The 144,179-nt window shown below is 41.6% G+C and overlaps 2 protein-coding genes across 6 annotated transcripts in view; both read left to right on the top strand.

Annotated features, from left to right (window-relative positions):
* LOC101838486 (melanoma antigen preferentially expressed in tumors-like) overlaps positions 1 to 6,068 on the top strand; it is a 12,694-nt gene extending 6,626 nt beyond the window's left edge. Inside the window, exons 2-4 of the mRNA XM_040743864.1 lie at positions 2,204 to 2,503; positions 2,933 to 3,514; positions 4,541 to 6,068. Of these exons, the coding sequence (XP_040599798.1) occupies positions 2,214 to 2,503; positions 2,933 to 3,514; positions 4,541 to 5,054 (1,386 nt within the window). The 5' untranslated portion in view covers positions 2,204 to 2,213 and the 3' untranslated portion in view covers positions 5,055 to 6,068. The remainder of the gene's footprint in view (positions 1 to 2,203; positions 2,504 to 2,932; positions 3,515 to 4,540) is intronic.
* Positions 6,069 to 72,901: 66,833 nt separating this feature from the next.
* Zmat1 (zinc finger matrin-type 1) lies at positions 72,902 to 128,395 on the top strand. Of its 5 annotated transcripts, XM_040744407.1 has the most exons (8): positions 72,902 to 73,181; positions 77,710 to 77,899; positions 80,883 to 81,557; positions 112,856 to 112,957; positions 113,042 to 113,216; positions 115,721 to 115,786; positions 122,747 to 122,846; positions 125,813 to 128,395. In XM_040744407.1, exons 3-8 carry the CDS (start codon positions 81,477 to 81,479, stop codon positions 127,131 to 127,133), a joined length of 1,845 nt encoding a protein of 614 aa, XP_040600341.1. In that variant the 5' UTR covers positions 72,902 to 73,181; positions 77,710 to 77,899; positions 80,883 to 81,476; the 3' UTR covers positions 127,134 to 128,395. The 5 variants fall into 5 exon arrangements, with proteins under 5 accessions (XP_040600341.1, XP_040600342.1, XP_005072539.3 ...); XM_040744408.1 differs by lacking the exon at positions 80,883 to 81,557; XM_005072482.4 differs by lacking the exons at positions 72,902 to 73,181; positions 77,710 to 77,899; positions 80,883 to 81,557 and adding exons at positions 98,201 to 98,510; positions 111,555 to 111,661.
* Positions 128,396 to 144,179: the final 15,784 nt, after the last annotated feature.

Genomic DNA, 144,179 nt, shown 5'->3' with positions numbered 1-144,179 from the left:
GTTATATATCTGGGTAGCACATTTGTGCAATACCCATAGTTGCCAAAAGAGGGCATCAGATCCCCTGGAACTAGGGTTAAGGATGGTTTTCAAGTCTGGGAATTACTATCTGTGCCCTCTAGAAGATCAGCCAGTGCTCTTAACTGCCAATCCATCTTTTCAGCCCAGTCTTCATTGAGCACTAATGCCCATCAGTGTTGACTACTGTTTCTAGGTTTTCTAACCTACTGTAACAGGCTATTTGTCTATTCTTATAGACATCTTAGTGACAAGACACTGTAATTACAGACATTCTCTAGAAAGTTTTAATTTTCTCGGTATGGTATCAGGAATCCATTCTCAGGTCTCTTCCTAGCTATTCTTACATACTGTATCATATATGAACTTTACTATCAGGCTGTCTAACTCAGTAAAATGCAGATATTTTTGAAATTGTATTAAATCTATACATCAACTTAGGAAGAATTTTAATGTTGAGTTTGTTAGTCAAACTTAAATGGCATTGATCCACTACCCTTATCATGAAATCTGGAGTCCTTATTCAGTCATATCAGGCACATCCACAGCTGAATTTTGAACCAAAATACTGAAATGTTCAGAGATATTCCTAGGAACATGGTGACCTTGTAATGGAGCACAAACAGAAATTTCTTGAATACATTTCACTAACATTTGTAACAATGTGCGGAGTCAGCTGTTTTGCTTGAGACTGCCCAGTCCCTTTTCAGACTGACTTTTTCTTCACACAAAAGAAAGTTCTTCACAAGTAGGAGGTGCTTAAACTCTCTTGCGCCTTGAGCATGAACAAACGTTGTGTCCCTGAGATTGAAATCCTGGAAGCCTCAAGAAATTAACACTTCTTTATTCTTAACTATGATAATTTTATCTTAATCATCAAGTTATATTATCCAAGAACAATGCTGTAATGTGTACCAGTTGCTGTAGCAAGGTACCATATTAGGTAGGTGGTAAGCAACAATAATTTTGTTTCTAATGGTTTTAATGTATTGGCTTGGAACTTTCCTTTATTTTGTTTATTCATGCGATACTATATTGTTTTAGAAACTAACTTAATCATGCTACTTTCTGTTTGTCAGTGTCATACAGGTCTTTTAGAGAGTTTTGTTGTTCCGGCAGTAGTAGAAAAACTTGGAAGCTTTCTGACTCTTTTATGTGTTAGAAAACCTTTAAAGTTCCCTCATTTTCCTGCTTTCCCCATCATTAACAAATTCTCGTGAATGTTTGTCCTATCCCCATCAATTTACTTTTCCCCAGAATCTGTGTGCTTCAAAGATTGCATTTTAAACCCTCCATATTGCTTATCTGATACTTATTTGCTATTGATTATTTGTAACACATATTTATAATACATCTTAATGAGACTCATTGTGATTTATCCATACCAATCTCTATCTTACATGAATTATATCCCAGCTGTGCTTTGCCACCCAAACCCCTGGCACTGATCTCAGACCCTAGAAGTGAGTATTCCATTATCAGATTATTTCTTACTTTCCACAGGTGAGACAACATACAGCTTTAAAATGAACATTTTTGAAGTCTTTTCCATAAACTATGTGGCATTCTTTTGATTTTATGTGTTCTTTTCATCTTTAGGCTTTATTCATGAGTAGTTTTTTAAATATGCTCAATTTGAACTTTAAGTTCTTAGCCATCTTCCTTCACGTGTGTCTTGTGCAGTTTGGTGTCTTCATTTGCCACAGATATGGTGATGGAAATGAGACAAATCAAGGGCTAGAATGTCATTTCTTTTTCACTTTAATCACAATTAATTTGGTGTTTTAATATGTTCTATTGTAGCATTTTGTGTAGATTTATCTTTTTCTTCATCATAGCTTATATACTACTGAGGGAAAATAGTAGAAGTCATGTAGCCAAGTGTCCAAAATTGTTTTCTTCTTACTTACTACCCATTTCTAATGGCATTTTATCACACACATTTTATATACATATATATATATATTATACATAGGAGGGGGATAGTCTCTCTCTCTCTCTCACACACACACACCTTTATCCACTCACAGGTCACTTTTTAATCTGTGTCTGTAGTTAGAAGTATCTAGTGCTGACTAACTGATTCATTTATTATTTAAATATTTTCTGCTTTGCTAGCACTGGTTGCAAAGAAGACACTTGTGTGTTTTCCCAGAACTTCTAAATGTTTCTCCTCCTGGTACAGGTTCACAAAGATGGATGCATATCAGCCAAAGAAACTGATGGATCTTGCTATACAGAGTCTGCTGAGCAGCAAGTCTGCAGCACTCCAAGCTCTGGAGGATATTCCAAGAGATCTTTTTATTCCATTGTTCATTGCTGCCTTCGATGGTGGGCATAAAGATACATTGAGTGAGATTGTGAAAGTCTGGCCCTTTTACTGTCTCCATATTGGGCCATTAATTGTACAGGAGCCTCAACATGAACTACTGAAAGCCATGATTGAGAATTTTCCAGTATGTCCTGCAAAGAACTCTGCTTCTCGGTAAGACTGTATAATAGAGACATGATAAGACATGAGAGGTTTAGGTCACAGCCTACTACTTTCCCAGAAGAAGTAGCTAGTGAGCTGAAGATTTATGTGTGAGGCTGTAGCCCCTACCTTGGTAACATACTAAAGACTGATGTCTTCAGTGTTCGTTATGAAATATGTTATTGAGGGCTCTATTGGGTTTACATAACAGGTGTTAAGTAAGAGAAAGACAGGAACTTTAAGACTGAGGGAATTTAAGATGTTTAAAGTATGAAAAAAATAAAGGAGGTTGAATTTTCATGGGAAAGACTTGTTGCTAGTTAATACAAGGAATGCCAGATGTGGAGAAAAGGATTTGTTCATATGTGTCATCATTAATCCTACTGGGTTTCGTTGTCATTTGCTATTTCTCAGATATTCTATCTCCTCTTACCCCTACAGGAGACCTAAACTGAGGATCTTAGATTTAAGGCAAGACACGGACTGTAGGACCACATGCCCTGAATTCAGCATCAAATCACCTTTCTGTTTTTATTCTTGTGTTTATTCTGACCACTCTATCACAAAAATAGAGGAAAATCTTTGTTTTGAAAATTCAGGATCCACAATTCAGTTACCCAGGCCTGTAGAATTACTAGTGGATCTTTCCCTCGATGGCTCCTTAATGGAAAGGGAATTTTTGATTTTGCTTATGAATAAAATTAAGGAGAGTTCAGGGTCTTTGCACATATGCTGTCGAGATTTGCAAGTTGATAAATTGTGTGGCTGTAAATGCTCCCTGAATTTTCTGGATCTCAAATGTGTTGCTCAGTTGTCAGTTGATAAGGGTTCACTGAGTGATATTTCCAAGGTCCTGTCTCAGATGGACCACTTAGAAAGCCTTAGTCTGTTTAAAGTCACTTTTAGATCTTTGAGTGGAAAAGTCTTTAAAAATTTTCTCGGTCACTTAAGACGTATGGAAAACCTTAAGGAGCTCAACTTGTCTTCATTTTATCTCAAAAACAATCTGGACAGAGTGCTCAGGTAAGAGTTTGGGACAGGTCCCTGTGTTTCCTGGAAAGCCTGTTGAGACAGGAGAGAAAATATTTTTGGGTGTTCCTACACTCCTCAAAACCTTTTATGCTTTCTACTTTGTAACTTCTGAGAATTTGAAACTGAAGAAAGAATTACACAAATTAAGCAGCCAACAATGTACAGATAAGTGGAGAAGTATAAAGGTGAACAAAAAACTAGTCCTCTAGATATGAGGAGTAAGAGGAATTGAGATGGGGGGAAGACTGTTTTTGCTATAGCATTGATGCACATAATCATAGATGCCCATAGTTCACAATGTTGGATCACTTTGCTAGTCTGTAATCTCCAAGGTGTAGGCCATGAAAGTAGAGGTTGGTATTTAGGGACTGGCCAGGGACTTTTCAGTTGCCTACTCATTTTGATACCTCCCTACTAAAAAGATAAGCTGAAATTTACAATGGATAATATTGCAAGTATCAAGTGCATTAATTTTTTCTTTTAATGTTTCCTAAAAATCATATAATATATTGTATGCATTCTTAAGATTAAAAGAACTGTATCTCAGTGTTGAAAACAAAACTCTCAACCAGATATGGTGATACATGATCTTAATCTTAGCACTCAGGAGGCAAAGACAGGCAGACTATGTGAGTTCAAAACCAATGTGGTCTCCATCGTGAGTTCCAGGACAGCGAGGCCAACATAGTAAGATCCTGTCTAAAAAATATTTCTGGCTGGGCATGGTGGCACATGCCTTTAATCCCAGCACTTGGGAGGAAGAGGAAGGTTGATCTCTGTGAGTTCGAGGCCAGCTTGGTCTTCAGAGTGAGTGCCAGGACAGGCTCCAAAGCAATACAGAGAAACCCTGTGAAAAAACAAAAAAAATTTCTGAGTCACAAAAATATTATGTGAACTAAAAGCACACATTAACACCCACTTATAATGCATGTGAAAAATAGTTTATTCTATATAAAAAGGTAAAGTTTTCCTCATTCAATCTTCATTCCTCAATTTTTTGTTGTTTTCTCCCTACAGAGTTCTTCCACCTGTTTTGGATTTCTTGTATCTGCCATACTGTGATCTTTCATATCGAGATTTCAGATTTCTGGCCCAGTGTCCTCAGGCCTCCCGCCTAAAGCTGTTGAATCTTAGTAACAACTCAATGTATTGGGATAATTTTGAGCCCTTCAAAATTCTTCTGGTAAATCTCTCTGGTACTATTCAGCATCTAGAGATAAATCATTGCCTTATAAGCGATTCTGCAATGTCATCTCTTATCCCTGCCCTAATTCGTTGTACTCATCTCCGTATCCTGAGCTTTGCTTCTAACCCCATCACAATGCCTGTGCTTGCGAATATCATGAATAGTTTAACAACCTTGAAGAAGCTAAAAATTGTAATTTATCCTATCCCTGTACATTGCTATGAACGATGGCATTTTCAGGGCAGTTTAGACCGAAGGAAGCTTGCCATTGTGCAACTTCAACTGAAGGCAATGTTACAAACTGCAGAAAGGGATGACATGAACTGGATCACTTACACGGAGTGAGTTTCATAGTCCAACACAGTTTCAACCTGATAAACATTGTTTAAGTAATAAATGTTATTTTCTAGACCAATACACTCGATATATAAGATTCTTACACTGAAGGGACTTTCACTTAGGGAATTGCACTTAGGGAATATAGGTATGTAACTGAGTGTCAAAGCGCACACTAGTAACTCCAGTGCTGAAAGTGAAGGATGGAATAGCCTTAGAGCTACGTGGCCAGACATTCTAGCAAATTAGTGGATTCTAAGTTCAGTGAGAAATCCTGCCTCAGAAAATATGTATAGAAGAAAAAAAGCAGATATTGGCTTTGGGCATGCATGAGTTCACTAGTGTGCGCGCATGCACACACAAGCATAACATGCACCTTCTCCCACACATAAAAATATATTACTCATATTAATTTCTTCAAATAGCACACTGCATCACAAAGACATGGCAAAGATATAAAATTAGCATTTGTTCTTTTCACATGTTTTAATGCCAAAAATGGCTGCATTTCAGTGACTGAGTAACAAAAGAATAGACTATAATAATTTACACATAATGTTTTCCTATTGAAATAAATTAGTAAAACAATGGCTTATATCTTTACATTATTTTCTTTTTGAGTGAGGTCATACTCGGGTTCAGTCTGACCACAAATAAAATCAACTGACATTTTTTTTTAGCAGTGACACTGGTGAATATATCAAACTGTATTTTACAGGTGGAATACAATATGAAAACTGCCAAGGCAATTAAAATTTGTTTTTATTCATTTTCTTTTTGTAGTAACATTGTATTTCCAAATTAATAAGAAAAAAGCATGTTAAAATATGCCATAATTCATGTGTCATATTTCTTTTGTGATATAACACTTTAATTTGTTCTATTTTCCACAATGCTTATATTACGATGTCAAAGACCTACTAGAATGCCAGTGTAATGAGCAATTTACTTACATTGGTTCTAAGTTTAAAATTGTGGGTTTTTTGACACCTTGTATTAAATAAAATATTAAAATTAAGTTTACCTGTTTCTTTGAATTTTCTTTTTTTTAATGTGGCCCTTACTATATATTCTCTGAATAAGCTTGGATCTAGTGCTCTCAGAAACATAGTTCTGAACGGTAGCAGAATACTGGGGAAGATGCAACTGGATTAATATTGGCATATTTTCTCTCTCTCCTACATCCTTCCCTGAGATGAAAACTAGACTCTACAATGAAGAGAGAATTTGGAATTCATTATTGTTGTAATGACAATGTGAATAATATTCTTGGAAATTCCTATTGCAAGAAGGTGGCCTCAATATTCTGTTTTCAATAGATTTGAAAAACAACCTAAGTGAGTGTACTATGTTGCTTTTACGTGGCTGTGACAAAACAGTGTCCAAAAGCAACTGAGGGAGGAAAAGTTATATTTGACTTACATGTCCCAGTCTCATTCCATTATTGGGGAAGTCGGGGCAGGAACTCAAACAGAATCAGAGGCAGCGAAGATGGAAGAAAGCTGCTTAGTGGTTTTCTGTGGCTTGCTGAGCTACCTGTCTTACACAACCCAGGACCAGTTGCCCAGGAGGCACTGCCCACAGTGGTCTGGGCCCTATCCTATCAACCATTAATCAAAAATATGCCCCAAAGACTTGCTTACAGGTAAATCTCTTCCTCCATGATTCTAGTTTTTGACAAGCTGAGAAAAATCTAACCAGTGCAGTTGACTACTGTCAACTTGACACATAAACATAACTGCTAAACTATAACTTTGTTTAGCCCCAATATCTCGTGTTAATATCACAATATAAGAATATGACCTTAAATATACTACAGCCTTCAATTTTTACAGTACATTAACAGTTTAAGGTCTCTTTTTAAAATTAATTTTTATTAAAACCAATTTTATTTTACATACCAATCACAGTTCCCTCTCCCTCTCGTCCTCCCATCCTCCCCACCAACCCCCAATCCCACCCCCATCCACTCCTCAGGGAGGGTGAGGCCTTCCATGGGAAATCATCAAAGTCTGTCACATCATTTGGGGCAGGACCTAGGCCCTCCATGGTGTGTCTGAAACAGTATCCCTCTATAGGGAATGGGCTCCCATAGCCCATTTGTGCACTAGGAATAAATACTGGTTCCACTTCCAGAGGCCCCATAGACTGCCCGGACCCCCCAACTGACACCCACATTCAGGGGGCCTGGTTTGGTCTTATGCTGGTTCCCCAGCTGTCAGACTGGGTCTGTGAGCTCCCACTTGCTAAGGTCTCTAAAAATTCAGTTTCTTAACTGATTTCCTGTACAATTAAAAATAAGTTTATGAAAACTCCATAATGAAACCTACTATTTTGTAGGGTAATTTAAATATATATATATTATGTTTTATTCAAATTATTTTAATATTTTGTCACATTTGTATGCAAAAGATACATACACATGTGGAGTTTGGAAGACAACTTGCAGGAAGTGGTTCTATCTTTCTGCCTGGTGAGTCCGAAGGACTAAGCTCAGGCTGACAGGTGTGGCGTCAGGTGCCTTTATCCACTGAGCCTTCTCCCAATCTCCTAACAGGTGTTTAAGAAGTTAAAAGTACCTTCTTTTGTGAGACAGTATAGATTTATCTGGTTCCAAATTATGTGTGATAGATTAACATAATCAGCTTACATTTTAATTTGTTATAAATCCTGTTTTGTAAACCTACAGCAAAGTTTTTTTTCTTCCCTCAGCCTTAATTTAGAGAATTAATGTTTTAAAGCGCTGAAACTTAAATATTCCAGCAGGAGGCCAAAGTGAACATTTCAATATGTTCTTTTTAGTTAAACCTGGCTGAGATAAAGACTTTGAATAATAAATTTTTCAAGGGCCATAAAAGTAGAAAGGGGGACAGAGATACTGGTCGGTGGTTAAGAACACTGGATGCTATCTCCAAGGACCTGGGTTTGCTTCCCAGCACCCACACTGGGGGCACAACAATCTGTAACTACAGTTCAGAGGATCTGACATTCTCTTCTGGCCTCTTTGGGCACTAGACCCACATAGTACACAAAACTCCATGTGGGCAAAACACTAGCAAACATAAAATAGAAACGGAAAAAATTTAGATACAGACAAGCAACAAGCCCTGGAAGTCCAAACCTCACATTTTGAATTAGATTCGTTAGAAATAATTTAGGATGGTGTGGGCTTTGAAAATGTAATAAAAGGCTTTAGTTGTATTTCTCAGTTTTGTTTAGGAAACCTAGAGACAAATTACAGTCCATCATGGTGATTGATGGGATGTGATGTGATGTGATACAAGCTTCATAGGTATGTATTTCTGGTTCACCAACACTTCCAGGTGATCCTCATAGATGCAGATGTACTTATATTATGGCACTTGTACATCTAGGTAAGATTTGATGGCACAACTACACGTTAAGGTCAGACTCTGCCCCACCTACAGTTCCAGGTGTATCTTCACATTTCACTTGCCCTACATGAATTTCAGTCATGCTACTGCACATTGCTGTCATCTGAACTCTGAAATCACTGTTTTCCAGGGTTGTAACTTGGCACACCTTACCCAGAAAAGAACCTGAGGAATGCCCTGCACCATTCAGGGAAGCCCTCTACTCTAGGATCTCCAAAGCTTAGCTGTTTATTCATCTTACAACTACTTCCAGTCTCCACCATGTCTCTCTATCAATGGAAAATTCCATCCCAAACTGGCCCCAAGGCTCAGGATCAGGGAGCAGTATTTAATTGCAATGGCCCCTGCCCCATTCCAAAGCTGCCCCTTTTCTTCAAATAACTCCTGTGTAAAAATCTCCTCAGATTTTTCTAGTTTTTTTTTTACATTTGACGTTTCCAGCAATATTTGTTAGACTGTGCACAGTGACCTGCAGTTCCTCTTTTAGCACGTGCACAGTTCCTGTGGCTTGGGATTCTTTCGCCTACCACTCTGGTTCAATACCCATTGTTTTCCATGCATTCACACACTGGCATCATCCCTGTCCTTCATTAGTTTCTGGTAACTTATCTGTTTTCCAAATGGTCTCTAAAATGAATTTCCCAGAGGAATGGGAAGATGGATCAGTGGTTAAGTGCATTTGCTATTCACAGAAGATCTGAATTGGTTCCCAGCACCAATGTAGATTGGTTCACAAATGCCTGTAACTCCAGCGCTAGGTAATCTGACACCCCTTTCTTGAAGTTGTGTGCAATTTCCCTTGCATGTTCAAATACGCACAGACATACACATATACATATAATTAAACAAAATTTTAAAAATTGGGTTGCCAAGAAAAGATGATATTTTAATATAACAATATAAAATGTGAATGTTTATTTGTAGAGATTTTATTTTATTACTATTGAGTCTTTTAATACTAGAGTATAGAATATCCTTTCGTTGTTCAACGCTTTATTAGTTGACTTTCAGAAGTTTTGAAATGTTCCCACTGTTTGGCAAAGCTTATATAATGTCACCTTTTTATCATTATCAAGTTGACTTTAATTCAGAGTTATGGGGATGGTTTAACACAAGCAAATAGATGCAAAACACAATAGAGATGGTATCCAAGACAGGAATCACATAATCATTTCAACAGACGCGTGAAAGGCCTTTGTAATGTAACTCTTTTAACTCAGCTCCTGCAGGAGGGAACACAGGAGACAAGAGAAAATAAAAGTGATACAACTTTGCCAAACTGAAGCCCTGTTTTTCAAAAAAGCAGAAGGTTCCAATCACCCAGAGCCAAGGCTACATCGGAGGCCTTCTGTGTGACCTTGGCTCTGGGGGATTGGAGTACATAATCTGCAGGACTTTCTCCAGTTCTCACCACGAATGTAGCTCTCAGCTCAGCTCACAAGAACTTACACACTACTTTATAGGAGGTTTTGACTAATTCTACAATTGCAGACAGTGTCAAATCAGGTCTTGGTCTTAAATGTGCTGTGGTTTTTTCTTTGATACCTCCACGTTTCTGCTTTGCTCCCTTTGTTGTTGTTTTGATATTTTATTTATACATGGATATAATGTGTTTGGAGCCAATATACCTTCCATTCCATCCCCTCCAATTCTCTCATGGCAGTGTGTGCCTGCATCCTTAGCACTGACATACAGAGACAACTGGATCGTGAGACTCACTTGTCATTCAGCCCAGCAAAAATGAAGAACTACAGATTCACAAAGGGATCCTGTCTCAAAAAATAAGGTGAAGAAGTGATCAGAGAAGACATCCAACCTCTAACCTCCACACAGGAGATAGAAACACACACACACACACACACACACACACACACACGTAAAAAGAAAGTAGTTCCTTGACACTTGCGCTGGGTTCCCAGAAAGGAACATGCAGGTACAGACCTTACCTTCCAGAGTTGAATAACTGCTAATTCAGCAGAGGTATTTTAAAAATTGTTTCAGTAGTGTTTGGTGGCTCATGCATTTAATACCAGGACACAGGAGGGAGAAGCAGGGAGATCTATGTTAGTTCAAGGCTCTCATGATTTATGTAGAGAGCTACAGGAGAGCAAGTGAAGTCTCCCCAAAATTCTTATTATCAATGCGCCAGTCAAATACCAAGGTGAGGGGCTTTTCCCATAGCTTGTGTTGACCCACTTTTCCTGTTTCTGTGAGTCATTCTAATTGCTGTTGGTGTTGGTGGTGTTTTTGTCTCAGTTTTTTTTCCTCTTTTTCTTCTGGCCCTCACTATTCTGCCATCTGCATCTCCAGAAAACATTGGTCTGTTCTCAAGCCTGCTCTTGTGTGCTCTCTCTCTCTCTCTCTCTCTCTCTCTCTCTCTCTCTCTCTCTCTCTCTCTCTCTCTCTCTCTCTCTCTCTCTCTCAAGTTTCCGAGCATCTTATCATAAGCAGGCATCACCAATTACAAGAGCAGTTTGTCTAGAGGAAACCTTAAACACTCCTATTCATTGCTTTCTCTTCTTTGAAATGCCTTCATGTTCATGATTAGAAACATGAAACTGTAACTGGGGTATCACTGTGGAGGTTTGACTTTTAGTTCTAATACACACACATACGTGGGGGGTGGTGTACAATATATGGATACATGCATATTAAACTGTATGTCTTACATAATTTATATTTATATGCATATCTGAAGTTATCTTTCCCTCTTTTTTCACCTATACATGTAATTACAGGTTCTCAGTCTTCAGTTATGTTCCTCTTTCCTCCTCCTATGACCTGAAACTCCCTCCTACCTTTTAAAGTCTTTAGTCATGATTAATTTCAATGTTCACTACTTAGATTGCACATAATTATGTCTCACCTCTATAATTCAATTTACAAAAACAAAACAGTGAACACATGTACAAGTCTTATTGTCACCTGTTGAAAGTTAGTACATTTGGAGTGTATAAAGACAAAACTGTAGTTATTCATTCATGTATTCCCACAGCCCCAAGCATAGTGTCTTGCCTGAACTAAGGTCTTACTAAAGGTCTTTTCACTTACCCTTCTCCCCTTACTAAAAAATCTTCCCCAATATCTTTACAGTCCACTACCTCACTGTTTACACATCTTCTCCTCACACGGTCCTGACCTGACATAAATCCTCTGCTTTCACAGTCATTCTTTGCTTCCCCATTGACCTGTTTATAGCCTTTACCACTGCTGGGATTGTTTTGTAATTTATTAACTTATTTCCACCTTCCTTCTGGAGAGTAAGGCCAAAGTAGACAAGAGCTTGCGCTATTTATTGCTGAATCTCCCTTCAGAACCTAGAGCCATATTTGATACACAATGCATATATAATGTGTATGTGGTATGGGGGTGGCTATTTAAATCATTTAATAAAAATTTGATAAGTTAAAGTAAAATATACCAAACTGTATCTTATTTAAGAGTAAAAGCTTAATTTAAGAATGCTTTACATAAAATATACGTTTCTGTTGTTCCAGTGAGACGGGAGACTGGGAAACACGTGATGTGTGCCATGGCTGAGAGCCTGCGTGTCAGAGGGAAGTAATACCTTGGCTGGCACTGTCCTTTAGAAATGAGGTCAGCTCGGAATTCAAATGTGTCATTTTAAATTCCCTGGGAGTTATACTTAAAGAATCAAAGGAAATAAAAACTGCCTTTAACAAGTCAGTTTAATATACCTAAAATGTTACCATTTTAACATGTTCTTTATATAAAAATTATTGATGAACATTGGGTACCCATCCCAAAATGAGGGATGCTCTCTCAGCCTGGCCTCTTGGGGGAGAGTCTAGAACCTGCCCTGGACGAAATGACAGACTCTGGAGATTCCCCCATGGAGGGCCTCACCCTCCCTGGGGATCAGAGTGGGGATTGGGATGGGGGCTGGGAAGCCTGGTGGGGGGTGCAGGGGAGGAGGGGAGGAGAGGTAGCTGGGATTGACATGTGAAGCAAGTTTGTTTCTAATTTAAATTTAAAAAATGAAAAAAAAAGTTTTCGAACATCTCAGGGAATCTCTCTGTCTCTATGAGACAAAACACCAACAAAGATTTATCCATTTTCTACTAAGATTCCAAACTTCCTAAGGACTCTTCACTGCACTAGGACTTCTGTCCCCAAATTACAATGGGTGTTCTCCCACCAAGGTCACAGTCTTTTTATTTTTCTCTAAGTGTGTACAAATTTACCAACATACTGATAATTACTTTAATTACCTTTAATGCACATTCTTTTGTCAATTCATTCTGCCACTCAAAAACAAATTATCAACATTTTCCCGCAGTCCAGAACACAGTACTTGATAAAAATTCAAGGTCTTTCATTTGCTGACTGTGTAGTTAAGAGTACAATCCTTATTGTCTCCATCCCTCACATTTTTATCTGTAAAATGAGAGTGGGTAGGACAGTAGCCTCACAGTGGCGTTATGGGCACAGAGAGAGAGTGTAAAAAGGACTGCCACACATTTCATTACAGTCATTTTGCCTGCTCTTCTGGATCTTGGTTAGGATTCACTAGATTGCACTCCCAATGTGTAGACTGATGCTAATGACTATTCAATCAATTTTACTTCTCAGTTTTATTGATATGGAAATGATAATCGGAAAGGAATAGATTTAAATGAAATAGAGAATTGACTTGATGTCTGTGTATGTAGTGAAATGATTGCCTCAGCAGAGCTAATGACCACATCCATCAAACCAAATAGTTACCTTTTGTGACAGGAATACAGATCTAGTCTCTTGGCAAATTCCAAGTATAATGTGCATTACTCTTAAGTACTGTCCCAATCCAGTACCAAATATCTGAGACACAGAACCCAATCACTTTATTCCTGAATACTTCTAACCTTTAAGACGTAGGACTCCATTCCCTTCACTCTTATCTCTGGTAACCCACACCTGTGCTCTGGTTTGCATAACTCAACTTTTCCAGTTCTGCATGCATGCTGTCGTGGACTTGACTTTATTTATTTGTTTTTGTGGTAGTAGAATTGTGATATGAAGGAAGTGGTTTGAACACTCACTTCTCTAATGATGAGTGACACTGTGTATGTTTTAATGTTTATTGGCCATTTGTGTGTCTCAGAGAAATGTGAAGCAGAGTCCTTCATCTGATTTCAAAACCCAGGTTGCTGGTCTGAGCCAACTGTGATCACAGCAGGGAGAGGGCAGGTTCAGTTGGTGTCACCCACCACCCCATCATCCATCACACTTGTTGTACACAGTTTCCCACTAGGATGTCTGATTGCATGAAACCCTGCAGCCCCTCTCCACATTCAAGCCTATGAACACAATGGCTGGTACCTTCTGGAGATTAACTCTGTTCGATATATGATTTACAGAGGTTTCTCCCATCTTGTGTTTTATCGTTTTCTCTCTTGGGATTCTCATTGGAAGCACTAAGTATACTAACACATTCTGAGTGCAACGTATGATTTGGTACAGTCGAAATTATGGAGTAGAGCTGCCTCTGACTGGATGAAAGCAGAAGGACCAGTCCTGCCCCTTGCTCCTTGCTGCATAGGGTGAGCTAGCCTGGGCAATGCCAGAGTGCTCGCCAAGGTGGAGAGGATAGTGCAGAGATGGCGGGCTGACCAACCCCAGGCCCAGAACCAGGGCAATGAGTTGGCCCACCCCAACATCCACCCCATCTATGATCTGCTGGAGCACGTGAAGGGGTCAGTCCTGCAGACCCAAAGCTGCAGGGCCTCCACGACACAGGGCAACAACAGGATGTCCAGGAGTCCCAGTGAGGGCTCAGCTTCCACAGCGTAGCAGAACCCTGAGGCCTCAAACCAGACCAATGACTCTTTGCAAATAAAGATACATGGACTAACGAGTACTGTGTGTGTCGCACTGCAGGTTCCACCACAAGACTTTCTTCAGCTTTCCCCCATCTTTTGTCCTTTTATCTTAAATTTTATTTTTTCAACCCACAAAGAATAAATAAAATGTCCATTAAATACTGCAGTTTAACTGTATAGAAACACTGAATTGTGTCAACGCCAGGGAGAAACATTTGCAAGGAAATGCTAAAAACTGGATTATTACTATTATCTGTGAGATGCACTTACTAATGTGGAGGGTAGTGATTTCATTGAACAGTTCATACAACATATTTTTAATCTGTCAAAGCACTACACTGGTGGGTTACTGGTGCATCATGGGAATAGCAAATGGAAAAGAGTATCTTCAGTCGAAATTCTTCGCTGCAGTTCTAAGAGTGGAAAACAGTGTGGGCAAGAGGGAAGGTGTTGTCTGTGGACTACAGTACTGTATCAGGAGAGTGCGCACCATTCTGAGCAAGACTCACCCTTGACTCACGAGGAAAGCACTGGTCCACCGAGAAGATGATTTCCCACTACAACATGATTGTCTCTAGTTTTTAAACCTTTGCAGTTAAAACAATAGTAATTTCATAAAATAAAAATTACAGAATATAATTATGAGCCGATTGACACAAATACTTTGGATATACGGATCTTGGTGAATGGCATTCACTGTTTTCAGTTTCATGGAGTAACAGAATGGATGAAAGTGATATTGTGTCAGTCTGAGTGTACATAACCACCTGTGGGGAGGGTGTGATCGTGTCTCCTCTCGCTTTATACAGTCCCCCGGGCAGCTTTTCCCTCACTACAGAGTGCCCGGGCTTACCGGTGTAAGGTAGACATCCTAGACATGGATGAACAGAGAGCGATCAATCTACTGGTTAAAACATTCATAAAGCTCAGACTGATACCACCCCTTCAGTCCCTAGGGATGTCTCACTCTCCAAACCAAAGTCAGCAGCTCAGACCCTCTCAGAGGGAAAATCCTGACTCTGGCCACCAGGAGGCACCAGAGCTGCTTCCTTTTCAGCGGTTCCCAGTTAAATCTCTTAAATGTTCCCTGTAGCAGGGTTCTGTGTGGCAAATCTCCAGGCAGATTAAGGCAGTTATGTTTGGTGTTGACCCCGAGGCTGCATTCAGTTCAGTGGTTCATCTTCTTCCTCTGCACACCATAGAGATTTCTTTCCGGAAGTACAGTGTAGGGTCGCCAACATCCCAACCCTTCACAGGCTTCCCCAAACTTGTCCAGGCACTTGAGTCCCTTCATCTCCTGTGCGCTCTACACACAGCTTCCAGGTCCTGATCCAGCGTCTCCAGCTGCTTCCACTCACCCCCGACTTCCTTGACACAGGCTGGTGATTCCCAGTGAACTCCAGAAGTGCCCGGCATTCTGTAATACGGACACTCAGAGTGTATGTCTCTAGCATATGCTCTGGACCGAAGCGTGGATATTCCCCATTTTCTGTTGAATCTTTGATGTCAAGGCAACACTCTGAGGAAGTGCTCAGACTTTTGATAGACAAGGATTTCTGGGAGGCCCCATGCCTTCAGAGCTGTGCCTCTGACGGGATGGATATAGGGAACCCAGGCCTGACTCTTTAGCCTGTGGTTCCCAACCACGACAGGGCGGGCTTTGCTCTACCATGCACTCAAACCAAATGATGCCTCGCCACAGGTAAGAAGCAACAGAGTCAAAGATTTCAGGCCTGGAGGTTTCAGCACTACTAGAAAACTGTGCTTTTTCCTCTCTAAGCTGGTAGGACTAGATGTTTACTGGATACATGGTGGATACAGTCTTCCCTTACATCTTTCAGGATTTTCAGAAAAATTAAATTCAGTACTCACCTTCTTCGTAAACTGAATTTTTGAGACAGAGACTCACTGTGCCCTCAATGGCCTGGCACTGACTGTAGACAGCAGACTGGCCTGGGATTCACAGATATTTGCCAGCTCATGTATCCTGGGTGTTGCAATCAAAAGTGTGAGCTGTGGATTCTTAAAGAATTAATATACGTTCATTTTTTGCTGTGTGGAGAATCTAAATCCTGCTTTTGTAATTGTTAGCTATGCAACGTCTTTGCTAATGAGTTACACTTCCACCTCAGAGCATGTCTGTTGGGTTTGTTTGCCCTCTCCATGCCAGACAAGAATTCTACCAGGGAAGACATCCCCAGCTCCAAGATTTCTCTTTACACCTTGGTAGACGGTAACTTATTTTATCTTACTGCCACCTTGTGGCACGCCCGTGAAGTACAACAGAAAGACCAGAAATACTGGAAGGAAGGGGTCTAGGTTCAAAACTTGGAGAAAGGGGCAATGGTAGCTACTAGGGAAAAATCAAGATCATTTGCTGTATGGAATAGAAAGTTCTGTGCTATCGGAAGTGAAAGATTTTTAATTATTTTTTTCTGTTCTGAGACCTCTGGGTAGAGATCTGTACAAGCAAAAGTAAATTTGTGTGATATTTGACTTGTTGATGTAAAAATCACAGCACTCTTATGAAAGGGAATAAGAGATAGTCTATTCTGGAAACATTGTGAGCCTCCATGGTTCAGAAACATAGATTTAGGTTACCACAACTTCCATGTTCCAACAAGGAGATACATCGAGATCAGAGAAGCATTTTTATAGGCCTAGAATAGTGTCTGATGACATTTTTACCTCTTGGATTGGTGGAAGCCAGTGCTGTGCTGGCTTGATAGCTCCTAAGTGACGTTTATTTATGATCACAAGATGATAGTTCTAAGTTACCAGCTTCTAAGAGGTTTTTTTTTTCCAAGAGGCATAATTTCAGATGCAGAGTGGGGCAGGAAATGGCTATTCCTGAGGGCTGACACCAGCACAAGATAAAGTAAATGGCCTCTTGAGCTACGGAATCCCAAAGTCCACAGAGTACTGACCTTCCCATCATCCTTCATCTCTGCAGTCTCCTTCCAGAAGCCATGTGCTCATGGCCAGACACAGCTTCTTAGCAGGGACTTTGTCTCTCAGACTCAATGGCAAGCTTCGTTTGCTCTTTCCACGACCAGATTTACATTAACCCTTTGTTTCCTTGCCATCGTTTTAAATTTTATTGAAATTCAAGGTTTGAGTTTTATGTCAACAGTGGTCCGTGACTGGAATATCTTGAAATCTATCTCACCAGCCATGGAGTAAAGGGAATTTTCCATGGCCATACTTTCTGTTGCCTACGGTGCTACATCTTGTAAATACTTGTTACAACGTGACCTTGAAGGTGGACTATCAGTATCATAAAGACTATATTTTATATTGGAGAGCCAATTGGCAAATTGCATTCCTGACAGCACAGCGTGAAAGTGACTGCATTCCCACACGTTGGAAATTATATGAAGTGCTGCTGCTTTGACCATCTACAAATCATCTTCTGTTAGTTTTTTATTAATATAACTTCAAACCTTCCTTAAAATTCTGTCCCATGGATGGGAATCAGTCTTCACAATATCATGTTATTTCGAATATTCTAACAGTCCCGCCTACTTAGAGCATGCGGCTAGCACACTTTCCATGTCCTTAGACTCCTAAAGAGCCGAGTTCACCCTGTTACTGGAACCTGTAGGGAACGTTGTGTTGGATGCCAAGTGGTACCAGGGAAATTGGAATGGCCTATTTTGAGTCCTTAAATGTGTTCATGAATTCATAGAGAAACAGAATTCAAAGGAAGCTCTAGGACAATTTTTATTCTGTTTTGAGAGGAAAAACTCCAGGGTAGGCAAACGGGGGTCTTGGCAGGTGCCCAGAAGAGGAAGCTAGAGAGGAGGGAGAATCATGTGGTTTGTAAGCAGTCACGTGGCAGAGAGGGAGAGGGGACAGCTGCAGAGAACCAGTGAGGAAGCCCAGGGCACAGGGAAAGCGAGGCAGACTTTAGTGGGGACAGAGGCAGATGTCTGCAGTGCTGCACTTTCTGGTCGGTTCCTGCAGTGCTGTAGGGACTTGCAGATTTGCAAGCTTCTGCACTGTCGAGGAAGGCCTTCTGAGAGGGACACGAGCATCCTCACCTTGTGCAGATAACTGCCCCTCCCAGCTCCTTAGCATTGCTCCAGGAAAGTCAGCCTGCTTCAGGGTTGTGGCTTCACCCGATGACTGACAGACCAATTTAACTAACTCTGACAAGAGGACAGTATGTAACACTCATCCTGTAGAGTCGTTTACACTGCCATGTCCCAGCCAGCCACAGCCCTCCGGAGGGTACTCCAATCTTTCCACCAGAAGGAAGTAGCTTTTCCTTAAAGACTCTCAACAGAGTTCTGGTATGCATCCTGAATCGCCTCTAAGACTCCTGTCTCACAGGCCTTGAAGAGTCCCTACAATAAGGTAAGAGATGAGTTAATTGGGGAAGAGATACATGCCAAGGTCACTGTGAAAAAACGGGTCCAATGACAAAGGTATTCCCCAGCAGGGACTAGTGTCTGGACTAGAGTCTCATTTGCCTCCCAGGTCCTTCGGGCAGGAGCTCTAATATAGGAAGAGGTGGAATGCTAGAGTTCCCTTCTGGTATCCAGGCCAGAAAGCCCAGGACATTTCCTACTTCTGGCCATGGGAAGGAGTGGGACTTTTCCTTTTGGGGTTTCCTGTCTTTAAAGGGCCTGATCAATTTCTGCATGGTCTTCAACAGCAGATTTCACATGGCTCTTTAAACTGGTGAATTGTGTGCTCACTGAATCCATCACCACACTCTCTGGGAGAATTTCCTGATCCTGATAAGAGAACGTGACTCGTGTACGAGTGTGTAAAAGCGATTGTGTGATGTACAGCGAAGCATATTTCTGTTGACGTCTTTTGGACAGATGGACACGAGGACAAATGTTTAGCTGGACGGACAGTGGTGGGTGTGGTGCTAGAATCGACCATGTTCGTGTTCCCTGTGTTACAGCCTGTAAAATGTTGGAACTCAGAAGCAGCATGATGACAAAGAAGTAGCATACAATGGGGGATAAAAGTGAATCCTAAATTAAGATCAGTTAGAAGTCCACAATTGAAACCTAGTAAATCCTTAATGTTCCAGGACTGTGTTTGCCTAATCTCTGCATTGTATATTTCCCTGTTGCCTGATCCATTGAAAAAGGAAATTGTAATATGAGTCCTGATGAGTAAAGTCTTCAAAACCTTAGAAACTGAAACCATAGAAAACGGTGTGGTGCCATGTCTTCAGTGTGCTCTTGTGGAGGCCTCTGCTGTGTAGCTGAGGGCCCGTTTCTCTCACATTGCTTGGCTGTTCATAGAACATGCCTATTAGAACTGAGATGCCATGTTGCATCTGCAAAAGTTCCTGACTGCTGTCTTCCACGTGAAGCTTTGCTTTTACCCAGCACTGTGTCCCCGTATCTTATGATTCCAGAGAAAACTTTAGTGTTCTTTCTCAGACAATCTCGGGGCTTGTGTAGCATCCAGCGAGTTCCGTGAAGTATGAGCCACAGTGAAATTAAGACTGTTACCAAGGGAACAGGACGCAGCACAGCACCTGTGAAAATGCTTCTGCAGCTTCAGGGGCAGATCTATCTCAGCAGAGAGAGCGTCTCTGAATCATTGACTTGCACGGCTACTGCAGGCACTGGGTCACCTGGGGCACTTTATAGCAGATGATGGGTGACCCTCTGACAACACTACTTACCTGCACATCTGCTACAAGCAGGGAACAGGTTAAAGTCACTTTCAACTCTTTGCAGACACCAAAGGTCGTTGTTAATTCATGAGCAATGCCTCTGCTTCCAGTGCTTTCCACCATTCATGGCACATTTACTTGTTCCAGGATGCACACACGAACTTATACATCCCAGTAGACACCCCCAGAATGCAAATATATCCTCAGATTGCAGTCTCACTGGAGTAGGATAGCTAGCATCAAAGACTGAACAGACTTGGTGGCAAAGGCGTGGGAATAAGAGCCATTATTCACTTCTAGTTGGGTGTGACCTGGTGCTTCCGTGATCCAGTTGTGTGATACTGGAGTGTATTCCAAAGCACTCAGTGTTCTGCTGCATAGGTACTTGCATGTCCCTGTTCATCCCTGCTCTATTCACAGCAGCAAGGAAATGTCGCCAGTCTACGTATGGTCACCAATGCTTGGATAGATGAGAAAATGTGGAATAAATGCACAATAGAATTTGATTTAGCTGCGGTGATATATTATTTATGATTTATTACAGCTCGCCTGAAGATCAGAAAAGCAAAGCAGCCAGTCACTATCTCTAACGTGTGCCTCAGACTGAAAAGTGATCCTGGCTCCAGCAAACCTCAGATTGCTATGCTCTTCCCAGCTTGGTTGGAGAATCCTGACCCTGACAGACTGAAGACCCTGCTCCTAACTTTCATATCTCTCTAGTACTGGGATTAAAGGCATGAACTTTGTTACTCTTTTACTCTTATGCAATCTTATATAACCCTGGGTGGCCTTGAACTCAGAGACATCCATCTGCCTCTGTCTCCTGTGTCCTGGCTTAAAGGTGTTTACCACCAATGCCTGATCTCCATAGATTGAGGCAGACTTTCCTTTCCTCGGATGAAGAGGAATATTAAGGTACACAAAGTATACAGAGAAGGGATGTCGCATGATACTTTATTAGGGAGAAGTCACTTACATGAGAAGCCGAGAACCTGAGGTCAGTGGTCTGCTGGCCTCTGAGCCTCGACCAGAACCCCAAGAGAGAGAGTGCTATAATACGGGTGTTATGAAAGCTGCAGACAGACTACGAGGGGAGAAAAGGCACAAGTAGGAGTTGTACAAGAGAATGGAGGGCCGTGTGAAACACGACCTAAAATTAAAGCATGTTTCAGAGTAACACCTACTATTCCATGTGTTCATTTTTAAACAAAATTTTTATTGATTCTCTGGGAAGTTCACATCATGTACCCAAGTCCAACTCACTTCCCAGTCCCTCCATATCTGACCTTCACCCCTGCAACAGCCCTCCAAAAGAACCTCCCCCAAGTGTATTAAAAAGAAAACAAGCAAAAAACTAACTCTCCCCTCCATCTTTCCCTCATCTCCAAAGCTGCTTCCTCCATCCTATGGCATTGGGAGCTGCTGTGTGTCACACGGTACAACAGAAATTTATTTCAATGAGCCATTGGTCTGGTTCAAGGCCAATCTCACATCATCATCACTGAACCCGCACTGAAAATCCTCTCTGAAATCCTGCCATTGACCTGGGTCATGGGCACTCTGTGTCTCTGGTTCCACGGGACCTGTCCCCTCACTCTCTCTAGCAGGTCACAGATGGGGTAGATGTGAGGGGGGGTCAACCCTAGGCCTAGGATATGGGCCTGGATGATATCTGAGTTAGGCACTCCATGCTGCTGTGCCTGCCACACTTGGGTGAGGTGAAGAGCCAGCTCTCCCCCATCTGTGGTAAGGGGTCGGGCCAGTTCTCCCATGATGAGTGAGACCAGCCAGGCACAGAGCCAGCAATTCCAGAGCCAGTGAAGGGTGGTGCCCACTCAGTGTGGCCCTCTCATTTCAATAGACATTGTTCCTAGGACCTCTATTGTAGGGTCAAGCATTTTCCTTGCCTGCCGCTTTGGTTTATCACCCGCCAGTCACCTGGGCTCTGCCGAGTTGCAGTCCCCAAATAACACACAAGACGCTGTAATAATTGTGAAGCTGTTGGCCTTGCTTGTTTCTTACTGGCTAGCTCTGACTTATATATTTACTCCATAATTGTTAATCTAAGTATTTCCCTTACCGGAGAAAGGGGTCCGGACTTCTTACACCTATGGCAGCTACATGATGACTCTCTGTGTTTCTCCTTCCCAGAATCCTGCTCAACTCCTAGTCCCACCTATCTTGCTTCCCTATTAGCCAACAGTGATTTATTCAACAACCAATAAGAGACAGATTTCAGAATGACATCTCCCATCACTCTATGGTAACACTGGCTGTGGACAACAATACAGACCCCAGCTTTAGCAGGACCATGAACCCAGACATGGCCCTCAGCAGCACTCATGTTGGGACTTCACTATGGTCCCTGTAGCGACATGGGCCACCCATATCAGTATGGCCCTGGTGGCAACACGACCCTCAGATACCACCATGGTCTCAGATGGCTGACCAGACTGCAGGCATCCACACAGCCCTCAGTGGTAGCAGGAAACACAGACATCAACACAGACCCTTGCTGCAAACATGGCTCTTGGCGGCACCATAGGCCTGGACTTCACCCTGGACCTGGGTGACAAGCAGGACACCCATATCAGCCTCTTCCTGGTGTCCTTTGCTTCTTCAGTCCTGGCCCATCCCACAGCACATGGACCGGTTTGAGTCCCTCTCTCCCATTTCTCCACCGTATATTTGCTCTTTATAATGCCAGGCAAGCACGAAGCACTGCAAAGGCAAGCATGTGGGTGTCTTCAGCCAGCCCAGAGTGTGGGGACCCAGGCTGGCCTGTGATTTTCTTCACCTGCCTGGGCCGCGTGGCCACTGGCCAGGAGAGGAGAGTTGAAAATGTGATGGAGAGGGGAAGGAAAAGGAGCAGGAGCCATGATGTCACGAGTGACGCAGGAGACAAAGAGACAAGTGTGGCCAAAATGGCTGGGTTCTATAGGAATTAGAGAAGCTGGGGCAGGGAAGCCCAGCCCAGGTACTGAGGTGGACAGGTTAGGGTAGGGGGAGGGAGATGCCAGCAAGGATGGCTCTGTAGCAGGAACAGACTGAGGGAAACTGACATCCAGAGTCCACGTTGGTGTATCAAATACACACTTAAATTAGCCGTTTGTCCTGAGTTGCATACCTAACACATGTATAAATATATATTGAATGTTCTCTATATATGCATTCAAATATTTTGTTACATAGGTAGTAGATCCAAATATATCCTTTTGTGTGACCAAATCTCTATTGCTGTGGAAAACACTATACTGTAATCCACTTGAAGAGGGTTAATACCGTAATCGACTTGAAGAGGGTTAATTTCCTTTCAAACCAATGAAGTCAAACTCCATCAGTGATGGAGGTCAGGGCAGGCAATGTAGCAGGACAGCAGCCTGATGAAAGTCGGGGCAGGAACTCGAGCAGGGCAGGAACTCGAGCAGGGCCGGGACCTGGAAGCAGACACGGAATCAGACCGTGTAGGAAGCTTGCTTATTAGATTTTCCCTTCCCGCTTTTCACTGGGCTTTCTTATGCCACAGAGAACCACCTGCCGAGGGATGGCATCCTCCAGAGTGAGCAGGGCCCTCCTACATTAATCCCTAACCAAGAAAATGCCTCTGCAGCCTTGCCTACACTCAAATGGAGGGATTTTTCAACTGAATCCTCACTTCACAGCTGAGAGCAGCTCATGCCAAGATGGCACACACAGAATTTCCACTGAATGTCTTGTCCTTTAAATTTATTTTTCTCACAGTTTTTAGTTGTGCCTGCGCCGCATGAACACACACGTGGCAGTCTGAGGGCAACTTTCAGGAGTAGGCCCTCTCTTTATAACATATGGGTCCAGGGATTTGAATTCAGGTTGTCAGGCTGGATGGCTGGTGGTAATTGGTTTTAATAAGTTAAGAGTGCCTTCATTTGTGAGACAGTGCAGAACAATTTGGTTTGTGAATGGATAGCAAAATCTAAATTGTGCCTGGCAAATTAGATAACCAAGTTACATGTTCATTTGTTATAGATCATGTAGTCACCTGCCTTGTAAACCATAAGTTAATTTGGATTTCATCTCAGCCTTAACTTCCAGAATTAGCCTCTGGAATGCTGAGTTCTGAGTGTACCACCAGGGGGCGCAAAGCGATCATGTCAGTGTTCACACTTCAGTTGGACCTGACTCAGAGAAGGACCTTGGGAAAGGTGTTGTGGAGGACAGACTTAGCAACAATCCTAGAATCCCCCCCCCATTTATATTGATTAGATATGTCAGGAAGAATTTGAATCGGCCCATCAGAATAATTTCACAGTGATGTGAACTTTAAAAAAGTGAGCTTTGCATTTTTTATCATTCTTTATTTTTTATGATTTCTTTTTTTTATTTTATTTTCCAGTTTAAATTTAGATAAGAAACAAGGTTGCTTCACAAGTCAGTTCCAGGTCCCTCTCCCATTCCCTCCCTTCCTCCCGTGCCCTCCCCCCCCCGCCCCCGTTATCCCCTCATTTCTCCAAGGAGGGTGAGGCCCTCCATGGGGGTGTGCATAGTGTGTCATTTCATATAGGGCAGGGCCTAGACCCTTCCCCAAGAGTTCAGGGTGAGAGTGCACCTCACATTGTTGGATGGGAGTCCAAAGTCCGTGTGTATACTCGGGATGGGTACTGATCTGCTGCCCAAGGCTCAATAGATTCCCTAGGCCTCTTCACTGATACCCACATTCAGGGGGTCTTGATCAGTCCCATGCTGGCTTCCCAGGCTGATGCCTGGGATTCAAGAGTTAACCTTTGTCTGGTCAGCTGTTTCTGGGGGTTAAACCAGCCCAGTCTTAATCCCTTTGATCATCAGTCCTCCCTCTCTGTTACTGGCTTTCTTGAGTTCAGCTCAGGACTTAACCGAGGGAGTCTGCCTCTTCTTCGATCAGCCACTAAATAAAGTTTCTGTTTCCCAGACTCTCTGGCCATAGGATTGTAGGCTGGCACTCCCCAGATCTATGTCTAAAATCCATATATGAGAGAGTACATGCCATGTTTCTCTTTTTGTGACTGGGTTACCTCACTCAGGATTTATGATTTCTTTTTAAGTTTTCCCTTGCACGGGAGAGACACTGGAAGGATGAAGGGCAGACATGGAGGGAACGGCCAATGAGTGGGATTGAGGTGCATGTTGTGAAATTCCCAAGAATCAATAAAAACCTGCGAATATGCAATAATGTGGGGGCTGGAGACATACCTCGGTGGTCAAGAACACCGCCTGCCCTTCCACAGGGACTGGGGTCTGATGCTCAGCACCCACGTGGGAGCGCATACACATCTGCAACTCCACTTGAAGGGAGCTGACGCCCTCTCCTGGCCTCTGAGGGCACTGTGGGCTTGTGGTGCACAAACACGCTTGTAGGCAATCACCTCTACACATATAAATCAATGAATCGAGAAAATGCCCTAAAAGGAAGAGGCTGCACATACATTAGTCAGTTATTTTTCGGGATTCTAGAGACGAATTGTGTTTCAGATTAGCCCCTTGTCTTGATGGCCTAAGCAAAAGCTAATGCTTCATGCAGTCACTGCGTGACAACTGATGTGGATTCCCTCCCAGAAAGCCACCACTGTGCAAGACCGTCCTTCTTGAGAGCACTAGGAAGTCTTCGAAGCAAGAAGTGTGGTGTACCTCCGTGAATGGGCTGACTAAAGTTTATGTGCATTGCCCAGATGAGCTGCTCGTGATCATATCAAGCCAACGTGTTTGTGTAGCCTTCTCTTGTGATTCTGTGTGATATCCTGAGACCAGACAGCCCTGCCACAGCTGTTAACCTCTACTCTTCAGAGTCACCCAGACTGGGCTGGAAAGAGCAGTTAGCTCTTCTCTTTGGTATCCAGGGAATTGCACATGGATACATCTCTAATAGGACTATTGCTTCAGCCATCAGCTCTGCAGCACACATCAAGCCAATTAACACACACAGATTAATACACAAAAGTCACTTTGAAAAAAGGAAATTCGTTCAGAGTGCACTCTCAAATAGTGCAAGGAGAAATCAGCAAGAGTTCTCCCTAAGGGCCATCAGGATAGCATGAAGTTATTGAGTCTCATATCTTCACAAATTACAACAGAGTTCTCTAAGCCAAATAAACTCAAATTGGAATATATATAAAAACGATCATCTTTATCCCACAATAAAAGCAACACCCGAGTGTTTATTCAAACATCAGACAGCAGAGATAGCATCAGCTGGCATATCAAAGTGATGCAAGATGAGTACAAACAGCTTTCCTACGACAAACACAGCGTTAAACTTTAACCACCTGCAGACAGATGCTGAAGCAGGCTACGCAGAAAAGCAAGCAAAAGGAGCGTGCTGTCAAACAAAATCAGAACCATCCTGTCAAATAAACAGGTCGTGGAAAAGCCGTCAAATGCACGGGATCTGCACATGTCCCATCTTTACACACGGATGTCCAGGCCACAGAGCAAACCAGCTCCATATGGCATGAGAGCAGGGACTGGAGACAACAGCATGGAGAAGAGCAATGGAAGAAGCCAATAGGCAGAGGAAGACTGAAAACGCGGCCTCGTCTGTACAAGAGGAGCTCATGTGGGAAAAGCCAGAGAAATGCAAACAGGAGAAGCTGCTGTACTCACCAAAGACACTGGCCCGGGGTTTATGAACACTCAACTTTCCCCTACTCAGCACACACACGAGTGTTCCTGTTCTTCACAAAATGTCTTTTTCTATTTCTAGTCAAGTGTCCCTAGTCCATCTCTTTGGCCTGGGCCATAGGAACGTGAAAGCCTCAGCAGGAGTCCTCCAAAGTGGCGCACAACTATTCCAGCTAGAGCAGATTCATCCAGGTCAGAAAACCAAGAACTGCACTTCATTTCACCACTCAGCCCAATCAAAATCTCAAGAGCATCATCCTTTAGCTGTTCCTCGTGTTATATCTGATTGCCTTTATTGTGGAAGAGCAGGAGCGATGAAGAGGGAGAGCCTGTGGATAGAGGGGATGTGAAAAGGGGTGAGGAAGACGGGAAAGAAAGGAGAGGAAACGGGAGGAAAGGGAAAAGGCAAGAACGGCGAATCTTGGGCAGCCAGCCAAAGCAACTCCAGAAGGCCGTGCTCCAAACAGCTCACAGAGAGCTTGAGAAATGCGGCCCTCCCGGGCCAGGAACCGACCCTCTACCTGCCAAGGCAACTCTGGAATTGAGGAAGCAGACTGTGCTTGGTTTCCAGGTTTCTGAATGAATCGGGCTGCCCTGGTTACTACGCCATGTTTTGCTTTCTGTCCCAGATGTGTCACTCTCCTTGGAGTCCCATTGATTCCCTTAGCAGATGCATGCATCAGAAGGGGGACACATTCAGTATCCAAACCTTACACAGGGTGGAACACCGTTGGCCAGAGAGGCTGGTCTATTCACCTCTTTATGGACCCAGATGAATGTGATAAATACCTTTGACCAATTCAAACTAAGTGGAAAGTATAGCCAGTAACTAGAAAGAAATCATCGGGATCTAATAAAATCCCTACTGCCTTTTCAAACTGCCTATAGATGGCTACACAAATGTGTACTTAGACGTTAATGCCTAGAAATGCAAAATCATTTATGGAACAGATTCCATACTCCAACTGCTCCTGATGTCAGTAGAATATTGTACAACTTTCATTGCGATCTTGACTACTGTTTACTAAATCACCTGCTTTCTAGAACACAGTTAGGAATGTAACAGTGGGGATGACGTAAGGTTAAAGCTTCTAGAGAGGTCGAGAAAACAAAAGGCGTGCACACCTTTTGGAGCCTGTCTCCTGATGGCTTCTATTCCACACTGCCAATGATGGCTGTGACTCTCAGCATGAGGGCACTGCAATGACAACTATCAATTGGCAAACACCCTCCCAAGATTCTTTGCCTCTCTGTGGCAACACAGAGCAGGCCTTGCTGACTCCACAAGTGAATGACCTGATATCAGAGCCAGACACACTGTCCCTGGGAGAAGGAAGCCTTGGCATCCAACTTGACAATCACCATCAATGGGACAGAGCCTGGCATGAGGCGGGAAGTCACAGGTAGGTGACTTAGTTTGCTTCCAGATAACTGGGCTTCCTACTCTGCGCTTAACTCTCATTCTGGGCAACAGACCTCCAAGTCCTTAGAAGTAAAGGGCTTGATGGACCTCCTCTGACCATACATTTCCCTACACCGCCATAATATCTGCTGAATAACCTGCTCTTTGTTTATACCTTCCCTTTCCTAGGTAGAGACTCCCTGGAAAAATGAGATCCAAATTATCTGCAACCCCTTACGAAATACTTCAGTAATAGCTGTGATCACCTCTCCTGGAAGGGAAATCTATGATTCAGTCCTTAGATACCTGTCCCTTAGCTCCCACACATGGGCTTCTGATACACCAGGTACAGCAATCATAGCCACCCCATCCCTATGCAGATTAAAAGTCTCCTACTTAGCTTTATTATAGACTATGTTCTATGTTTCCTGCAGCCTGACACTCAAGTGTGACTTCAACTCCTAGTCAGTCAGCCAGGTAATTTCGGTTTTTTTTTCAGGGTTTCTCTGTGGCTTTGGAGGCTGTCCTGAATTAGCTCTTGTAGACCAGGGTGGTCTCGAACTCTCAGAGATCCGCCTGCCTCTGCCTCCCAAGTGCTGGGGTTAAAGGCATATGTCACTGTGCTAAAAGAGCAGTCCTTCATGTAAAAGAAGGGTGTGTTTGAACAATTCACAGGCCTGTTGCTGACCTATCATGGCAAGTTCTCTCGCTGTGGCCTGAGTAAAAATTAGTTTCAAACTCTACTAGCATTCCCCGAGGTTTCTGGTGGCAAAGTTACAGTGCACACTGTCTTGCAACAGCCTTTGCTGAAGCGTTGCCTTCTAGTGACAAGGCTGTGTTTTGACAACAGTCAGTTTTATTTGCCATGTAACTTCTCAGAGCATGTGCAGTGTGTGCAGTGAACCCCTTGCTAACATGAAGGCAGCCTTGCTGGCTCTTTGACTGTCAGCCCTGCACTGAAGACAGGCCAGGACATGAGGAGAAAATCCAACAGCTGCTAATTAGGAAGCTAAATTTCCCGGCCTTCCTAAATATTGGCATATTTCAAGAAAAAATGAAACGTTATTAAGGGAATTGTTTACAGTGATGGCCTATCTTCAACACTGGCTGCCACTTAGACATTCTGTTAGCTGCAGTACCAGTGTCCAGGAGTACTTTGGGCTCTGAAATATCTGAGTGTGGATGGGAAACTGGCATCACGGTTATTTAATAAATATATGCATACAGAGGAACTCACCTTTCATAGTTGTGGACTGGTTGTATTACTAAAAATTCATATACAAAGGCATCAGTATCCAATGTGGTAGTTTTGGAGACACGACCTTTAAGTCTGTGACTACTTTTACATGCGGGTATAGAGGTAGCACACAGATCTGGTGGAGTCATCGCTTGTAGTTGATAAGACACTGGGAGCCCTCTTGCCATACCCTCCCCTCCTGCACTGCCCGGTAAGAACACAGTAAGAAGATGGTCAGCCCTTTAAAAGCCATGAAGACAGATCTTATACACATCCCCATAATCTTGCCTTTTCCAAAGTGTAGGGTCAGAGGATTTTCATGTTTGTCCCTATTGGTTCTGTCTTCTTTCATGTACTATTTAGGATTCATTTTGTTACTGCCTGAAGCTGATAGTTTCACTTGTGTCATTCCTCAGTGGTGTTTAAAGGAAGGAGTGACCACAGGCTGCAGATCTTTTCAGACCCTGCAGGATTTTCTCCTAATGACCAGTGTGAGCAGGGCTTCTATACAGATGGTCAATGCTTCAAAGCAACTGTTGGTATTTTTTCAGGGTTCATGTTAATTTACCTCCCTTTAATGGGATTTCTGTGCATCTAGGTTGGGCCTACACAGGAATGAAAGACTGTGACATTCTTCAGAAAAGTGTATGCTGTCATCTTTGTTCTCCTGGTCCCTGAACTATAGATGATCCTGTGCTCAGAGCAAGAGAACTCTGCTGCATCCAAGACTCCTGATGCTGATTGGTGCCCAGCATGGTACTCTGGTGGGTTAATGACGGGGCCCACAACACTGAGTACAGCAGCACCATAGAGCCCTGCATCTGCGGCCTGCCTTGTTCAGAGGTCAACACACCTGCCCTGAATATGAAAGGAGGCCGTGCTGACCCCGCCCATTACACACACGCATGTGGTGGTGGAGAAAGGCTGTGGCCATGAATCTTACTTGGGTTTCTATCTCGGTAACCAAACACCATGGCCACAAGCAGCTTGGGGAGGAGAGGGTTTCTTTTAGCTCACACTTCCTGGTCAAGGTGCATCATTGAGGAAGTCAGGAGAGGCAGTCAAACAGAGCAGGATCTGGAGGCAGGAACTGAAACAGAGGCCACGGAGGAATGTTGCTTACTGGCTTCGTCAGTCTGCTTTCTAGTAAAACCCGGCACATTCTAGCCAGGGTTTTAACCACCCACAGAAGGCTGAGCCCTCCATATCAGTTATTAAACCAGAAAATGTCCCACAGTATTGCCCTCTGTCTGATCTTAAGGAAGCACTGTCTCAACTGAGGTTCCATCATCTCTGATGATTCTAGCTTGGGTCAAGTTGTCAGAAAATTAACCAGAAGACATGTAACAAAATTCTTGAACTTTCTGTGTAGAGTCAGCCCCTTCAGGTGCTTTAATCTAGACCCATCTGTGACTTCTCCTCCCATGAGGGAACCTGTTCTATGAACAGGTTACCAGGGAAACAAGCAGTAAATAAAAAGACTTCACCCCTTTTGGGACTGTGAGGTTATCACAAAAAGTTGGGGCAGTTAGGGTGTCACATCCACTTGAACATGCCCCTCTGATCATTGCAGACACCCAGAACGTTGCTCCTGTAGGCCTTGGCACTTCCAGGTGGGCCACGTGAAATCTATCACAGCCCCTGTCCAAAACAAAGTTCCTAGAAAACGCAGGTCTGCATATACAATGAGTCTCAGTCCTCCCTGTTTGGAGACTGCCTGGCCTTTGTCATGTGCTCCTCCTTCCCATTCGCAGATTCTGAGGCCATGGACCTACACCTTCAGGCATGGAGCCTCGGCTGCTTCCTGGAGGGAAACTAACAGGAAGTGACATAGGCAACAATGGCTGACCAGCCCCTGCCCTTACCCATATCCCTCCTGGGCATGAGTGCTGCCTACAGTGTTCATTTGTCATTGCTCCCAATCATTGGCGCCAGTACTCACAGGTCAAATTAGAGGCTGAGAGCATGGTGGACTTAGAACTGATGTCTCCAGGGACGAGGGAGGCTGCTGGCAGGCTGAAGAATAGATGCACAAGAGAGACCTCAGAAGACAGATGCTGACATCTGGGTGTACCTGCACTACCTTATGAGAGGTTCTAGGGCACCTGAGTTCCCAGGTGACATCCTCCTGCAACAGTGCCTCCCCGGGCAATGCCCTGGCATAGTTGAACCCCAGGGGAGCACAGCTGGTCTGCCTGAATTCTCAGATGCAGAGCCGCTGTGCTGTGCCCGGTCTGCTAAGAGAACCCTGACACATTGCACTCCCACGCTAGACTCACAGTGTTTCTCTTGCTTGAGGAGGATTTTATTCCCGAGTACTTACAGGTGAGTCTCCTGGGTTCTCTGCATTTCCAGATGATGCTTACAAATTCGTGCAGGCCCAGGCTAGAGCCTTTCCTACCCCTTTAAGAGGAGGGGTATTGACATACCTGCCAATGAAATGCCTGCAGTTTGTTTGAAATGCTCATACTCTGATAGGGCAGCTTTGCAGGCTGTTCATGGAATGTTCAACCCCTGGGGAGAGGCTAATGTAGCTCATGCCCAGTCCGGTGCCCTTGAAATCCCTAGTGAAAATGTCTCCCTGGAGCACTTTATATCCAGGGTGAGACTTTTTGGTGCACATACATTTCAAAGTTACTGTCCTCATTTCATTTGCACTCCCAGGTCTCAGTTACACTTTTATTGATAGCTGAGTCCTCCTGGACACCCACTTCCATATGAGATTTCATGGCAGGACGTCTCTTCCTGAAGAGACCCTCTGCTGACTGGGCTTGGCTACATAAGAGTCACGAAACCATTTGACCCTCAACAAATGATTCCTAAGTGTATATGCGCTATGAGACCTGACAGCCCAGCAGAGCCTTGCTCTTTGGAAAGCCTCCCTAGGGTCCCCCTACTCCCTAGTGACCAGGCACCTCTGGATGGGAGGTTATGCTGCTCCTGCCCTCCTGGCAGGGTCTGTGCACTGCTTCTGAGCCTCTGCATGCTGCATGGTGCATGCTGCTGCACAGCACTATTGGCAAGTCTCCTGGTAATACCTGCGCTATCTGGGATGCTCCCCGCAGTGGTGGCACCTGTACAGACATTGAGTCTCCATGGTCCACTTGCACCTGAGCCAAGAAACCCCAGGGCAGCTGCGCTTCCTTTCTGAAAATGGCTCCCAACTCTGTCTGTAATTCTGGGTCAGATTCTGCGGGCACTTCTGTTCCAGGTTAGACTCATTTGTGCATCAGAAATCGCACATGTCAATCGCTTGGAGTCAACAACCCTTTCACAGGAGTCCTGCATAACCGATATTCACAGCTCATAAAAGTAGCGAAATTATAATTATGAAGTCGCAACAAAAATAATTTATGTTTGGGGTGACCATAAATGAGGAGTTGTACTAAAGGATCACCGCATGAGGACGGTTGAGAACCAGTGCTCTGCATCAGTCTCTAATAAAGGTAATTTCTCTCTCACAGACACGCCTACAGGGCAATCTGACCTGAGCAATCCCACAATTAAGACTCCCCAAATGACTCTGCAGATATGTTAAACCGACATATGTGTATCTAACTAGGATACGCTGTAAAGAATTCCCCCAACTTTTATTTGAGAAACACACTCACTCTCCATATATACATATATATGCAACATCTGTATGTACGTATAGATACTTGTATATTACATGTACACATCTTTTAGCCCGTATAGTGTTCAATTAAATTTCATTGTAAAAGACTTTAAGCACAACTGCAAGGTTGTAGACCTTCTAGCTTTCACCCTCCTATCGGAATTCATTCCATGTGCCCCTGTAGTGCTCTCTCTGTGTCTCTGTCTCTGTCTCTGTCTGTCTCTCTCTGTGTCTCTCTCTGTGTCTCTGTCTCTCTCTGTGTCTCTGTCTCTGTCTGTCTCTCTCTGTGTCTCTGTCTCTCTCTGTGTCTCTCTGTGTGTCTGTGTCTCTGTCTCTGTCTCTGTCTGTCTCTCTCTGTGTCTCTGTCTCTCTCTGTGTCTGTGTCTCTGTCTCTCTCTGTGTCTCTGTCTCTCTGTGTGTCTCTGTGTCTCTCTGTGTCTCTCTGTCTCTCTGTGTGTCTCTGTGTGTCTCTGTGTCTCTCTGTCTCTCTGTGTGTCTCTGTCTCTCTGTGTCTCTCTCTGTCTCTCTGTCTCTCTCTGTGTCTGTGTCTCTGTCTCTCTCTGTGTCTCTGTCTCTCACTGTGTCTCTCTATGTGTCTCTCTGTGTGTCTCTGTCTCTCTGTGTCTGTGTCTCTGTCTCTGTCTCTCTCTATGTGTCTCTGTCTCTCTCTGTGTCTCTCTGTCTCTCTGTGTGTCTCTGTCTCTCTGTGTCTCTCTCTGTCTCTCTGTCTCTCTCTGTGTCTCTGTCTCTGTCTCTCTCTATGTGTCTCTGTCTCTCTCTGTGTCTCTGTCTCTGTCTCACACACACAGTGGGTTGATAATGAGACATACTGTACTTTTCTGGTCCCCTCCTCATGCATCTGCAGTATTTGTTTGTCATTGTACCCAATGTCCAGGAAACATGTCACGGCTGTAGCATTCTGTTTACTGGTGGCATGTGTGGCTGCCTGCACAACCTCAGGCTAGTCAGCATTCTAGCCGAAAGGGGACAGGACTCAGGTCTCACCACAAGCTGAGGCACTATTAGCAGTTGGTGGTGGTTGCTGGGGGAGGCAGAGTCTATTGTATTCAGAGATGTGGTCCCTGATAAGTTGTCTGTGTTGCGGTGGACAGCCCTAGACCCTTTGGAATTTGTGTGGCACTAATAGTGGATTGTAAGAAAACAAGCCAGGACATTTGGAGAGGGATGCTGGCAACATGGTTGGAAGGAGTCCAAGAAGTGAAAGTGGACGATATGACCAAAATGCCATGTAAAAGTCTTCAATAATAAGATGTTAAGAACAGTTTCCCTATATTAGTATAGTTATATGAGTTGTCTTGGTGTTACATGACTATAATCCCAGTCCCTGGTCTCTGAAAACTAGAGCAGGACAATATTTTGTTGAGGCCATCTTGGGCTACATAATGAAACCCTGTCTTGGGAAAAAACATCCAACGTATGCATTCTTCCCTCATAGATTTCTCGTCTGCATTTCCAGAACTCCAATAGGAAGCATGTTGCTCTGTGACTTAACTGAGGGAAATGACACTCCACAGAACCTCCCACTTTACTCCTTTGCCCCTGTTTCCGGTGGAGCGCTTTGTAACACTATTCACTTCCTTAGTCTGGTAGCTCCCTTTTTCCTTTGTGCAGATGGATATACACCACTTGCCTTCTGCTTGGTAAGCAAACACTCCACCACTAGCCTCCTACCAGTCTCGGTGATTCTTGGATTTGCGTCTGATTGGCAGCTCATACTATGACATTGAAAGTTCCAGTGAAATTCTCATTTTTTAGGATACTGCATGTACTGTGGCCATCTGTTTTTCTGGGTTCGATACACTGGTTTTTGCATGAAATCTACTGGTAGCTGTTTCTTCTCTGTTTCTTGGTTCCCACGTCTCTAGTGCGTATTGTATGTGTCACAATTTATTGATCTCTACACACAAAATTTTCTGACTAGAGCTGGGGAGTGTTGCTCTGTACTCTGTGGAATTTGGTGAAGTGTGCCCAGGCAGCCGGGTGAGCTTGGTTCTCAACAGGTTCACTTCTAAGCCTGGCTGAGATGTATATGTGGTGTCTGTCACTCAGGAAGCAAGAGGCCTCCTCTTCTTATCCAGCTTTCTGGGTGAGTGCCAGCAACTTCCAGACTGTTTTCCTCTTTGCTGCCTGAGATGCAGGCAATTCTCAGTACTGTGGAACATCAGTGATTGTTATCTGGAGGCCCCTAGCTGCCAATAAACAGAGAGAGCTTGAAGTTCTCAAGGCATTGCGAAATCTGTCTCCACATTCTGTGCAGCCTCTATTATTTGCCCCCCAAAATCCAGCTACTTCAGTCTTCCCAACAAACCCGAGGGAGACCACCGTTGTCCATCTAGTGGTCCTGAAACTCCTGCAGGCAGAAACAGAGGAGAGCTTCTGTCTCTTTGGGATAACCCCAAGCTTCTTGCCGTCTGCTGATGGCAAAGAGCTTCACATCTGTGTCACTAAGAGATAGTTTGGGTAGGGCCTGCCATTGTCTGTGACCTCATGGTACAAGGCTCAAATTAAGTATGTCTTTTCTCTTTCACAAAAGGGTGTGTTCTCCATGTCTGTATGTTCTAAATTTGTTTTTAATTAAAATACAATTGCACCAACCTCCCTCCTCTCTGCAACCCCTGTCATGTCACCTCTGCTCTCTCTAAAGTTTCATAGCCTCTTACCTGCTGAGTCCTTTTAGGGTTACTTGTATGTATATGTCTTGATAGCTTGCTAGTTGGTGGTGGATAAACTTTTAGGAAGCTCATCCCTGGGGAAAACTAAGTATCCCTCTGTCAGCAGTCTTCAATTGCCTATAGCTCTGTATCTAGTGGTGGGGCTCTGTAAGATTTCCCCATCCATGTTAGCATGTCAACCGGTGTTATCGTTCTTCAAGACTCACTTAACAGCCACAATTTGAGAGGTCATGGGTGCAGCTCCCTGACATATATAGAAAGTCCAATGTAGCACCAGATTCTCCTGGCCTCTTCCCGATACCTCCACACCGTCTTCCTCTGCATTCTCTGTGCCCAGTGTATTCAGACTGTGTTGTGGACGTATCAGTTGGGCCTAGACCCACAGTCAGTTTTTCTCTGCAGTTTGACTATTATGACTTCCCGTTATGGTCATAATTATTTAATTAATGTTATTTTGGTTTTTTTCTTTATTTTGTGTGGTGTGGGGGGTGGAGTAGGGGTGTTTTCCCTGCATCAGGTCTGCATATGCTGCCTGCATCAGGTCTACCTACCCTGCCAACATCAGCTCTGCCTACCAATGTACATGCATACAATTCCAACAGACGCCAGAAGAGGGCATCAGATTCCCTGGAACCGTAGGCCCATGTGTGGGAGCCCAGGAATGGAATCCAGTTCTTCTGGAAGAGCAGCCAGTGCTCTGAACTGAGGAGACAGCCCTATAGCCTCCACCACCTGAAAAGGAGCGTTTTTTTGATGAGGGGCCAGATGACCACTTGTCTCTGAGTATAAGTGTTCAGAAAGCAGTAAGGAATTGCACTGGTTTAAGAAAGTGACTGAGAATGTTCTCCTGTGTGCTCCATGGCCTCACTAGACACAGGTCGTTGGCTAGGTCTATAGTGCCAGGCATGATTTACCACCTGTTGGTCAGGCCTCATGTCTAGTTAGAGAGATGTTGCTTCTCCCCAAGATTTTATTGCCACTGCTGCGCATTTAGGAGGATGCTGGCCATTGTTATGATTCAAAGGAAACACAGCTGGTAGGACTATCGATTGCTTCCCTCCCTTGGCTGCTTGCATAGCAACTTCTGACACTGTGTAAGCTAGACCTCAAGGAGGAGGCTTCTAGATCCAGCTTGGTCCTCCCAGCCATATGTCCAAAATGCCTGCTGTCTTCAGCAGTATGGACTTTCCTTCAAAGATGATAGCAATAGATAGCAATAAATTATATTGCTTGTGGTGGTCTCTGGATTCAGAGGAGGAACAACTCAAAGGGAGACTTTCATGCCTGGGATTGTGAATTTATTTTTCAGTAATCTATGGCTCTTGGAGGAGGTATTATCATCCCCTTTTTGGCATAATTTTATCTAATATATACATGTATGTGTATATATATATATATACTTACATGTGTTACATTTATTTTATGTAAATATAAAATAATAGGCTCACTTTGGGTATTCCAGATATCCTTATTGCTATTTATCTCTCCTCCTTCTGTAAGCTCACCCCATTTTTCCATTTCCATCTTCATATCACCTGTATCGTCTTAATCCCCTATGGTTCCTTTGTGGTCTCATGGTTTCTGTGGTTACTCTAAGATATGTGCTTGCATCTGAAGATCTAGTGATGAATGGGAATATATTGTATTTATATTTCTAGGTCTGGGTTACCTCACTCAATATATTTTCTAGTTCAAATAATTTGGCTGCACATTTCATGATTTCACTTTTCTTTACAGCTGACTAGTGTTCCGTTGTGGACAAGTGCCTGATTATCATCACCTATGGATCTGCTGAAGGCCATTTAGGTTGTGACCACATCTTAGCTATTGTGAATCAAGTGCTAATGAACATGGCTCAGCAAATATCTGTGGAGTAGGATGTTGAGTCCTTTGGGCACATGCCTACCTAGGATTGGAACAGCCGGGTCACAGTCACACGGCAGTTTGCTTTTAGGTTTCTGAGAATTCCTAAACAACACACTCTAGTAGGCACAACATAAAGGAACATAGTGAGCTGTCTGGTACTTTCTGATGATTACGCAGTGCCACACTGTGTGGCTGAGTCTTGGTTAAACCAGCCAGTGCCTGATCAAGGACAGAGGAAATATCAACATTGTACTCTTACTAATGACACCAGTAGGTACATTCTTGATCATGAGCTCCTCCCATTTCTGGGAAGTCCTGATCCTCCTGCCTCAGTCTTTAAAGCGTTAGAATTGCATCTCTAGCTCAGTGAATGTTGAGAGGGCGAGGCCATGGCCAAAGGAACACTACATCTGGCCTTTGGTTGTGGCTTGAGCACTCCCTGTAGCAGAGTACTGTCTGTCTTCCATAGGAGCTGTGCCGTTACTGCATGTGCTGTGTGCATAAGTGAGGGGACCATCCTCCACACAGACACTCAGAGTGGACCATCCTTGACATAGAATGACTATATGGACATAGAATGACATAGAATGACTGCCACTTTCCAGAAGCTAGAATATGTATTTGTCTTCTAGGCACTTGCTTGGCCTCTTTGGTGCATTTAGGGGCCATCTGATTCTCCATGCTTCTCTTTCTGACTCTTGGCTGCTTGTGTGTTCCCCCTTTCCTGGCAGTTTCATTAGACAAAAGGTCACACTGTCACCCGAACTAACTAGCAGTTCTTGATCTTCTTCGGTCTTCAAGCGTTACTATTACAGGCACATGTCAACACATCTCCTCTATCAGATTTGTATCTGCTTCACAGCTTAGTTATATGTCTGGAATAGCAGCAGTCTTCTTTGTGATATGAGCTCTAGACCTTCTCTCCTTGCTATAAACTGTCTTGACCTTCCCATCGCCTTTCTTCCACTTTCTCAAATTTCTGAGAATGAAAATAGATACGTATGTCACAGTTCCCACCATTTTCCTCTGTGGGCTCTGGCCTTTGTGTCATATATAGAAACCCTTCTGCCTCTTAGGTTACAAGGGATTGCCCCATTAAAAATTCCTCAAGTTAGCCTGTAGTTTCATGTGCTGTGTACAAAGTGTAGCCTATTGGGATTTGTTTTGAGATATGCCAAGAAATTCAAATCCTTTTTTTTCTTTCTCAGTTATCCATGTAGCTTTCCCAGTATACTGGACCTGACCTGCACCCAGGAATCCTGGGAAAACAGGAGCGGTTATGCTATCCCTACCCTGTGTTGTAGAATCACTCACTGCAAACGTTCCTTTGCGGCTTACAGCAGAATGTTCACCCTCCTCTTCTGACCCGCACGAGACTGAGACCCTCCATACACTTACACTCTGATTCCTGAAGGTGACCTGCAGATCTCCTCCCCACTTAGTCATCAGGGGAAAATGCCTGTGAGCTGAACTCTGAGTCACCTCCCCTTCCAGGCCTTGAGAAGGGGCTCACTGGACCCTGAGGACAGCCCTACAGAAGAGACTGTCCTCAGGGAAGCATTTCCTGCTTCCATGCACTCCAGAAGTCCCTGTTGTCAATCTCCACACCATGCTCCTTTTTACTACCCTAGCTCCAGTCTGTCAGGAGAAAAGTGTCCAAACCTGAGAAGCCCATGGAACTCTGGGACACAGCACTGGCCTAGGTCACCGACACCACACTACACACACTGCTGTACCTTCTCTCTACAATGTAAGTTTTCTGCTGCAGCAATCTCTTCACATCCCGTCAGTTGCCCCTCCCCACTGCAATGATCCCTCCCTGCTTCCTTCAAATAACCCTTTCACATTCCCTCCTGATGTGCTCCAGATGTGTTTATTTGATAGTAGTGGCATTTTAAGTCCTCACTCCCCAGGGACCCAAGACGCCCTCCTTAGGTTGTGTACCATTCTCACCCCCTAGGCTCGGTTCTCATATCTGAATCAATGTAACTTATTTCCAGCATGTATCCAGAGCAGCGCCACCTCTGACCTTCTGCAGCAGGGTTTCTAGTGCATTCTTTGTTTCCAGAAACCAGAAATGCAAGTAACTCATCCTTAAACTCAATTGCAAGTGGAATGACAGTCACACTGACACTGTGTGTTGATTTGTGAACCATTTGCCCTGCATTCCCCGTGGGTGTTCAGAAGGTAGAATGGTGTGTTAATTGTTCAAAGCTCCTTGGCTGTCTCCTTTCAATAGTTTTTCTCTGTTAAAAGAATTTTCTAGTAGGCCACTGTTTTGGGGTGGGGTCCTAGGAGATACCTGGCTGCATCCTGCCTGGCTTTGAAGGTCTGTTGCCATCCCCTTTCTCCCTCAAGGGCAAGCCCCGAACCGGAGGGCCTGTGGAAGCTCCAGCTGTATCTCTGATCAGAACAAAGGTAAGGGAGGTAGCTGCTGCCCACCTGCTTCCTAACTGTTCCCTAGGAAACTGAGATGCCTCCCCAAGGGAAAGGAGCCAGGGTTTGCTCAGTCTCTTGCGCACGGGTTTCCAATAAATGCTGTGAATTCCTTTGTCATGTGAGTTTCTTTGTTGGGCATTGAGCTATTTTGTGGCTATTGTCCAGGCAGCCTGGGGCAAACATAAGATGCCCCATGGGGAACTGCTTGCTGGGAGTGTGCCTGCAGATCCTCCGTGACAGCTGTGGGGCTATCTGTGGAGCTTTGGAGGCTCTGGGTCATGGAGACTAAAAGGCTGCACTCTGATGTTATCTAGAAGTCTGAAGACTGTGTGGACTAGAACCCCTTCCATTGGGTACAGGCAAGCTCTTGGGAGGTGGTTGAGATATGTGTTTGGCCTGGGCCCCTTTGCAGACTAAACCTTCTGTGGCAAGAGTTCCTCTCCAGGAAATTGATGCTCAAATGGGATTCTTTGACAATTTCCTTCAAGTTTATAGTACGTTCTGTTTGCTTTCAACCACCACCCTCTCCTATCCCCACGACCCCTTTTGTTCCCCTTCCTCCTTATAGGTCTCTTTCCCATGGTCGTGCACGTTTGTTTTGTGTGAAACCCTCTGATTGTGATCAGGACAGTCTGTGTGCACAAGGGCTTTGGAACTATGCATTAATACCTGGCAGGCTCACTCTTTGGTACACAGTTAAGTCAATGACTTCCCGTTCCAGAATCTTTCAGTTGGCCGAAGTTCACCAGTGAGGAGTAGAGCCCCCACTGAGCCCTTCCTCAACCTGTGATTTGCTGTTGACTGGCACAGCCTTGTGCAGGACCAGTGCAGACAACCCCAGCTGCTGTGAGACTATGTTCAAAATGACTGTGCGATGGCCTGAAGACAGCATTTCACATCTCTGACATTCTTTCCCTCCGTCCACAGGGTTCCCTGAGCCCTCGGGGATGTGGTAGAAACGATTTGTGAACCACTCCACAGAAGGAAATATGTGTATGATATCGTAAACACAGTCTGAGACCAACGGCAAAACACCCATATGCATGAAATCTTAAAGATGTAAAAATTTTAAAAACAAAACACCATGGAGTGAGATGAATGGTACCCGATGGCAGCTGGTGAGGCTGACGTGCAGGCTTCAGTGGCTGCATCTCAGAAGACTGGCATCTTCCCAGTCCTGAAGATGCTCTTATTTGGTCTCATTTTCCTTTGGACCAGGTGATCTTTTCTCTCAAGAGACTGGCAAACAACTCTGGGAAGCAAATGGGAATTTGCAGATGAATTTCCATCTCAAGGATACAGGGCAGCAGAACCAGAGTATTTCATGTGGGTTTTTATATTAGACACTTCATGTCAGATATCTCTGATCAAGAGAGTTGGACCTCCAAGAAGGAGGTGTCATGGGAAGTGATCGGGAGAACTGAGAGAAGCTGCAGCATATGAATCAGGATGACATGTTTGAATCATGCCAAGAAGAGTCATCGCTAGGGATCTGTGGGGACCGTGTCATTTGCAGAACCTGCCCCACAGGCAACTCTGAGACTCTTCCCCAAACTTGTGCTCTTCTTCACCCACAGTGATCAGGCGACATGCACCTGGGCTATCCTTTGGAAGCAGCGTTCCTTTGTGGGCAGAAGACCGAGGAAGCAGCTGCTGGTGTCAAGCAGTCTGGTCTAGTAGGCACCCAGGACTACAGTCGCTGGCTCACTAGCTACCTTGAAAAATGTTCTGTGCAGGTAGAGAACACAAATCCAGATTCATGTAAGGATCAGGATTCAGAAGTCCCAAATGAGGTCCTATCAGCATTTCCACAACGCCTTTCTGGTTTGAGGCTTAGACCAGCAGATCATGTCTTAGGAATGCAGAAATCTTTCTCTGGGCATTGATAGGATTAAGGGATCTACGTCAAAACTATGCCCAGGATGAAGCCATACTGTGTTCTGCAACCCTGTTTTCAGAGAAAGCATTCTGATCATTCTTAGGTTATGAGGCAGACAGCTCATGGTGTAGCCTGTCTGCAACCCTCCCCCCAACTCCTACCCCATATATCGAATCACTTACTTCTGGGCCTCCCATTCTCCATTCTCCATTGCCCTACCCAGCAGAAGCAAGAAGCTCCTGCTTTCCTAGACACATGAGTCTTGAAGCCCCATTTAAATGAGACGGTCACCATGGGTACGGTGTGTGAACCACACAGATCTTCCAGAATGACACAAGGCAAAGAGACTCCTAAGACAGATGTGCTAAACATCCATTGGGTCCAGTCACTACCACTCCAGGCATTGCCTTATTACCATTACTACTGGCACATTTAGGCAGGGAAAGCATGGTCAGGCATGTCCTTGACATGTCTACACGCTCCATGAGGTGGTGTTCCCTTTGACCTTCTGATACATACGTGTCTGGGACTCTGGTGCTCAGATGAACTTGGCCCCAGTCTACTTGGCTGTCCTTATCTTCTTGTGGGGTCATGGTCAAGATATGTGGTCCTTTCCCATTGGCTGGTTTCCTTGACTCCAGGAGACGCTACAGGCACTGTGACTGGTTCCTGCCTGTCTGGTGGCCTCTGGGGTACAGTGTCCAGCACAGCCTCGGGTTCTAGTTGAGGCAGGCAAACCAGTTGGATTCATGACATCACTGTGTATGAATTTGTGAAGTCATGTCAGCCAGCCACGTTTTCCCTTTGTAGGCAAAAATAGGAAGCATGGGAAAGGGAGAGTCCAGAGTCTGAAGTATGCCTGAGACACCTGAGAGAGGAATGGAGTCAGTGGTCTGGAAAGTAGGGGTCACCCAGCCCAGGAGTGGGGTGCCCATGAACCATGCCCAGAAGAAACGTCTCCTTAGAATCAGGCCAGTCTTGGCTTTCTCCGCCAGCAGCTTGGGCTAAGCTCAAGTAATAGGTCTGGCTACAGCGCATTTATTGAATGAGCAGAGAGTGAGTGAGTTAACGTGTGAATGGGTGGGCATGACTAAGGAATGGGAGAGGAGTGTCTGGATGAGCAGGGGAGTCCAAAGCTTACAAGGTCAGGGCACACTTGGCTCCTCTGCCAGGCCATATCCTGGCCGATCTCTGAGCATTTGGGGGTGTTGTGCTCTCACCCAGTAACCAAACCAAGTCCCTGATATAGGAGAACAACCCTGTTCATGGGGCATACAGTCCTGGAGGGTGCTGGGGTGACAGTCTCCTGCTCTGCCTTTGACCTTCCATGGTGTCCTTGGCAGGATACGTCACCTCCCTCTGCTTCACCTCTCTGTCTGCAAAATGGGCTTGGGAAGAAAGCTTCATTCGAATTTGATAACTGTGTGCTGCTTGAAGTTTGGAGGAACGGCTGCTGGCATCCTTGCAAGTACACACACGGAGGAATTAGTCTGTGACAGGCACCACCAGCAGCTCCTTGAAACACCAGAGTCCTGTCAATCTTTCTGCAAGGCTGCTGCCAGGCAGCCTGTCATGTCCTGAGCACAACTCTGCAGCACCCCCTCATTAGCTACACTGACTCTTCTGAGTCAGTAAGAGCTGCCCCAGGGCCTTTGCACTTGCTGCATGGTGCATAATCTTCTCTGTGGGGTTCCTTTGAGTCTACTATTGAACTGACAGAGTTGTCCCCTGGAAACACTAGCAACCAGTCAGAATGGCCTGTTCCAGCCCTCTGTCCCTCCCATCCCTTGTCTGTACATGGCCTGCTCTTTCTCTCCTTTTGTCTAGGTTTCTGTTACAGGATACTCAGTCTGTTTGCAGAGGTGGCTGTCTGCGACTTTAACACTTCCTGCATGATGGGCGTATATAATAGGCTAGGGGTAAAGGAAGAGAAATAAGAGTGATAATTATTTTACCGAGGGATGAATTTATGGCCTTCTGAAAATGTCTGTCTTTCTTCTTCCTCCTGTCTGCTTCTAGCAGGGTGGGTTATGACAGGTTGCCATTGCAATCCAGGCTACATAAACTGGTCCTTGTTCATCTTTCACACTGTTTTATGATGGACAGATGGATGTTTGCCCCAGTTTATGCCTTTGATAGACTCATTATTATGCATCTCCTTAATCAAGCAAGGCATATGGAGTCAGGCTGTGCGGATCTTTGGAGAGCAGACCCAGCTGGACTACTGAAGATGGCATCAGTTTGTCTGGGAGACTAGTACAATGACCAACTTTCCTCTCCTTCCTCTGTTTCTTGCTACTGCAAGGGAGGCTTGCCTTAGGGAGTGTTTAAGAAAAACACCCTGCTTGTTACTATGCAGCAGGAGGATATGGCCCTGCCCTCACTATCTCTGCTCCAGTGAGGGTCCTTGTCCTTCAGTCCTATGCAGACAGAACCCTTGATCAAGGCAGAAGTGTGATGGGAACATTCAGCCAGGTACCCATTTTGTTGGGTTTTTCGAGACAGGGTTTCTTTGTGGCTTTGGAGGCTGTCCTGGAACTAGCTCTTGTAGACCAGTCTGGTCTGGAACTCACAGAGATCCACCTGCCTCTGCCTCCCAAGCGCTAGGATTAAAGGTGTGTGCCATCACTGCCCAGCTGATCTTTTTTTGGTAGGTACTCCATTTTATGCATACATGATCCAAGCTGGTAATATCTAAATGCACAGCTGGGAATATCCAGATGCATATCTGGGGATATCCAGGTGAACAGCTGGGAATATCCAGATTCAAGATGCACAGCTGGGAATAGTTATATGGATGTCTGGGAATATCTAGATTCGCAGCTGGGGATACTCAGATGCACAGCTGGTAATATCCAGATTCACATCTGGGCATATCCAGAAGCACAGCTGGGGATATCTAGATGCACAGCTGGGAATATCCAGATGGACACCTGGGGATATCCAGATTCATGATGCACTGCTGGTAATATACAGATGCACAGTTGGGGATACCCTGATGCACAGCTGGGGATATCCAGATGCACAGCTGGGAATATCCAGATGCACAGCTGGGGATATCCAGATGCACAGGATATGAAGGAAACTTTCTAGTCAGTTAACAAAGGCAGAGCACAGCTTGGGTGTGGTATAGCCTGGGTGTACCCCAAGGCTGGAAACTATACAATCCTCTCTTTTGTACTGAGGAGATCCTCAGGAAGGATACTGAGGGTCTGGAGGGGCAGGCAGGAGTTCAGAGGCTGGGACAGGGAGAAGGTGCTTGGAGTTGATCTCATCTCTAAGACCCTGTGGGGAGCTCTTCTGACTGGAGAGCCTGACCTTGCAATCTTGTGGGAACACAGAGTCTAGGAAGTTGACGTTAGAGTGTGACCTGGCAGACGGGATTGCTCTGAGGTGCATTGGTCCCCTATTGCCCCTTCCTGCATGTGAGATGCACCAAGGTTCCACTTACCTCTAGGAACTTGAGGTCATCTCACTACAAAGGGTTTGTCCCTGTATTTTTAAAGACACGGGGAAAGGAGTATACAGTGACTGTGGGGTTGAGAGCAGAGACCTATGGGAAAGAGTCCTGAAATCCGAAGATAGGCGACTCCGTTGTGATGAACCCTGGGCAGAGAGGATAGGTCCACTGTCTCCAGTGGCATAGAATGAATAACAACAATGAAAGAAATATGCAGAGTAACAGAAAAGATGCACTGTTTCCAAGTTTTTTTGTAATCAGTTCATTGAATCCATGAATGTGGACTTATCTAATTGACAGCTGTTGACTGTCTGCCAGTCAGCCAGTCAGATTGCCTTCATGTCAGCAATGACAGCTTTGAACATGCCAGACACTTTGATGAAGTTACATGGCAAATACACCTGCTTGTTGTCAAAGCAGCAGAAACAGCAGCAACTGAAGGTGTGGCATTAGCGAAAAAGATTGATACTAAAGAATTGTCAATAGCTTCCAGGGCGAAAAGGACCAGGAAGAGAGGCAGCACAGGCAATCTGAGATGAAAGAAGTAGAGAGAATGCAAGAAAGGAAAAAGAGTTTCGAAGAGAGATACAGAGATAGATTGAAGGCTAGGAAGACCTAGAGGGAAAAATATAGGCTCCAATAATTGGAAGAGTTCCAGAGAGTTGACAAGACTTAATTTCACCTGATAGTTCAAATGCATAGAGGGAAATGAGAGCGAGGCTAAGTCTCACCTGGCAGTTTAGGCATAAAAGGGAACCTCACTCACATGAGAGTTAAATTCACCAGGCAACCCCACTTTGTTGTGCAACTGCACCAGAGAGATTCAACTGGAATTGGAAGTGTACTGAGGTAACCAATGTGATCGAGGGTCATTGTGGAATTTCACTCAAGAGAACAGGTGAATGAAGGATGACTCACTTGCAAATTCAGATGAACAACAGAGGTTGACTTCACAGCACAGGTGCCAAGGTGATTTCTTCATTGCAGTCCAGACACTTCCGGAAATCACACAGGAAATGGACATGCATCAGACGAATTAACAATGGGAAATCTCACCTGAAAGCACAGGCGTCCTCAAGAATATCACCTGAAGTGTAGGTGGACTGCAGAGATTCACATGGAAGTGAGTGTGGAGAAGGGAGAGTGACTAGGAAGGCTCAGCTGGTACTCTAGTGACACCAGGGAGACTTGCCTGGAAGGGTAGGTACACACACCACAGTCTCCTGTGGGAGGTTAAGCACACCTCAGACTCTAACTGTTGAACTTCAAGTGCAAAATACTGGTCCACCAGATTTGCAGGTATGTCAGGGAGACCTTAAGTGCCGGTACAACGGTGGTTCTTACCTGGTAGTGCAGGTTTACCAGATAAATACATCTGGGGTAATTGTTAGTGCTGTCAATTTACCAGGAAAAGATGACTCTGAGCATGCTTTTGGGGAAATGTCTTGATTACATTAATTAAGGTGGGAAGACTTGTTTTAATTGTGGGCAAGGCCATTACCTAGGCAGAGGGTCCTGAACAGTGTAAGAGTGAGAAAGGGGACGTGACAACTTTGTATGCATATGATAATTACTCATCTTCTTCAAGCTCATACTGCTGCCATTTCTTTGTCTTGTTGTACTCAAGCTATGGGCCAAATAAAGCTTTTCTTCATGAAATTGCCTATGTCATAGTATTTTAACACAGTAACCAGAAAAAAATGACACCTGGCAATTCAAGGTCAATAGGAAATCTCCCTTGGAAGTGCAGGTTCTCTGGGTCGTCTCACCTTGAAATATAGTTACCCTAGAAACTACACAGACTAAAAGGACTCATCCAGAATATTGGCTCTACAGGCAGATTCAAGTGGAAGTGAAACTTCACCAAGAAGACCCACCTCAAAGGGCAGTGAGGCCTGATAAAATAGTATGTATGTGCAGAGGCGACAGAGTATAGGACTTGGAAGGTAAAGCTTATCAGGGAGAATTGCCTGGGAATGAAATGCAACAAATACAGTCACCTAAAAGTTCAGGTGACCCATAGAATCTCACTTTGTATTTCCATTACACCAGAAAATTTACCTGATAGTGCAGGCAGACGAGGAAGGCCCACCCAAGAGTAAATATACAACAGAGAGTCTCACATCAGAGGTGCAGATGAGCCAGATTCTCTAACCTCTTTATACAAGTTTGAAGGGACTCTGACCTGGAAATGGAGACATGTGCTGGAGATTCTGACCTAGGAAGATGGGGCACCAGAGAGTACAAACTGGCAATATGATATCACCATCATGTCCCATCTGGAAATGCAGGTGGAACAGAAGGGGGACATTTGTCAATAAAGACGAGCCATTGTGTCCTATCTAGAAGTTCCTGTGGCATGTATGAACTCACTGGAAAGTTCGGTTTAAAAAGATGCCCATGAAAAGGGCTCTGGGACAAGACCACTGACCAGGATGTGCAGATGCACCAGGGTGATTCATCCACAAGGTCAGCTCTATCATGAGGAATCAGTAGAGATGCAGCAGGGATACCAACCTGAAAGTCAATGTACATCCAATGGGAAAATTTAGCCACAGCAGGGTCTCTCCTAGGAGTTTGGGTGAAAGAGGAATTCCCATCTGAGTGTTAAGTTGCACCAGGGAGTGACATTGTGTTATACAGCTGTATCAAGGACACTCACCAGGGATATGAGGAATCTCATCATGAAGTACACATACACTCAACAGTTGTTCTCGGAGTGCAAGTGCTCAGCGAGTCTTTCAAGGAAGCATTGCAATTCCCCCAGGTAAAACTCACCTGGAAGTTCAGCTACACTAGGAAGTTTCACTTGGATGTGCAGTTGAAACAAGGCATCTCATCTGCTACCTCATGAGCACCAGGGAATCTGACATAGTATTTTAAGACCAGAAACATCTACCATCAGAGTGAAAGTTTACCAGGAAGTCTGTATAGGAATTTCAGATATAAGAGCAGCCTGTGATCACTCTGTGCTTGCAACTCATTGATAGGAAGGATGTGCCAAATCAAAGTAGAAGCGAGGATTTATTCTGCATTGTGGACAGGCTGAGTACAAAGACCATTGCTAGGACACAATAGCCATTGGGAGGATGATGCCTCTAGCTTTGTGCAGATTGAAGCCAGACACTGTGAAATTCTACAAGGATACCTCTAGATGGCCCCCAGTTGTATAGTTATAACGGTCAGGAACAAGTCAGACTTAGAGTGATAGAAATTTGCAATTTTGCATTTTCACAGCCATAGGGGAATCTGAGATAGAACATGGACCAGGATAAAAATCCAGACACATGGACTCCAAATTCATACAGAGGAAAAAGGCTATACAAACGTCTCCCAAATGGCTCAGGCTGGTATGAGGGTTGTGCAACAAGAAGACTAAGATAAACAGAATAGGAGGATGAAAGTGAGTGCTTGGGGTGTGTGGGAAGTGTCTCCAAAGTGCTGACCACAGATTGTTATAACTGGATAGCTGTCCCAGCCCTGGCCAGGTGCCAAGAGGTGTCAGTTGAGTGAAAGCAGATAGATTCTTTGGAGAAATGTAGGGATGGAAAAGAACCCTGGACCCCCAGATTGCAGAAACAGTTTGTAGCCTGAAAGCGAAACACAGAAAAAAGAAGCCATACTATCCCAAGTGAGATCAGAGGATCCTGTCAGAGACACCTACAAATCCCTGTGGAGATGCTAGGTAAGAAGCAAAAAAGGTCCCCAAACCCTTCCAGAGCTCCAATACTCGGCCATCTACAGAAACCAGGCCTGCAATAACCACCTCAGAGGAAGTCCACTGTTTGTTTTGTCTCTTCTACCCTATGCCTGGCAGTCAGGCTCCACTGCAGGGAGGAGAATGGGTAGTGGTTGTTCCAATAAGCCCTGACCATGGATGTAGACATAGGATGTCTATCATAGGATCCTCATCCTGCCACACAGATGTCCTCTATTAGTGGCTCATGGAAGACACTGTGGAAGGGTCCATTCAGATTCATAGACAGTGTCCAGCAATCTGATTTCTAACCCAAGGAAAGACAACATAATGATGCAGCAATTGACTGAAAGGGACAAGTGACAGAAAGTTCTTTCTGGTGGATGGGGGAAATGAACATTCTCCGAGACCTAAGATGTCATAGCAATAAAACAAGACACTGGTGTCAGGAAACAGTTCCATTCAAGTAAGACGTTGGAAACAAAGCTGGCCTGAGAGCTGGTATCCCTGGAGTCCACCCCTTGGCACCACATTTCTTATCTTCTTTTCTGGCTTTTAAAAACCCATGAAAAAGATTTGGGAAGCAGTCCCAGGAATTTTCATGTGAGGATGATGAGCCACAGTCTAGAGACACAGTCACTAGCCACTGAGCATTCATTAGGAATCCCAGCAGTCAAATGAAAGGTACAGAAAGTTCCAGAAAAAAATGGAGAAAATGGACACAAGCAGACTTACAAAAGCTTTTTTGTTATTGTGGGCCAAACTTCTCTGTCAGAAACCCAGACTCTCATCTTAGCAATGGGACCTCGTTGTATCATTTTCTCAAACTAGGCAAGAGCAACTAGACAGGAAAATCCCATCAGCATAAAGGAGAGGTACATGCAGGTATCAGACAGAGGTGATAATGATAGGGGGACTGTATGTTTTGTGTGAGAAGATCACATCTGTATTTCATTGTATAGGAAGGAGTCTGCTCACACACTCTTCAAATGGTTTGTCTGTTTTGAGTAAAGCCTCCCCCCTACATACACACAATTGAAGAGGGATGCTAACCCTATGGCCTTGGTGTCTACAAACCCTTCCCTGCTTCACTAAGAGAGACGATACTGGAGAAGGGCATCTCAGAGACAACAGACAAAAGCCACAGATCAGAAGTTTGTACTTTAAATCTGATTCCTAGTAAAATGCTGATGAGAAAAGGCTTGGAAGGCCTATAGATTTTGGTCTGGTTTCCTAGGTTGCGAGCTCTCTGACTAAATCACAGTTTAAAGACCCAATACCTGGTTTCTGCCTAGGTGATAAACAGCAAGGGTACCTACAGTAACAGGATATCACACTAACTCCACAGCATGCCATACACAACATCAAGGGGACACTGTTACTCATTTAGATTTCTACACAAACAACACAAGCTACTTCTCACAGGCTTACTCAGCTTCCTCCCACAAGGCCTGGAGCCTTCATGAAAGTTGTGCTGCCATAGAAGAAATCCCACAGCAGTAGAGATAGCCAGTCCTTGCCCACTAGGTAATGTACTCTAAGCACTGAGGGGTGATGTGAATTTTGGTTGCCTGCAGATGTTTAGTTGGGAATATGAGGAGTTTAGGTCAACACAAATAATAGGGAGTAGTATGTGTCACTCTGACCAGACAAGTCCAGTAGTATACAGGCCCTCATCTAAGTACAGATGTGGAGGCTTCTGAAGCCAGCTGGATTTCATAAAAGAGATTCTCTGCATCATGTGGGTAGACTCCATCCAACCTGTTGAAGGTCTCAGAGCAAAAACAAGTTTCCAGAGGGGAAATTTTGCTTTGAGCCTGAAGTGTCAGCCCTGTCTGAGTTGCCAGGCCTGCTATTCTGCCCCAGAAATTTACCCCTTTGCAGTCTCCTGTGTGAATGAATCCTTTTAAAAGTGTGTCAGTATAAATGAATGCATAATAACCTCTTTATATGAAATTTATGCCTGAAATACACAATCCACTTCTCTTTCATCAGAGAATCTTATATGCGCACATAGAAGACAAGCAAGCAGGGAAAATAGTTTACATTTGTGTAGTTCTCTATTTCAGGCTATTGCAAATACATCTCCTGTAGTAACACACCTACCAGACACAAGAATTACATTCTTGTAAGTACATTTACCATTTTATACATTTTACAGATGGAGAATCAGAGGCATAGAGAAGCTAATTAACCGGCCCTGGGCCACACAGCCATCACTGTCAGATGCAGGATTCAAAAGAAGGTAGGCAGCTTCACAATCTTAGTGCTGACCAATGGGAAAATGGGATTTCTGTATAACTGAACATGATGACACTTGTTTTCCATTGCTGGATATTGATCTCAAGGTTTCACACAATGCAGGCAAGCACTCTAGAATGAACTACAACCCCATCTGCAAGTGATATTTTCTTCTAACATTTCCGTTGGTTTTGTGACAAGTTCTCGATACATAGGCTAGACTTTATGATCTAGGGACTGGGTGAACTGACACAAGGGGAATGCTGGTGCCCTGACCATTTAAGCTAGCTGCAAGTATTCAACAATCCTACTTGGGTAACCGCCTATCACTGCTGCCGGGGGAGGGGGCAAAGGGCCTCAAGGAACCTGGATGAGCTAGAGAGCTGTGACCTTAAAATACTACCCCCACCCAAGAACAGCTCCTCCTATAGTCTGTGGCCTATGTGATGATTTCCTCATGGGGTGAAACCATGAGGATATGTCTCGGGAACAACAGTGAGAATCCATTGGGGGATAAAAATCAATACAACATATTCCAGAGGCTGACAGACATCACCTGTCCTTTATTTATTTATTTATTTATTTATTTATTTTTGGTATTTACGAGACAGGTTTCTCTGTATTGTTTTGGAGGCTGTCGGTCCAGTCTCGAACTCACAGAGATCCGCCTGCCTCTGCCTCATGAGTGCTGGGATTAAAGGCGTGCGCCACCACCGCCCGGCCACCTGTCCTTTTATTCTTGAGATTTCCCAGTCCTCTCTTACCTGTTTCTGACTCTGTCTGCCTCTCTAGCTCCAATGTCTTCCCACTTTCCTTCAACTTCTGTCCTAGAGGTGAACACAACAGAACTTGCAGAGGCATTAGGAAAACCCTAATTTATATTTCATTGAAGTGCTAGTGGGTGCGCAGTGGTGGTGGTGCGTGTCTTTAATACCAGCACTCGGGAGACAGGGGCAGGAGAACTACTGAGTTCGAGGCCAGCCTGGTTCATGATGGCCAGGGCTACATAGAGAAACTCTGTATCGAAAGAAAGAAGGAGGGAGAGAGAGAGAGGGGGGGGGGAACTAAGGAAGGAAGGAAATAATGGAAGGAAGGAAGGCAGGAAGTGCTGGTAGGACGATCCCTTGCCCTGAGGTGTCTGAGGCAATGTTATGTCTAGGTGGTGAGCAGAAACTCATGGGGAAGGTGAAAGATGATTTTTTTATTTCTCTCTGACTTCAGTCAGGACCTATGTTCTTCAATATAACTAAGGACAGTCTTAGCCCCCTTCCTCACCTATTCCTTCTCCTCAGCCATCACCTGCTTTTTGCCTTCCTCTTCCATCATGGTTTTAGGAGCCTGAACCTTAAGCATATTTTCCTTGGCCTAAGATAGATTTTAGATTTCTGGAGACATATTTGCAGATTTGTTTTACAGTTTGTCCTTTGAAATTATCTCAAGTTATGTAACACATAAGTCAGCACTATGCAGGTCTAAGGAGGAACTCACAAGCCCTCTGACTTCCTGTGCCTAGTACCCTCTTTGGCCTCTATGGTAGTTCTGAGCAGGCATCCAGTTAGGTTAGGGCATGCTTCTTTGGGAAACAAGAATGGGCACTTTGTTTCAGTTTCTGCTGTGGCCCAGTTGCATTCTTGTTTTCTAAGTAGAGTTGCTGAAGATCATTTTGAGATGGCTAGGTTGGTGGAGCTCACACACATGCTGTCCTGAAGCACACCACACGTCTTCATCCAAAGTCTAAGAGCCCCAAAACCCACAGCCATTACAAAAGGTCGTACCACTGCATCAAACTCCTGTGTAGCCTGGAACAAAGGATAGGCCTGAACCAAGTCTCATGAGCAGTAATCACAGACTGGTGTTGAGAATGACTTGAGATACACAGTGTGCTTAGCACAGTTTCAGGCATGCCGTGAAGAGCCCAGAAAAGGACTCTGGATTAGAAGAAAGTTGGACCAAGCCCTATTTCATGCATTGACCGACTGACTGGTCTATACTGAAAATGCCATGTTCCTTCACTCAGCCTCAGTTTTCCCAACAGAAAATTTAGTTTCTTAGTACCTTGCGAGAAGAAAGTGTCAACAAACAAAGCAGTTCTGGAATCTCCTAGTAATATGAGCACTTTGGAGGACTGAGAGAGCCATCACAGCACATGGCTTTGGTGACAACAGGATTCCCTTACTCCTTAGCCATTGTATTCCTTAAGGAGTCAACACTGCCTGTGCTGTCATAGACAAAGCACTGTCTCAAAAACAGTACAGAGGCGCCAGACCTAATATACATGGGGTGAATGTGATACTCTCTCTCCCTCCCTCCCTCCCTCCCTCTCTCTTCCTCCCTCCTTCCCTCTCTCCCCCCTCTCTCCTCTCTCTCTCTCTCTCTCTCTCTCTCTCTCTCTCTCTCTCTCTCTGTGTTTGTGTCTGCAGCTCTGCAGCTCTGGAGGATATAGATGATGATAAGATATGGCTTCAGACTAAGGGATAATGTTCATCTAATTTGGAAGACTCATACTGAAGGTACTGGCATTATCTCCTTGAGCCCCTAAATGCCCCTGTTGACAGGTACTCTCAATCTATCTCATCCCTGCCATGTCATCCCATTTGGCCCAGGTGAGTATGGAATGGGACATCTCCTACCAGAGTGGAAATCCTAGCCTGTCAGGTATAACTTTTGACAGCACTGTGTGTGGGAGGGAGAGAGGTGACTCTGTCAATGACAGCTAAATCTGTGGGGATGTTGCTAAATGAGTCTCAGAACCTTCCAGACAGAGACAGTTTGTTAGAATTTAATTACTTAAAGCTAACATTACACTAAGAGAGCATGTTCTAGCATTCATGACATTCCTAAGATAAAAATCACTCCATTTTTAGCTATCAGATAACTAGGAAACTTAGATTCTGGCTGGGGTATGTGTGTGGAGGTACATCTTTCTCCTCTGGTCAATAGCCCAAAAGCTGGATGTGGCCACATCTGTCCAGAAAGTGGAGCTGTAACTGTGATCATATGTTAAAGTCCTGGCCAGAGAGAAGATATTCACATGGAGACACTAGTGCCCTTTACATCTTCTGTCAAACCGTCACCTTTTGTTCCCCACATAGCTTAACACATGAAACAGACATTCAAGAGCACCAAAATGTGCTGGTGTTGTATCAAGTAATAGAAACGTAATAATTTTTGCAAGTCCAAATAGTCTATTACTTGGCACACGTGCATGTGCGTGTGCATATGTTTGGTCTTTCTGTGCGCATGTGCGTGTGTGCGTGCATGAGTGAATACGTGTGTGTGCATGTGCATGCACATGTGCATGTTATGTCTGTTCTTCTGGTCCCTAACAAATGACTTTGTTCTGTATTTATTGAACAGCACAGAAATCATAGCACCTGAAATAAATCTTTAACAGAGTCTGGGAACAGAAATCTTTAACAGGGTTTTACATGACAAGTTGTTTTTAATGCATTGTCTTTTGCTGGCATTGTTATGATTTAATTTTGAATTTCTACTAGCAGCAACCTTTCTCACAATAATGGTTAATGCTCTTATGCTTTCATTTTTACCTGTATCCAGGATTCTAGACTACTTTTTTCTATATGTAAGCCCCCATGTCACTCATTTCTAAGGAAGAAGTGGTCCCTGAAGCATCCTGGTGTATTCTCAGTCTGTTTAAGTTTAATCTGCCTTTTAGAGAACAATGTAACCGATATTACTATGCCTTCCATTTCCCATGCAATCAGTTTTTTAGGCAATGCATAGATTTAATCATAAGTTATGCATGTTTCTGTGCCCCTAACCCAGAATACTATTTGTATGTATGTGTCATGGTTCTATTTGAACAGGTTATCCACCATGAATGTTGGAAACAGCATGCAGATGTATTTTGATAATGTCTATTTGCAGTATGGAGTGCTTCTGGGTCAGTATTTGTTGGTAAGAAGAAACTAATGCACATAAGAAAAGAAGAAAGCATAAAGGAATTATTTTTTTACAAAACAAAGCCAAAATAACTGTTTAGATTCCAATCATTTTTATTTCTATGTGTATGAATAGTTTTTGCCTGCATGTAAGTTTACCATGCGTATTATGTGCCCATTTGCATATGTAAGCGAACTACATGCATTCAGTGCCTGTGGAAGTCTGAAGAAAGTGTCAGATCTCTGGAACTGGAATTATAGTGGTTGTGTGCCACCATGTAGATTTTGGGAACTGATCCCAGTTCCTCCACAAGAACAATAATTCCTCTTAAGCACTAATCCATCTCTCCAACTCTGTATTTTAATTTCTTAACAAAAAATGGATTAAGGCTATTTTTAAAAGTCAGACATGGAATGGTAAAGGTATTATCTGTTATTATGAAATATTATAGAAGGTTATTATGAAATACTGTAGAAAGTTATTATGCAATATTATAGAAAATTAGTGAACAGAAAAAGGCAAAACAGAACCCATACATCAACAAAAAAAATCAGAGGGAAGAAAGAAAGTAGAGAGGAGAAAGGAGATAGGTATTCTCCTAAAGCTCAATTCAAACATATTTGATAGAATTATTCAAATAGAAGAGATTTGAGATTATTCGACAAGAACTGCTTGCAGACGTGTTCAACCTATAGTCCACTTGGGATGCATGTAGCGAAGGAGAACTATAAATGCAGCGCAGTACAAAACAGCAAACTTACCAAAACATTATAAGATTTGTCTTTCTGATTTGCTTACATGGTTCTTAAGCATGAACCTTGTAAATGGCAGTGTTCTGTCAAAATGTCAATGGTTGGGCATGCCTGTAAGTCTAAAGTGTTTCAGCTAATTGGAGACATCATAAGACAAAAATACTAAGCAAACATAAAACAGCATTTCACAACTTACGTTCTTTTTGCATTCCCTTCTCTGATGCTCCCTGAGCCTTGGAGTAGGTCAATATAGATGTCCTATCTACAACTGAGCACTCTCAGTCACTGTCTCCTCTGCACTTTTCACAGCTACAAGTCTACGTAAACCACTAGCCCTTGCAGTAAGAAGCTTCTCTGACCATATTTGAAAGCAGCACAAAACAATGAATATTCAGAAGGTAGCTTGACAGCCTGGCTAGACAAGACATGTGTGTTGCACATGTGAACTCACAACAGTTGTGGTTAACTGCATATGACCTGTGTAAGATCAAGCCAATCGATATTCCAATATGAATGAAGAAGGGCTTCTTATGTTCCATCCCTAGCCAGGACGATACTAGCAGTTGATGAGAGCTGTGAGAGAGTCACTTTTTTTTGGAGTGGCTCCAGGTAGGTTCCCCATTCCCCAGTTGATGGCCCCATAAACATGCATGTATAGGCAACAGTAAACGGACTCATATTTTTGAGGGAATGAAGTTGGGAGACAGATGTGTTGAAGGCTGGGAGAAATTTAAGGTGGATATGATCAAGATACACTGTATACATGCATGAAAATTTCAAAGAATATAAATACTTAAAACTTACTCAGATATGAATAAAGATATGAGACACGTGGTGTGATGGCACATGCCTTTAATCCCAACACCCAGGAAGCAAAGACATGTGGACCTCTGCGAGATCTAGGCCATCCTGGTCTATATGAGGAGTTCTAATAGCCAAGGCTATAGGCTGCACAAACAATTTTTCAGGGTAGGCTGCATACCCAGCAGTAGATGGTCAACAGCAAATAAACTCAATGACATGTTTGAAGGTTTCTTGTCTCATAATGTCCTGTCAGGGCTCTTCAAAACAACTTATTTTTTTATTTTAATTTTTAATTATATATTTTCTTCTAAACTCTTGTTTTACTCTACAGGTCCTTTTGGTGCATATCATGCCTTCCAGTTTAGTGCTTTTATGGGATTCTTGTGTGTGCAAACATGTGAGTCTCTGATTCTTGTGCCTTCTCGTAGGCTCTTTTCCTTCTGTTGGGTCATTTTGTCCAATTCTGATATATTACTTTAGTTCTGTCTTTTCATATTTCATTTTATTGTTTTCCCATAGAAATCCATTTATTTATTTTCTAAAGAGAGACTGAAAGGGAGTAGATTCAGATAGACAGTGAGGTGGGAAGAAACTGGTGAGAGTAGAGGGAGGGAAAATCATAATCAGGATATATTATGTGAGAAAAATCTATTTTCAATAAAAGGGAAAATTTTTTGAAAAAATAATAGAGTAACAAGATGACCAGAAATGGCACTTGTGCCAAGGAAATGTCACAAGTTCTATAGCTATTTACAATATTGAAGTTCAAAGTAAATCTCCATAAATATTTTTAAGATTTTGTATAAGCTGACATATGGTACAGTAAAGCCATAGATAATAAAAACGAGCACTTAGCAATGTAAAAGCTTCAGAAGAAGTACTAAAAACTTACTATTAGTAATAAAATCAACACAAAAACGTTCTATTGCAAAACATAGGCAATGGGACCAAACTGCAATCATTCATCCATGTTGCCAGCAGCTAATGCTATTTTCCAAAGCAATATTTAAAAAAGTTTAGACACTATATCATTCCCCCCAAGAATTAAAGGAATCACGGAAGATGGGGATGGAAAATACACAAGAGACAGATTTTGAGCAGGTGTGCAGCAAAATGATGCATTCTGAACATGATCTAGCCATTGAACTTATGTACTCGTGGCAGCCGTGGTTGTCCACACAAGATTTGGTTTATCAACATTCCATCATGGATGGAGTAGGGGCCCCTAAAAGACTATTAGCAGTTAGTGGCTGTTTGGGAGGGAAGTGCCATTTTTTTTCAGTGATGTAGCCACTGGTAATGTGTTCTTGTTCCAGTAAATAACCCACCACCCACAATCAGAGTAGAAACTCAAAATTCAGTGTGTCACATACAAACAGGAGAGCATGAAAGCAGAAGAGGGACTTGTTGGGAAAAAAGGTTCAAGCTAGAGATGGAAGGGCCTTAGAGATGGAGGGACTAGAAAAGGAGGGTCTAGAGATGGGGACTAGAGATAGAGGGGCTAGAAATGGGGGCTAGAGATCTGGGTCTAGAGATGGTGGCTACAGATGGAGGGGATAGAGGAGGATGGATGAGAGAGGGTAATATGGGGTTGAGAAAAATTTAAATTAGTTACATAAATATAGGAAATTGTCAAACAATGTAAAAGGAATTAAAAAATGGACTGACTTCTGGGAAAGATAAGAAACTGTCTCTAAGCAACAAAGCCAAACATAAAAGTCAGTCTTGACAACAAAGACAGACAAATCAGATGTTCTCACCTGGAAAAGCAGACGAGCCAGTGTTCAGCTGTTTGCAACAGGCCAAAGTTAGTGGTAGTTGCCAGAGATGTGCCCTCTCATCTAGAACATAGGCACTGTGGGAGCAGGGAGCTGGAGGAAGACTGTCTGAATTGTGGAGATGTAAAGCGAGCCTGGGTAAGTGTGTGTGGAGAGACATGCAGAGTAGATCAGGCTGTGGAGGTGGAAGCAGAAGTGTAGCTCGGGAGTCTGAACCTAAGATTCTGTTTGGTACCCTAAAATTGACTGATGGAGAGGCATCGGGTCTGCATGAGCAAGGCACACAGGAATCTGGGAAGTTCGGGTAGTCTCTGACAGGTCTGGATGACAACAGGAAACACAAGTAGGTGGGTATAACATATCCCCTGAGAACCTCAGAGAGAGAGCCTCACTTGTGAAATAATGATTCCTCAAACAGCAGAGATGGCATTGTAATAAGAAGGGAGAGGCCTTGGTACAGCAGAAAGTGGTCTTCCCACATAGTGATGTTCTCCTGTGATTCTTATCGGAAACGCAAAGCACACATGTGTCTTCTGCAACACAACACTGGCCTGATGTCAGACCTCTGTATCAGAAACTATTGTCTGCTTCACCCCTAAATAATAGTGGAGAGAACAATCCAAATGAAGACCACTCACGAGGGGGACTCACATAAGATGAAACAGACACATGAAAGAGTTGGGGAAGAAGGAAAAGGGAAAAATATATATCCAAATATCATCAGAGCTCTCATCAGCAATTGTAAACCAGGGAAGCAGGAAGTGATATGATTTTAAAATCTTCAAAGTAAATAGCTGCCAAAAAAAATCACTATGCCTAGTGAAATTGTCTGGGCTTTTGTCTGCCTTCCCAGCCAGCAACTCTGCCTCCTTTCTGAAATGAAGCTTGCCACACAAACTGACTGTCCAGTACACAAAGAAAAACCTATGTAGCTACTCATTCCCATATACTGGAGCCAGCCAATCTCCACGATGAGTCCAGTCCTAGGAAGGCCCCACAATGGGTGTTAACTCTGTGAAATGCATCCAGAGCTGTCTGATATACGGCTATGCACTCCAGGCTTTGGCTTTCCAAGAACCTCGTAACTTTGAATCACAGCCGAGACCAGGACTTACTCGTTTGCTTCTCACTTGTTCCATGTGGCTGAGCCAGTTCAAGTTCAAGGACAGGCACTTCTTGTTTACGGTAATGAACTGTCACCTGACAGAAGGCCTGCGTGTATGGAAGAGAGAGAACTGATGAGAATTAAACCCCTCACAACAGAAAGAGAAAGTTGGTGTTCAACCTAGGGGAGTAAGGAACTGTTGTCAACAAGCACTACGGATTATAGGAGACAGAGAAGACTGGGGGGTTGTAGTCCCCTGAAAACTAAAAACTGCTATTGTCCAGGAAAGAAATAAGTCAGGCCTGGAACTGGGTGGCAGAGAAGAGCTGAATAACAGAGGGAGGTCCTGGGAACCCCTGTACTGGAGGCCGGCTAGAGGTCACACGGTGGCACCAGTGAGTGTACAGACCCACCTATGGCAACGGAGACATGAGCATGTGGCACAAAAGGAAGGGAAAATGGAAGCCCACTTCCGACACTGGATTGATAAGCTGTGTCTATGGCGGACTGCACTTTATGATGGGCTGTGAGTGTGTTTAGTGGAGAGTATGGACCTATCCACAACAGGACCCTGAAGCATTGCAGGTCTACAAAGAAGCTTCAGTCTTACCCTTTCCTTAGTAAACCTAAATGTTAGTCCCCAGTCTAGTTCCCAGGTAACAGGGATAGGAGTTCACTGTCACCTAGAAACTTACAACTCCCATTCCATGGCTTCTGTGAGTGTCTGCTGTTTCATTATCAGGTCATCAGGGTATGTTCAACTAACTTATCCCAGAGGAAGCAGGGTCCTCCTCCCTCTGTGACCAAGGACAGTAGCACTGTCCTCTGCACCCTGTGTCTATCACATAGGGTTCCCTGTCCTCATTCATCAGGAACAAAGCCTGGGTCCTGCCCTCCATACTTTATAACAACCTTCCAACAGCCACCACATACCCTGCTTTAAAAAAAACATGGTGACAAAGTTATTTCTGGCAAAATGACATCTGGAGTTGTGTGGAGACCTGGAGCTTGCCACATTAAAAGATGGAAATTAGGGTCCTGGTGCTCCTCAGTGCCCTCTTGTCTACACTATCACTTGCATGTCTCCCCAAGTCTCATAGAATCTTCTCCCACAGGATTACAAGGTCCTTGGCTAGGAAACTCAGCATTGTACCCATGGAGTGATAGCACTCTCTAAGGAGCCCTTCCCCTGTCCCAGCTTCAGTTTCTGTCAAATGTACACTGGCTTGCCTCTCCTGCCCCTTAGTCAGCTGCCTGAGTACTTTTTTTGAGAAACCACCCCCAATAAAAGGAAAACTCTCCCATTTTCTCCCTAGTCCTCACAACTGTCAGGGCTTCCATCTTTAGAACATACCCCTACACCAAGTCAAGCTCATCCCCAGGTGTAGGGTGCCCAGGGATAAGAGGACTACTGGGTACCTCCAAGCTGCGCTCTGGCTTTAATGAACCAGAAAGATGGAGACCTCCATGTCTTGCACAGATGAACATTCCAATAAGCATCAGGTTAGAAGAAACATAGGATACCTAGCTAACCACTTCTTACCATTGCTGCCCTATCAAAGGCCCTTTCTGCTTCGACGTTGAAGGCCAGAGCCTTGCACAAAGGCAGAGAGCATGACTGAAGGAGTCAGCTACTGGGATGATTGATGGATGAGTACGTGGAAGTGTGAATTTTCAGAAATGGTCCCCAGGAGAAGCTTCCTTTGCAGGTGCAAACAGAAGATCGGGAGGAAGAAAGGTAGCAAAGGACAGAGAAGAGGGTAATAAATGCCCCTTCTTACATGTTGACACTTCTAGAGACCTCTGTCCAGTAACACAGGCACACCATGCATAGAATGGGCACAAACCATTATAGACACCATAAATACAACATTCAACCATCACACACTAGTCAACACATAACACACCCATACAACTGACAGTGCATATCATTTAGTACATAATACACACGTTTATCATACCACTACTCAACAAACAGAACACACACAACACTCAGTCATACACATATATAACACAAAGAGCAAACAGAACACAAGCACATATACAAGTTTTAGACACACAACACAAATCTCAAACATGCAATACACATAGACAGGTAGAGTGTGGTTGGATATTTTTCTCTGTCTCACCTCATCCCACTGGACCAGTTTCTCTTCCATCTGCAGGGTTACCACATCCACTTAAGAAATAACACTCTGAGGCTTAATATCAATTACAATTGTTTGGCCAATGTCTCAGACATATTACTGCCTTGCTCTCTCTTATAAAACAACCCATTTCTATTAATTTATTTATCCCCATGAGGCTGTAGCTTACCAGTGATGCTCCGGAATGTTACTCCTTTGGCAACTACATGGCATCACCCTGACTCTACTTTCTTTCTATCCACAACTCTGGATTTCCTGCCTAGCTATATTCTGCCTGGCCTTTGGTCAAAACAGCTTTATTCAACAACCAATAAACGTAACGTGTATTTGCAGCATACAAAGGGACATCCCATATCAGTATAGCCTCTTATTCTCTGAGGAACAATAATATTGGGTGCTCACCTTCAGATCAAGCTTCACCTAAGAAATCCCCAACTGTTTCCTCAACACTCAATTTCGAACAACTGAGTGTATACTCAAGCCAGCCCCCAAAGTGTCCCGTCCCTGATGAAAGAATACCTAGAACAAAGATGGATGAGCTTACAAGGTAAGTATAAAGGATGGGTAAAGTTATGTTTAGATGAATGGGTGGATAGATTGGTAGATGGATGGATAGACAGAATGATAGGTGAATATATAAGTGGACAGGCACATGGTTGACTGCATAGGTAGATGGTGGGTGGATGGACAGGTGGACGGATGACTACTATATAACTGAATACGTGTGTTGGTGGATGCACAGATGTGTGCTTTGATAGGTAAAAAGATGACTTCATAGATGGGTAAATGGCTTAATGGGTGGGGTAGATGGAGGAATAAATGCACACATACATAGATGACTAGATGTATGGGGTTCAACCTGCTCCATGCCAGAGAGGCTAAGTTTTCACAGATTGAATGATATGCTCAAAGACCTGCATGAGTAACCAGAAGACTGCAGGCATTTGAGATCAAGAACAAAGTACTTCTCACTTGTATTATTAAAGCAAGCAAAACATGAGGTGATGTTTAGGGTTAGCTTAAGCAAATACAAGGACAGAGAGGGAATATAACTGGTGTTGTGTTTTATCATCCTTTGTCATGTGAAAAGAGCCAAAAATATTTCTCCCAGTCCTTTGTCTTTCCTACAGAAAAAATGTGGATATACCAACATATTCTCTTCATGTCATTGAAATCAAGCACATTCAGTTATCATAACTTATGTAATTCTTTCCAGAAGGCCACCTTGTGGGAAGAACGTTCTATACTGTGCCCTATCCATATATAGTTCACAGTAAGTTCATAGCTTTCTTACATGGGCTCCCACAGATGGGGAAATCTGAGGAGGTTACGGGTAGTGTGTGTGGATGTGTGGATAGATGGATTGGGGATGGGATGATGGGAGGGTGGGAGTTTGTGGGTGGTGCTGAATGGCTAGAGAATAAATGGCAAGTGTTGGTTGAGCAAGGAGACACTTGGCAATGGGTTTGTCAATAGACAAAGTGGGGTTAAATTCTTTTTATCCATCTAAGAATAGTGTGACCATGCTGTGGCACCAGCACTCGGGAGGCAGAGGCAGGTAGATCACTACAAGTTCGAGGCCAGCCTGGTCTACAAAGTTACCCAGAGAAACCCTCTCTTGAGACTCCCCCAAAAAATTAGTCTCACCAAAGAGCAACAGCAAGTTCCCATAGTTTGGGTCTGGCTAATCAGCTACTGGAAGCATCTCCTGTCAGAGAGAGGCAGGGGAAAGAAGAAAAGGAAGACAAGCTGAATCTCACTCCCTTTTTTTCACATGAGAAGAAGGGCATGGAACAGGTGAATGTGAGTCTATGTGTGTCTCCAACTCTGAATCTATTTGTGACTATGTTAGTGTGTTGGTGTATGTGTCTCTGTGTGAGTATTTCCATGTCTGGGGAGCATGTTTGTGCTCAGGTCATGTAGGGTTGTGCATGTGTCTGCTTGTCTGGATGTCTGTGAAGTATTTGATTGTGTGTCTGTGTATGCCATGTGTGTTTTTCATACATTGTGGCTAGGACTACCCCCTTCCTTGTTTCCTAGCTGCTCCCTGCCAGGGTAGAGATGGTTAAAAATTTATCAAATGACTCTGAGGGGAAGTTTTTTAACATTTTGTCATTTTTGTGGGGCAAAACCACCCTGATAGTTTTCCACTTTGCCTGCCTTGACGGCAGTCCAGGTTAAAAACACATGTGCAATACCAACTCTCCTTGTCAAAACTCCTGCTATCTCATTCTACCCCAGTTCCTTGACCTCAGGAGCAATTCAGGTAGCCTGGGGGCTCCAAGTGACTTGCAGTCATGAGTCAGCCTGGAGAATTCACTCTAGGGCTGCCTGCTCTGTTGCTATGCAGGATTCTGTGTGAGTGCACAGAGGCAGAACTTGCTGGAAAGGGGCCAAGTTCTCCCCAAGATCAGCCCTGGAGTTCATCCTGCTTCCTAAGCATAGACGGACCACCATCTCTTCCTCATCCCCTCCAGGAAGCCATCCCTGCTACATAGGCCACTCACTATCAGACGGCCATGGAATTGCCCTCATGTGGGGCATGGAGGATCCTGATATGGTGGGTGATACTGTTTACTCATTCAGTCTAAAAACTGAATGTTTCTTACTCTGTGCCTCACATGCAAGGGTGGATGTTGACAGTACAGATATGGTGATGCCCCCCCTCCGAGCCCGATTTCATGAAGATCACCTGAGAGGCACCATTCCCTACTACCAATGTTTGTCACTTCATGGTACTGTGCCTCGGGCCCTGGGAGAAGACATGATCCCACAGGTGCACGTTAGTAAGCAACAGCCCTGCTCAGGTTGAATCCTGTGTTTACGCAGTCCGCACCAAGTGGGATCAATTTCCTACTGCATCTGACTTTGTAGTGAAAATACTAGCCCTTCAGAGTACCTCAGCTTGGTTAAACGGCCCTGACTGTGGTTTACTTCTCCTCTCCTCTCCTTTCTTCCATATCTGTCATGGGAATGAAGTGCGTGGTTCTTTGATCCTTTAACCAGGGCTGCCCTCAGAGGTCAGGAACAGCCCTCATCCTTAAAAGGGAGATATCAGGGCCTTACTCTTAGGCAACAGGTTTGGAAAATGGTGGCTCAAGTGTCTGCACAGATGAAGGAAGCCTCCCTCCTTCTCCATCCAGCAGGGTAAGGTGACATATATTACGGTCTTACCCACTCACAGCATGCCTCACCATTTGCATGTGCTTAGTTATCATCCCTGCTTCCTTGGTCAGGCCAGCGCCATCCTCCTTGCTGTTCCTATCATGTAACCATGCCTTCCTCAGTGACTATACACTCCATTATGTGTATGCCCCCATCTGTCCTGCCTACCGCTGTCTATGGCTCTCCACTGTCCTCAAGGCCAAGTGCAGAGCCCACAGACTCTATGCTGGTTTTACCCGACCTGCCCATCCCTACTCCCTCTCCAAGTCAGGTTCTAAGGCTCCCAGGGGGTATTTTTCCCCCGTGAATGTCCCCTGATTGCCTATGATCATACTTCAGTCCATCTTTGGGTAGAAGAGCTTATATTTATTCCTCTTTTCCATACACACATTTTACATGGTCAACACCTATCCAGAAGAATTAATGGAACATGGAGTGGGAAGAGTCACAGGCAGCATATCCTGCAAGAGCAACAAACATAAAATAAGAGAAAGGGCAAGCTGGCTGCAGGCAAGGGAATGGAGAGGGGTGGCGAAGTGATGCAGGGCGGAGGTTGGAACCGCACTTGCTAGGGAGAGTTGCTAAGGGCAACTGCAACAGTTCAGCAATGGTGCCAAAGGAAACCTTATTCAGTTGAGGTGTGGGTAGAGATTCAAGGTTGGCTAAAGAGTAAATCACATGGCTACGGGGATTGTGCCCTAGGTAACAAGCGCAAAGGTCCCTTCATCAGAACTTTCCAGAAAGGTCTCAAAAGAACAAGAGAGTTGTGTGTAACCTTTACAAAAATTTCATCCACAAACCAATTTTCAGATAAATAAATAAATGGATGAATATATAGGAGATGTAAGCTGTTTAGAAATACACATCTGGTCAAAGGAAGAGCAGGAAGGCTAATTCCAGGTTTATTGCTCCACCCACCATGAACCATGGCTTCAGATCCCATGAGCAGCGACTTTTCTAGGTGCTGGTGCTGGGATGACAGCACAGCACTGGGCAGTGCCCAGGGACCAGCCAGGACATATCTAAAGAAGAGAGCTCAGTGTGCCCAGTTGCTTATTAACTCACTTATGCTTTAACTGACTCTCCTGTACTGACCACTTCTTATTACCAATTTCAGCACATTTTCCATCATGTCTCTCCCTGAAGTTTCACTCACTTATCCATTCATTAATTCATTTACTCACTCAACCCATTTACTCTTTCTGTATGACTCACTCAATACAGCCTAGCTATATCTATTCCCTGAGCCTAGCAGAAGACACAGGGATGAATCAGTATAGTCCTCAGGCAGGAAAATCAGACAGAAACAATTGGAAGGGTATCTCAGAGGTGACCCAACCTAGAGGAGGACTCTTGGGGGCAGAGCTCACAGGATACACTGCTCCTGAGTGGGATGACCAGATTCTTTCCCTTTAAGGTCACTGGTTCCATTTCTGCTCCAAGTATCCCCAGGATACTACAGAACATGAAATCACCTACCTCTGTAAACCTTAGCTGCAAATGGAGGAGACCACCTGACACGACCACAAAAAGACATGTATAATAGTGGCACAAAGGTCTATCAAGCTTTCCTGTCCCATCTAGCACCTGAGTCTATGCTGACACTCAGCTCCAGAGGCCAGAAGATAGACACAGAGCAGGATCCAGCTAAGCCTGACAGGACTATGGAAACGTATTTCACAGCCAAGGCCACTGGGGAGTAGAAAATGGCCATATGCCCTGGCCTCTCTGAACCAGGAAGATAAAGATGGTCAAGTAGGCTAGAGTCAAATTTACCTCACTGAGAGGTTCCAGACACCAGACGAACCAGAAGCTGATGTGTGAGACAGCCTCACACCACAGACAAGAATCCAGAATCAGGAGGTACATGTCTTCCTAGCAAAACAGGCCTGGGTTATCTGTAAAAGGGAGCCACCCTGAAAGCTGACTAATAGACACAGTTATCAGAATCTTCTGTCCCCTCAGGATCACAACTTGAGAGGTCTCCAGGATTCACACACCATAACTGTGACTCAGAATGTCCCAGGTTCCCCTTAACACAAAGCTCTAAGACTTGCATGACTGGAGAGACAAAAGTTCCTGATACCTGCCCAGTCTAACCTCCTCTGGGATGAGGACAATGTGGCCACCAAGGACAAGGGAAAAATAGAAGGACCGGAGACAAACATTTCACTGTGTGGATATGGGCAGCTTCAGCAAGGTTGGCTTTAAAGCTATCCACCCGTAAGCTGGAGATGTCTAGATCCATGGCTCCTGAATGTCAGCCTGGTAGGGTCATAGGAGCTCTAGATCCACCTGCTCTTCCCTGCCCCACTGACTTGATCATCCAGGTATCATATGATTCCCACCTCTCACTATCCGGAGGGCCCTGGGCTTCTTCCACACATTCCTTAGCCCAGTTTCTGCTTCTGGGCCACAGGAAGTGCCCCCTTTTGCTGCAAGCGTTCCAAGGAACCCCAAAGAAGGAAAGGTTTAAGGGGAACTTTTAGGTAAGGTGTCAGACCTGTGGTAGTACTGAGCAACTGCAATCACATCCTACTTGTGAGGTGCTCTCAGGTGACTATGGTCTGCCATGCTTACCTGCATTATCTACTAAGGGCACTTGGGGAAGAGCCCTTAAAAGGAGAAGAAAGAGAAGGTTGTGGTCCAGTGCTAAGTACGGAGCTGTCTATGCCCTTTGCTTTCACCCATGCATGAAAGCCAGCTTCAGAGTTCCCCTGATGTCATCTGCAGGCTGGATGCTCAGTGCAGCTAGTGAGCTGAGAAAATGCAGTTCCTACTACAGCCCAACTTTGTCAGTCCACATCTTCCATGGACCTGAACCCCTGTACCAAATGTGTGAAGAACTCACCTTACTTTTCTTGGCCTACGGATATCTGGGCTTATGATTCCAGGCCTTTCCTGGAAACACCTGCTAGTCCTGACTCTTGACTTGGACATGGCCAGATGTGATTTCTCAGTGCTGACATGGTTGTGCTTAAGACTTCTTAGAAACAAAGTAGGGGCTTCAATGTCTAAAAATTAAGGAAGGGTATTTGTGAAAAAGAACAATTTTGTCTTAGGCACAACATAGCAACAGGTGAGGGTGGCTAAGTGGGCAAGGCTTTATCAGTAACTGGACTGTGCCTCAAGTCATTGTCCTTGGATTCCTCACTATTATGTACATGGATATGTTGACAAGAAGTGTGACAGATACTCTAGGGCTCCTTTCCAACAGGCCATGCACGGCAGCCTGGGTTTCTCTATGAAGGGGCCATTGACTCCAATGACCAGTGGCTATTAGATTCTGGAATATTTTTCTTGCATTTCTAGGTCCACAGCAGGTGATGACACTGGTCTGGGTGTGCCCTACTGGCTTCTTTACTTGCCACTGGCTTCCTTACTCATTGACAATGATTAGGAATGAACTTTGACCAGATGACACCATTGCTCTCTCAAGACCTTTCTGCTGCTTCTTGAGGCAGAACTTTTGGACCATGTGACATATAAGAATGAGGTAGCTCAGGGAAACAATGCCCCAGCCTCCTCCCTGGAGCTCCTTCAGTATCAGTAGGAGTGCTGCAATTTGTTGGATGCAGGGATGTATATGAGGTCACATGTGGTAAACAGCTTGGTCTCTATTCTCTCACCTCCTGGCTCAAGTAACATAGCAACCAACAAGAAAGCAGGTGTAAAACACTCTAAGAAGAAAGTCTGGGGAGGGAGTTGAACGGATGAATGTGTATTTAAAGAAACATGGGTTTATCCAGCTTAGTGGGGAGTCCATGCTATAAATTAAAATGCTCCTTTATCCTGGAGATGTATATCGGTGGCACAGTACTTGCCTAGCTTGTTCATGACCCTAGGTTCAATCCCCAGCGTAATACACAGAAATTAATTAGTTGATAAGACAGTCAATCATAATGCTGTAGGCCTGAAATCCTAGGTAGTCAGAAGATTACAAGTTCAAGGTTAGCTTGGGCTAGAGAATAAGTTCAAGCCCATCTTTGGCAACCTAGTAAGACCTTATGACCTGGCCAACTAGTGAAAAAAGCCAGGCATTGAAGTTCACTACTTTAGACCCAGCACTTGGGAGGCAGAGGCAGGAGGATCTCTGAGTTTGAGGCCAGCCTGGTCTACAGTTCCAGGACAGCTGGGGATACACAGAGAAACTGTGTCTCAAAAAACCAAAGAAGAGTTTATATCTTTGTGTTAGAGTGCTTGTATGATGTGCAAAAGGCTCTGGGTTCAGTCACCAAGGCTAAAAAAAATTCCCAGCCATATTGGCTGAAGAGTAATGTGCACCCTTGCTCTTCTCTGGGTCCCTATCAGGTCAGGCTTCTTGGGAGACCCCAAACAGGCTAGTCTCCCCATAAAACTTCTTATGAGCCCTGAAAAAAACATGTATGGTAGTATTTGTGACCCCCCTACTGCAGATCCAGCTCTGGACTAAAAGAAAATTGGGATTGTCATATGGAAAGTATGACATCAGGGAGGCCTTGCTGTTGCTGCTGACCCAAGCTAAATGCAGAGTGCCTCTGAGTGTAAGGGAAGCTGCACCTGAAATCTTAGTCTTTGACCAGAATGTCTTCTCACTGATTTGGAAAACCTCTTGGGCCTGGAATGGTCTTTGCCCTCAGTCCTACCAGTTTTCATATTTGAACTATCCTCCTACTTCCCATGACCTTCCCATGGGAAGAGAAGACCCAACATGCCTGGGGTCTTTCTACTAACAGGGGTGTCTAAAAACATGTACCCATAATGCTCACACATGTACACACACACACACACACACACACACACACACACACACACACACACACACACCCCTCTGCGGGCATTGTGCACCCTCTTTAGCTCCTGAATTCCATACCACAGCTTGTGGAAAATGACAGCATCAGTGCTGCCAATTTCATCTCTGAGCAGTGTCCTCGGCAACCTCTCATAAACACATGCTCTCAGGCTGTCACCCTGTCAGCGATTTCTAGTTTTGATAAGTAGATCTTGCGACAGGTTTGAGCAGGACACCTGGCCTCCGGTTCTGTTGTGTAAGCTTTGCTGGCTTCCTGCAGGGAGATGGTGGTCATCCACCTAAATTAATTTTCTGGCACCCAAGAATGGCACATGACTCTCTGGAAGAAAATAAAAGGATTCTGTGAAAAATAAATAAAAAGATAATACACAAAAAGAATATATGAAAGTGGGTGGGGAATGCTTGTTGGTAAGAAAGATTTCAAAGGGAGAGGAAGGGGTAAGAGAAGGATATAGGGTGAAAATAACTAAAATTATTTATATAAATGTATGAAAGTGTTAATAATAAGAATAATAAATCAATCAATAATCAATGAATGGCTGTCTGGGTGTGGTGCCATAGTGTTCTAGAGGCAGACAGATCTCTGTGGGTAGGAGGCCAGCTTGATCTACATAGTGAGTTCCAAGCCAGTTAGCATTACACTCAGTTACTTACGGTTACCAGGGAAGAATGCTGGCAAGAAGTGTGCCAGGAGATATTAAAGGCAAAAAATGAAAATCTGGCAATACCTCCTTCTATAAAGTTAAATGTGTGCTTTCATGGGCTGAGCTGCGGTTTGTCATCAGGCATTATAGACAGAGGGACTGGAGAAAACACTAGTGCTTCAAGGTCACTTTCTTTGTAAAGGCCAAAGTAGAGGGATTTCCTTGTTACCTTGACTCAGGATGACTGGAACTTCCTATTTTTAGGGAAAAAAATGGTGTCATTCTCAACATTCAGTTTGGCGAGAGAAACTCCATTCATTGATCTTGTCTGCTGGAGCCTCCTGCAAGGGTTCAGCCCAAATCAGTGGCTTCCGATCCATATTGCCTAACTAGAGGAAAACACTTGCAAACTTCTGAAAGACAAGAAAGGACACTTGAACAACTGAAAGAGCATATATTCTGGTATGCAGTGATTCCATGTAAATAAGGTACAAGTTCTTCACAAATGATCGCATACATCTAGCACGATTTTAAATAGAGTTCCTTATTTATTTGTTTGTTTGTTTTGGTTGCTCGAGACAGAGTTTCTCTGTGTAACAGCCCTAGCTGTCCTGGAACTAGCCCTATACACCAGGCTGGCCTCGAACTCACAGAGATCTGCCTGCCTCTGCTTCCAGGATTCTTGGATTAAAGCTGTGTGCCACCAGTGCTCATCTAGATCACTTGATTTTAATTTTGAATAAGTAGGAGGAACTCTACTGAATAAAAACAGAGAAGTAGTGCTGGCAGGCATGTCCTGTAGAGGCATGGCACTGAGATAGAGCTCCCGATCCAAGGTACATGCCTCATACATAGGAATTACATGAATTACATAAATGCTAAAAGGATCCACCAAGTGACTCAGGACACTGGGGTATGATGGACTGTTTAATAAATGGTACGGGAACTGTCACTTTAAAAGCATCTGATCCAATCCCAGTTACTTCAGACGCCGAACCAGGTGGATCACAAGTTCAAGACCTGCCTGCCTGTGTTGTGGTATGAGTTAAAAGCCAGTTTGACAGTTTGGGCAACTTAGTGGAACCCTGTTAGAAAACTAAAAGTCAACAGGGTTATAGCTTAGTGGTAGAACACTTTCCTGGGTTTTTAAAATGAGGTCCTACTTTCACTCCCCAGCACCACAAAGTAAAAATTAAACATGAATGTACCTTAGGGTACAGTAATTCACACTTCAATATTTGCCTAAGACAAATAAAAACATATGCCCCAAAATATCCATAGCAAATTTCATCTATAATAGCCCAAACTGGAAATGGGCTAAGTGATAATCAGTAGAAAAAAATCAATAAAGCTACTATGGTCTATTTACACAATGGAATCGAACTCAGAAATGTTTAAAGAGCTAAATGCTGATAGTGCAACAGTATTCCAGCCATGTTGTATATGTCTCAATAGCATTATTCTGAGTTGAAATACACACACACACACACACACACACACACACACACACACACACGGAGAGAGGGGGGGTATGGAGGGCGGGAGGGAGGGAGGGAGAGATGCTGTATGATTCAACTTGTGTGGTATTCTAGACAACTTAAAACAAACTTTATGACAGATCACATGATGTCCTCTAGGGTTGGGAGTAACAAGATGACTGCAAAGAGCAGAAAGAATGCTTTTTCTGGGGATACAAATGGTCTCTTCTTTTGATAAGCAGATAGGCTATAGGGGTGCATGCCTTTGCCAAAACAATGGTATATTTTAAGATTTTAGTATTTCGTGTAAATTATATTTTAAAATAATGTAGTATAACTTGGATGGGCATGTATGAGACCCTAGTCTCTATCTCCAGTACTACAAATAATTGTGTATTCTAATTATCCATGTGTATATGTATACACACATGTATGTTACTATGCCTTAAGATCTAGTAATTTACTCCTACATATTTATATAATACAAATGAAAATGTATCCACAGGAAGCTTTACATAATTTAACAGCCACTTAAAATAACTAATTTGTTTTCTATCCAATAGAGCAATACAGTACTCATAAATATTTTGTGATTATATAATTATAAGGCATAACTAAAATGAACACCTCAGAATCCAGTGTCCAGTTTCATTAAAACCTTTCAATATGTTTCAGTTTCTCCCACATCCCTCAAAGTATCTGTGTTATTCTGAATTTTGTTTCTAGTTTTTTAAAGAGCAGAGGCAAGGACAAAAGATTTTCACCTTCAAAGGCTTTTGGGGTTGCAGAGTTAGCTCAAGGTCAACCTAGGCAACTTAGTGATACCCTGTCTCAAAATAAAATGTAAAGCGTGTGAGTGTGAGTGTGTATGTGTGTGTGTGTGTGTAGCTGGTTCTCTCATTCCATCTTTACGTGAGTTTGAGGGATCAAACTCATGCCATCAGGTTTATATGGAAAGCAGTTTTACCTGGTAAACCATCTCTCTGTTCCCTAGACTTTTACATTTTAATTATGGCATTTCTAGTATAGATTTAGTTGAACATTAATAATAATCCAGGAACTCACTGTAGCCTTTAAGCTAGTTAGAATTTTTTCATTTTATGTTTGAAATACTCAAGTGGGTTGTATAGCAAGGAGAGCTGACAGTGCCTTTGCTAGGGTTCCTGGTAGTATGTACCTGGCATGCAATCCACGGTACCTTGCCGACAAGAAAATTGAGGACCACTGGGTGGCGCAGGGATACCTAAAGGTGCTTGCCTGTAGGAGGGAAAGTGGAACGCTGTGAGAGTCCAGGACTCAGCGCTATGCTTCCCAGACGCCCGGAAGGCCCTAGTGAAGAAACTGCTCGCAAGGATCGAGAGCCTGCGGGAGTTGGGGCTGTTGCCCGAGGCCGCCGAGATGCGGCTAGCGACTGGATGGACGCCACGTGGGGCTACTAGAGGGTGGTTCCGGGAGCACTCGTCCTGGATCATTGCCTTTCTCCATCTGCACACATGCAGGCCAAGCTGGACCACTCGGAGGTGCTGGAGCTGAAGGCGCGCGCGGTGAGTAGCTGTGCCGTGTACCCGCAGGGGAGCAGGCCACTGGAGCCTGCCAGTGGTCTTGAGTGCATTTGCTCAGCCGGCCCAAGCAGCGCTGGCCTCGACTGTCCTGGTGTTGAACACCCTAGGTCCTGCTGGGCGGGCGGTAGCAATAGCTGCTTGCAGTACACGGAGCATTGCTTTCGATCTCCTATTTTCGGGCTAGAGCCGAAAAGGCTACTAAGGGCAAAATCTAAGGAAATCCTTGTCACCTGGTTACATACAGGAGATGTAAGAGTCACATACCAGGCGAACAGACCTCCTTCGCTGCCAAATTCCGGAACCACCTACTCTGGCTATGCCACTGTGTAAGGTCAGCAGATTTTAGGGTCTGCTGGGAAACACCCTGGCTGGACTGGCTGAAGACCCTTGGCCTGATTACAGGAGCTGGTTCGCAGAAGGGGCTCCTGTAATCCCATTTGCCCAACCTCCCAAGGTCCAGGAGTTAAACCACCTCCAACCTGAAAAAAAGCCTAAGAACTAAAGTGAGTCAGGAACCCTGAAGCTGCGTTTGATGCTGGCACTGGGCAGCTCAACTACTGGCCTAACCCAATGTCTAGAGGCCCCGTTGATGACCACCATCAGTGTAAGGCCTTCAGGAGTGTGCATGCCTTCCCAAATTTTAATCATCTATGCTTAAAGTTCAGATGTGGCTAGGTGCAGGATCCTGTCGTACCTCCCTGCTCCCCCGCCCCCCCGCTGCCCCCCCCCCCCCGTCCTCCTTTCCCCACCAGTAAATCGGTTTGGAAGGCAGCCTCTGATGACTGGCCTAGTCTTTATTCATGTTACTGAGGGGTGTGTCTGTGTATTGATGTGTAGTAAACCCCTTTTAGTTGTATATAATTGTATAGAAAGTAATGGATTTTCATTACGGGCTTTTCATACATAGTTTTTGCTGATTCTGTCTCCCCACCCCCTCCAATTCCTTGCCCCCTCCCACTGTCCCTCTCTTCTGCTTTCATATGACATGCATTTTGTTACCCTCTTTTTTCTTTCTTCTACTCACTCCATAAGACCTCTTTTTCTGCTCTTGTGATCTGTTTTCTAGTTTCATCACAGACACACACACACAAACACACACACACACACACACACACACACACACCCTGGAGTAATACATTTATGGACCGTACTGAGGCAGGTGCATAAGAGAATCTTGTAGAGCTATCAAAGCTTCCCACACATGAGCAGACAAGATGGCTCAGCAGGTTAAGAGTGCTTGCTGCCAAAGCCCAGGGCTTGAATGTCATCCCTGAAACCCAGAAGGTGGAAGGAAAAAAAGCCAACTCCTACAAATTGTTCTCTGGCCTCCACTGGACTATGTACTAGTATCCTTGTGGGTAGGGTTAGGTCTCGGCTGTCCTGAACTGAACAGAAGCTTCAATTTGTGACTTAAGCCAGATGGCTAGAGCAGGCCGGTTTATTCTACAGCATTGCTTAGTTACCAGAAAAGAGAAAGGTTTTCCATACAACTTGTTTGCCACACACTTGATTTTGTGTTTTCAGCCAGTTGCCACCAAACATTCCAACTGCATGAAGAATTTCAAATTTACGTTTGAGGAAAAGAAAAGATGGGCATGGTGGCACACACCCATAATCCCAACTTTCAGGATACTGAGCCAGGAAGATGGAGCTTTGGAGACCAGCCTGGGGTACATAAGATGTTTACATCAGCAAGAACCATAGCAATAAAGAGGAAGGGCATGAGGGGAAAGACGACGGGTGTAAAATTTAAGAACATGAACTTAGGCTATTCCAAGCAATGTGTTATGCGGCTTTGGATGGACATGGGTAATTACACAGTCGTCTTCTTTGGTGAACTTTGTTGTTGTTGTTTGTTTTGCTTTGCTTTTCTAACAGGGTCTCTCTGTAGCCCTGGCTGTCCTAGAACTTGCTATGTAGGCCAGGGTGGCCTGGGAACTCACAGAGACCTGGCTGCTCCTGCCTCCCAAATGCTTGATTAAAGGCGTGAACCACCACCACCTGGTTTTCAGGGAGCTTTTGCTTGACTATAGGCTCTTTGCCAAGTGTAATGGCTTTAGGAGTCTCTACCAACTAGTCAATTAGCACTCCAGATACAACTTTTTTCATTGTTTCTAGGTGCCATCCTTCATTCATTCGGAGTTAGCAGGGGGTAGAAGCGAAACAACCAGGGGGAGATAATGCTGCTTCTGATGCCTCCTCTTGTTCCTCACTCTGAGATCCCAACCCAGGATCTCCTGTCTTTGAAAGGGAAGTGAATAAAACTTCTGGGACTACCTTAGTTTGAAAATTCTTGCTTGCTTCTAAGGCAAATTTTGAGATTTGTGATGTTGCTTAGCCTGTTGTAGAAAAAAAAATTAAGTAGACATAAGTGAATGAAAACACTTTAAACCCTCTGAATTTTTGATTTAGTGAAAATGACATTTTGTATCATAACTTTGCAATTTTTTGGAAATGTAACATCTATCACAGATCTCCTTGTACATTATTCGTGGAATAGTATAAGAAATATATGTTAGATTTGCATGCTAATTTCAATATATATTTTACATTTGAAATGTTGAAATATCAAAGTTCGTTTAGTGGGGGAAATATTACACATATAAATGTATTTCAGTGATGTAAGAATGCATAATTCTACATATAATTCTACATTTCTACAGCTGTGAAATGCAACGTAGGCCATTGTCGTAGCTAACTCTAGTATATATAATTGGTAACATTTTTAAGACATTAGCTAGTCTTTATTTTGATTGTGTGTAGATATGTCTACATGTGTGTATGTGAATGTGGATGCAGGTGCTCGTGGGGGTCAGAGGCATGTGATCCTCCTGGAACTGGAGTTATCAGGCAGTTGTGAGCTGGACAACATGAGTGCTGGGTACTGAACGCAGAACCTCTGTAAAAGCAAAGCCATCTCTCCAGTCCTGAACATTTCTAATTTGTTTATTATTAGTGTGTGTATATAACTGTGTGTGAGCTCAAGTGTGTCATAGAGTGTATGTGGAAGTCAGAGGACAACTTGTTTGGTTCTCTCCTTCCACCTTTATGTGGTTTTTGAGGATCAAGCTCAAGTCATCAGGTCTGCAAGGCAAGCATCTTTACCCACCATGATGGTTTGAAGGAGAATGGCTCCCATAAGCTCATATGGCCCCTAGCCGGTGCAGCTGTTTGGAAGGTGTGGCCTTGTTGGAGGAGGTGTGTCACTGGGGGCCAGCTTTAAGGTTACAAAAGCCCTAGCCATGCACAGTTAGCTTTCTCTCTGCCTCCTGCTTTCGGGTAAGGATGTAAGCTCTCAGCTACTGTTTCGGGGCCATGCCTGACTGTCATGATGTTCATGGATTCACACTCTGAAATTATAAGCCCCAATAACCTCCTTTTATAAGTTTCCCTGGTTATGGTGTTTTGTCACAGTGATCGAATAACTAAGACACCTACTAGACCATCTTGTGGGCCCTATTTTCTATTTCTTAAAGGTAAATGAAAGTGGCAAATTAGTAATTGCTATAATGTTGCATTTTGTATGATAGGTATTTATGAAAATGTGTGCCCAGTCACAAACACACAGTTCTGTAGAACAATTTTAAATGAGATGTTGTGCTATCCCCAGTATTTCACCTTTGACTTACTCTGGATGGCTTCGAGTATTCAAAAGTCTTTTATGCTTCCATATATATTTTAGATACTGATGTTCTATTTTTGTGAAAAAATGCCATTAAATTTAGGGAGGGTTATTGTATTGAATCTGTAGAACACTTTCAGTAATATAGCAATTGCCTTTACCAGTCCTTGGCATACTATCATTCACTGTGTGATCATTAGCAAGGCCTCAGTTTTCGAATACCATACAGGACCTGAGAATCAAGAGGTAGTGGCTTGCTGCTGATCTCATTTGACTGGCTGTACTTTTAAACTTCTAAGAGGTGAAGGTAGAAGAATCACAGACTAAGTTCCATCTTGTTTGGCTTAGCTTGATATTAATTCTGAAATGGATTGGATTCGAATAGTCTTCAGTATTTCCTGTATTTATTTTATTTTTTCAGTACTGGGTATTAAATCTAAGTCACCAGACATTCTTCTCAGGTGCTCTGCCACTTAGCGATTTCCCCAGCCCTCTTTTCACTTTTTACTTTGAGATATGTCTCATTAAGGTGGTTGAATGGATTTTCAATACACCCTGAGCTCAGGTATACCTTGACTGTCTGATTGATCTTCATGCCTTAGCTTCTTAAGTAATGGGGCTTACAAACCTATTGCATTAAGCCTTAGCATGTGTCCTTTTAGTGCACAGTTAGGTAGGTACTTGGAGTTAGGACCTACTTATAAGTAACTAAAATCTATTTGTTCTTAGAAGCCATGATGAACCAAAAGTTGTCTCCCAACAAATATTAAACTACCTGAATAATCTAATGTGCTAATATAGCCAGTCTTTGGCATTGCTCTCTGCAATCTGGGAGAGTGATTTAGTTCTGAAAGCTTGAATTTCTCTTTTTTTCTTACCTTTCTACAGAATTGAGCTCTAAGCCCTAGGCAAGATCAAGAGGAAAAGCAGCTAACAGTACCTTATATCAGCTTCTTCAAAGTCGATAAAGACTGGAGGAAAAACAACTGGAAAAGCTGTACTCATGTGGCCACACATGTGAACTATCTGGAAAGATACCAAAGGACAACCTTTACTTGAGGTAAAAGGCAAGTTAAAGGTATGTTTATTTTTTCTACCTGGGTTTTTGTAGCCATCTTTCCAGGATTAAGAAGAGCATTAATTTTGCAGTTAATAGTAATTTATTTCTAAAAAAGTATCTCTTACTTCTAGGGATAATACTGTATAATAATGGACAGAGCACAGGACTACCTCATCTGTAGTCCTCCTGATTTTTCCATGTACTATATATATGAGTTTAATGTTACTTAACTTCATCATATATAAACTGAGAATTAAATATTTAGTAGATATGATCTCAATAATATATTAATTGTGTTCCCACCAGTGAGAAGAAGGATCCCTCTTTCTCCACATTTTTTACATTGTCAGTTTCCTTGATGATAGCCATTCTGACTGGTTTGACGTGGTAAATATCCTACCATAGAGATACTTTAACATCCATATTGATTGCTAGTCTACATACCATAACAGGGAAATGGAACCAGCTTAGGTGACCATTAATAAATGAATGGATAATGAAAACATGGTACATTTACAAAATAGAACATTATTCAGCTATAAAGAAAAAAGAAATTATGAAAATTTCAGGAAAGTGGATAGACTTGGAAAGTATACTAAGTGAGATACCCAAACTGCATGTTTTCCTTCTTATGTGGATGTGCTTGGGCGTGTGTGTGTGTGTGTGTGTGTGTGTGTGTTACGTGTATATAGAGCATGACATTTACAAGGAGACCAAGACAGGGTAATATTCAGTGATGAAGAAGGATGGAATGCAGGCAAAAAACACGTGAGTCATGAATGAGGATATAATGCTATTTTTTCTAGTTTCAACTCTGTCATAGTTTTTTTTTCTTTTTTGTGGAGGACATGTGTCCAAAACTGTAACAGATAGTTGAAATGTAAAACCCTAAGGGAAGTTCCACGGCTTCACAATGGCCAGTTTAACTGGGAAGAAGTTCACTGAGATGTACAGAGTTTGGACTAGGCAAATGCTTATTTGAGTGGTCACCTCAATAAAGCTCTGTGGTGATTTTTATCACAATAAAGTGATGTTAGTTAATAACAAAATAATTTTAAGATTTCAAAATCCTGCCCAGTAGTGGTGGTACACACCTTTAATTCCAAGACTCAGGAGGCAGAGGCAGACAGATCTCTGTGAGTTCAAGGCCAGCGTGGTTTACAGAGTGAGATCCAGGACAGCCACATCACAGTGAAACCCTGTCTCAAAAAACTAAAATAAATCATTGGAGATTAGTAGTCATAAAAGGGCAATTTATGAGACCTAGTAGTTGAATAATAAATAAGTAGTGTATTAAAAATGAAGACAAACAGATGTGTAGAATATACCTGGGGTAACAAACACAATGTTCTTCCTGATCCACTTACAGATACAGGAACCTCTTGTGGCAACTGGTCTCAATACCGATATAGTGAGGAAAGCAGACATACCTTCCAAAATAACTTGACTATAAGTTAGCAGAAGGCTAAATAGAATTGTAATGAGTAAAGTTACATATTTCTTTTTTAAACTCTGTTCTGCCTTGGAGGTAAATATGCTCTTGCCATCTTGGGTAGATCCCAAGGCACTGTGCCTTCCCTGCTATGATGGCCTATATATCCTCACACCTTCTGAGCCCAATTAAATCCTTCCTCCCTTAAGTTGATTCTGTCAACTATTCTCTTATGGTGAGGATAACAGTAAATAATGTAGAAAATTGATACCTTGAGTGGGCTCACAGCTATGTTAAACCTGGCCATGTGATTCAAAGTCTTCAGAAATTGTTTAGGAGAAAAATGTGGAAGAGTTCGGGCCTACAAACTAGAAAGCCCCCAAATATAGTCAGGAGAACTTAAGGGGCCATTCTGGTGAAAGTTGAGAAAACCAAAACGCAGCCTGGGCTGGAACTCATGACTGGAGGATTTGCCTAGCATGTGAGAGTCCCTGGGTTCAAACCCCCATGCACCCAAAGATAGTAAACTTAACAGCAAACAGAAAACCAAAACCCACATACAGCAGTGGACATGAAGGTCTGACACTTTAGGTTTCAGAAGTGAAAAAGGGCTTTATTGGTAATAGTCTCTTGTCACTCATGTTACATTCTGGCAGATAATATGGGTATAATATCTACATGTTCTGAAATTTTGAGTGAGGCTAAATTCAAAGATACTGCACCAATTTATTTAGCTGGGCATTGGTGGCCCACGCCTTTAATGCCAGCACTTGGGAGGCAGAAGCAGGCGGATCTCTGTGAGTTCAAGGCCAGCCTGGTCTACAGAGCAAGTTCCAGGACAGCCTCCAAAACAATACAGAGAAACCCTGCTTCAAAAAGCCAAAAAAATAAAAATAAAAATAAATAAAATTAATAATTAAAAGTAGAATGTTTGAAATGCGAAGACCCTCCAGAGTACTTTGCTCAAACAGGGAAATGGTTTCCTTAGTTTACCCACTCAAGCACTTGGAGGCCACAAGTACACCATGTGGTGCTAGTTTTACAAGCATACAAAATGCAATGGTCATGTGATTATGAAGGTTTGACCCAAAACTTGAGAGGGAAAAGCCTGTGAGGCTAGGCGATGTTTAACAGTTATACACCCTGAAGAACAGCCCTGGTAGGCTGCTGTATGCCGCTGTTAAAGTGAGCCCTAAGGCTGCAATGAAGACACTAGGATAAAGAAGATGCCAGAAATGTTGAACATCTGCTGAGGAAAGTGGAAAACATTGAGTAGAGTCACACCAACAGAGAGAATATGTATGTTGCAGGAAGCAAGGCTGGAAAGCCAAGGTTACCCAAACCTAACAGAACCTACATTATGCCATCATGAGCACTAATACTGGACATGGAGCTGCAGAAATCGATTGTTCTGAGGGGTTCTGATCTTGTTTATGTCTGCTCTTGCTCTTCTTCCACTCCTTACTTTTGAGACAGGAATATTTATTCTGTGCCATATTTTGTGTATATTAGAAGTATGTAACTTGGATCTTTTATTCTCTTTAAATTATTTTTATTCTATGTATATAGGCATTTGCCTTCATGTAAATGTAGCAGGTGCATGCACTCCCCACGGAGGCCAGAAGACGGTGTTATATCCACCGCAACTGGATTTACAGATGGTTGTGAGCTGCCATATAGGTGCCAGGAACTGAACCTAGGTCCTCTGCAAAAGCACCTAGTGCTCATAAACTGAGCCATCTCTCCATCCCTGGATTTTTTTTAACTAGAGCTTACAGCTAAGAGTTTGCCTGAAACTTTGAATTTTACAGACTTGGATCTCCTCATACTCATGTTGAGAATATTAAGACTATGGGTGTTTTTGAAGTTGGACTGAATATATTTGTATTATGAGATAGCCATGAGCCTACGAAGGAACACTACAGTCTGAATATAAGGTTCATGTGTTGGACCAGTTGGCCCCCAGCTTGTGGTGCTGTTTGGAGAGGTTTCCAAACTCTGAGAAGGTGGAGCTGAGCCCATGAAGTCCATCACTGGAGGCAGGTCTGGAGAGTTATAGCCTGGACCTGCTTCCATTTCATCTCTGCTACCTAGCCCAAGTTATGCATCAACAAGCTGCTATGCACTGTTGTTGCTGCCACGGATGGAGGCCCCCCCGCTGCCATGGATGGACCCCCCGCTGCCGTGGATGGAGCCCCCGCTTCAATGCCTTCCCTCCCAGGATCAACTGTATCTCCTCAAACTGTAAGCCAAACTAAAACCTTTCCTCCCTTGAGTGTTTCTATCTCACAGTGAGAAGATAATTAATATGAATGCTAGCCAATTTCTAGTATTTTATCACCAACATCTTTGATTTATAGAAGCACGATATGATTGTCTAGCGTCTATAACTTCTCTTTGTCTCTAAGGCCCTGTGGTTGGTGATAACAGAGCTACTGTAAAAGTTCTGTTTATAAAAGATAAAGCATTTCTTCCTTCCAAGAGCCTTTCTTTGTAAAGCCTAATTAACAAAGATCACTAAAATTAACATTTGTAATGTAAATAACTCTTTATAAGGGTGTGGACTTATAAAACATAAGTTTCCAGGAAAAACCTCCCTAGCACCTTAAGAGACTAACCAAGGTGTCGTCTCAAAGTGTAATCATTTGCTTAAAGAGGAGCAACTCTTCTTTTTGTGAATCTTATGGACTTCAGCTACCTCAATTTGCAGATGAATTTAGGATGAGCTGAAGTGAAAAAAAGAAACATTAAATTTGCGTTGAAAGATATGTTTTGTACTAGTTAAAAACTCCTGTATAACCTGTGCCAAATGTCCTACTTTTATTAGATAAAAATTATAGGAGGCCATTGTTTGGGATTCTATGCTCCTGGAGGAAGCCCCAGCAAAGTATATAAATATCGAAATATTGTTACTCATACTGAAGCAAGTTATCTGACCTTCCAAAACTGAGAGATAAAACACAATTTCTCAAACAGGCCAGTTACAGTAGGAATGAAAATGAACTCCTCCCTGTCTCCCCAAAAGTAGCCTGAAGTAACCTAAAAGTAACCAATCAGTGCCTTTTGTTGTGTTCTCTGTATATATCCTCTGCAAAAGAACCTTAAAACAACTAATTCAAGTTTGTTATTTGTGTATGCTTTCTTCGGCTTCTCTTTGTTTGTAACTCTTCTATTCACTTCATTGGAACATTTTTTTCTGTTTTGTGAAATGAAATGCTGCCTAATTCAAGCACCTCAAAGCCACTTATAGATGTTTAAGATATATTTGTTGTATTCTGCCTTTTGACAGCAATCTCGCTGATTGCCTATGTGCATGACATAAGTATGGTTATTAAATAATCAAACATAATTATTTTCTATGCTCTGTAGAGAGTATCCTGTTTTGGTAGCATTTTTACTTCCTGAATACCACAGATGCCCACAGATATGAAAAAGGATGAAAAATATTAGGAGAAAAAAGTCCAGGCAATGTATGTAATACCTACTTATCTAGACTTGAAAGCAGCTAGAAACCTGAATTCACACACAAATCAAATCCAAGGTAAAACACCAAGCTAGGAACTGTGCCTGCAATCAGAAGACATAGAATTGTAAGGTATGTGGAATGGAGCAAGCACACCTGGCACCAAGCACATATAGCTATGTCAAGGACATTCAAGGGAGAATAAACAGTGAAAGGTAAGGAAAAATAGGGTAGTCAAATATTCAAGTATAGTCAGCATTTCTTCTATGGCCAAAGTGGATGAGGTAAAACAAAAAGCAATACGTTGTTTCCTACATTGACAGAATACTATGTACAAAGTTGTTCTGGCCAGAGGATTCATGTATATTCTGTGCTCAATAATAGGGCTGGCCAAGAGCACTACAAAGAACATAAAGGAAAGTGGTAATTTCTACCAACAATGTGACAGTATTTCTAGTTCATTAAAATTAATTCCAACTCTCCATTTTTTGGTAACTTTAGGATGAGCAATTTCACCAAGCAACACTTGCCACAAATCTGAAGATAACTCTACGTTTCTTAATTTTATTTTTTAAAAAGTGACATAAGCAGGGATATGGTTAAAACTAACTGCATATGGTGAAAAAATGATGCAGTTATTGTAAAAGGATAAATTCAATTTTTTACACAGGAAATATCTATTGTATGTAATTTTAAAAATTTAACTAATACATATATATAAGCCTATACCATATTTGTATATGACCTGTGTGTCTGTTCTGATGACTTTCTGTCTTATACTAATTATTAAATATTTTCAATATCTTCTTTCTATATATGCAGAAAATGTTCACCAAACTCTAGCTGTGATATCTCTCACTCCTGCATGTTCTAGAATTCTGCTTTACTGTCCCTTAAAATAAAACCAACAATAACACTAAAAAGAAAAACAAAGCGTTAATCCATGTTGTCCATTTCCCTCAGGGTGTAAGAAAGTGATTCTCAAGTCTTACAGTGCATTAGAACTGTCCAGGTACTTTAAGAGCTATGGAAATTTTCTTTCAATTGGCCATGGTAGGTATGAACACAAATATATCTTACAAATATTCCAGGTGAGCCTAATATGCACACAGAGTTGAGAAAACCAGACTATTTGAAATTGAATATTGGCTCTGTCATTTATTCCTCATATAGACAAAATACTCAGACGATCTGTGTTTCATTTTTCTCACCTAATAAAAACCTGTTAATGTTAATAGCAAATAGCTCTTACAGTTTTGTGAGATTAACCCTATATGCCCCACATACACATACAATGTCATACAGTTCCTTCTGTTCTCTGATAAGTATTGTCATCCTGGATCTTGTAGCCGACCCTCTTCATTCAGCATCTGTAACAGAGTGCAACCAAACATACCCTATTTAACAATATATCAGTTACAAAAATTATTTGGAAATACCTTTTGTCTCTCAAAAAAGCAACACTTAAACATATAGGGATGCACTCCCTGAAACCAGGAACCTCCAGCTAACCAAACTTTAAAATTATCATTCTAGAGAACAACAACTTGCTTAAGCTTAAACATTTTTTGGTGCCATAGACAATAGCATCTTGGGGCAGGAGAATGTTCTGTATTTTTGGCGAGGCTCATTTGTTCTATTATCTGTCCTCAATCCATGTGCTAACCTAGCAAAACTTGTGAAAGGTTAGATGATGTATGGCAGAATGGGGAGATGTAATTAATGGGAAGCGAGTGTTACATTTGGGTGTTGTATAGCTAGACTCATAAGTGGGAAGTAGCCCTTTCATAGCAAGGAAAAATGATGACAAAAGGTTAAGCACAAAAAATCAAGTCCAAGAGAAATCTACTACATAAAAGAAAAACATGTAATGAAATACTATTTTCTTCAGGAATTTATTTCTTCATCTATAAAATAGAAATTAAAATGTACACAGGTAAAATATTTAAAAATATCCATATATTAAGGAGTACTGTTCCTGGCACTTAAGTTCTCAAATTCTCAACAAGTGCTCTTTGGATATATCATTATTCATTCCCGCCACTCAGAAGAATAAAGATGAGAAGAGTTTGACGAAATTCCATGCATTCTGTTTAATTCAATGTGCTCTCTCTCTCTCTCTCTCTCTCTCTCTCTCTCTCTCTCTCTCTCTCTCTCTCTCTCTCGTGCCATAGTATGAATAGACACTATGTAGATTTTCTGCTTCTGCTTAAACTGAGTAGCCTAGGAATTTGATTGGTCAGCTCTGGTGGTAATTGATTGACATATTGGCTTTTTTGCACTCAGGAGAAAGATACTGAAGCTTTATCTACAGCCCAGAATTGTTCTTAATGCTGTGTTCACAGCAAAGCAGTTTTTTTTCTTTTTGTTCATGTGTTTGGTTGTATTGTTTTTGTTTTGTTTGAGACAGGATCACACTATTTGTTCCAGCTGTCCTGGAACTCACTATGTAGACCAAGCTGGCCTTGAACTCACAGAGATCTGCTTGCCTCTTCCTTTTATGTACTGCACCATGCCTGGCTGCAAAATAGTGTTTTGTTGCTTTGTTTTTTTTCTTTTTTTCTAATATTTTTTATTTAAATTAGAAACATTCATGCTTCACATGTCAATCCCAGCTCCCTCTCCTTCCCCTCCTCCCTTGTCCCTCTACCAGTCCCCCAGACCCCCACCCAATCCCCACACCATTCCCCAGGGGAGGGTAAGGCCCTCAGTGGTGGATCTCCAAAGTCTGTCATTTCATCTAGGACAGGGCCTAGACCCTCCCCCATGTGTCCAGGCTGAGACAGCATCCCTCCATGTGGAATGGGCTCCCAAAGTTCATTCGTATGTCATGGTAAATACTGATCTACTACCCAAGGCCCCAGAGACACCACTTTCAGGGGTTCTGGATCAGTCCCATGCTGGCCTCTCTGCTATCAGTCTGGGGTCCAAAAGCTCCCCCTTGTCAGGTCATCTGTCTCTGTGGGTTTCACCAGCACAGTCTTGGCCCCTTTTGTTGGAATTTCGGGCAGATCAGGATAGGTCTGGTATTCTGGCACTCGGAGTCACAGAATACTGAGTGTTACACAACTCAGGTGGAAAGGTATCCTGGAGCTCGGGAGCCAAGGACCACCACAGGTTGCAGTAAACTTAGCTGCTTACAGCCCAGCCTCAGTGAAAGTCTTCCCCAGTGTATCAGCTCTGCTCCTGCAGGACAGGGTCTTCCAGCTGGGGATGTTCGCCCAGTATAGCGGTTTTGCTCCGCAGGAGATTTCTCGGGTGAAGTTGCTACAGTTCAGCTCTGCTCCTGGAGAGCGGAGAGAGGAGCAGAGAGCGGGGAGCAGAGTGTAACAACTCCGCCAAAGGAAGGTTTCCCCGGCAAAAGTGTTACAGCCCTGCTAGCTCTGCTCTGCTCTGCCCAGGATCGCCTCTGCTGCTCCGTCGCAGCCGCAAAAGAAGATCTTCACCCAAAGCTCATTGAAGGGGTATATTGGAAGGGAAGAATCCAGGAGAGTGGCTGCCCTGTGGCAGAGGACAGCCTGGTAGTGCTAACAGACACAAGCTGAACAGACACGGTGTTTATATAGGGCTTCCAGGGTGGGGATTGGTTAGATTTTAGTGCTGAGCTCAGATTGGCTAGAATTCTGCTCAGGGATTGGTTAGTTTTCTGCACAGGATTAGGGTCATATTTGGCTCTGGTTTCAAAGCCAATGTGTGTTTCTTTCTCTGGTCCTTTTTAGCCTTTTGGCTCCAATTTTAGGGCCAGGGTACATTTCTTTCACTGGCTCTGATTCCAAGGACAAAGTCTGTTCTTTTGGCACAGGTTTCAGGATCAGGGTACATTTCTTTGGTTCTGGTTGCAGGGCCAAAGTGTGTTTCTTTGACTCTGCTCAGGGTGTGTTTCTTTGACTAGTCCCTTTTCCCTACAACCTTTACTACTCCTCCCTCTCTGAAAGACACTTAAGAAAGTGCTCAACATCCTTAGCCATTAGGGGAATGCAAATCAAAACAACTCTGAGATATGATCTTACTCCTGTCAGAATGGCTAAAATAAAAACACCAATGAAAATTTATGCTGGAGAGGATGTGGAGAGAGGGGAACACTCCTCCACTGCTGATGAGAGTGCCAACTCGTACAGCCACTGTGAGCACCACTATCTCTGGAAAGCTGGTCCTGAGCTATACAAGAAAGCTAGCTAAGCCAGAGCCTGACCAAGCACCATTCCTTCATTTTTTCCCTCAGGTTTTAGCCTTGACTTCTCTGAATGATAGACTGTGACTTCAAGGTATAAGCTAAATAAAACATTTGGTATGAGTATTTTATCTCCCAACCAAGTACTAACCAATGGCTAAAATCAAAAACACCAATGGCAGTTTAAGCTGGAGAGGATGTGGAGAAAGGGGAACACTCATCCACTGCTGCTGGGAGTGCTGACTTGTACAGCCACTTTGGAAATCAGTGTGGAGATTCCTTAGGAAAATGGACATCTGTCTACCACAAGACCCAGAAATTCCACTCTTAGGGATACATCCAAAAGATGCACATTCATACAACAAGGAAGTCTGTTTCACTATGTTCATAGCAGCATTATTTGTAATAGCCAGATCCTGAAAGCAACCTAGATGCCCCACAACTGAAGATTGGATAGAGAAAATGTGGTACATTTACACAATGGAGTACTACTCAGCAGAAAAAAACAATGGAGTCTTGAAATTTGCAGGCAAATGGATGGCACTAGAAGAAACCATCCTGAGTGAGGTAACCCTGTCACAAAAAGACAGCATTGTATATACTCACTCATATATGGATTTTAGATATGAAACAGGGGAGTGTCAGCCAAGAATCCCAGTACCAGAGAATCTGGGAAACAGGGAGGACCCTAAGAGAGATATGCATGGTACCCCCAGAGAAGGGGAACAGGACAGGATCTCTTGAGGTGAATGGGAGCATGGGGGGGGGGAGGTAAGAGGAAGCTGGGAGAAAGAGAGGGGTCGAAGAGGAGGGGATAGGAGGACATGAAGGTTGAGTTGGGGCAAGAATAGAGGAGAGCAGGGTGAGAGATATCATAATAGAGGGAGCCACTATAAGTTTGAGGAGAAATATAGCACTAGTATGATTTCCAGAGATCTGCAAGGATGACACCAACTGACAATCTAAGCAATAGTGGAGAGACTACCTTAAATGCCCCTCCCTGATAATGAGATTGAGGACTACCTTATGTGCCATCCTAGAACCTTCATCCAGTGACTGATGGAAGCAGAGACAGACACCCACAGGTAAACAGTGAACTGAAGCCCTGGAACCCAGTGATAGAGAGGGAGGAGTGTTTTTTTTAAACCACATCATACTGCTTCATCTTATACCCATGACCCAGTTTCCAAGACACTTTCACATTTTAAAGTATTCAGTGTATGAATTTGTGTTTTGATCTGTTTGAACTAACTCCATGGCCTGCATCAGTAATAAAGAATGAACTATAATGCCCACAACCCTAGGAATTCTGAGATGGAAGTGCCAGTAGATTTGGTGCCTAATAAAGGCTCATCCATCACAGGTGTGTCTTCCCATGGAAGAAGGGCAAAGGGGACAAAAAACAAAGCTCTGTCAAACCTCTTTTACAAGGACACTAATGTCATTTAGTCATTTGCAAAAGGTCCCACCTTTGCAAATGCACCAATGAGAATTCAGTTTCAGCATATGAATTTTGAGGGACACAAACATTCAGAGCAAAGCCACTGGTGAAGACTTTGTGAACATAATTTTTGACATAATGCTGCCTTTTTTATCTTGGTAATATCTACCCTTTTATCCCACTAACTTCTCATACGAAATCCACAAACAAGTTATATTACCTTAAAATTGTTTCATCGCCATCATTAAGTTTCCATTGGTGTTTATAAGGACTGAATAAAGTATGCTGATTGTGCTATGGGAACTCCAGGGGATGCTGACTGACTCTGTGCCAGGTTCCAGGTTTGATCCTTGCAAAACGTAGTCCAGTTATTCCCTACAACTTTGATGTATGGTATTATCATTTCTATTCACTAGATGGCAGTCTTGGGTAATACAGTAACTGTAGGGAAAGATTTACATTGTAATCCATGTCCTTGTGATATTATAACCTTTAGAATTGCTCATCAATGTCATTTACTGACAACATAAGTCATCTATAGTATGTATTTGAATGTTTAATATAGAGAACTATTAATAAATAAAGAGGGTGGTGCATGCTTAGAAAATTTGCTGAAGGAGGGGGATGCAGAAGGATCATGAGTTTGAGGCCAACCTGAGCTACACATTTGAGCCTTGCATAGTGGCATCACCTTTAATCTCAGCACTCAGGAGGCAGAGGCAGGTGGATCTCTGTGAGTTTGAGGCCAGCCTGGTCTACAGAGTAAGCTCCAGGACAGCCAGGCCTACAAAAAAGGAACGCCGTCTCCAAAACAAACAAACAAATGAATAAATAAATAATAAGCACACAAATAAATATGGAGAGGTATGTAAAGTGGTTTCAGCCTTTTAAGTCATGTGTATTCTGTAAAATGAAACATTGCTTGATTTTGTGTTAAACAGCTGGATAGAAAGGCAGAGTGTATCAGCTGAGCTTTTGGGACTCTAGTCTCTTCTGAAAGTGGCACTCTAGTTGTCTTGTGATCAATGTCTTAACCAATTATAACCTTACTTAGCAGGTCTCTTGGATGTGGAGGTCTATTTGGAAATTCAGTCGCTTTACATTTTAAATTCTAGTACTCTGAGGAAGGACGGAAATACAACTCATTACCTCATTGTTATTTAGTGTAGAAAAGGAGTCCCTGGTTGTGTGTATATGGATACACACATATATGTGTGTATGATAAGAAAGAAGTTAGTGCCCTTAAGCAACAGATGCATGTTGCTTTGATGGAGACGTGGTTCTCTCTCATTGACTTAGCTCTCATATGTTAATCAGGATTCCAATTTGTAGCAAAGTGATAATTAGTAACTTCAGTTTGGGGTGTATTGACTACTTTAACAAGCATCTCATAAAGGTGGAACCAGTACCATAGCTACTGAACGAGGCCCTGAACTCTTGCTAGTAATTAACACCGGGTGTTTCTCGATGCCAATATACTTTAGTATCATGAACCAAACGGTGTTTAGTTAAGACAACTCACCTACACCACACATTACCTTCCTGTGCAATTATGGGTATTTGAGGACCAAAGCAGTTGAAACTTTGCTGCTATATGAGTTAAAGGGGATAGGTGATAGGTCAGATTTATAAAAGATTATTAAAGTCCCTCAGTTAGGCCTATCAGAAAGATTTCCTGAATTCTCTCTGGTGGTCTCTCTGGCAGTTCTTTGCTGTATCCCATCTCACCTTTCAGAGAAATTCTAGGTCTATATGCAGGCATACATAGCAGGGGAGAAAGAGGGGCATGTCACATTTTCAAAATTGAGCAGTTATGGGATTAATTACTTACTAGAGTTGGTGAAGAAGAAAAGAATATATTTTAACATTTTTCCTTATGCTTTCAAACCTCTGGCTTTATTGTCATGGAAGCAGAAAATTTTCTGTTGCGTTCCAAAAGTAAAAGATGATGGCACAATAAACCATAACACAGTCCTACAATTGCCAGGCAGAGAAATGTATTCAGGAAACTCATGCTCTTTTACTGCGCTATGACCTCCATAGTGACTGTTAGTGACAATTGCTTTGTGCATTTGGGTTTTTATTTTTCACCCTTTAGTAGACTGCTAATAACTGGATGGTGCCAACTGATGGCATTATTCTTTCTTTTCGCTGCTTACTATCTCTTTTTTAGTAGATGTTGTCTAGTAAGCAATAGTACACAATACAAAGATTTTCCCTGTTTACTGACCCCCTATTCATCCAGTTCCATGCCTTCCCCCTCCCCCACACCTTATACCTGATACTCCAGTCATTCCCTCTGCAGTTCTCAGATCATTTTGATAAGTCATTTTCTACTACATATAAATTTACAAACATGCTACCTTTGCTTTGAAACAAAATAAATGGTCAGATGCTCTGCCCTTCACCTTGAGCCCTTGTACCATCCCTAAATCAGGTCTGGACATTTTCCTTCTCTAGTCATCAAAACCAGTGCAAGTATTAATAATGTGGAAATCTGGGATAGCCTGCTCCAGCAGCTTCCTTGTACATTCTAGAGCTGCATACTCCAATCTTAGAAAAACCCACTTTCATCATACAATGAGTTATCATTTGGCCCATTCAAACAGATAATATTGTGGATTTAAAAGTATTCTATTTATGGTGGGAAATTTCTTCTCTACACTCATTTTTTGCTAAAGGATCAAATGTTCTGTTTCTACCAAGGCCCAATAATATGCCAGAGACTCCTTTTGAACTCATGTCTAATTTTTCAATGCAGATAGCATATCCCTATTCCAGACCATCAAAGACTGTGCTGTAAATTTCCTGTGATAGTTATTACAAATTGCATGTGGACTCTGTTCCCTCCACATATATTCTTATACCATTATAAGCCATTAAATTGGTGGTTGTCAACCTGCGGGGCACAACCCCATTGTGGTCACATATCAGATATCCTGCATTTCAGATGTTTACATTGTGATTCATAACAATAGAAAAAGTACAGTTATGAAGTAACAATGAAATAATTTTATGGTTGGGAGTCACAACATGAGGAATTGTATTGAAGTGTTCCAGCATTAGGAAGGTTGAGAACCACTGTATTAGGTCATATGGCTCAAATAGCAGAGTTACTTTCATCCCAATTAGGACCTGCTACAGGATCTTTTCCTGATTTTGGTCCTACTCAAAGTTGGCATTTTTGCATATAGTTCAGTCAGTAATTGTTTCAGTGCAACAATTCCAACTTAAGAGTATTTTACCTTCACAAAAAGAGGTCTAGGTGTGGTGTTTTCTACTTAGTGGTGGATAACACAAAAAATGTTATAGTTTGTTGTCCTAGTATATTCCCAAAACTATTGGACCCCTCAAAACTTCACTGACATAAATCTCAAAAAGTTGTACTCCTCACGTATACCAGTACTTCAGTGTAACTATCAATTATTTCTCACTCTGTCCAATTATTGGTGTTATCCAGATAGCAGATCAAATACTGTCCTTCAGAATATCCATATGATCCACATCTTTATAATAAAGTGGGAGTGTCAATGTATCATTGAGGCAAAGCCATCAATTATTCATGTTATCTGAATAAGATTAATGTAATTTACTACTGTTTGTTTTTCATGGAAAATAATTTCATTAGATAGATGGCTGCATACCATGTATCTGAAGTCATGATAATTTCTCCTAGGATACATAGCATATCTAATACAGACAAAGTAGTTGTTTTGAATTTTTGGTAATTCTCTCCATTTTCATAATAGCTTGGGATTTCTTTTAATGGTATAGACTGGCTAACTAAATAGGAATACGACTGGCATCATTTCCTATGCATCATCAACTCTTTAAGGATAGCATGAATTTCTGTTGTTCTCCACAGTATTTTGTATAGGTGTTTGTTATTGCTGTGTAAGTTACTGTTTTGGTTATAGTAGCATCTTCAGAGTTTTCACTTACAGATATTCCCAGAATCAGAACAACTTTTTCTTCAGTTTAAGGATGTATTGGTCAGCATTGACTGTCAACTTGATACAACCTAGAATCACCTAAGAAGTGTATTAATGAGGAATTATCTAGATCAAGTTTGTCTGTGGGCATGTCTCTGGTGGACTGATGTCATTGTTACCTGATATGGGAAGACCCAGTCCATTATGGGCAGCACCATTTCCTAGGCTGAGCACATACCTGTAGGAAATAGGCAAGCAAGGAGCCATGTATTTGTTTTTTCTCTGCTCTTGACAGTGGATGTGATCCTTAATTTTCTGTCTTGACTTCCACACCATAATGAACTATAACCTAGAATTGTAAGCCAAATAAACCCTTTCATCCGAGTATTTGTCAGAGCTACAGAAATTGAAGAAAACTGTGTGGTATAATCCAATTCTCAGTACAGGTAAGCTTAAGTTAAAGGAAAACATTTCCCTATACTTGAAGTTAGCCAGTAGAACTTTATGTAAATTTTGTGGTGTTTATAGACATGAGAAGTATTAAGCATGGTTTTGGAATAGATTTGTATACTAAACATGTTAAGATATTACTTTTATACTCGTCTCTATCTGACAAGGAAAGTTTTGTGTGTGTGTGTGTGTGTGTGTGTGTGTAGCAAAAAAAATGAGATTATTTAAAGTATACTATATATGAAGATATATTTTTATAAAACGTTCCCCATAGCCTTGAGGGTACAGTGAGATACTTTAGTTGGTAAAGTGTTTGCCATGCAATAGCGAGAACCTGAGTTTGAGCCCCAGAACCCACATACAAAACGCCAGGCATGGTGGTATCTACTTGCAATTTCAGCAGTAAGGAGTTAGAGACTGTTGGATCCCTAGGGCTCAATGAGCCAACCCTTCACACTGACCCCCTGGCAAGGGAGACACTGTACCTCTAAAAAAATGGCAACTATGCCTGACGACAGATATCTGCGGTTGTCCTTTGGCCTCTATACCTGTGTGCACACATGTTCACATACACACAAAAAAGCACAATATAGCGGGTTTTTAACGCTTTGCCTGCATGCATGTCTGTGCCCCACATGTGTCTGATGCCTGAGAACGGGAATTACAGATGACTGTGAGCTGCCATGTGGATGCTGGGCCATGGAACCCAGGTCCTGTGGGAGTGGCAAGTGCTCTCAGCTGCTAAGTCATCTCTCCAGCTCCCTCCTATTTATCTTGTACAAAATATGATTGTTATTGTGTGTCAGCGTTCTGCCTACATGTATGCCTGTGTATCGTGTGTGTGTGCAGAGGCCAGAAAAAAGTGTTGGATGCCCTGGGACTGGAAGTGCAGATGCTTGTGAGCCAGTTTGTGTGTTCAGGGACCCCTCTATATTACTAACTTTGAATTAAGTATATACTCAAAACCACCAATGTCAATAAATGTACATTTGATTTAATTTCTATAACATCTGTTCCTAACCAAGTACATTCTATGATAACACAATTTTATATATTAGTATTAAATTATTGTTAAAAATGAAGAAAGATAAGAAATAATATTCAGCATGGCAGTGGTAGTGCATGCCTTTAATCCCAGCACTCAGAAGGCAGAGGCAGGCAGATCTCTGTGAGCTCAAGGCCCGCCTGGTCTACAAAGTTACACAGAGAAATCCTGTCTTGAAAAACCAAAATAAAAATGTTCCTCCATTAGAACCTTAACTTACTACATATTTTTCTTTATTTTAGATATATTTTGTGCATATATTCAAATGCTATATCTGTAGTTCTTTTTCTTTTTTGCCCAGTGCTGAATAACCTTATTGAGAACTGATAGCCTGGACTGGAGAGATGGCTCAGTAGTTAAGAGTACTAGCTACTCTTGCAGAGGACCTAGGTTTAATTCCCAGGTTCACAACCACCTGTAATTCCAGTTCCTGGGGATCCAATATCCTCCTCTGACTTCCATAGGTACTGTGCAAAAGGTGTACATGCATGCATACAGGCAAAACTCCCATACACACAAAGTAAAAATTTTAATTTAAGAAAAAGAAGTGGCACCTTGTTTATTATCCAAATTTAAACTGGAAAATAAAATTTAAAAAAATTTAAATAAAAAAAATAGAACGTAATTAAATATTGAGAACATTGCCACTAGTGTGGCTTGAAGATACATGCATACAACAAGTGCACTTATGAGCTTGTGCACGAGCACACACACACGTGCACTCACACAGTTTATTTTGTATGCTAATCTGAAAACAATTTTTCAAAAGGTCTTGAGGGAGTTCATTCTCTTCTGTTCTTCTACTGCAAGAACACAATATTCATCCTTTAGCTTGCTTAAATCGTTTCGACCTGGCCAGACACCAAATACCATTGTCTTAATCTAGATATCCCAGCTTTTGGAACAATAAGAAAGCATTCTTGCCTTCCTTCTTTGCTTCCTTTTTTTGAGGCAGGGTATCACATTGTATGTATTAGCAATCTCCCTGTCTCAGCATTCCAAGTTCTAGGATTTCAATCATGGTCACCACACTCAGTTTACAAATTTGTTTTGTAAGTTATTTAGCAGCATTAAATACATACACTACTTTATGCATTTTACTTGTGTACCTTAATATGTCTACTTGACTTCCTTTCAGTGTTATTAAACAACTTTACATGTTTCCATTACTAATCACCTTTGAATCATCGGTTGATAAAATTAATCATTTCTGTTCTATCCAGAAAAAAATCACTTTTGTTTTTTCAGTAATGAGCTATAGATTTAATGGCTGAGACTTCTCTCCAGCACTGTTTTTTATATGTATGATTGTTTTGCTTGCATGTATGTCTATGAACCAAATGTATGCCTGGCTCCCACAGAGACCAGAAAAGAGTCTTAGTCTCCTGGCAGTTATAGACTGTTGTGAGCCTCCATGTGGGTCCTGCGAACTGAAGCCTGGTTCTCTGCAAAAGCAGCCAATGTTGTGTATAAGAGGGCAGCATTAACTAAAGAGAAATAGAATAGGTTACCTGGAAGAAATGTACTATTATCTAAGTTTCAAGGAGTATGTAGACCTTACGGGAGGACCCAGGTCATTTCAACAAGTGAAAGAACAGATAAAATACAGGGCACCATGAAATAACATGGTTTTCACAGGGACGTATAAGATTTAGTATTGTTGATTCCTTTAGTTAAATTAAAAGACAGAGAGACAGAAGAGGTAAGGACGATGAAGGGATGAGATCAAGGAAATAGGAACATCAGTAATAAAAAAAAACATGTCTCTAACTTCGTTCAACCAAACAAGGAAAGCTAGTGATGTGTGACAGCATTATGGACATAGGCTGGAGGGATGGACACAGAGGAAAATGATCAGTGGGACAGATGCCATAGCTATGAAAAGACATGACAGAAAATAAGCAATGAAAAACGGGAAAGGAGAGCAAACACAAAATAAACACTGCACAAGTCTGCTGGATTTGTCTATTAACAAGGGAATAGATGAGTTTGCTCCCTATTACCACAGAGTAACTACATCTTTAAGTAGCAACATGGATGTAACTTACAAGCAAACTTTTAAACAAATGAAATCAGTTCTGAATACTATCCAAAGAACGTTCCAAATTTTGGTGAGTTTTGTAAGCAATCAAAACTAAAGAATACTATTTATTCACAATGTGAAGCCGGTTGAATAATTCCTAATTTTTGCCAAGTAATTTTAAAACTGCAGGTAAACTTTAATATTATGAAAAAGACTCAAGTGGTTTTTGATGGTAGAAGGGGAACTTTATTTTTGTTACCAGAATTGTTCCAGGACTAAAATACACCAAAAGCCAAAATGAAACAAACAAACAAAACCAGAGAGAACAGAGGTTAGTGTCAGAGATAAAGTAAATCACTAAGGGCAAAAGTGTGTTAGTGTTAGACACTGAACTCTATGTAGCACCTGGCATTAAAGTAGTTTACTTCCTCTGCTGCTCAAATTTCTTGTTCCATTTCTATATCCCAGGATAATGTGAAAACATGAGATTGAATTTATTTTCCAAGCAAGGGGACTAGGGCTATTACTAGCAAGAAAATAGTATTTGCATATCTCTGGATAACTCTGTAAAAAGTCTGTTTCCTTCATGTTAATAAGACTCAAAAGTTTTAATATACGGTATTTTTTAATTCTACCAGAATTTCATACATAGCCTCAATGTATTTTTAATCATATTCCCCCTTTACTCCTCCCCTAAATCCTTCCACTTACATGCCCTTTTTGTTTGTTTGTTTTAACAACCCAGTGAGTCCAATTTGTGCTGCTCATACATTCATGCTTGTGGGGCCATCTGCTGGAGCACTGTGGACCTATCAGCGGCCACAGTCTAAAGAAAATTGACCCTCTTTACCCCAGAAGTCTCCAACTTTTCAATAGCTCTTCAGTTGGGGCTCTAAATAAGCCCCCTTCCTTCTTGTACAGATCCTTTGCAAGCTGAGAATTCCTGTAGAAAATGGCCCTGTCTCAGTCAGAAGACAGTTTTACTAGTCCTCTCCAACCTCTGGGTCTTCTTTGATTGTTCCTGAGCCTTGCCAAGAGGGGATGTAATACACGTGTCCCATTTGTGGCTGAGCACTCCACAGACACTTATCTCTGCACTTTTTGACTAGCTGTGAGTTTCTACATTAATATCCAACCACTCACTGCACAAAGAAACCTCTGTCATGTCTGAGAACTTTACTACTCTGTGGGTATAGTGATAGGAATTTAGAGGGCAATTTGCTATTTTGTCCACTTAGCAAGACAGTAGTAGGCTCACCCGTGGGGCCTATGAACTCCTCAGCCATGAGTTCTTGGGCAGATTTATAATACCTGGCATGTGTTTCCTTTTAAAAGATATTTTTGATGCATTGACCCTTACAGAGTTGATGAACACTGGTGGGAATACCTAAAGAATATAAGCAGTAATTTACTTCAAATAGTCTATTACCAAGGATGAAAATGTTTCCTTTAAATTTCATTTGTGGTGTCTGGGAAAATGGCCTAGCTGTTAGGAGCACTGACTGCTCTTGCAGAGGACCTGGGTTTGGTTCCTAACACCTGCAAGGCAGCTCACAACAGCCTGTTTCAGTTCCAGGGGCTCTTGTCTGATCTCCTTGAGCTTCAGAATGTACTTCATAATGTACTTGCATACACGAACACACGCAAACATAAAACTGAATATTTTAAAATTAAAAAATAAGTCTCATTGCTGGAAAACAATTGGAACCTTTCAAATTTAATTTGGGTATGATAATAAGCATTTTTGTGTTAAAAATGAAAAATCTTAAATTTAGTTACTTATAAAACTGTTCTATCTTTAAAACAATTTCTCTAGAAAATAATTATAAATGGCACTTACTTCAAAATACAGATAATATTTCAGTCCTTCCACTGAGTACCAGATTTACCGTAATTTAGATGGCTAAGCTGTTGTTTAAGGCCCCATGAAAACTGTAGTAACAGATTCTGCTTATTTCAGTAGTAACAGATTCTGCTTATTTCAATTTTCCGTACTCGGGTTTATAAAACAGGAGAAAACGTCTTTTAGAGATATTTTGTGGAGGTGGGATCAATACATACGCTGACATATTTTTTAAGGGGTGTTAGATTAGCGCTTCAGTCCCCACCGTATAAGGACATTTGTTTTTACATCCCGCGCTTTTTGCCCTTCGCCCTTGGCCATCTTTTCTTCCTCTCCGGAGGGAGGTCCGTGATGCAGAGCCACGGGGGAAGAGGGAGGCGTCCTGCGGGTGCACGGCTCCCCTATTGGTGGACCCCAGGAGCCAGAACGGGGCACGAGTTGGAAAAGAGGAAGCGAGGGACGAGAGGTGGAGCTAGAGAGAAGGCGGTGCTAAAAAAGCCTAACGGAATCCAGACGCCAGGGCAATTGTGCGCGCCAGGCTGCGACGGCGGCGGCGGCGGCGGTGGAGGTGGCGTCGCCGAAAGCTGTAGATCAGCTGGCGATGTCTTCCCCTCGGGAAGCTCCCTAATCTGTCGCCTCCGCCGCCGCCTATGCGGCGGCAGCGGCAGCGGCCTTGCTGGCGCCTCCCTCCTCTGCCACCTCCACCCCTGCCTGCTCACTTGCCGGTGCTGTGGAGAAGGCGGCGGCAGCTTTGGCGGCTCCACTATGGCGGCGGCGGGGAGGGGGGACAGTAGTTTTAAAGTAGACACCTGCCCTTGCCTCAGAGAAGGTGAGTTCCCGTCCCGGGACGCGAAGGCGGCCTGTTCGCCTTCGCCGCCAGTCTCCAGCCGGCCCGAAACCCGGGCTGGGCGCGGTTCGACACCGCCCCACCCCCCACCTGCTGTGGCGCAGTAAAGGCCAAGCTTGCCCCGCCCCGTCCCGCCCCACTCCGCTGGGCTTGGTCCCATCCCACCCCACCCTACCCCACCCCACCCTCCCTTATTAGGCCCTTGAGTGCCAGTGAAACTGTGAAGGGCATCCCTAACCTCTCCTTACCCCCAGGCCCCCAGGCAAAGGAATGGCAGATAGTCTTAAGGCAGGAGTTTGAAGGGAAAAAATAAACATAATTTTTGTCGTAGCCAGACACTTTATGTGAAGTAGGACTCTGAGGTGCGATGTGGGAAGAGAAGGCAGAGCAGAAGTGCTGTGGCTGGCTCTCCAGGGCCAGGGAAAGGAAAGAGGGACTATCATAAATGTCACAGATGGTAGAACTCCCACCTACCGACCCTGGGGAAATGCAGCATATTGCAGTGTAGAAAGTCAGGGTAGAAACTCGGTAGAGAGATGTTTACAGAGAGATGGACTTAGCAATTTGGGTAGGTTAGCATGTGTACTTGAGCTTTCAAGTAGAATTTGTTGGATGATAGGGTCATATGCTCCTGTGGAGCAGTAAGGCCTGTACTGAAGAGAAACAGTGTTTGGCAGAAGCACAGATTTTGGAAAGCATTCGGAGAATTTTCTTTGGTATTTGAGGTTATGACCTAGTAAAACAGGGTTTCAGGGCCCATCTTTAACATTTCTTTGGTTTCAAGTAAGTGTTGTTCTACCTACCAACACTTACTATGCCAAACACGGAAAGATATTTCTTGATGGTTTGAATATAAGCGGATCTTCACACAGACTATTATATATCTGTAAACAGCCTACTCTTGGACTGTGAAATTTGCCATTGCAATGTGTTTTAAAGCAGTTTTGGAAATGTTCTTAAATGGTTAAGACTGATTCTGCTGCAGAAGCTCTCAGATTTGATAATTACTGTAAAATATTTGCTGGATTACCTTATCTTGCCCATGTACATCCAAAGTGAAAGATTGTGAATGTAAAAATAGAGGAAGTAATTTAATTTCGTTTTTCTTGGGTAAGGACACTCATTAAAGTTAACCGTGTAAAATAATTTCTGCACATTCATAAATTACATACCCATGCGTGCAATTCCATAATGTTTCACACCTTTCACTTTGGTGGGATGGCAAAGAAATAAAAAAATACCCCATAATATTTGCAATGGGCACATTATATAAATACCACCTACTAAATACAGAAATTGGAACTCCACTGTGATATGATCATGCTTTATTTATAAACAATCTTACTGAAGACAATCTTTGAAAGACCAATGTCTTCAATCAGTCATGGATTATACCATTGTTTGGAAACTCCAGGGCTTTTAAAATTTCACAGGGATCTTGTGGTTGGTTTTTTTCTCCCCTTTTTGTCTGTTTTGTTTTGAGACATGGTCCCATGTAGTTTCCACTGGCCTCAAACTCACTGTGTAGCAGTGAACCAACTGATCCTCCAGTCTCTACCTCCTGAGTGCTGGGATTACAGGTTTGTGCCACCATGGCTGGCTTTAACTTGGATAACAAATTTTGTCTATAACCAGCAAATAGGTGAGCGCGGTTTTGTAGGCATCAAACAAACAGTTTGGCTCTGGTGACCTAGTCATTGTAAATATATCTCATAGAAAAAAATGGCTTTTAGCCTCACTGTGTAACTGCTTTGGTTGCAGTGTCTTTGAATATATGCAAATAATAAACAGATTATAAGGGAGAGAATTTCAGGGGCCTGCATGATGGCACAGTAGGAAAAGGAGCCTGCTGTCAAGAGTCAGGACCTGAGCTCATTTCCAGGAACTCCCAAGATGAAAGGAGAGAGCCAACTGCTGCAAGTTATCCTCTGACCTCACACACACACACACACACACACACACACACACACGCACGCACGCACGCACGCACGCACGCACACACACTGTGGCACACACATGCTCACACAAATGAAAAATGTGAGAAAAGATAATCTAATAAAGGAGAAACAATATCTGAAGTCTGGCACAGTAAATACTGATTATGATGCTCATAAAACTACTAGACTTGGTGATCCTGAATTAATCCCAAATGTCCTTGATTTGGGCTTCCATTTCTGAAATAAGTTGGACAAGACAAACTCTGAGATTAATTTCTGATCTGAAAATATGAATGATAACTTTGGAGTTCACATTGGTAATTTTTGGTGGAATTTCTGTATATATATGAAAGCAGTAATTCATAAATCACAAGAAACTTTGATCACAGTTACCACTTGACACTCCCTGAGTAGCCAAATCTGTGTTGAAATACTGTTGAGAAAATTTACTATGATAGGGAGAAAAACAAGTGCAATTGTTATCTTAAAAGTATTTGACATTTCATTTAAGTATCCTTCATTAACTCCGAAGTCCAAACTAAAAACCCCTTATGTTTTCATTTAAAATGGTAGATATTTAATACATTGTAATATTTTCAAAACACTATTGGGCCTCAGAATCATGTTTAGATATTTACAAAGCACTTCTTTTCTAGTTATAGTGTACAAAAGACAATTAAAATATTGCTTGGTTGTATGCCAATGTCCTTTTTCCTAAATCCTAGTTGAACTATGGCTCTAAAATATGTCAGAGTATTGTCAGAACCCCAGGTGTTACAACGTAACTCCTGATTAGATCATTGAAAGTGGTTTGAAAAATCATTTGCTGGCCCAGTTATAATTGTAGCCATCATTTGCAAGGACTTTTTTCTACCTTAGTAATGAGCAAATGGCAGTAGAAATAAAAATTGTCATATAGGAAATGTTAAAAGTTTTCAAAAATTCTATTGTGATATTGAACAACAAACTTAAAACAAGCAAAAATGCCAAGAAAATAATATGCAGTAAGACATAATACACAGAATACACGAATAAGGGGACTCAGGAGGCTTTTTAGAACACTTCACATTTCATTAAGTGGAGTTTTTCAAAAATATTTATGACAAAATTGCTACATGTATTTGTAGTTTTTTAACCCTCACATATTTGTTTTTCCCTTTAAAAACAAAACAAAAAAGGTCCTGAGTTTGTATTTTAGATTTGAAAACATTGTGGATTTCAATTTAGTTGCTAAATAGTTTCCATGACAATTACCCTCTCATAGCAATTACGAAGGCTTTCTTTTTGTCTCCCTAGTGTTCAGTAAACCTTTGAGTCATTTGTCACTAAGTCCTCCATTAGAAAACCTGTTAATCTTTCCTTCATTTACTAAGTAATCTACTAAGTAATCATTGAATGCCAATGTGTGTGTAAACCATACTGTCTAGTGCTGAGAATTTACAGATGAATTAGAAACATCTGTAATGTGTAATGGGCCTAGATGGATGACTCAGGGTTTTTTTTTTAATTTAATTTATTTATTATGCATAGTGTTCTGTCTCATGTATCCCTGTAGGCCTGAAGAGGGCACCAGATCTCATTATGGATGGTTGTGAGCCACCATGTAGTTGCTGGGAATTGAACTCAGGACCTCTTGAAGAGCAGTGACCAGTTCTTTTAACCTCTGAGCCGTCTCTTCAGCCCAACTCAGGGGTTTTAAGGACACTCATTATTCTTCCAGAGGACCCAAGTTCTGTTCCCAGTATCCATGTCAGTAGGCTCACAATTGCCTGGAACTCCAATTCCAGGGGCTCTGATGCCTGCTAATGCATGTACATGGCATACATTTATGCGCATACACACAAATACACATTAATAAAATAATAAATCTGTAAAGAAACAGCTATAAAAAAACAACTCAGTAATGGTCTGTGGACATAGCTCATTTGTTAAATGTTTGCCTCAAAAGCATAAGGCTCTGAGTTCTGTCCCTCAGAACCCATCCAAAAATGTGCATGGTGGTACACACGTGCAATCTCCACATTGGAGAGGCAAATGCAGGAGGATCCCCAAGGCTCACTACCCAGTCAATCTAGCCTAATTGACAACCAAGCCAGGGAAAGACCATGTCTCAAAGGACGTGGATGAGACTCTCGAGGAAGATACCACACACACATACACCAGTGTACACTCAGACGCAGAATAAAAGTGAAAAAAAAAGAAACTACGGCTCAGTAGTGTTACATAGTAAAACTCTAACACAAATCAATCAGTATGGAAAGTGTAGTTTTAAATATAACTTATCAAACTCCTGAACTGTCAGTACTGTTCAAGTATTTCTTATAAATCTGATTCTGTGGTATGTTGTGTACTATAGGCACACCAAAGCGTATTATATTGTGAGTCTGATACTGGTGTTTGACAAAAATAATTAGTAAACAAAATTAAATTTCCATTTTCTACACTTGGCAGATTGGAGATGTCTAGAGTGAGATGAATGGCCATTTATTAGTGTCTGTCTCCCTGAATTATATCAGTATGTAAAAATAATCACTAGTCATATTCTTAGCCTAACGTAACTGCTAGGATAGAACTTCAATTACCTTCCATCTGAAACAATCTTGTACATTCATTCCCATGTATTGAACTGTTGGCATGAGTAGCATATATCTAGTGACTATCTGATATGAAGCAGCTGTCATGGAATCAAGCCCTAGCTGTATTTCTGACTTCATATGCATGACTCCTGAGCTCCCTAGCCACAAAGGCTTCTTGTTACAAAGGTCAAATACTCAGTGTGCATAAAGATAGCATAAATTTGATACAAAAAAATCTATTTCACCCTAAATTTCCTGGTGTGTAGTATGAGGAGAAAGTTTCAAATATAACCATTTAGATTTCGAATGCAGTTGCATTATTCTTGATTCAGGGGTTAAAGTTATTTTACTCCAACATGACAGCTTAGCTGTTTGCAAAGGCACAGTCCAACGAAAAAGTAAATTTCTGTAGAGTGGATTAATTTTTATATCATCAAAGCATACATTATGATATAAACTGAATGAGCGTTTAATCAATACAGGAAACTCTACTAATTCCTAAGTATAGAATATTACCACTATTAATATTCATAACTATAAATTACCTAAGAGCATCCCTCTGCTATTGCTATTGTCTTTCCCTAGACTGTTGCAATTATTTTTTTTAAATCCATATAAACTTAGGATCACAAATTGAAATTTTGAGCTCTCTCAATCCTTCATTTCTTCTATGCTCCCTAGCCCTTTCTTTTTCTACACTGTAGGTGGTTTTAACCCCACAAAGAACATTTGGCAATGTTTCCAGATACATTTGGTTTTTATACTGGGGACTGCTACTACCAGCTTACTGGTCAGAAGCCATGGATGCTGCCAAATACTTAGAGTGCATAGGACAGCCTTTCAGCAATGAGTTATGTGGCCTAAAAAGTGACTGAAGTGTCAAGGTTGAAAACTATGGAACTGATGGTCTCTTAAATAACACTGAACTGAACCAGGGTGCTTATATCTATCTGCTAGTAAATAAAATTTTCAAAGCTTCTAGATAAGTAAATAATCATACTTTTATTGAGTATAGAACATGTATTGATCATTTTGGAGAAAAACGTCTTTTGTCAGATCCTGGGAATTAGAAACTGTAGGTTTTATTTTTTTATTCAGTGAAAATAGTTTAGAATAGTTTAGAATGTTTCACTCAAGGCTATACATCTTTTTACTAATTAAACCTTTCTTTCCTGTTACCTATCACTATAGAACAAACCCTAACCTTACTCCAAATTACTATGCATGTTATTTTCCCAAATTATATGAGGTTTCCATGTAGGAAGGAAATAAAATAACAAAACACCTTTTGAGGTGAGGTCTCACAGTGCTTCCCTGGCTGGCCTAGAACTCTCTGTGTAGACCAGGCTAGCCTCAAACTCACAGAGATCTGCCTATATCTGCCTTCTAAGTGCTGGGATTAAAGGTGTATACCACCAGACCCCCACTAAAACATTTTTGCTAATAGGAAACTAGTGTTGATTCATTCTCCTACCAAAGGCTGAATCCACACTTAAGCATAAATACATTACATTGAAATGGATGAACTCTGTTAGCTGATACCATTTATAATTTGTCACAAAACTACTGTTTCATTTCAAATAATCTTCGTAGATGGTATGCAAGAGAGGATCACTGGCATCATGATACCAAAACAAAAGTTTAAGAAATAAAGTCAAGTACAAAATAAACTTTAGAAATAGAAATCTGAAAGGTTAGCCTTTGTCCAACAACTAACTAGTTAGTAGCAGGATGAATCTGGCAGTGCTGTTTCTCCTGGTCTGGTGTGTAAAGAAAAAAAAGTGGAAGAAAAAGAAGATACTATCCCTCCGGTTTCTTCACTAATGCCTCAGTTCCTAAATCCCAATTCTTTGACAAACACTTCAGTTTAGGGGCCAAAGTGCTCTCTGGGAACTAGTTCATTAAAAGGAAGGCTTTCTATTAGGGAGTGCTGGTAACTTGGGTCACATCAAGAAAGCTGAAGCTTGTTTCAAATTTAAATATATAATTTTAAAAGTGTTTCAAAAAAAAGAAAGAAAAGAAAGCTGACTCTCTGTCTCCCAGCAGCTATCAGTTGCCAATAGCTTCAGTCAAAATAGCTTCTAAAGAAAAACCTTTCATTCAACACTTGGACCTTTTTAAGAAGTAGCTCTCAGGGAACACTTGGGCAGAATGAGATTTGAATCCTGGCTCTAATCCATAGTAGGTGTGTGACTTTGAGAAGACCACTAATCTCCCCCCCACAAGCTTCACATTTCACTTTTGAGCTGATAGAATCACGTTCATGATGAATGATGTAGGGGACATGCAGCTTGAGGGGAAATTGGACAGCATAGACTGGTCCTTAAGAACAATGAGTTTGTTCTCAGTAGAACTCCAACTTATACAATCCTCTTGGTAAAAAAAATTAAGACTGAAGAAATCTTATTTTTTAATTTGGAGGGAGGTGGTGTGTGTTGACATATACCACAGCATGCGTATGGTGGTCATGATAACTAGTAGAAATACGTTCTGTCCTTCCATTGTGTGGGTTCTGAGACTCCAACCCACATCTTTAGGCCTGGCAGCAAGCACCATTACCCATTGTGCCATCTCACTAGACCAAAGGGGATCTTTAAAGGTTGAAATGATTAGTTGAACATAGCAGAATAAAATGTAAATAGAAGTAATATATTGGATCTGCATTGAGGTGCAGAAATCTTTCTGTCTATGTAATTGTGTTCTTAAGGAGTACAGTTTAAACAACTCCAGGTGGAATAGAGCCATGTGTTTCTTAGAAATCAGCTGAATGTGAGTCAGCAGTATGGTGTAAAGTTATCTTGGGCTACGTTAGCAAAGACATGTACACAAAATAAAGGCTTGAGTATACTTAACACTGCCGAACCACATATTTAAAATGGCTGCAATGATAAATTTCATGTCTTTCAGAATTAAAAAAAAAAGAAGATGGAGCAGAGTGCAGTTGTCACACATGTAATAATAGCACTTAGGAGGCTGAGGATGTAAGTTCAAGGCCAGCCTGAATTACATAATGAGACATCATCTCATAACATGAAAACAACAACAAAAGGATGGTCCCTTTTTACTAGTAATTATTATGACATCGTTAAAGGGATGTGGTTAAAGGAACTGCAGTTAATTCACAAAATAAGTGACGATAAAGGGAAAGAAGAAAGACATAATAATTCTAAAAATTGAAAGAATATTATCCTAGAAGGAAGGGATTTATGCTTGCATGTGTTAGGGAAGCAAAGTAGGTCTAGTAAAATCTCTATGTAGTGTTTGAAGTACTGTTGCTGTACCAGAACCATTGGTATTGGCAGGGAACTTTTGCATAATTTATAGTTTGAGCCCTAGCCCAGAACTATTGAATCATAAATCCTAGGTGTGGGTTTTAGTGCTCTTTCTTAACATCTTTCTAGCTTCTGAGTACTAGGATTATAGATGTTTACTCCCATCGCCGGTTTATGCAATGCTTGGGATTGAACTCAGAACATGATACATGCTGCCAGATGAGTCCTATCCCCAACCCTGAAACCCTAAGTAAGAATGTGTTCCAAAATTTGAAATTCAATAATATTTGAATCAATAGGACAACTTGATATTTAGATAAAATTAAAGTAAATCCTTAGCACATTTTTTGTTTGATGTTTTATTGATATTGGTATTTTTGAGTTAGAATACAAAATAATGAAATATAAAATAATCTCTATGACGTTTTAATACAAACATATTGTTGTGATTTATTCATACTGCTCTTAGCCTTCCTTGGCTTAGTTCCCCTTTTCTCATTATCCCTTTCTTTCTGAAAAGCATATATTTAATATTTGTAGTTCTTTCCCCAATTAGTCTCATTTACTATATACCCTTATTCTCCTTTTAGACCCCATCATCACTTGACATGACCAGTCTTTGATTTTAATGCATATATATAAAATTAAGTAGATCATGTTAACTAAAATTATAGAATAAAAGCATCTCAAATAAGACAAGTATATAAATAATAATGGAAAGCTTAGGTTGGAACCAAATGATAGGTTTCATTAGGGCATTTAAATTGAATTCTACATTAAATAGAGGTAAATCATATCTTAACATGGGTCTTTGATAAAACACTTGGTATATGACATAGTCTTGATTCTGCATAGGAGAAAAACATAGTATTTGTCAGAGTCTAGCTAATTTTTTCATATGTCCCTTCATTTTCCTGTAGTTCATATAATTTCATTCTTATGTATAAACGAAACCCTTGTGTATATGTACTATGTTTTCATTATCCATTTATCTGTTGATGGGCATCATGACTAGTTCCATACTTTGACTATTGTGACTAGTGCTCTAAAAGAAGAAATGTGCAAATTTCTCTGGGAATATAACAAAGGATTGGTATATTAAGTATACTTCAATAGTGAATCATCACTCATATTTTATAATTTCTCATTTCATGTATTTCAATTTTATATACACTAATCTCAGAACTTCAATGCTTCCATGTTACAATAGCAGAGAGAATTTGCCACTGATGATAATTGTAGATGGTAATGTGGAATCTCTACCTCTTATCAGGAGCAGCATTACTTAAGCTTACGCGTAATAGATCTAAATGTCTGCTGTATTGATAGCAAATGCTAAGCTCAGGCTTAAATGCCCTTTGGTTTTGAGAGGTAGGTCTTTTCTTTATGTATCTATGGCCACTTTTCTGGTTCAAGCCTCAAACCTGCAACTGATGGCTAATTGATATACCTATGTTGAGTCACTCATTTCTCTCCAATGTAAATTCAAATACCCTAAAGTAGCTTGTTATTATTTGATTCCATTCTGAGCCTTCCATTATTATTCATACTATTGCCTGCCTTGAAATACTTTTATTTTTATTCATTTTAAAATGTGTATTAGTATTTTTATTTAATGCACAAAGTAAGGTGTTTCATCTTGGTATTTTCTTGTATGTATCATTATACATTGTTCTAATTTGTCCTCCTTCCCCACTGCCCTCGGCTGTGCCTGTGCTTCCTATGGTTGGTTCTCTGCCACCCCTTGAAAATAATTCCCCTTCTGCTTCCTTGTCTCTCTTTTTCCCCCACCCCTCCCTTAAGATCTCTTCCTGCCCTTTCACAATCCCTTTTCTAGCTTGATGATATGCACACACACATGCATGCATATGCACATATATATACACAGGTATATACTCATGCATATAACTTTAAATCTGGGTTCCACATATGCCAGAAAACATATAGTATTTGTCTCCTAGAACCTTGCTTGCTTCGCCTAGCATGATTTCCAGTCCATCCATTTTCCTGCAAATGTTATTATTTCATTTTTATTTATAGCTTAGTGACATTGTTTACATGTATTTTTAAAGCTTAGACAAGGCTTATTATGTATAATTTTCATTCTAATTCCCTCAGAAAGAATATACCGTGTGTACTGTACCCTCTTACATCTTTTAGCACCTGAAACATTTTGGTCTGGGGATTATAGATTTTTTTTCATACACGTATTATCTTCCTTACTCATTTGTACTCTCCTTGGAGTTAGTGATTAGTCATTTCCAACATGTATAACAGTTGTGTATGTGTAATGGAAAGAATCAAGTAAAACAAAAGGATAGACATCCACTCCACCAAAGAAAACATGGCAGTTTATTTCAATTTCACTTGCTCCCGGTTTCCTAATTCAGAATGCACAAAATACTATTTACTGTATACATTTGTGTTAAGATCTAAGGGTTTAGCATGAAAAGATCCGCAATTATATTCTTCTTTTTGCCTATTTCATCCCAGAATATGTAACGTAATATTTTGAAGCTAAGTTTAATTAGTATCAGTGAAGCTAAATCATGTTGGAATACATGGAGGGCATGAACTAAAGTATTGTTACATGGGATTTGAAGGAAGAAGTGATAGGAAAGAATATTATAAGTCAGAATTGTGAGGAATCACTAATTCAGTGAAGAGAATGGCTGAGATTTTGAACCTGGGTATATTGTGTCATTTGATAGACAAAAATAGACCAAGCCATGTTTGAAAAAAATAAGTTAAAGACAGTAAGTCTTAACAATACTATTTTAAATACAGTAGACATAGGTCTATTAAGGAAAAGAAAGAACACCCAAGAATGGGAGGGAGGGATTCCCAGATGGAGAATGACAGTTTCTTCAAGAAAATTTCCTTCAGTAGTAATGTTATTTTGCCACCCAGGGAATTCCTGTTCAAAAATTTGTGACAGTCCCCATGATGTGATCCTCTAGAACGCTTACTGCTAGTATCCTTGTGTGCTTTCCTGATTAGGTCAGCAAATGGGTATGCCCACATTCTTGGGACTGGCCCTGAAATCTGAATCCAGTGTGGTAGACTTATTAGTCAGTTATTTAGGAATGTGCCCAGAGCCTGGATCTTTTAAGGATGGGCTTGGAGCTTGGATGCACAAGGATAGTCCTGGAACTTGTACGTCACTGAACATCCTGAAGTATAGGGACTTCAGTTCCTGGGGAATGACTAGGTATATAAGGGCATAATCTAAGACTTGAAGCTCCAGGAGCCAGCCTGGAACTGGTTACATAAGACTAATGCTGGAACCTGGGTCTATGGGGAGATGTCCAGCTCTAAGGTCTATGGAACAGACCTTAACACTGGCCTTCGAGAGCATGGGACTGCAGGGTCTAGAATGGTAGGTGATGCTGCAGGTATTAACCTAGAGCTATAATGTCCTGGCTGGCACTGTGGCAAACTGAAGATTCTGTCTTCAAGTACAAGTCTGGAGCTTGTATCCACAGTAGCTCACTAGGTTGTGGTCCATGTGGGCTGGTCTGATGGACCAGGACTTACAGGAATCAGCCTGATTATCAGGTCAATCTGGTGCTAAGAGGAGGCTTGCCAGACATAAGAGCAGCCTGTAAACTGAAACTATTGCACAGTCCTAGAGCCTGAAACAGCAGGACACAATATGTTCCCAGAGCTGGCTTGGAAATTCGATCTGGAGACACCTGGCTGATTAGTCTGAAGCTTTTGGGTGTCTTCTAGGTGCTAAGTTTTAGCAAAGTGTGCCCACTATTAGGGTTCAAAGTAAAACACAATTTTCATTACCGGCTTCTTCCTCACACACAGAAAGTGTCTTCCTTAATTTTCTTCTACCTAGGATTGAGTAAGGAATGATACAGGCAAACAAAAGTTCCCATCTTATGCTATTCAATATATTTTATTTCTGTAAGACACTCAGGTACTGTACTCTACAGCCTTAACTACTGCAAAGTATTTTGTGAATGGATAATTATTTAAATAGAGGTCCTACCATTTTGTTCATGTCTATCTTCACAGTATAGAGAAAGCCCTGAAAGCCTTTTACAAAACAAGAGTTAAAGTGAATAAAATGTTAAGTCTTCTTCTCTTGTCTGCCCCATTTTCCAGAGCTAAATACGTTTAAATTTAATTTAGATCATCCTGTATCTATCTCTATCTCTATCTCTCTCTCTCATCTCTATCTCTATCTCTCTCTGTGTGTATGTATAGTTATCATTGTTAGAAATTGAGTATATTGTATTTTAGTAAGACTTTTATTTATTCAGTATAGCATCCATGAAAGTGAGTGTTACACAAACTTACTCATTTAAAAAGCCAAATAATAAGCAAAGGTATGGTTATTTTGATTAATAACATATCAATAAACCAATGAACATTGACAGAAGAATCCACTGAATCTGTTAAGAACATTAGATGTAAATGTGGACCTAAAGTATAGATATAAAACTATTGGATATGTGCTGTTTGTTATGGACACAGTCACTACAGCATAAACTTCTTGATTGTAGTACATAAGCATTAATTTATATATTTAAAGGGAGACTTACGTGAAATTTGTGTGTTTACAAATACATGCCCTGGTATTTTTGCAATGATGGGAGAAATTTGCCCATTTTATACAGTTGTGACTTTTAAATAACACTGGAGTCATATATCATATGACAGTCTTATATACCTTAGGATTGTATTACATTTCTTAGGATTGTCTTATGTAAAGCAAAATACCAAGTCTCTTTTGTTTTGTTTTGTTTTGTTTTTCGAGACAGAGTTTCTCTGTGTTGTTTTGGAGGCTGTCCTGGCACTCGCTCTGTAGACCAGGCTGGCCTCAAACTCACAGAGGCCTGCCTGCCTCTGCCTCCCAAGTGCTGGAAATACAGGCGTGTGCCACCAATGCCTGGCTAAGTCTCTCTTTTTAATTCAGCCTTTCATTACCGATTCCTTAAATCATTCTGTGAAGTTTCGTGAAGTCAGTTGTGTCCATTTAACTATTGCTTTACAATTTTATTGCCTGGACTTGCCACTCTAAATTGGTAACTATTTCCATATTATACATTAAATATATTTATATGTGTGTATACATGTACACACACACAAATATATATATATACATATAAATATCACATTAAATGGCATATTTGAGGAAAGGGCTGTTACTACATACTCCCAAATATGAAAATTTGGTTAATTCAAACTTCATTGATATGGTAGATTTTTTCTTTACTTTATTGATAGATGCCACCTGTGATGGACAAGAAAGATCTGCATATTTTACAGATAACTTTTGTCAAGCATGTGGAGTGGTACTGCATCTTGAATCAGAAAGGATTTCCCATTATGAGGTTGGTTAAATGCAGTGGGAACAAAGATGAGAAATCATATTTTTAAGTGTAGCTAGTTAGCTTCATATAAGTCATCTTGATTAACTTAAGAGCCTGAAACATGGTAACACTTCCATTTGACAGACAAGAATGTTGGCTCAGGAAAAGATAATCACATACAAATTTAAGTTTAGGGAGTCTAGATTAAACTCAGTGGTTTTGTTCTGACCACAAAGTTTCTTTTCTTCACATCATTTTGTCTTCCTTTGTAATCTCTGTTATTGTAGTAAATATAATGTAGGTATTAGCAACTTTGAGCAATGCTGTAGAACTCCTAGAGTCTTCCTTTATAATAAATATAGACTATTGATTTGGCTTGTCAGCTTCCTGTCGCTGAGGTTGAAGAGGCTCATAAGCCCCCATCCTATCCCCAGATACATTGACAGCTAACAGTTACTGGGAGGCAGGAGATTACAAGGCCCTGTGCATCTATTGGCAATTGGCAGTTGCTGGGAAAGGGAGAGATTTTCTGCAGTGATGTAGTCACTAATAAGGTGCTCACAACCTGTAAATATCTTTTACTAATTTTCATGTACGTTATCCTAATGAGGATCATTGCGGCACACATAAAAAGACATGGAAGTAGAAGGGGTAGTGAGTTGGAAAGGGAATTAGCACGCACTAGAGGAGAAAAGAGATAATATGTAATATAATGAAAATATATACATGCATGAAAATGTCATAATTAAACCCATTATAATGTTTAACACGATATTAAAAACAGAAAAGTACTGACTTCTAAGTTGTAGAATAATTTAATTTTAACTAGAGTTTAGAAATTTAAAAGGAGTGAAATTCTTTCTATTTATTGTAGTCATGGGTTGAGGCTGTAGTTCAAATGTATGTCACTTGCCTAGCCTATTCAAGGTCCTGATGGCAAAACAAAAAAGTTAATGCTAAGTCTGCTAAAATTGATGTCTCCTGCGGAGTGGTGGTGGTGCACACCTTTAATCCCATCACCTGGGAGGCAAAAACAGGTGGATCTCTGAGTTTGAGCCAGCCTGGTCTACAGAGCCAGCCAGCCAAAGCTGTTACACACAGAAACCCTGACTTGAAAAATAAAAACAAAAACTGATGTGTCCTGACCTCACATTCAGAGATGTGTACATTTTAGGTGTCTATTGTTAAATAAACGAGACCACATCTTTTTTTCAGAGTGAAATACATGCTCAAAATGTTAAGTTCTATTTTCAAGTGCATGGGGAACAAAACCAAGTGCCTGCTAGAAAAGTGAACATGCATGTTGAGAATTCTCAGGTGAGTTGTCTGTGTTAAAAATTATAATTCTGATCTGTCAGCTTTTTTAATCTTTCCAAAATAAAAAGATTGTGATTTTTACAGGTGTACAAGAGTGCAGAAGTCGACAGAAACAAATTTAGTGGTTTCTGCAACATGAGTTTTGACTCCTCGGCAGTTGCTCAGGCTCACTATGTGGGAAAGAGCCATCCGCAAGATCAGAAGCAATTACTGGAAGATCATGATAGAGTAGCTCCATCAGGATGTCAACCAAAGATGGGTAAGATTGTATTCATCTCTTTGTCTCAGATACATAATCTCTCTTTTTCCCACACTGTACCGTCCCTTTTGGGAAGCAAAGTTTCACTGCAGTTCAAGCAACTTGATTGTTCTTCTGCTTAGTAAATTGCTTTCTGTGTCCTTGTCTGTGGAGATAATTGCTAACTAAATTTTAAGAAGTATTATGGCCACTATTTGTTTCACTGAATCCACATAAAGCAAGTGACTGCTTTATTTTATAAATAGCAATAAGCAGCTAGAGAAATCAAAAATCTTGGGTATTTTTTATACCCCCTTGGTATAATCTTTTGATGTACTACTTTCTAAAACTTCATCTCACTTGTCTATTCAGATCAATGACTTCACTACAGTACCGTTATATACTATACTATGTGTACTGTATAGTGTACTTATCCCCTGGAGAAGGGGAAAAGGACAAGATCTCCTGAGCAAATTGTGAACACGGGGAGAGGGGAGAGGGAGTTAGGAGATAGAGAAGGGGAGAAGAGGAGGGGAGAGGAGGACATGAGGGAGCAGGAAGATTGAGTCAGGGGACGAATAGGAAAGAGCAAGAAAAGAGATGCCATAATAGAGGGAGCTATTCTAGGTTTAAAGAGAAATCTGGCACTAGGGAAATGTCCAGAGATCTACAAGGATGAGCCCAACTAAGAATCTAAGCAATAGTGGAGAGGCTACCTTAAATGCCTTTCCCCGAAAATGAGATTGATGACTACCTTATATGCCATCCTAGAGCCTTCATCCAGTAGCTGATGGAAGCAGTACTGAGCCTAACTCCTGGAATCCAGTTGCAGAAAGGGAGGAGTGATTATCAAAGGGGTCAAGACCAGGCTGAGGAAACCCACAGAAACAGCTGACCTGAACAAGGGGAGCTCATGGACCCCAGACTGTCAGCTGGGAAACCAGCATAGGACTGAACCAGGCCCTCTGAGTGTGGCTGTCAGCTAGGAGGCCTTGGAAGTCCATGGGGCCTCTGATAGTATTTATCCCTAGTACGCAAATGGACTTTGGCAGCCCATTTCACATAGAAGGGATACTCTCTTAACCTAGACACACGAGAGATGCTCTTGGCCCTGTTCCAAATGATATGACAGACTTTGATGATTCCCCATGGAAGGCCTCACCCTCCCTGGGGAGCATAAGGGGGATGAGATGGGGCATCAGTGGGGGGTATGGGAGCATAGGAGGGAGAGGGAACTGGGATTGATATGTAAAATAAGATTGTTTCTAATTTAATAAAAAATGAAAAGAGGAAACTAAATTGCTGAATTTCCTCCAATCCTAATAATCCATTCTTTTGCTTCTATAAATATGAAGTACCAGGGAGTAATTACAGTGTACTAAATTCCAAGGTTACAAAGAATTATAGAACATTGCCTCTTCATCTATTCAAATGAACAAATGAAAGAGCTTCCACTGAATTACCTAAATTGGCAGAGTATATTTTTGGAAAACAGCTCATATCTTGAAATTTTTGCATGCTACCAAAAAAAATGATGTTTGATCAGCTAAACAAGTAATTTAGCACATTCCTTTGTTTTGTTGTGTTTTTAGTTTTTTAAAACAGGTTTTCTCTGTGTAACTTTGGAGCCTGTCCTGGAATGCACTCTGTATACCAGGCTGGCTTCAAACTCACAGAGTTCTACCTGCCTCTGTCTCCCAAGTGCTGGGATTAAAGATGGGTTCCACTACTGCCTGGCTCAATTTAGCATGTTCTTAAGAGCTTTAATACTGTGTCAGTAAGGCATTCATTCCTGAAAAAAAATCACCAGCATTAATATCCAGAGTATCATATAGGTATTGTTCAGAGAAAAGTCGTTACCTCAGTATATTAATATAATTTTTTCTAATAAGTAAACTAAAATTAAGTTTTATATTTATTCTAGTCTCTTAAATTGTCATATGCTTGTTTTCCTATCTGTTGATTTAAAGAGGGATAGTCATTGTGCCTTACAAGAGAAACCATTTTGTAAATATCTTACCTACAGTCCCCAAATTCATTTTTTTGTTTCAAGAATGAAATCAATTGAAAGAGACAGACAATAAAACATTTAGTTTCAGGCTATTAATTGCTAAGAGTTCATCCTGGTGTAAACATCACAAATCAAGAGAGAATGGATATGTTGTTTGAGAAAAATATCAACTTAGAAGTTCATGCTGTCTGATTTATCCTGTGAACTACAAAAGAATCATCTTGAAATGGCTCCCATGCCTCTATAGTTTCCTTAAATGATAATGGTCAAGCAATGTTGGAAGTAAATAGTCCTTTCTTCCCATATCCTTAGTGTACTAATATTCACATTTATCTCATAGGGGAGCCTTCACTTAATTTCCTTTATCCAGAAGTCCTGTGCTGAAAATATAGAAAGATAGCGGGTTTTAGAGACTTTCTTTAATTTTTAGAGACTTTCTTTAATACTTTACAATAGATGCAGTTCTAATATCTGATCACATGTTGATAATGTCTCATTACAATTATTTCTGCAGATAAACCCAATACTACTTCAGCAGCACCAACCTTCCTCAAGTCCGTTATTGTGAAGCCTCCTCCAGGTAAGGAATAAAGACAAAACTACTCCTCTTACCTCTAGCAGTGCTTTGGATCTGAATAATCCAAGAAGATAGTTTAAGCCCTTCCCCGCTTCGTTTAATAATCTGCTAATGCTCCACAACATTTTATTAGGAGCAAAGAGAAATTAAACTAGGAAAACATTTATAGCTAAATAGCAGAGAAATGTCTTCGGGCACAATTAAATGCAAATGGCAATCAGGAAAAAGTTTTCACAGGAGGTTTGTAGTTTATAAAACATGCTAGTTTACTTGTAAACCACTTCCTTTTTTGTTAATGAAAGAACTGGTAGTATTCAAGCAATCAAGTCCATGTGTTTTGATTTGTTTTTCTAGGATGTGAGAACTAGAAAGTCTTTTATGTCTCTTAATTTCAAAATCATACACTAGTGTGTGTGTGTGTGTGTGTGTGTAATTTCATGTTATTTTAAAGATGTATTTCAAGTTAGTATGCTACAACGAAAATGATGCTAACTAGTCATTCTTGATAATATAAATAGATACCATTCTCCCTAAAGAAGAAAATATGTAAACTAGTTAATAATACCTCATTTCAGACTACAACTATATAGTTTATGCACATAATTTGCTAACAAAGGAAATGAAATATCACAGTCCATAGATTTCTACGATTTTGACTGATATAAGTAGAAAGGTTAAAAAATGATCAGATGGCTTGGAGCTAAGAAAGGCTAGCAAAATTTCAGGTACAACATAGAGACTGGCCTTGACTGGAGAAATATATGTGTTCTTTCATTATGTTTTTACGTCCCCACCACATACATGCAAGCACCTTCTCACTTCTAGTGTTTCTTATTGCCCTCTCATATTCTCTCCTCTCCCTTCTCTCCAATTCATTACGTTTCACCTCTTCTTACTAGATAGACTTTCTGATCCATGTGAAAACATTCATGATTCTTTACTTCTTAAAACTCTATTCTTTTCCTGCACAACACCTTATAGTCTGGTTCTTCTTTATTTCTGTTTATTTGCTTTCTATGTCAGCTCTTTGTCAGTTCACTGCCTAGATTTAGGTGCTCCCAGGTTCCATTATTGGCCTGACACTACAAGTACAATTCCGTGTATTCCTCTGGTTTTACCTGTCATCTATATTCTTATAACCTGTCCATCAAATCTAGACTGCATGTCAAAATGGTAGATAATATTGCACTTGGACACCTCAAAGCCATTTGAAATCAATACTGTTCCAAAGTAAAACCCTATAGTTAACTGTAAGCATCCCAATACCACAGTCATAGGTTTCTAAAGCTAATGGAGTGCCAAGTTATGATTATTTTACCTTCTAAATTATTACTGTCCTCTTAATTCCATCAGTACTCTTCCTACACTACTATAGGTCTTTACATATTCTTTGGGTTTTGCTAGTCAGACTGTGAGGTGTGGACCAGCATTGTTGGTATCATTTGAGAGCTTATTAGATAAAAGGAATCATTCCTTTAACAAGACCTATGAATGATTTATACGTAAGAAACCTGAAAACACAGGATCATAGTCTTCTAAATACTTTGCCTCCCGCTGGTTTTGTCTCCATGAATGCACTCTCAGTTCAATAACTGGAGTGTTCCATTCAAAATACAAATATTTCCCTGACACTGTCGGACTTGAAATTTCTTCACTGTTTTTCCATCTTCTAAGGATGAAATCTAAATGCTACAGCTATCTTCTTTTCATTTTCCTCTGCTCCATGCTTGTCCTCTGATGCTGACCTGCTGTTACCTATGCAGGTCAGTACCTGTAAGTTGTATGGCTTCCAATAACATTATCTTATTTCTTTTATTTGTACTATTGCTCATACCCCTCCTCCCTTGTTGTCTTAAATATTTCTATAACCTGCTTCTGACTAGTTCATACTCATTCTTAAAAATTCTGCTGCTACCTGGAAGTCCTTTTCTTCCCTTAGACGGCCTACCCTTCTGTGTGTCTACTTATCTCTCTACGTGCTTTTTCTCCCATTTCAGTTTAAGGTCTTTAAGGGAGCAAATGTCATGTAATTCATCTCTGTTTCTAGTGCGAGACATAAAAACAAGCATAGGACTACTCCAACATCAGTAGAGATTAGTTTAATATATGAATCAGTGAACTATTAATGAATCTTTATCTCAAGTGCTTTCCCTTTGTACTATTGCAGTTTCCTACACAGTGCGGTTCAAAGTGCTAAAACATTTTGTAGGGACATATAGTTTGACCCAGTATTTTAAAGAATGTTGATTTAAGTAAGCATAAAAGTAGAAGTGGCAGTCTACTTTAAAAACAGATGTTTGAAGGAATGATGAATTGCCAATTGTTGGGTAATTTTCCTGCTGGTGAATGGAGGGTATCTGAAATGTGTGGCTTCTGTGTATATTTGAACTGAGTCTGAATGAGAAGTGTTTGGACTCATGTTGCTGCTGTGGGAGATAGCATTTTAGTACTCTGACATGTCAAGGTTATTAGAATGAGGGAAGAAGAATGTCTTAGCTTGCTTTCTGTGATAAAACACCATGATCAAAAACAACTTTGGAAAGAAAGGGTTTATTTTAGCTTCCCATTTATAGTCAACCATCAAGGGAATTCAAGGCAGGAACCTGGAGACAATAACTGAAGCAGACACTGTGAGGAATATTGATTACTGGCTTGCCACCATGACTGGCTCAGTCTACTTTATTATACAAATAGCACCGCTTGCCCAGGGGTGGGCTGGGCCATTCTACATAAGTCATATTCAAGAAAAGTGCCCCACATGCCTGCCCGCAGTTCAATCTGATCAGTTTTCTCAAGTGAGGTTCCCTCAACCCAGATGACCCTAGCTTGTGTCAAAATGACAAATATCTTAAGCAGCAAAAAGAATTTTGGTGAAGTTCTTATCTAACCATGAAGTAGCATCAGCAAAATTTAGTATACTAATCGAAAGCATTTTTCTCTAAGCTAGTGCACAAAGAATAGATGTGCCCTGTCATAATGCCTGACTCCCAAGCATAAACATTTGAGCATTATGAAAATAGCTAGTGCTGCTGGACATGGTAGTACATGCCTGTATCAGTACTCAGGAGGGAGAGGATGGAGGATTAAGGCCAGACTGGGATACATAGTGAGTTTCAGGACAGCAAGGGCTACATAGTGAACCCTTTTCTCAAACAACAACAAAAAGAAAACCATCAACAACAGCACAAAAGCATATCTAGAGAAGTTAAATTAGCTAATGAGAATTTCAGAGAATACTTACTACAGAATTCCATGTTCCAAGTGAGCTAGTATTTTTTAAGGCAATTATGGGGATGTAGATAGCTCAGAAGCTAACAGCTCTGGCTACTCTTGTAGAGGATCTGAGTTCAAACCCTAGTATCTATAGTGTAGCTCATGACCATCTGTAACTCCATTTCTGGGGGATCCAACACTCTCTTCTGGCCCCCATGGGCACTGCATATACATGATAGACATACGTACAGGCAAAATACCTCTATACATAAATTTTTCTAAATGCTGCTTAACACCATATGCTACTTTAATTATTCCACTATTTTCATTTTCTCCTTTCTAACTTTGCCTCTGTTCACCTGCTATTATGTGCGTGTCTCTCCACATTTGATCTTTTTTCTTCGTCATCATCATTATCACTGTTTGCTTAAGTCCCTAATCTAACTCAGCACTTAAAGCTCAGGGTTGGCTACAGACTAATACAGAAGTAAAGTGTTATGTAGTTTTTTAAAGGCTGGGCTTGTTTTAGTTATTTTGCTAATTCTGGCTCCACTATTGCACTTAGATGCCTCAGCTTAACTTGTAACACCGCATATCTGAAACTAAACTAATAATTTCTAAATCCAACTTAAATTGCAAAACTTTTGTCTTTGCCAGTATCACTGCTATTTGATACCTATCCTTGAATATCTAATTAACTGCTACTTCCCTGTATGCTTTCTATTAGCAAGTATCATCAAATCTTCTAACTATTCCTCTTTGCTTACATTTCCATTACCGTCACTTCACATGTTAACACTATTGGAACCATCAGTATATGGCTGTCTTCTGCATTTTAAACTCCTTTGTGTATGGTAATTACAAATTAAAATAAGATTTTTTTAAAGGTGCAAAAAAAGTTTCCAGGTGAACCTAGAAACGACTGTAGCAGGTGTGAGTATAGCAGAGCTAAATGGGCCCAAGGAACAACCTCTGAGATAAGAGAGTTGAGAGTGTAAGAAACAGTAGAGATAAAGCCAGTGGTGGTGGCACACGCCTTTAATCCTTGCACTCGGGAGGCAGAGGCAGGCAGATCTCTGTGAGTTCGATGCCAACCTGGTCTACAAAGCGAGTTCCATGGACAGCCTCCAAAACAATACAGAGAAACCCTGTCTCGAAAAACCAAACAAACAAAAGAAACAGTAGAGATAGGTTATAAGATTAGGCCAGAGGTCTTTCAAAATGGATCATCAGGCAGACTTGCTTGGTGCTAAGCCTAACAACCTGAGTTCAATTCCTGGAACCACATGGTTAAAGTAGAGAATTAACCCCTCCCCCAAGTTGCCTTCTGGCCCCCACATGCACAGCATGGCACATGTTTGCACAGCTTACATACACACATCATATATGTGCACACACAAAATGAAGTTTAAAATAATTTTAAATGTTGGGCTAATAATTCTGATAACCGGGCCAGTAAATAGACTTCCTGTTTATACAAAAAGACTTTATATATTTTTACTTACTATGTCTGAGTTACCCATATTCTAGAAAGCGGTAGTAGCGTCAACTAGATTTTCTTGGTAGAAAGTCTAAGAGTTAAGATAAAAGTAATCACAACAGTTCTGGAACTGCCTCTAGACCTTTCACATGTGACCAGCAACCCTTCTAAGCACCTGCATTTCCATGATTAGAGCCTTTATACTGATGAAATTTGTGGAGAAACACAGGAGGAGCTCAACAGAAAATGGTTCAGTAACCTTTATAAATACTAAAGAAATATACAAACATTCAAGAGACTTTATAATCACAAAGAAGATCACTAAACTCAGGAATCTAGGTAGAACTTCAACAGTGACTGCATAGTAAGAAAGAACTCTCATGAAGGAAAGTTCTTTTCTACCGCCTGGAGATTCTGATTTCATTGATCTCATGTGACGCTGACCCTAGAAGAAAATGATGACCATCAGTGTATGGAAAAGCCAAGGGATAAGGTAACATAAACATTTTCCACATGGCTCTAATGTATAACCAGCCTTGAAAGCCACAAATTTAGAGAAACCCAGGAATCTTGTTTATCCTGCATCACTTAGGTGCTCTCTGTATGTATGTATGTATATATGTATGTACGTATGTATGTATGTATACACACACACACACTGTTGATCAAGGCCATTTCTGGTTACTGGTTTGGTTTTCACATCTATAAAATAAAGATAGCAATAATTTCCTGGAAAGATTGCTATGAAGACCCACAATTTCTGGTTGAGTAGTTCATTTTGTAGGGAATCCATAGCGTTCAGTTAATTGTCTCTAAATGCCTTTTTCAAAATTCCTCATATAGTACAGTATCGTGGAGCATTTTACCTGTGTTTTCTTCTAGTAATTTCATAGCTGTGAGTCCTTTTGCTGTTTAGTTTTGAAACTGTATTTCAAGTATAGCATTTATCCCTTTCCTTTCTTCCCTCAGATCTCTTCTATATAGTCCTCCCCACTCTCTTTGAAATGTATGGCCTGAATATACATGTTTGCCCCATGCCAATCTTATATTTAAGTCTTTAGTCCATTTTGAGTTAATCAATGTAACTGGTGAGAGACAGAAGTCTACCTACATTTTTAGATAGATAATCAATTTCCATAACACCATTATTTGAAAGACTGTTCTGTCTAAAGGATGTCCTGAGTATTATCAAAACATTCATTCAAAATTTAATGTAACCTTTTGATTGCTGAACATGTTATTCAATACCATTTTTGTTTTACCCTGCGAGTAGTCTCTGGTTTCTGTAAATAATTTTTGCTCATCAAAGGTCAATACACTTGAATATGATTAACTTATCTTCCTTTTAAGTGATTAAGCTGTTGTTTTATTTACAAGGTGATTCTGCTTGTCCTTAAAATTTATGCGGTACCAATTTATTGCCTCATCTCTAGAATAGTGCTGATTTTATACTTGTTTCGTAACTGTTGTTCATCTTCTGACCAAGAAGAAATTGGAAGGATGGTACAATTTAGAAAATAAGGTTATTTCCTTCAGCAAATTCTACTTGGAAAGCAGAAAAGTTATCTGTTATACAACTTTTTTTAAAGTTTTGGTTTTTGGATTTTTTTCTTTTTGCTTGTTTTTGGGAAGGTTATTGTTTTGGTTTTATGGTTTTGTTGTTTTATTTTGTATTTACTCATTTTAAATGCCAACTATCATTTCAGAATTTTACTTTCACCTTTCATCCTTTGCATGGGGCTCACTGATTCTCTTTTTTTAATTTGTGGGAATTATTTTTGGTAACTAGTGAACTACAGTGATTTCAGATAAGAGAGTAAAATTTAGCTACTATTTTAACTAAAGTTTTTGAGTGTTTCAGGGCTTAGTTGTATAGGAAAATAACTAATAGTGAACAAAAAGAATGTAGAATAACAATGAAGAAGAAGAAGAAGAAGAAGTTTGTTAGCTATAATAAGTTTGAGGTCCCTGGTGTACAGTATATGTAGCAACAGCAAGCAAGCATGCAGTATATTCTTAGAAAATAAATGAAGACTATAGATAAAGTGTATAATATTAAGAATTCTGGGTGTTAAATTTACAAACATGGGCTAAGAGATACTAACTTGACTCTTTGTTTCTGTGACTATCAGCAAGTAATTTTATGTCTTGGGACCCATCTTTCTTGGGAAATTTCAAGTAGAGGGTCTCTAATAAATTATCATCCGTCATTGACATATGACTAAGCGTTTACCTATTGATCTTCTTAAACTCTTCTATCATTTTTATAGCATATAGAATGAGAACCTATGTATGCCATATCTGCAGTATCACCTTTACGTCTTTACATATGTTCCGGTCCCACATGCAAGGAAGCGAACATCAAATTAAGTAAGTGGTTTTTGTCAAAAACATTCTCATGTTACCCAAGACCAAAGCTTCTAGTCAAAGACTCTTCAGTATATTTTACAAACTGTCTAAATATTCATTTTCCTATTACCTGAACCTATAAGTGGTAGGCAATATTTGTAACATATTACATACTAGTGCCAAAGGGTATTTTCTAATCACAGTAATGAATTGGCAGATCTGTCTGGCAAATTGGTGTCCCCTCCTAAATAAACAAAATTATTTGTCTTTGTAGACATGCTAAAAATCATTGTTTTTCAGGCTAGCCATGCAAATTCACGGCATCTCAAAAGGTTTTCTTTGTTCCAAGGATTCAGTGATCTAATCATCATCTTTTTAGTGAGGTATAACGGTTAAGAACAAAGGTCAGGCTGTTATACCTAGAATACAGAATACAGGTCCATTTTTAGTCAGTATTAATGCATGGTTTTAAGATGAGGAGAAATCACTTAATCATGATCTCCATGTCTAGCCTATTTTTTCAGTAAACAATACTATTTTTATTTTTCTTTGTAATTACACAGTATTTCTTTGCACATCACAATATATCCTTTGTTTATCTGCTGGTGGTCACCAAAACTATTGTATAACTTGGCTATTGTGCATGATATTGATGGGTAGGCATCTCTCTTGTAAGTGACATAGGATTCTTTTGGGTAGATAGTTGGATCTGATAGCAGTTATATGTTTAGTTTTTGAAGAACCTCCATACAGATTTCATTAGTAGCTACAGTAATTGTCATTCCCACCAGAATTCATATTCATTTTTCTCTGCATTCTCATCAACATTTGTTGTCTTGTGTTTTCTTTTTTTCTTTAATAAATAAGTTTTGTTCTTTCACAATTTTGTACATGTACACTATGTATTCTTTTTGCTCTTCCCTACCTCTCCTGTTCTTCCCATACACACACACACACACACACACACACACACACACACACACACACACACCCTACTAGCCACCTTCACTATCTTTTCCCACTGTGTACTAGCTTTGATTCTTTTTAGTGTTCCATCAAGTCTACTGAGGGCTGTCTGCCTGATCTTGAGTTCCAAACTACCCATCAGAACCTTGTAGAATCACCATTGTGTAGACATCTGGATACTATGCTTGCCCCTATCCAAGAATCTGTTGGTTGACAGTAGATAAATAGTATGCAGTAGGACCTCATGAATCCTTTTCCTCTTCATAGCTGACTATTAGGAGGGCCCAACTTCTGTGGACCTGGTGGCAGTATACACAGCTGCTGTAAGTTCATACTTGTCACTTCTGTGTTGTGTTTAAGATACAATTTTAGCTCTTCTCCCCATTCATTAGAACATAATATTCTTTCTGATCCATCTTCCCCAGTATTCCTTCAATATTAAGTGGGTGATGTAAATGTCTAGTTTAGGGCCAAGCCTTTATTCTCAGCATCTTATGCAGCCATGGGTCTCTGCATTTACCTGAAAAGGAGAGTACTCTCTGTTCAAGGCAGAGGCTGGCCTTTGTGTGTGTATGTAAACATAGACATGTAGAGGATGGTTTGATGCTGTCAATTTAGCTAAACAACCATCTTACTATCCATTCCCAGGGTCTAAGACCTATTCAGTTATGGGTTTTGGAGCCAGTTTACAACAGTAGGAATGTATTCCCGCTTAGAAAGCAAGTTCCAAATCCATTTAGGGAGCATCTTTTCTCTTCTCTCTAATGTTTCCCTGACTATGGGATTCCAGAAGCTGTTGAGAAGAATGTGTATTCTACAGCTGTTGAATCAAATATTGTATGCTTAGTCCATTTGATTAATGGTGCAGTTTTAAGTCTCTTTTTAGTCTAGATAATGTATATTCAGTGAATCAGAGAGATAGTTAGGATTTTGGAGATAGTCAAATGGGTGGATTTATACATCCAGAAGTAAGGCTGGACAACAGGGCAACTTTTAAGATGGTTCTTCATTTCAGCAGCAATGAGTTAAACTGAGACATACAGGAGACTTCTTTGAAGTCAGCTTACTAATAGATTATAGGCCTCCTCTCTTAGATTGTGTTTTTTTGGATTTTTAAAGCAGCCCTGCTTTTATTGAAAAGGTCGTAAATCCGCTGGCTGTTTTAAATCAATGTCATCAATCTCTGTCTGCACATCCAAGCATTAGAGAAGTGTCGAGTGTTGCCCAGGGTCATAGAAGGGAACTTCAGATCAGGAACAGGTGCTTCTGCCAGCTTACCCTCAAGCCAACTCTCTTCTTGGTGTCTGGTTTCCAAGCTACCACAGGCTACTGCCTCAGCTGCTCCAGCTCTATTGTCAACATGGCCCTTCTGTTCAGGGCATTGGAAGTATATCTGTCAATTTCACTTCAGAGAAGTATCAGAGGGTTGGGTGGGCCCAATGCAGCAAGGATACAGGCTTGAGATGACATCCAGCAGGCAGGTACTCATTTACTCTGCCCTCCCCACCCTGGGAAAGGTGTTAGACTGTACGTTTACAAGGTGCTAGTTTTTATAATTTGTAACTCACCAAGAGTTTCCAAGAGCCCCACTGAGGGTCCTCTTCCCCATCCATAGTTTATTGCTGTGCACTTGGTATTATGGTTCACCGTTTAAATCTCTTGCGGTTTGAACATTCAATATTCCTGTAGTTCACTTTGTTGTTGTCTATTGCTGCACTCTGGGATCTCTCCATGGCATTCCCTCTCCCTGCAGCTCTTCCTCTGTGATTTTATTTCAATATCATGAAGAAAATGAAAGTGTCAATGTCTCCACTCTACTATCTTCCAAGAAATGTTTTTGCATAAAACTTGTGAAATTCTGGAGAGATATCTGACTACCCATGCTATATCTTTTGGACATCAAAATTCATTTTTATAGTTTTAAATTTTTATTTCAACCTCTGTAGATTTTGTTTAAACTAATATTTTAGAGCAAAGAAAGTATTCAGAGTAATCAAAACTTTGTATTATTTTCTTTGTAGAGAATCTCATGTTATCAGTCAAGCGAAGAATTCAAAGAAGATGCAAGAGTCTTACCAAGGTGAATGTGCAGATTACATCAAAGTGAAGAAACCTAGAGAACTAGAGCCCAGGGCTCATTTCAGGAAGATGGAGGACAATTACTTGGAAGTCCATGGATACAGAGATATGGTTGATTCCAGACCCAGACATAAAATGCTTGAACAAAAACTTCCACTTGAAAATTTCTGGACACAACCAGGACCATACAATAATTCTCGAGCGGTAGAAGACCAGTTACCTCATTGTTTACCAGCACAGTCAAAAACATATGACTCTTTCCAGGACGAGCTTGAAGATTACATCAAAGGGCAGAAGGCCAGAGGGCTCGATCCCAATATTAGTTTTAGACGGATAACAGAAAACTATAGGTGTAGAGATCAGAAATACAGAGAAAGGTTTGATCCTGGACACAGACCAAGGATGTGTGAGGAAAGATTTTCATCTGAGTGTCCACAGACCTACCAGCGACAATACAATGGTTCGCCAGTGGAAGGCCAGTTACCTCACTGGTTACCACCTCATTCAAAGAAGAGAAGTGATGATTTCCAAACTGAGTTTGATGATTACAACAAGGTGCAGGAATCTAGAGAACTGAAGCCAAAGACTTCTTTTAGAAGAATTGATAGTGCTATTGAAACCCATAATTACAGAGAAATGGTTGACAGACGATCCAAGCATAGAATGTTTGAGCAAAGATTCCCGTGTGAGACTTTCCAGACTTACACAGATCCACACAACAGTTCCCATGCTGTAGAAAACAAGTTACCTCATTTACCAGCATATGAGAGCCAGCAGAGCCTAGACTCTGACAGCTACTATCAGTTCACGAGAGATTGTTTTTCAGAAAAATCTGTTCCCCTGAGCCTTAGTCAGCAAGAAAGTAGCCCTGGCTCACACAGTGTAGAGTATGACATTTACAAGCAGCAGCCCTCCTATGACAATGCCAGTGCCCATGAAACAAGTCATAAAAAACGACATCAGAAGAGAAGGCGACACCTGGAGGAAGGGAAAGAAAGGTCAGAGAAGGAACAACCCAAGCATAAAAGGAAAAGGAGCTGTCAGGATAAAGATTTAGACCAAGACAAGAGCACTGAGCAAACTAAAGGAGAGGAAGATAAAGCTGGAGTCAGCTCTGAGAAAATCAAGCATCGAAAAAAGAAAAGGAAACATGAAGCAGCATCGGAGAAGGAGGAACGTAAGCACAAGAAGGAGAAAAAGAAATCTGTTGAAGAAAGAACAGAAGAGGAAATCCTTTGGGATGAGTCTATTCTTGGGTTCTGAACTTGTAGGATACCCAGGAATGGCAAAAAGAAAATAATGCTGATTTAGATAAAGATGGGAATAACTGGTGAAGTCAAGGAAACGTAGGCAAAACCTTCGGGGATTTTTTTGTTTGCAAAAATAGAAATCGAACATGAAAAACACAAGACATCTAAATCCAGTCTTTAAGGAAATGTTTTGAGGTAAACCTACTCAAGGATTTTGAACTTTTAATTTTACTTACAGAAGAGTGAGTTGAGAAAATCAGTGGGAAATATTCTGAGGAAATTTAGATAAAAATCAAGCACTTCAAAGGAGGAGAATTGATAAAAAACCAGTGTCAGTTATGAAGAGTCTCTCTCTCTCTCTCTCTCTCTCTCTCTCTCTCTCTCTCTCTCTCTCTCTCTCTCTGTATGTGTGTGTGTCCTCTGCTCTGCTCTCCTCTCTCATCTGCTTTCCTCCCTCACTCTTTCTGTCACTTCCTGCTTTCAAAATGTAATTAAAAGAAGAACCACAAAGTCTAAACCTAGCCTTCAAGAAACAAGAACATAATACTAAGAAGGATGGGAGAAGAAGAAACCTACTGAAGAAAATTCAGAAGATTAAGTGCTTTCTAATTTTCAGTTTTGTTCCCTTAAGGATAAAGAAAGGTTGAAAACTTTTGGTTTCATGATATTTGTGTTATTTGTGTATTTGTACATGTGTAAAGTTATTGCTAACAAAAGCCACATGAGGTAAAAATATTCAATATGCTTTTTAAAGTTAATTTCTCTGATTTTTTAAGAAAGAAAATGTATTCTATTGCTTATATATAATATGGTTTTCTTAAGTAGAGGTGTTTCTACTTTGTCCATCAAGTTGCAATGAAAGTGAATTGTTTGCTCATGGAAATAATGTACTTAACGGTGAATTACACAGCAGTCTACAGCCATACCACCCTGAATTTCCCCAGTCTTGTTTGATTTTGGAAGAATGGTCAGACCTGTGGGAGACCAGACTTCACAGAATCTATTCCTTTTAGAATTTGTGTTAGTATTGGTGGTATTTTACTACTGTTGTGTGTTAATGTTTCTGTTTTCTCCAATGAAAATGAATGAAGCAACTTAGACCTTTTTTGTTAAATCTAATTTGCAGTGTATTTTTGTATTTTCTAGTTCTGAAAGTGGAAAATTAGTGTATAATAAATTAGATGATATATACTTTTAAAATGTTCTCCAAAGGGCTGATAGAAATCGGTCTATATTCTGAAAAAATGTTTATATTAAAGTGTTTTAATTTCTAAATACTTCTTTCTGATCATTTCTTTCAAAAGATGATTGTCCTGCCCATGTGAGGAACAAGAAATGGAGTTTGCAACTAATTTCTAGGAAGACCAAACAGTAAAACTGTAATTTCACTTATGCTACAGATTGCTCAGTAGAAGTTAACATTCAGGTTTGAGTTCAACTTTAAGTTAGAAAAAGACCTCCAACTTGAAAGTGAAGAAGAAAAATGTTATAAGTGGTTAATGACTATGGGGGTTGTTAACTTTAAATAGTTTGATTTTAATTTTTTCTGCTAGTGCACTGTTTTATGATCAGTACTTGATGAAGAACTTGAGCATTATTATGCTATACTAGGAAGTGTAAAAGCCTAAGATTTCCAAATTCCAGTATTATGATCTTAGTTGTGCCATCAGGTTGCTATATGATTTTGCAAAAATGCCGCCAGAATCCAATATGCAGTTCAGAGATGGAAAATATAAAATATAATAGGCCCTATATATGCTAATCCCATCAAAATCATGCCAATTATGATGGTGATATATCTGCATTTGGGCACGTGATTTTATATTTTTCCTCATATTTGAATTAATGACAAGTAGATGCTAGAACATGATGATGATTTGGTTTATTCTTAGATGAGTGAATTATTCCAAAGAATGCTATATTTTCATAAAGTCAATTTCTCTTCCATGAGACATTTAGTATAATATAAATATAACTCAATGTATTAACACTGTCTTTAAAGAAACATTTGTTATACTTATGAAAATAGTAAAACAGGAAGAGAAAGTAGGCTGAATTTCCAGCCACAATGCTGGCAAAATATCTTTTGAACACACACACACACACACACACACACACACACAGTGTTCACAGAAAATGTTAGAAATCAATTGGATTGATAATATTTTGAGAATTGGTAGATTCTTTTTTGGATATCCATTTAGTGTCAAATATGTTGGAGACATTCAAAACTATAGCATAACTTGCAAGTAAACTGGGGACGAGCCAGATGAGAACAGGAGGGATCGGGTAGGGGTGGAGAGAGTACTGGGAGAGGCGGCTGAAGTTGGGGGGCATTTGGGGGGTGATGTAGAAACCTAGTGCAGTAGAAACTCCCAGAATTCTATGAGGAAGACCCTAGCAAGGACTCCTAATAATGAAGGATACAGAGCCTGAATTAGTCATTTTCTATAACCAGGCAAGGCTTCCAGCAGTGGGACTTGGACACCAAACGAGCCACAAACTTTCAGCCTACAATGTGTTCCAACCCAAGATGTGTTGGGGTAATGGCTGTGCAGAACTTGTGGGAGTGACCAACCAATGTCCAGCCCAACTTGAGGTCCATGCCTTAAGAGAGAGCTCATGCCTGTGACTGCCTTGATGGCCAGGAACCAGAAGCCGGGAAGCCCAGACACGTGGGATAGAAGCAGATATGATTGGAGAAAAAAATGATTACTAATGATATTCTGCTATACTAATTGATCAGTGCCTAACCCAGTTGTCAGAGAAACATCATCCAGCAACTGATGGGAGCAGATGCAGAGACCTACAGCCAAACACTAAGCGGAGCAGGGGAACCCTAAAGAAGAGGTGGCAGGAGGATTGCAGAGCCAGAGGGGTTGAAGATACCACTAGAACACAGGCCACAGAATCAACTAAGCAGGACTCATGAGGGATCACAGAAACTAAAGCAACAATCACAGAGCCTGTAAGTGTCTGAGCTAGGTCCTCTACATATACATTTTGATTGTGTAGCTGGGTGTTCTTGTGGGACTCATGACAGTAACAACAAAATTAGTTAGAAGTCGCAACGAAAATAATGTTATGGTTGGGGATCACCACAACCTGAGGAACTGTATTAAATGGTTGCAGCATTAGTAAAGTTGAGTGCTGCTGTTCTAAGGGAAGTAAAGGACTAGGAAGAGATTTGGTGGTACCTCAGATTCAAGGTCAGGTGATCTGTTAACAGATTATAAGAAGTATTGAGGCTTCTGGGATAGGCTGCACAAGGAAGGGGTAATCTGGAATGAGAGTATACATCCAAAGAGGGCCATCTCACATGAGGCATTTGTGACAATGGATAAGAGAATGGGAGGTGTAGTCAGATAAGGTCAGACCTGGATGATATCAACAAGTAAAAGAGGGCTATAGTATTAGTCAGATCTTACCATGGTTTTATCCCCTAGAAATCCATGTGCTTAAAAATTAATCCATAAAACAATAGTGTTGGGAGATGGGAACCTAGTGGAATGTGTTTAGTCCATGACAGGCCTGTCTGCACAGTTATATTAATGCCAGTATAAAAAAAAAGGGAGTGTGTGGAAGTTACATCACTTTTTGCCACTTTGGCCATGGAAGGAGTGTTCATCCTGGTGGAGGATGCAACATTCAACACCATCTTGGAAATGGAGTTTGGGCCCTTAACAGATGCCAAACGTGCAAGACTCTTCCAGTCTTCATAAATAGGAATTATACCATTCAGTAAATATAACCAGTCTATATTTTCCTATAAAAACAAAATGGACTATATGGCAGGATCATTGAGTATTTATAATCAGAAAACATTTCTTATACAAAAATCACTTTGCCTGTAATAACACTGATACACTGAGAGTAGAGGGATAGAATAAAATACTCCAGCAAAATGAAAGCCAAAATGAATCAAACATGACATACACTCTCAGAAATTGAGTTCAAAAGTAAAAGAGTAAACAAGGAAAGTCCTATAACAAGGAATTTCTTTTTTCCTTAATTTCTACAGTACCTAGAATTGTACCAAGGGCCTCATTCATGCCCAGCAAGTGCTCTGCCATAAAGCAATCACTGCCATAATGATTAAATGAATCAATTCAGCAAAAGTTTTATATATATACTTATTAAAATAAAAACATTAAAACTCCTTAAGTGGGAGGTAGAGGATACTAGATTAGTAGAGTACTTCAATATCCTATTTGAAGCAGATAGAAGATTACCCAGCCACCCAACTATCAGAGTTGAATTGAATGTTAGACCAAATGGGCATTCATAAAATATTCTGAATACACATTCTTGTCTACTAAACATGAAATATTTTTCAGTAATTTCATATAGTAACAACTTGGTTTTGCTGAACCAATACATCCAGAAAAATAATATGAAATCAAAAACAAATTATAGAAATGGTATCTGACAAAACCTATGGAGTGCAGCAAAACCAAGAATAATAGGGACATTTACAGTAATGAATGCCTTCATCAAAAGACCAGAACAATTATAACCTGAATGAACATAATATAAGAGACATGCTAAAGTGGATGGGGATGAAACCTTAACCCTACACAAAGAACTGCAGGCAACTAAGGAGTGCTGAGAACAGGAGAAATGCTCTTTCCCAAGGAAGAACACACCATTTGGTTATCCGATAGCAAATGGTCAGCCTTGAAAACATACAAGTAACATTATACAGACAGAGCAGGTTAATATTTAGTAATATATAAAATAATATATGCATATTATATGTAATTATACCTTTATATATAATTACAGTTAAATAAATATAAAAATAATATAGATGTATACCCATATATATATATATATATAAGCATGCAACAGAAATTAATGAATTTGAAAGAGAGTAAAGAGAGGTATATGGGACGGTTTGAGGGAAGAAAGGGAAGGGGAAATGACGTAATTATGTTACAATCTCAAAAAGTAAATGAAATGAAAGAAATAAGAATCTTTAAGAAAATGTATCATATTGCTAAACATCAAGGAACTAGGAAAAGAAGAGCAACCAAACAGAAAATTAATGATAAACATCAGAGCAAATATAAAATAATCTAACTGAATAGTACAAAATATCTGCAAGCCACCCTCACAGGCATACCCACAGCTCAAAATTACAAGATAAATAGACAACAGATAGAAATCTGAAACAACATAGCTCATTGCAGTACTATTCGCTTGCTTTATCTGTTTCCTGGCTCCCATAACATTAGTAGTTTTGTGTTGCCATGAGCTGAACAGCTTTGTTTGAGTACATACGCTCAGTCATGATGTTCTGCTTGAGCTTGTGCACCAAAGCAATGAAGCATGTTGATTATAGACTGAAGACTCTTAAACTGTAAGCCCAAACTGGGCATTGGTGGCATATGCCTTTAATCCCAGCACTTGGGAGGCAGAAGCAGGCAGACCTCTGTGAGTTTGAGGCCAGCTTGGGCTACAGAGCGAGTTCCAGGACAGTCTCCAAAGCTACACAGAGAAACCCTGTCTCGAAAAAAAACCTGTAAGCCCAAATAATTTCTTTCTCTTTTAAGGTGGCTATGCCATCTTTCTGTCAGAGCAAAGATGCTCAATAACACAGAAATACAATTGGTATCACAGAAATGCAAAGAACTGTTAGAGAATGTTATGAACAACCATATATTCTTCTGCAACTATATTACAATCTAGAAGAAGTGGAAGAATCCCTAGAAACCTATACTTTTACAATCTAAATAATGAAGAAGTAGAATACCAGAAAAACCAAATTATAAGCGATAGTATTGATTCGGTAGTGAAATATCTTCCACAAAAGAAAGTCAAAGACCAGATAATCTTAATGATGAAGTGTACCAAATAAAGAACTAAGAAAATGAATTCCTATTAAATTATTCTAAAAACTAAAGTTAGGATTTTTCCAGAATCATTTTATGAAGCTAGACAGGGACATAATTAACAAAGAAAATCACAAACCAGTATCTTGGATAAATACAGATATGAGTACTACCAAACTATCAGCACCACTCTCTAACTGAGCTAACCTGCCAACCGTGAGTACTAGCAAACTAAATCAAGCAGTACATTAAGAAATTATCCATTATTACCCAGTAAAACAACACGTGCAAATCAATAAACATACTACCCCACACCAATTAGAATGAAGGACAAAACCTATATGATCACATCAGTAAATGCACAGAGTAACAGCTCTTCATTATAAAAACCCTGAACAAATTAGGTGTAAAAGGAACATATGTCAATATAAAAATAAAGCCTATATGTATATAAACCAGGCAAATAAATAACATCTGTACTCTTTCTAGATTCCTTACTCTTGCTGTGATAAAATACTCTTCTTTATGTTTAGAAATTATTTATTTTATTTTATTTTTAATTTTTATTAAAATAAATGATGCCTTTGAAACATGCATGCATGCTTCACTTGTCAATCCCAGTTCCCTCTCCAACCCCTCCTCCCATGTCCCTCCACCAGCCCTCCCCCAGAAACCCCACCCAGTCCCCACATCATTCCCCAGGGAGGGTGAGGCCCTTCTTTGGGGATCTCCAGAGACTGTCATTTCATCCAGGGCGGACCTAGGCCCTTCCCCATGTATCCAGGCTGAGAGAACATCCCTCCATGTGGAATGGGCTCCCAAAGTTCATTCGTATGCCGTGATAAACACTGATCTACTACCCATGGCCCCAGAGATTTCTGAGGCCTCCTCACTGACACTACATTCATGGAGTCTGAATCAGTCCCCTGCTGGCCTCTCAGTCATCATTCTGGGGTTCAAGAGCTCCCCCTTGTCTGGGCAGCTGTCTTTGTAGGTTTCACCAGCATGGTCTTGATGCCTTTGTTCATCACTCCTCCATCTCTGTCACTGGGTTCCAGGAGTTCAGTTCAGTGTTTAACTGTGGGTCTCTGCTTCCAACAGTCACTGGATGAAGGTTCTAGGATAGCATAGAAGGTAGTCATCAACCTTATCATCAGGGAGGGACTATTAATGTAGTCTCTCTGCTATTGCTTAGTTTGCCAGTTGGTGTTATCCTTGTAGATCTCTGGAGATCTCACAAGTGTCAGCTCTCTCCTCAAGCCTATAATGACTCCAACTATTATGGTATCTCTCATCCTGTTCTCCTCTATTCTTACCAGCCTTCCTGCTCCCCCATGCCTTCTTCTCCCCTCCTCTTACCCCCCTCTCTTTTTCCTGGTTCCCTCTCCCCTCCCCCGATATTCCCAATCTGCTCAGGAGATCGTGCCTTATTCCACTTCTCTGGAGTATCATGCATCTCTCTTGGGAACCTCCCTGTTTCCCAGACTCACTGGCCCTGGGATTGTAGGCTGGCACTCCCCTGATCCATATCTAAAATCCATATATGAGTGAGTACATACCATGTTTGTCTCTTTGTGACTGGGTTACCTCACTCAGGATGGTTTCTTCTAGTGCCATCCATTTGCCTGCAAATTTCAAGATCCCATTTTTTTTCTGCTGAGTAGTACTCCATTGTGTAAATGTACCTCTATCCACTCTTCAGTTGTGGGGCATGTAGGTTGCTTCCAGGTTCTGGCTATTACAAATAATGCTGCTATGAATACAGTGGAACAGGTGTCCTTGTTGTATGAATGTATATCTTTTGGATATATGCCTAAGAGTAGAATTTCTGGGTCTTATGGTAGGTTTATTCCCATTTTCCTGAGGAATCTCCACACTGATTTCCAAAGTGGCTGTACAAGTCAGCACTCCCAGCAGCAGTGGATGAGTGTTCCCCTTTCTCCACATCCTCTCCAGCTTAAACTGCCATTGGTGTTTTTGATTTTAGCCATTGATTAGATTAGTACTTGGTTGGGAGATAAAATACTCATACCAAATGTTTTATTTAGCTTATACCTTGAAGTCACAGTCTATCATTCAGAGAAGTCAAGGCTAAAACCTGAGGAAAAAATGAAGGAATGGTGCTTGGTCAGGCTCTGGCTTAGCTAACTTTCTTGTATAGCCCAGGACCACCTTCCCAGAGATAGTGGCGCTCACAGTAATCTGGGTGCCCCTACAACACTTTACAATCAAGGCAAACCACCCCAACAGACATTCCCACACATCAATGTAATCTGAGCAGTTGCTCAGTTGAGGCTTTCCTCTCAGAAGCCTGTAGACCATGCCAAGCGATAAAATCAACTAGGACGTAACTGAATACAGAAAAGATGACAGCTTTCCATCTAAAACCTGAAACAAGATGAATATGTTCACATTCATTAGTTTCATTCCGCATATTACTGGAAGTCTCTTCTTAAAGTTAGTTTTTTTATGTGTACGGGTGTTCTGACTGCCTGTGTATGTAGGTACCACATGTATTCCTGTTGACAGTGGAAGTCTGAGGTGAGTGCCAGGTTTCCTGGGACTGGAATTACAGGTCATTTGTAAGCTGCCATGTGGGTACTGGGAATTGAAACCTGCTATAAGCCACTGAACCATCTTTCCAGCCCCAATTACCAGAAGCCTTAAACAGAGCAATCAGGCACAAGAAATAAAGGGAATCCAAATTGGAAAAGAATAAGTGAAATTATCTGTTTGCAGAAAGCATGATCTCATATGTTGAGAATTCCAAAGACTCTTAGAACTGAAAAATCCTGTGACTTACAAAATCAACATATAAAAATTAGCAGCATTGCTTTATACCAGTATCAAATTATCTAAAAATGAAAAGGTAATCCCATTTCTAGCAGCCATAACACACAAAATCAATAAACGTGGGATCAATTTAATCAAGGGAGTGAAATAGCTTTATAATGAAAATAGTTTTTAAAATCATGATAAAAAAGTAGAAAATGACATAAAGAAATCCCATACTAATGAATTGAGTAAATCAATATTGTTTGTCAAATTTTATTAACATATAATAACATCATTTACTTGCCTTACTCTCCTCTCTCTAGCCCTACCCAGGGTCTCCCTGCCCCCCTGCTCCCTCTCAAACTAGTGGACTCTTTTACCTTAATTATTGTTGTTAAATATATGTACATAAATATATAAATACAACTGTGTTTGTGTGTATATGGTTTTAGGGCTGACCACTTGGTACTGGGTAACCATGTATAGGGCTTATCCCTCTAATTTACCATTTCTCCACAGTCATTTGTTGCCTATAGCTATTCATCTAAAATCAGGCCCTGTGAGATTTCCCCCATCCATGTTTATGTCTCAACTGCTGTTGTCATTGTTCAGGTCTTATTTAAGCAGCCGGACACATTGTTGAGATTTAGTGAGTGCAGGTTCCTTGTCCTATCTAGAAGCCACAGACTTGCAGTAGAATTACTGGTCCTTTAGCTCTTAACATCTTTTTCTCCCCCTCTTCTAAAATGTTCCTTGAGCCTTGAGTGTGGGAGTTGTGTTGTAGATGTAGCCACTGGGTCTGGGCAGCTGATCATCTGTCTTTCTCAGCACTTTGACCAGCTGTGGCTTTCTTTAATGAGTACTGTCTGCTGAAAACATTATTTGATGAGGGATGAGAGCTACACTTATCTGTACATGTTAGGGTAAGTATTTAGAAAGCAATTAGAAATTACACCAATTGAGAAAAGTGGCAGTAGTATTTTCTCTAAAATCTATGACATCACCGACCACAGGTGATTGGCTGGGTTTACAGTACAAAGTATAGTTTTCCTCAATATTGTTAACATGGCTATACTATCAAAAATAATCCACAGATTGAGAACAAATGATGTAAACATTACCAGTTTTCTTAACATAAACTGGAAAAACAATCCTAGAGTTCATATGAAGCCAAAAAGAACCATGAATAGCTAAAGCAATTTTGATTAAACAAAACAAGGCATGAGACATTCCATTATGCAATTTCAAAATATACTACAAAACTACAATAATTTAAAAATATCTGTTGTGGGACTGTATTTCAGTTGGGATGACCTGTAGATTTGACCTGTAGAACCACATAAACGGAGCATGGTAATACACACCTTTTTTTATTAAAAATTTTTATTTTTAAATTTAAATTCAAATTAGAAACAAGGTTTCTTCACATGTCAATCTCATGTCCCTCTCCCTTTCCCTCCCCTCCTCCCACCCCCTCCCACCACCCACCCAATACCCCCTCCTTTCCCCATGGAGGGTGAGTTCTTCCATGGGGGTGTCCATGGTCTGTCATTTCATTCAGGACAGGGTCTAGAACCTCCCCCCAAGAGTCCAGGGTGAGAGTGCACCTCACATTGTTGGATGGGAGTCCAAAGTCCATGTGTATATTCGGGATGGGTACTGATCTACTACCCAAGGCTCAATAGATTACCTAGGCCTCCTCACTGACACCCCCATTCAGGGGGTCTTGATCAGCCCCATGCTGGATTCCCAGGCATCAGCCTGGGATTCAAGAGTTAAACCTTGTCAGGTCAGATGTTTCTGGGGGGGTTAAACCAGCCCAGTCTTATTCCCTTTGTGTTGTGAGCTGCAGAGTACTGCGCCTATAGATGGCGCCGGTTTCCGCATTCCACCAGCCTGTCGGCAAGTGCTCTCACTAAGTAAATAACTCCTTATTAGGAGTGAGGTCACGTACCCTTCTAGATCCGCTTGGTGACAACCTATCCTAGCGTGCCACCTGGGTGTAGTTGATTGGCTATCGCTGGGGTCCGGGCCACTCCCTGTAAGCAAGTTTCCCCGAATAAACTGTGAGAAGAAGATTCCTCGTTGCCGTGTCATTCTTGCTGGTCAGGGTGGTCTCAACAAAGTGGTGGCCCATACAGGGACGTCAGAACTTCTCACAGTCGGGGCAGTACCGGTAAGTTCCCAAGGTAAGCAGGACAATAAGGACCTCGGTAAAGAGGCGATAAGGTCTCCGGTTAGGAGCAATAAGGTCTCTGGTTAGGAGCAAGACAGTTCACAGCTAAGGCGAACTGAAAGTAAAAGACTTCGTGTCTGCTTTAGCTTGCAGAGTGAGAGTAAAGTAAATGGAACCCGCTTTTGTGGTGATAATTTGGCTAATGTTTAATATTGTAGTGTGGGCTCTTGTCTTTTGGTGCTGTTATCCAACTTGCACACCTTCGGAGCGCACCAACTAAAAGAGTAGACTTTAAAAAGGCATAATGGGATCGTCACAATCACACCCAATTTTTCTTGCTCTTCAAGAGCTGCTTCTTTCTAAAAATTAAACTTAAGCAAAGCCATGTTACAGAGGTTTTTGAGTGAATGCGATGCCATTGCACCCTGGTTCGCAGTTTCAGGGAACTTCTCTGTGGCTAGCTGGGATAAGCTGGGAAAAGACCTGGAGTTTGCTTGGAAGGAAGGAACGCTTAAACCATGTGTTCGGCCAGTATGGCAGCTGATACGCACTTGTCTGGAGGATCAAGAGGGGAACAAAAAGGGCTATGGAGAAAGGACAGGTTGCCCTAGAGATGCTCCAGGAAGAAAGATCAGAACAATCAGAAGGCAAGGTTAGGAAGAAGAAACAGAAAGGGAAAAAGAAACAAATCTATCCCTCCTTAAGGGAGCTGAGGAAAGAATTAGAAGAATCGGGGGAAGATTCAGAAACAAGAGGACCTTGGGCAGAAGATGAGGAGGAAGAGATTGTCGAGCTAATGGGAAAACATTCTTTAAGAACGCCGGAGACACAGTGCCCTAAAATGGTGACTGCAAAGCAAGGGCACTGCCCTACCTCTCCTCCACCCTACTGTTCACCAGAGGAACTACAAGTTCCTGGTTGCAATACTTTCTGCCCGGAAGTGTGGCGCACTGTTCATGCCGAGTTTCGGATTACCCAGCCACTGGCTTATCCAGTTTTCCAGGATGGTAACCAACAGAGATATCATGAGCCACTTGACTTTAAAATGGTCAAAGCCCTGGCAGAGTCGGTATGCACCTATGGGGTGACAGCGGCTTTTACAATTGCCCAGGTGGAAGCACTTAATCGCTTCTGCATGACACCTGGCGATTGGATGAATTTGGTAAGAGCTTGTCTATCGCCAGAACAATATTTAGATTGGAGAGCTTTCCAAATTGAATTTACCAATGATCAAGGTGCGGCTAACCTCGCAGTTGGTAACCCTGCCTGGGATGTAGACATGTTACTTGGTCAGGGTCGTTTTGCGCAACAACAAACAGGATATCACCCTCAAGTGTATGATCAGGTTAACCAAATAGCCATTAGGGCTTGGAGGTCTCTGCCCAATAGAGGTGAAGTCAGTGGAAACCTTACAAAGATATTACAAGGCCCTATGGAACCCTTCTCAGATTTTGTGGCTAGAATGGTAGAAGCTGCAGGAAGAGTGTTTGGGGATCCAGATTCTGCTATGCCATTGACTAAGCAGTTGGTTTATGAACAGTGCACAAAGGAATGTAAGGCTGCTATAACCCCATATAAAGGTAAAGGCCTTGAAGTCTGGATGAAGGTCTGTAGAGAGTTAGGAGGTCCACTGACCAATGCAGGCCTAGCAGCTGTGGTGATGCAGCTAACTAAGAAAGGAGGAAATGCAGGGGCCTGCTTCAACTGTGGCAAACAAGGACACCTTAAAAGGCAATGCCCTGAAAGAGGAAGTAGTAACAGAGGCAGTGGCTCCACCCAGCGGTCTAAGCCGGGGTTATGCCCTAGGTGCAAGAAAGGAAATCATTGGGCTAGTGCCTTTAGATCAGTGAAAGACATTAACGGACAGCCTTTTGCTCAGGGATATGGAGGAGCTTGTCCAAAAAATGGACAGCGAGGGCCCATGACCGCAGGGCCCACAAATATATGGGGCCATGGAGAATCAAGCCCAAGAGCAGAACCCCGAAAACTGGCCCTCTCTTCGACATCAGAGGGACCGAGGAGAGCCACTTCAGGCTCCGCGGGGCTGGACTTATGCTCCAACACCAGACTCGTATTAACACCCAGGTTGGGGGTCCAACTTGTAGACACTGACTTTAAAGGACCCCTTGAGCCTGGTACAGTGGGCCTGCTTCTAGGAAGATCATCTGAAACCGTAAAAGGGCTATGAGTACATCCAGGAGTGATAGATCCTGATTACACAGGTGTGGTTAAGATTATGGTAGAATCCCCTAAAGGGATTACAGCCATTTCTCCTGGAGACAGGATAGCACAGCTGCTGCTTTTGCCAAGCCTACATGATAACTTTCCAGCTCAAACCAGGGAGAGGGGAGAAGGAGGTTTTGGTTCCACGGGATCAAACTTGACCTTCCTTGCCCTAGATCTCGACCAGCGCCCAACTTTAGAATTAGTAGTAGATGGTAAGAGAATTCTACGTTTATTAGATTCTGGAGCTGACAAGAGCATCATAGCCACCAAAGATTGGCCTCCTGGCTGGCCTATACAACTCTCCTCCCAAACTTTACAAGGGTTAGGCTATGCTAAGGCCCCTGACATCAGTGCCCGACAGTTGTCTTGGAGAGATCAGGAGGGGCACTCTGGGACATTTCAGCTTTATGTATTAGAGTTACCAATTTCACTGTGGGGTAGAGACTTACTAAAAAATATGGATTTGAAGCTCACCAATGAATATTCCGAGACATCTCAAAACATCATGAAAAGAATGGAATACGTCCCAGGTCGGGGTCTCAGAAAACATCTGCAGGGTCGCACTAGTCCCATTATTTCACAGCAAAGACCAAAGAACCTAGGTTAGGGTTTTTCCTAGGGTCCACTGGGGAAGGTATTCCCATTACCTGGAAAACGGAGGAGCCAGTATGGGTTCCCCAGTGGCCACTCTCCTCTGAAAAGCTGGAGGCTGCCAGAACTCTAGTGCAAGAACAGCTGAATTTGGGACATATAAAGCTCTCTGTTTCTCCATGGAATACTCCCATCTTTGTAATTAAGAAAAGTTCTGGCAAGTGGAGATTGCTTCAGGATCTTAGAGCTATTAATCAGCAGATGCAAATTATGGGCCCAGTACAACGCGGCCTTCTGCTTTTAACCTCTTTGCCCGCAGCCTGTCCTATTATTTCTATAGATATTAAGGATTGTTTCTTTTCTATACCTTTATGTGCCAAAGATTCAAAGAGCTTTGCATTTACATTGCCTTCATGTAATCATGAGCAGCCTGATTTGAGATATGAATGGGTAACACTGCCACAGGGAATGGCCAATAGTCCAACTATGTGTCAATTGTTTGTTGCGGAGGCTATCGCCCCTTTAAGGGAGGAGTTTCCAGAGATTAGATGTATCCATTATATGGATGACATTCTATTGGCTGCTAAGGATGAAGAAACGCTCAACAAGGCATACTTAGAATTGGTGAAACTACGTGAGATATGTAACTTAGTCATAATGGATGACATTGTATTGGCTGCTAAGGATGAAGAAACGCTCAACAAGGCATACTTAGAATTGGTGAAATTACGTGAGATATGTAACTTAGTCATAGCTTCAGAAAAGGTACAAAGAAGCACTGTTATTAATTATCTAGGGGCTAAGATTTTCCCTCATACAGTAATCCCACAGAAGATAATTAGAAAAGATAATTTGAGAACCCTTAATGATTTTCAAAAGTTGCTAGGAGATATGCATTGGATCAGGTGTTATTTGAAATTACCTAGTTATGAGTTAAAACCATTGTATAACATCCTCAATGGGGACTCAGCTTTAGATTCACCTAGGCAGCTAACCACTGAAGCCCAAGAATCACTAAAGTAGGTAGAGACAGAATTACAAAATGCCAGCCTTAAACGCCAGAGAGAAAACATGGATATTCTTTTGTGTGTGCTTCCAAAAATTTCCCAGCCTACTGCCTTGCTATGGCAAGATGGCCCATTGCTATGGATTCATTCCCCATCCTCCCTGGGAAAGACTGTTGAGCATTGTCCAACAGCAATTGCAGAATTAGCACAAAAGGGAATACAACAATGTCTCCAATACTTTGGGAGGATACCGAGTAAGATCATAATCCCATGTACAGCTCAACAAGTTAGGGTCCTTTGTGGGACAGTAGATGAATGGGCCATTCTACGCTGTGGATATTCAGGAGAAATAGATGATCATTATCCAAAGCACCATTTAATGTCACTTTTTAAGGAACACCTGGTCATTTTTCCTAAGATGACTGCGACTGCTCCTATTCCTGGAGCCACAAACATTTTCACTGATGGGTCGAAGACAGGCTGCGGGGCTTATATGATAGAACATCAGGATCCAATACAAGTTCAGTATCCACCTGGTTCCCCCCAGATTATTGAGTGAGTGTAAAATTGTTTTAGAAGTATTTAGAAATTGCCCGTTTTCCTTTAATCTGATTTCTGATTCGGCATATGTTGTGAATGCTGTTAGAGCCCTGGAGGTTGCAGGACCTATTAAACCAAACAGTACAGTTTGCAAGCTCCTACAGGAGTTGCAGAGGTTGATTTGGCATCGCGATCAGAAATTTTTTATACAGATTATTAGGGCTCATACTAACTTGCCATGACCTTTATCAAAAGGCAATGAAGCTGTATATTTGTGCACTAGAAGAGAATATGTCTTTTTCGCTTCCCCCGTGGAGTGAGCACAGCAATTTCATAAACAATTTCATGTATCTGCAAAAACTTTACAGCAAAGATTTCAGCTATCCCAAGCAGAAGCTAGACAGATAGTATTGAATTGTCAACAGTGTGTAACTTTCTTGCACCCCCCTGGTGTGGGAGTTAACCCCAGAGGGTTACTACCTTTAAAGATTTGACAGATGGATGTCACTCATTTTTCTGGGTTTGGGAATCTTAAATACATTCACATGTCCATGGACACATGTTCAGGCATTATTCATGATACGCCTATGAGAGGAGAAAAGGCTTGCAATGTCATTGGGCATTGCCTTGAGGCGTGGGCTGCCTGGGGTAAACCTCAGCAATTAAAAACAGATAATGGACCAGCCTACACGGCTCAGTCTTTCCAATCGTTTTGTAAACAGATGGAAGTTAAATTAAACCACGGCCTACCCTATAACCCCCAAGGACAAGTAATAGTTGAAAGAGCTCATAGCACATTGAAAGAATGTTTATTAAAACAAAAAGGGGGGATAGGCCATGATAGAACACCAAAGGAACAACTATCCTTAGCTCTCTTTACCTTAATTTTTTTTTAAATTTGGATGCTCAAGGTCTGTCTGCGGCAGATAGACATCAGAATCAGACCCCTGCGGAGAAGGGGTATATCAAATGGAAAGATGTCATCACAGAACTATGGCATGGACCAGACCCAGTGTTAGCATGGGCGAGAGGTTCTGTTTGTGTTTTTCCCCAGGATCAACAAGATCCAGTGTGGATCCCAGAGAGACTAACGAGGCAGTGCAACAAGCAAGTTGAAGCCTCCGATCATGTTCCTGTTGATGATGATGGCCCTGACGTCCCCGCTGCTGATACAGGCCAATGAACAAATTTTGTGGGCCATAGCAAAAGCGTGGCTGATTCCCTTACCTGTTCATTCTATGTCTAAGGTCTTGCCTGTCTTCTTTTCCACCAGTTGTGAATTAGGTTTGCCCTGCGTGAATTTAGATCCCAGCAAGGCTATATATAATGCAACCAATGTTTTTCTTCAAGGAGCCTTATGCTTTTCCCTCATAAATAATTCTAATCCATGCATATGGTTGAACAATGGCTTGGTTGGCAATTGGCTTGATCCCCTGAGTCAGAATCATATTCCTGTTGCAATGCTCAATGAAGCGTTAAGTCAAGTAAGTGCTGGTGCTTCCTCGGGCTCGGGCAATGGCAGTGGAGGTAGTAATGCTATGAACATTACTACCCTACTAATGCTGATGGAGGGGCTCCGACCCTCGAACTCATGCTTTGGACTAGGGAATTCCACCGCCAGTCAAGTATTACCCTATTGTGCCCCCAATCTAGGGTACCCTCCTCAATGGACACCCTGCCAAAGCCCAGACCATAAGGATAGGCAGATCACACTAGTGTTTGAGTTTTCCCCTCCTTTGGGCAAATATTATTTCAACCTTGCCAATCAGACTAATCAAAAGACAAGTAAGAAAAGTACTTGGCACTGGTTTCAATGGGTACTATCTAATGGATGGGGAGCCTTCACATCCCTAGAGCCCTTTGCGGTTCTTCAAAATTTGTCTGTTCGGCTCCTTAACATCTCTACTACT

This window comes from Mesocricetus auratus, unplaced genomic scaffold (genome assembly GCF_017639785.1).
Source record: "Mesocricetus auratus isolate SY011 unplaced genomic scaffold, BCM_Maur_2.0 Super-Scaffold_100003, whole genome shotgun sequence".
Taxonomy (NCBI): domain Eukaryota; kingdom Metazoa; phylum Chordata; class Mammalia; order Rodentia; family Cricetidae; genus Mesocricetus; species Mesocricetus auratus.
The sequence above is the reverse complement of the archived record's forward strand: the minus strand, read 5'-3'. Positions and strand labels throughout refer to the sequence as shown.

Bases quoted from the DNA above. Each gene is read 5' to 3' on its own strand.
- Zmat1 (XM_040744406.1), top strand. From the start codon at position 111,449: ATGGCATATTTGAGGAAAGGGCTGTTACTACATACTCCCAAATATGAA. The intron at 113,217-115,720 runs GTAAGATTGTAT...TTATTTCTGCAG, and splicing joins AGGATGTCAACCAAAGATGG to ATAAACCCAATACTACTTCA. The intron at 122,847-125,812 runs GTAAGTGGTTTT...TTTTCTTTGTAG, and splicing joins GGAAGCGAACATCAAATTAA to AGAATCTCATGTTATCAGTC.